General features: G+C 35.2%; 8 protein-coding genes and 1 long non-coding RNA gene across 10 annotated transcripts in view; 4 read left to right on the top strand and 5 right to left on the bottom strand.

The window, feature by feature from the left end:
- Positions 1 to 640, bottom strand: part of LOC149424781 (aldo-keto reductase 1B-like) — a 6,428-nt gene extending 5,788 nt beyond the window's left edge. The window contains exon 1 of the mRNA XM_089631494.1: positions 488 to 640. Coding sequence (XP_089487620.1) covers positions 488 to 562 — 75 coding nt within the window. The 5' untranslated portion in view covers positions 563 to 640. The remainder of the gene's footprint in view (positions 1 to 487) is intronic.
- Positions 641 to 7,229: 6,589 nt separating this feature from the next.
- On the bottom strand, positions 7,230 to 14,700 carry LOC149424780 (aldo-keto reductase 1B-like). The gene is made up of 7 exons (XM_089631004.1): positions 14,506 to 14,700; positions 13,639 to 13,781; positions 9,464 to 9,605; positions 9,146 to 9,340; positions 8,527 to 8,726; positions 7,754 to 7,909; positions 7,230 to 7,402 (listed from the first exon to the last, which is right to left on the bottom strand). Exons 1-7 carry the CDS (start codon positions 14,578 to 14,580, stop codon positions 7,357 to 7,359), a joined length of 957 nt encoding a protein of 318 aa, XP_089487130.1. The 5' UTR covers positions 14,581 to 14,700; the 3' UTR covers positions 7,230 to 7,356.
- Positions 14,701 to 15,562: 862 nt separating this feature from the next.
- Positions 15,563 to 17,567, top strand: LOC149424779 (uncharacterized). Its single transcript, XR_016302084.1, has 2 exons — positions 15,563 to 17,041; positions 17,166 to 17,567. It is a non-coding gene; the product is annotated as an uncharacterized LOC149424779 (long non-coding RNA).
- A 10,956-nt stretch (positions 17,568 to 28,523) lies between these two features.
- On the bottom strand, positions 28,524 to 45,564 carry Arp1 (Actin-related protein 1). Its single transcript, XM_089631003.1, has 9 exons — positions 45,388 to 45,564; positions 44,862 to 44,926; positions 40,181 to 40,355; positions 39,288 to 39,439; positions 38,812 to 38,955; positions 36,464 to 36,629; positions 32,552 to 32,621; positions 32,282 to 32,448; positions 28,524 to 30,400 (listed from the first exon to the last, which is right to left on the bottom strand). The coding sequence occupies exons 1-9, from the start codon at positions 45,433 to 45,435 to the stop codon at positions 30,257 to 30,259; spliced, it is 1,131 nt and encodes a 376-aa protein (XP_089487129.1). The 5' UTR covers positions 45,436 to 45,564; the 3' UTR covers positions 28,524 to 30,256.
- An 819-nt stretch (positions 45,565 to 46,383) lies between these two features.
- RpL35 (Ribosomal protein L35) lies at positions 46,384 to 48,180 on the top strand. The gene is made up of 3 exons (XM_089631002.1): positions 46,384 to 46,477; positions 46,675 to 46,811; positions 47,908 to 48,180. Exons 1-3 carry the CDS (start codon positions 46,475 to 46,477, stop codon positions 48,137 to 48,139), a joined length of 372 nt encoding a protein of 123 aa, XP_089487128.1. The 5' UTR covers positions 46,384 to 46,474; the 3' UTR covers positions 48,140 to 48,180.
- A 122-nt stretch (positions 48,181 to 48,302) lies between these two features.
- On the bottom strand, positions 48,303 to 55,466 carry LOC149424776 (golgin subfamily A member 2-like). Its single transcript, XM_089631000.1, has 4 exons — positions 55,319 to 55,466; positions 53,772 to 55,145; positions 53,433 to 53,669; positions 48,303 to 52,321 (listed from the first exon to the last, which is right to left on the bottom strand). The coding sequence occupies exons 1-4, from the start codon at positions 55,361 to 55,363 to the stop codon at positions 51,428 to 51,430; spliced, it is 2,550 nt and encodes an 849-aa protein (XP_089487126.1). The 5' UTR covers positions 55,364 to 55,466; the 3' UTR covers positions 48,303 to 51,427.
- A 9,786-nt stretch (positions 55,467 to 65,252) lies between these two features.
- On the bottom strand, positions 65,253 to 143,904 carry Adar (Adenosine deaminase acting on RNA). 2 transcript variants are annotated; one of them, XM_089630998.1, is made up of 15 exons: positions 143,689 to 143,904; positions 142,075 to 142,097; positions 141,742 to 141,841; positions 139,774 to 139,958; positions 139,206 to 139,386; positions 138,287 to 138,511; positions 137,665 to 137,839; positions 135,688 to 135,799; positions 135,367 to 135,520; positions 134,779 to 134,947; positions 134,562 to 134,661; positions 134,231 to 134,382; positions 70,584 to 70,734; positions 69,836 to 70,045; positions 65,253 to 69,457 (listed from the first exon to the last, which is right to left on the bottom strand). In XM_089630998.1, the coding sequence occupies exons 1-15, from the start codon at positions 143,723 to 143,725 to the stop codon at positions 69,347 to 69,349; spliced, it is 2,085 nt and encodes a 694-aa protein (XP_089487124.1). In that variant the 5' UTR covers positions 143,726 to 143,904; the 3' UTR covers positions 65,253 to 69,346. The 2 variants fall into 2 exon arrangements, with proteins under 2 accessions (XP_089487124.1, XP_089487125.1); XM_089630999.1 differs by lacking the exon at positions 138,287 to 138,511.
- LOC149424775 (uncharacterized) lies at positions 89,427 to 107,775 on the top strand. Its single transcript, XM_089631017.1, has 4 exons — positions 89,427 to 89,545; positions 90,026 to 90,155; positions 101,731 to 101,842; positions 107,493 to 107,775. Exons 2-4 carry the CDS (start codon positions 90,107 to 90,109, stop codon positions 107,773 to 107,775), a joined length of 444 nt encoding a protein of 147 aa, XP_089487143.1. The 5' UTR covers positions 89,427 to 89,545; positions 90,026 to 90,106.
- Positions 107,977 to 128,822, top strand: LOC149424774 (pancreatic triacylglycerol lipase-like). Its single transcript, XM_089631016.1, has 7 exons — positions 107,977 to 108,049; positions 108,091 to 108,201; positions 116,646 to 116,787; positions 117,279 to 117,493; positions 121,056 to 121,166; positions 128,095 to 128,260; positions 128,747 to 128,822. Exons 1-7 carry the CDS (start codon positions 107,977 to 107,979, stop codon positions 128,820 to 128,822), a joined length of 894 nt encoding a protein of 297 aa, XP_089487142.1.
- Positions 143,905 to 144,179: the final 275 nt, after the last annotated feature.

Genomic DNA, 144,179 nt, shown 5'->3' with positions numbered 1-144,179 from the left:
TTTATAAATAACTTATTTTGCCACATTATACAATAAAATCAAAACCGAAAGTGGGTTCGTAAGTAGGAGATTTTGAACTTTAAAGCAATTTTCATGGGTCTTTACATTATTTTTTTCTGGGCTTATAAAAAGACTTATCTAAAAAATACTCGATTATTTCAAAGGCCAAGATGTATTCTACTCGCAGTATTTAATTAAAGCATCTGAAACATTTCTAGGCGACCAAATTTTCAAACCAAAAACACATGATTTTGCATTACTACGTATGGCATCGCCTTAAATATAAAATGTACGAACCCAATTTACATCAATTCGAGAATCTTATGATATTATCTAATAATATTTATACAAAATTGCATAACAAGCCAGCGACATATATTATAGACGAAATAACAGAACTCTATTTGGCAGCAGAAATAGGCTAAGCACTGCGATGAAATTTAAAAATACGTACTTTCCTACTTATTAATAATTAAAGTTTGTTTACCTTCCATGTTCCCAATCCGAAAATCGGAACCTCGATCCCGTTGTTGAATTTGAGATTTGGAATTGTGGCTGCCATCTTGCGAACTAACTTGTGGACTGTCCTTAGAATATGAACTGTGAACCAAAGCTAACGGTTTTAGAAACATGAATGCGAATGTTTTTGACGTACACTGATTTTTATTGATAAAGAACTCCCTTTCAGAGACGTGAATTCAAAATACAAAATCTACAGCATATTATTTAGTAGAAACTTATCTGAAACAAAATCTAATCTAAAAAGCATATTTAAGTGATAGTACATCGGGAATGACGTTGGAAGATTTTATCTAAAAAAATATCTGAATTAAAAATATCTTTACCTAATTTTACTTACTTTTAAGATTTAATAATTCTAATAAAATGTTGTGATTAATTTATACTGATATACTTTTGGTTCAATTTATTTTCTGATTTTGGTACCTTTTCAATTAGGTATTAATTTCATGTTTTTGTTAGTTTTGGAATTGATTATTCAATTAGGTAATCATCAAAAAAAAATCGGTTGTGTGTCTGCCGTGCGTAACCCTAGTTCAATTAACTCCTGAATGAACTCGTATTTGCTTTGAATTTAAGTGTACTTTTCAATGTTGGAACTTACTGTGAGAAGAATTCAGAAAAGCAATAAAATAAGTAAGTACCTACCTATAAAAATATTATATTTTAAAGTTTTATTAGTAATTTTCAAAATTGGAAATGATTTAGTGATTTGTCACGGGTGTGCGCTAGTAGGTACACGCTGAAAATGAATTTTAAAAAGGATACATATTGATAATTGCGCGCACCGCTCGAAGAAAAACTGTAGTGGTGCAAAGAATGGATAAAGAAATGTTTTTGTTAGGAAGCTGAATTTACCCTAAAATGTATTTACCGCACAAGAGACTCAAGGTGGGGGATCTGAAGCCATCACATGTAACAAGAGACTCAAGGTGGGGGATCTGAAGCCATTACATGTAACAAGAGACTCAAGGTGGGGGATCTGAAGCCATCACATGTAACAAGAGACTCAAGGTGGGGGATCTGAAGCCATCACATGTAACAAGAGACTCAAGGTGGGGGATCTGAAGCCATTACATGTAACAAGAGACTCAAGGTGGGGGATCTGAAGCCATCACATGTAACAAGAGACTCAAGGTGGGGGATCTGAAGCCATCACATGTAACGTTTCAATTCTGAATGGTGGTATCTTCCGCTCTAGAACGTGCCGCAACTTTTTAATTAATTAATTGTGAAATAACACAAATTAATCAAATAAAATTTACTTGCGCACGCCAGGATTTGAACCCGCGACCCTCGGCTTGCTAGTCCAGAGACTATGATGTTGGATTACCATTTACCTGACCAGATGTTATTTACGTCTTTTGGCGATAGTTACTTACATATTATGAATGTTTATTAATTTGAGAAGTACATAATATTTAAAAATTAACATTTATTTTATTTAGCAGCTCGCTCCGGGCGCCGAATTGTTAAGGCTTCAATGCGCTGATAATACCTAACACCTAAAGCAGAAGTTCCCAAAGTGGTCTATATGGCCCCCCAGGGGTCGATATCGGCATGCTGGGGGTCTATGTCAGCGAGAAAAAAAATTTGGGGGTCCACGAGATTCAAATGGGGGTACATACGAGCGGACCCCCATTTACCTCAAATCCAACATTTAGGAGTTCCGTAAATGACACAATAGACACAAATATAATAGACTGAGAAATTACTTATTTGATATTTGTATTTTTGATAGAAATAGAGTCTACGTTCCTTTTCTCGTCATAATTAATATATTCAAGCAAAACATTGCACATTGGAAGCCGCGAATTTTCCTAGTTCCCTACTAGTTGAAAAAAACGTCCAGGGTAATAATGACGTTCAACATTTAAATGCACTTCATACAAACTTCAAAACTAAGTTTGAGGACATTTTGAATATTGAAATGCAACATTGAAGAATCGGATATCATGAGACAAGAAGAACTGACCGGAATAAGCACTGACAAAGAACTGAAGGGGCAGTTCTGTGGGGCCAGCTACAGAAAGAAATTCCCGTTGCTTATCCTGCTTCATTTTCATTTGGTGTAGGTAATACCTCACAAGGGTGCCCATATCTGCACAATGTAAATACAGAGCAACTATACCGCCACCCGCTTGTTGGACAGACAAGGGAAGGGAATATTTTTACGAAAAAAATAAATGATTATCACATGGGACGTTAATAGTTTTAGGAAAATTCAATATTGGGCAGGCAGGGGGTCTACGGAAAAAAAATATTTGGGAACCTCTGACCTAAAGCCTGTGACAGACCACGCTATATTCTGTATGTTGCGTATAGCGTAATCTTCAGCCCCATATCAGTCCTAACATATCGCCCTTGAGATTATTTTTCATAAAAACAGCGCTATGCAAAAATACAAATCATCCGAATATTATTCATTACATCCTGGGGGTCTACTGGTTTTGACAAGGGGTGCCAAAATTTTACTTGCGCCGTTTGTCTTTTGACCAGCCCTGCATTAAAGCATTGTTGGGCGCTACACATGAGGTCGGAACAAATAATCCATTCGACACTGAAGAAACACGTTACTAAAACGGCAAACAGAAAAAAAGATTAACGGAAATTAAAATTTTTTAAACAAACCATATTATAGTTTTAGAAATACACATGAAAATGCACAGGTATGAGATGGCATTTTCTTATCATTATCAGGTCTTAATAATATTTTCTTCCACTGAACATGAAACGTCTGAAAAGTTGGATAAGTTGATTGCTGTACTGATATGTGTGTTATAATATGTTATCCGTGTTATTACGCCATGATTACGCCATTCAGTGTTAGATTGGCACTTGTACCGGCCGTGCTCGCCGCTTTCTGTTCGTCATTCATCATCCTATCTCATAGCGACGAGATTATGACACTCATCAATCACAATAAACTATCCTCCCGTGTGATGACAGTCAGCAAACGTATTCAAGGTGGGGGGAGTAGGTATAGAAATCATGTAGCGCTTACTGCGGACTTAAACCGATTCGTCATCACACTTTGCTATATATGCATTGCATATTGTGTTATGCGTCGATATTTAGTATTTTAGAACATGCAATCCACTGGCAATGCGCGGGTTGATTTTTCTATTTTTTACGCGCAGTGCGTTATGCACACGGGCTGAAAAATAATGTATATGTTACACAAAGACACGGGAAAGCGCCGCGGTGATTTTTTTAACATGGGTTCCAATATGGTGCGGGGGAAGAGAGTGGAAAATTAAAAAAAAAAAAAAAAAAAACAAAACAAAAAACAAAGACACGGAAAACCACCATAGGCGAATGTTTTTACACGGTATTCTCATAGCGGGTGAAGGGAGTGGAGTATAAATTATTATATTCACAAGGACTCGAAAAAAGCACTGCAGCCGAATTTTTGTATAGATCGGAGGGGAAACCAATGCTTTCGATTTTTATTTTTCGGAAAGTCTGAATCCCAACAATGTTTAGACGGAAATCTTTAAGTATTGTTGAAAACGAAAACCTTTAAACGTATCAGTATAATCGACTAGTAGCCGAGTGGACTAATGCTTCGGATTCCCTCCCAGGCGTCGCGAGTTCAATCCAATACTAGCTAAGTCCTCCATCATTGTACAAGCAACGTTTTCCGCTTATAAATAAATGTGAAATATTTAGTCCTGTGTCCTTAATGTGTATCATTTTGGGACACAGCCGAGATGATGGAAGATTCGATATATTATAGAGTCCTGTATCCTCAGTGTTCAGCATCATGAATATCAGATATTGAATGAAGGGAAGACGTTTCTGACACTTGTAGCAATAAGGTTAGCAATGCGATGCGGGTTGGACGGGTTGGAGCGTGATGGGTTGCAGGGCCAGTCCGGCCAGTCCTGTGCAAGCGCTATTTCGGCCCTGAGTGGTTGACACAAAAGTATAATATTCCTCTTCAAAATAATAATATATTATGTTCTACCCACCTCTACACCACGACCGCCCGCTGGCAGCGAAATCCAGGAAATGTTTCAAATGTTTCACTTTGATCAAATATAAAAATCTTATTGAATTATCGATTTCGGATAATATGTAGGTACCTATTAATTAACTATTCGGGAAAAGCTTATTAAATAATGTGTCGATGGATATCAAACGTCTTTAATTCGGTTGCATAAATAAATACGGGTATCTATCGTCGATCGATAAATATTTTATCGATAATGTCAGTAAGTTGTTATTGTTCCTAAGCTTGACTGTAGTTCGCCAACGAACAAACAATAGTTCACAACGACTGAGTATTCTTAATTTATTCAACGTGAACTGTTGTTTGTAAGTTAGAGATCTGCAGTCATGCTCGGGAACGATAACAAGTTATCGACATCAATGATAAATCCTTTATCGATCGACCGTGCAAGATACCCTGGTCCGTTGAATGACAAACATATATTCGGAAATGTATGATTAGGTATCATTTATGCCAATATGTATTTAGTTGCAATATAATTTAGTTATAAAAACTCATTTCCACTTTTTCTTTAATGACAAATGAAATAAATTCATTTATATTTTGGACCTGACTAATTATGATAAAACACATATACCTACCGACTTTACTCGTTTTGAAACATTTCTGATTGGACATTACTGAATCTGATAAAATATGAATGGACGCCATTTATTTGTTATTTTTAAAGAGGCGCGGGCATAGACTAAATACCCAAGGGGCGCGGGCGTAGAAAAAATAAAGAAAAATGTTTTTAATGAAAATAACAACTTTTTAAAATTATTTTTACAGTAATATTTTTTTTAGGTTGGTATAACAATTTTCATCATTTCTATTGAGGGCGATCAATGAATTGGAACAAATGTAAATCTTGCCCACTTATAGTACCTAAGTAGTTGCCATCTTCGCAAGCAAACCCAATAGTTCTGCGTTCTGTGGCTTGCTTCTAAAAGGGCCAATGTCAGTTTTCGATATATGGGTATATATAATATATATATTGCGGTTATTTGTTATCAAAATTGGGTTATCTGTCGGATTCTATACTTTTCTATACATTTGGATTTTGAGAAAGGATTTCTAGATTTTTGGGGACCAATACCAACACTAGAAATCACTCTTTATTTATGAAACTGATAGTGGCCCTTTTAGAAGCTAGACACTTTAAATGAGAGTTATTACTAGTAGGTACACGGCAAAGCTGTGGCAAAATGAAGAATTCCAGAGCCACACATTATTAAAGGCAAAACAATTAAAGTATGACTATTTAATGGGTTATCTTTGTTTTAATCACAGTGTTGCAGGGGTCACGAATGAACAATTTTTGACAAAATTAGTTTTCACTGAGAAAATACCGAAATAAGCCTTTGTGTGCATACAAATATATCGACTTTTTAGTCTGAAGGTTGTGTCATATCAATTATATTTTTTTATTAAGTACCAAAGAATTGTCCAAAATTAAACAAAAAACTAATTTAAAGATATATACTTTCCACGGTCGTATTAGGGTACGTATACATTTGCGAACGCGAACCGTACCACAAATTACGGGAAAGGAACGAATCAACTGCAACGGCGTTTTGCGTCATTTGCCGTTGCTTCGTTTCTTTCGAATAATTAAGTTGAGGTTCAGTTCGGCAGTTCGGCTCGCGGATGTATACGTAGCATTAGGTATATTGAACAGATGGCCATCTAGCGTGATACAACTGTGACACATAAAAGTAGAGTTTTAATAATAAGGCTAAAATCATTCTTACTAAAATAATCTAATTTCATACACTCCTCTTTGACACTTTTGTGCTAAAAATACTTCACTCGACTTGCAAGTTGCAAGGTGTTATCTTCTCTGGAAAATATATGGAAAAGAAAAGAGACTTGTTATTCACAGGTCTTCAATCGAAACAATCATTTATAATACTACTGCAAGGGGATTTTTTAATTAAATGTCCACTTTTGAGCGAGATTCCATCAATATTTGATACATCAAAAATAGATTTCTGTTTTCATTTTGGTATACTCAATGTCCTCCATAGTATAAGGCTCTCGACTAGCAATCAGAAAGTCGCGGGTTCAAAGCCTGGCGTGCGCAATAAATTTTATTTGATTAATTTGTGTTAATTGTTAATTAACACAAATGTTATTATTACTTTTTGTATTGTATTGTTTTTTGCCAAATTACAAATTAATTTTTAAAAGCACATTCTGCTGACATACCATGGATTAATAAAAAATTCAGATCCAATATTGTCTTAACAACCAATACAACATGTTACCTATTATATATTTTTAAACTTTATTTTATTTGTAATAATAATAATGGATGTATCATTGCATTAAAGGTGAAATGGGCCGACGATCTGAAACAAACTGGGCCTCTGTTGGATGAGTCACCCAGGACCTAGGACACCCAGGTCCGTGTTCAAAGCTGGACAATGAAGAACTTGTGTAGTGTAAATTCAATCAAATCGTGGACAGCACGAGTCACAGTGCTAAGGGAACTCCACAAGGGAAGCTCTTGAAAAGTGTCAAGAAGAGAGGAAATGTAAAATCTCAGAGATCCTTGGGAGCTATGAGTGCTGCATACCGGTCATGCATTTCGTGCAAGGAAGATGTGTCAACTCTCCCACAGAAGTAAGGAGTGCGAGAGGTCCGACAGATGGTCACCTAAAATCCCACAATGGCCCCACAAAAAAAAAAATATTTTAATAATAATTAAATATTCTTTCACAAAATTTATTAACATTTGTATAAAAAATATTTCATTTCAACATTGTATCGGTTCTGCACAGTGAGGAATGATAAATGCATTTTCTTTTTTACTGAAGGGCAATTATTTAAGTTGAGTGTTAAAACTCATCATTCTCAAATGGATGATCCTTGTGTCCGAAACCCCTGTAAAAATAAATTTAATATTAATATTTCATTAAATTTGAGATTCTTTAAAACATAAAAGATCATAAATACAAATTCTGTTTAACTATGTACAAGGCATTTTCACCGGTAAGTAAATATGGATAGCAATAGATTGAAATTGTTTAAATATATTATATTAGGTAACCGCTGCGCTGTTCGCGATGTCGCTAGCACATTTAATGTTACCACGTGTGTAGGTAGGGCCTCCAACTACAAATCGTGTCGCTACATAGGGGGCTGAAGACCGACAGGTCTCCTGGCAAAGGGGAATCATTAAATTAACAATATATTGGCCCTGAATATTAATGTTGTTCAAAAGTGGTAACTTACTCAGTCATCGGGCAGATTCGGCCATTGCAATCAAAGGTGTCAATCAGCTTAATGTCTTCAGCAGATAATTTGAATCCAAACACATCCAAATTGGATGCGATGCGAGACGCGGTCACTGACTTGGGGATGACGATGTGCTCCTTGTCAAGTTGGTATCTGTTGGTCGAAAAGCACGATTAGTACAATCTTTTTAAATTTTTGACTGCAAACATCTTTTATAAAATGATTTTTTTGTGAAATATAACAATACACCACTTTTTAATCAAAATAATGTACCAAGTGTTTTATTTTCACCCCACAAAGTGAGTAATTAATTAATCTATTACAACCTTGCAATCTTACAATAATTACAATTACATTTAATGTAGCGAGCCCAGGTAGACAAATAGCAACAATGAAACATAGAAGGGTTATTAAATCTATGCCAAGGACTTAAATAAGGAGGATATGATAATATAATACTTTCTTCATGACCGATCAGTGGCAGAGTTGACACAACACAAGCAACATTTTCCGCTTAACGTGGTGGAAGTAGGTTAACCCGGGAATGTTTGTCTGTCTTTTTTTTAAATTAAATTTTAAATAAATTATATATATGTATTTTTTTCATAACTCAAAACATGAGGCCCTGAGAAAAATAATTTCCTAAGTCGTCGTTGTGTGAAAAATAATGGCCTATGTCATCTTTGAGGATGTGTGTGTAGAAGGCAGGCGAATTCGTAATTGCGAAGTGTACCTATGTTTACTCCTCAATAAAAACAAAATAAAATTACCTGATGAGAATTTGAGCGGGTGTCTTATTGTACTTCTCGGCGAGAGATTTAATTTTGGGGTCTTCCATGAGCAGGGGATCTTCGGGCTTGGCCCACGGCCTGTCGGGGGATCCCAGGGGGCTGTAGGCTGTCACCAGGATACCGAAGTCCTTGCACACCTTGGAGAGCTTGCTCTGGTTCAGGTACGGATGGCATTCAATCTGGAATAGTGGGCATAATAAGCATAAATAGTTGGCAGATGGATAATTTCACCAACATTCAAGATATTAGTTTCTCTTTCTCTCTGTTTAAATAAAGATATAAACACAACTGTGTCGTTAACTTTTCTTGTGGGTTTAAATTTAATATTAATATTATATTAAGTTTATGTATATGTATGTATTTTTTTAAATGATGTAATTGTAAAGCTGCACATCTTGACACAGGAATGCCCTAGTGAGATCTGCAGATTATGTTTTTTTATTATGTTAAAAAGTAGTTTTTGAATAAATAAACATTCCCACGATGGAGGAATCGAAATGTGGGAACCTGACGCTTTTGTCAACTCGGCTACTAAACGGTCATAATCATAGTAAATGTTTAACTTTATGAGCGAGTTGATGAATGTATTGATGGATACCTGGTTGGTGACGGGCTTGATGGTGCAATTGTCAAGAACCCTCTTCATCTGAGCAGCGTTGAAGTTGGAGATACCGATGCTGCGGACCAGGCCCGAGGTCACCAACTTCTCCATGGCCTTCCAGGTGTCCACGTAGTCCACATCGGAGAACAGGACCTTGCCATCGGGCCCCTGGGGGAATAGTCCTAATTCTTCCTGTAAATATAGTTAATGTCGCTATCACAAACAATTGAATTGTAATTTAATGTGATAAATAATTGTTGATTTGTTTATTATTGGCACTGCCTCATATTCTAAAATAAGATCTCCCATCATTACCTTGAATGCAAATGGCCAGTGAATAAGGTAAAGATCCAAGTATCCTAAACCGAGATCCGACAATGTCTTCTGGCAAGCTGGAACTACCAAATCTGGTCGGTGGAAATTGCACCACAACTTTGATGTGATGAATAAATCTTCCCTGAAAAAAAAAAAAAGATTTAGTTATTGAAGACCATATTAGCGATTCCTAAACGAATATCTGAAACAGAAAAAGATACGGTCACATCTAGGTCTCGAACCTAGGGCCGTTGCCTTGCCAAGGTAGAGCGGTGCCCCGGCAAGGCAAGGGTCCCGGGTTCGAGTCCTAGATGTGACCGTATCTTTTTCTGTTTCAGATATTCGTTTAGGAATCGCTAATATTGTCTTCAATAATTAAATATTACAATTTGAGGTTTTACTCATTAAGTTATTCGAAAAAATAAACATAAAATATTGTTTTATCGAGTAAACATATTAGTTTGAACCGCCTGTGTTTCAAACGCGATGTAGTCTTGATAAATAATAGATGGTGATCTTTAATAATCAAAATAACGTTTATTGTAACAGAGCACACACATTACAGCAATTACAGAGACTTATACTTTTGACACCTACTTCCTGTGCATGTAGTGTTACCGACTGAATGTTATTTCATTGCCATATTACAACACGCGATAATATTGATTTTCGATAAGTGGATGTTTAAAAGAGTGAAATCATCCAGTGGCATGTCAAGTCTTTTCGTCAATTTTGTATAATAAAAAAAACATAAAATCCTTCAATTTGAAACAATATGTGCTGTGTATAATAATGTCATTGTCTGTATAATATTATATTTAAGTTTATGCATTAGAACCCACAGTGATGTTTTCTAACTTAAGCTAAACAAAAAATTATTATTTTTTTTCGGAATAACTTATTGAGTAAAACCTCAAATTATAATATTTAAATACTGAAGACAATATTAGTGATTTTTTCAAACGAAGATCTGAAACAGAAAAATCAGAAAAGGAAACGGTCACATCTGGGACTCGAACCCAGGACCCTTGTCTTTCCGGGACAATGCTCTACCAACTGCGCTAATGGGACCCTATCCTATTCGGTCACTTTTAACTGTATCATACTTCGAATAAGAACTACCAACGTTGTCTTCATTTTTTCACCGCACATTTTTATTGGCAACTATCTTTTATGTATGATCGCAAGATTCAACCCGAACTAAATGCAATCCTAGACAGCGTCTTATAGATAAACCTATCTTATTATTTTTATTTTTAATGTGCGACATCTATTGACTTTTTCTGCAAGTCTAGAAAATGAATTATTATTTTTTTTCGGAATAACTTATTGAGTAAAACCTCAAATTATAATATTTAAATACTGAAGACAATATTAGTGATTTTTTCAATTGCGCAGTTGGTAGAGCATTGTCCCGGAGCATTGTCCATTGGCCCGGAGCATTGTCCATTAGCGCAGTTGGTAGAGCATTGTCCCGGAAAGACAAGGGTCCTGGGTTCGAGTCCCAGATGTGACCGTTTCCTTTTCTGATTTTTCTGTTTCAGATCTTCGTTTGAAAAAATCACTAATATTGTCTTCAGTATTTAAACAAAAAATATTTACATAATTTTTAATCTTTCGAAGAAAACTTCTTCTAACTGCTTTTCACTTTGTGATGGCATTATTTATTTTTTATTAAAACACAAATAACTTTGTTTACATCACTTTACAAAGTTATTTGTGTTTTAATAAAAAACATAATTTTTATTTATTATTATTAATTAATTATCAATATATTTTGCACTGCATCAGGAATTGAACCTACAAACTCGTGACTAAAAGTCAAACCCAAACCATTACATTAGAGGATGTAGTTGGCAGTTTTCAAACCATTCTTCTTCTTTCGTATGGTGGGGGGTCAGAGGGGGACATCTAGATCTGCGAGCCATTTTAGGGCCTCAGGCGTCGCCATGTGGACCTCATCAATCCCGCCGGGGAATGAATGGAGCGGGCATTCGTTGACCATATGTTCGGTAGTCTGCACCGCACCACATTCACACATCGCCGACTCTTTAAGGCCCCATCTGTGCATCATGTGGGCACAGCGGCTATGGGAGCACCTTAACCTATTGATGGCGGACCAGGTTTTGCGAGGCAGTGAGAACCCAGGCTGTCTCTCGGTGGGGTCCTGTATGAGATGGGCATTTCCCACGTTGGCCGTTTGCCACTCAAGTTTCCACCTATCTTCTGGGGTGAGAGGTAGTCGGAGGAGCCTCTCTCCTTCCGCCCAGAAGGGCTTTCGGGACTTCAAGCGGCATGCCGGGTGGGAGACGACATCTTCGTGTAGAGGTATTGCGCTTTTTTGCAGCGCCTTCTTGTATTCCCTCAGTGTTGCAATTTCTCGCCTGATGTTTGGCGGGGTTATGTTTGCAAGTACGGGGAGCCAAGGGAGAGGAGTAGATTTTAAAGTCCCGCTGATGGTTCGCACTGTGGCATTAAGCTGAACGTCTACCATGGAAGTGTGGGCGCTTCTAGCCCATACTGGAGCACAGTATTCAGCCGTTGAGAAAACCAGGGCAATGGATGCTGTTCTGAGTGTGTTGGCGTCGCATCCCCAGCTAGTTCCAGCTAGCTTATTAACTAAGTTAAGCCTTGTCCTGGTTTTTTTACCCACTGTTTCCATGTGTTGCCGGTAGTTCAAGCTCCTGTCCAAAGTAACTCCAAGATAGCGGGGGTGGGGTGATAGCGTAATTGAATTGCAGACAGTGGCGGTTTTGTATGGTTGGTAAATAAATACTTTCTTTGGCTTTTATCTATAAATGTTATTTTTATTATTAAACTAAATAACTTTGTATACACCATTATTTAATCAAAACATAAACATGTTTCAAAACTAATGGTCTCTTCAACTTTCATTATCCTGACAAAGAAACCTGATTATTTTGATTAAATGGTGGTGTACAAAGTTATATATTTTTGTAAAATATGATTTATTTAAAGAATTTGCAATTATTGAAGAAGTCTTATTATTTATTAGTTACTGAGCCATTTATTCTTGTTCATTTTTTTAGTATTGTTGATTAAAAAAAAGTAAGTAGGTACTTTTAATTAAATTCAAAAAATATATTGTAATCTGATTGTTTACCTAGATAAGAATTATTATATTATGATAGCATCGCCGGTTTAAGTTTATCTAAAATAATTATATGTATTTTTATTATCAAAGTGTGCGAGAATGAGATATTTTTAATTTTATTTACTGATTTAATTCAAATATGATTTAAGTTATTTATCTTATCTTGGCAGTAAAAACATATATTTATTAAAAACCCACTCAAAAAACCGTTAATCATGCTGATTACAAAAAACTGATAATTATTAATGAATTTTTAAACTCAACTGGAACTAAAATAAGTTTATTATGTCCTCTAGATGTCTAGATTATTGGTATTTTACTGATTTCTCTTTAGTATTATCATACAGACAACGAGCAATTCAGTGAAAATATATTCATGTTTATCAATAAACGCTGATTCTGAATATGTAAGTTTTATTATCCGTAGAATTTATAAATCGTTATTTAAAAACAAATTATCTTTACATTAAAACACATTGAATCTTCTGATTCTGTCACATTCTGAGATCACAACCAGTCTATAATAATGTCCATTGTTCACAGTCCAAATCTGTGAACTGTGAAAATGACCATTGAAAATGTTGTCTTTTTTATTTCAGGTATTTATGGATGTATTATGCAATTTGATTCAATACAATATCATCAGTAACGAGATGATAACATTTTTAAGTTTAAAAAAAAAAACTAATACAAAAAAATACTGTTATTTAATTTAAAAGTTCATTGAAAAAAAAATAAAAAAGGGAGCAGAGTTCCTTATTCTAGTAGGATTCTAATCATATTCTACATATAACTATTTCATTGTATCTACAAAAAAGTTTTAACATTTTACAATATGAGAGAATGATGTAAGTAGTATTAAATCAGTTTACTATTATCAGATATCTAAAATTTATTTGAAGCATTCAATGGACTGGTTTTTATTATTGGGAGTGGTCATAGCGTAATTTAAAATAATAATTCACACATTTCTCTAAAGAATTTTTACAGGATTAAATTTCTAAATAGATAGGGTACTTAAGTTTTAATAGAAAACAAATAATATAATCTATTAATATACCTTTTAACGACTCCTTCGTCAATCTTGGTTTTGAGTGCTGCTCCAACTTCTTTTTCGTTTCCGTAAACGTGTGCGCCATCAATGTGCCTGTAGCCCACATCAATGGCGGCTTCCACGGCGGCCTTCACTTCGCCGGGTTTTGACTACAACATATTGCACAAATAAGTCAAATAATTATAAATTAACGGTTTATTCCCTTGTGATGCGGCGCAAGAAAAGTCCCCCCTTTCTCCGGTCCGCTGATTCGTATGGTAAATGGGTAAATATAACCGATGTCGGGAATAATGTGTGGTGGAAAAATAACAGAATAGAAGTAGATCGTAATTTAATATTCCTCGAGTTTTCCTAAAACGTGACAGTGGAAAGAGTGTGGAATGGTCTTTATTAAACGTCATTATAACAGGTTAAGTATTCATTTGGCTTGCTAAATCGGAACAAAACCAAAAAGAGTCTCTTTTTGTTAAATACTTTTATACTGTCAAAGTAAGTTTGATTTAACTTTCAATTTATGAAAATTGTAAAATAATGTTTAGGTGCTCTTTCTCTCCCACAAAATAATATATGTTGTAAAAATCAATAAGGAAGTTGTGGAGGGTGGATCCAATGTAGACGAGTTCGCATTCAAACAAAAATCATGATTGCAAATTAGCATAATTTAGACAAATTAAATCAAATAAAAATATAATTAAGTTACACGTTACATAATAAGCCGGCCGACGGCTAAGTTTAGAAAAATGACTGCGTGTTTTTTTGCGATAATGTTTGGAGCTATTCAAGGTCGTATTGTTGAAGACAAAAAACTGTACCTTTGCAAATTAATGTATGTTTAGTATTAGCATTATTTTGTAATAATTTAAGTTTATTTACCTTCCATGTTCCCAGTCCGAAAATTGGAACCTCGATCCCGTTGTTGAATTTAAGATTTGGAATTGTAGCTGCCATCTCGCCGTATATTGTTCGAAGTTAGAAAAATAAAACAATATCAACCAAACCTCACGGTTTCAGGAACACGAATGTGAACATAAATGTGCGCATTACTGCGCATAAATCAACTAGGTATCTAATGTGCGTAATGGTTAGTACACACGCAAAGCTCACATCAACAGATAATATAAAGCACAATAGCGCTCGCCATACAATCCCATACAGACCCGACACACGTAAAAAGATAACGCGCTATAAGTGTGGTTCTGAACTTCGCTAACCGAATTTATTTTACGTAACCGCTCCCGACGCGATATTTGAAAAGTTATGCGTCCCCCTCTCCGCCGCAAAAAGGAGAGGGGGTCATTTTAATTACGGAGCTACCAACTAAGTTCCGTGTTCCCTTAGTAAAGTTGTCACTTTGACAGATGAAATTATGTTCCTCGGCCGCTCTCGAATTCAACTGACCCCCTCTCCTACCATAGGTACAAATATTTGATAGCGTCGTGTGTCGGTAGAAAAGATGATGCGCTGTACATTAACTTTTGATGTGAGCTTTGCGTGTGTACTAACCATAATGGTTAGTACACACGCAAAGCTCACATCAAAAGTTAATGTACAGCGCATCATCTTTTCTACCGACACACGACGCTATCAAATATTTGTACCTATGGTAGGAGAGGGGGTCAGTTGAATTCGAGAGCGGCCGAGGAACATAATTTCATCTGTCAAAGTGACAACTTTACTAAGGGAACACGGAACTTAGTTGGTAGCTCCGTAATTAAAATGACCCCCTCTCCTTTTTGCGGCGGAGAGGGGGACGCATAACTTTTCAAATATCGCGTCGGGAGCGGTTACGTAAAATAAATTCGGTTAGCGAAGTTCAGAACCACACTTATAGCGCGTTATCTTTTTACGTGTGTCGGGTCTGTATGGGATTGTATGGCGAGCGCTATTGTGCTTTATATTATCTGTTGATGTGAGCTTTGCGTGTGTACTAACCATAAATGTGAATTTATCGGAGCGCGGTGATATAAAAGATAACTCCCGCTAGTGATGTCAAAACCCCAAATTTCCTTACAGATAAATATTGTTATCATTGGATTGTTGTTACGGGAGGATTAGCCGCGATTAGTGATGAGCATACGTAATCGAAATATTTTATGTAAATCATAATACATTAAATTATTCGCACAAATTCACTTAACATAATAATACTGCCACGGTTATATAAGTTATGTCAATATTATCATTTTCAAGGTTAAGTTCATTGACAATGAATAATGTTCAGGCCCGGCCCCCAGCCATCAAGGGCGATGTATTAGATATTATCAAGCTTCTCGGCGACGGCAAGTTAACGCCCGAAGCGGACTGCTCCAGTAAGGAACTTGAGTGAAAAACATTATGGCTTCAAAAACATATATTCATGTAGATATAATCAAACTCTGATTCTGAATATATAAGTTTTGTTATATTATGAAATTATACGTAGAATATTAGAATAACTAATACGTCGTCATTTAAAAACTATTAAAATCGTTAGTGTCATAAACGCACTGCGATTGGACAGCGATATCTCACGGGTCGGTCGGCCGCGCGCATTAAAATGCAGACAAATCTGTGCAAAGTTGCGCTGCGTAGACTACCACTAATACCACGGTGGCATTCAAATAATTAATAAAAAATCTCGTTTTGTAGAAATCTTGTTAAATATTTAAATTAGGATTTGTTGATTTCATACCGACCCGAGTGGAATTGACCTTATTGTTAACCCTTTCTTTACCAGAGTGCTTCTGGAGGAACACGAAGGAAAAAATATAATTTCTCTTGATTTTACGAAACAAATAGCCTCGTATTTTGCATATCGCTTGAGGAAGATATTGCTTATAAGGAATAGAACAAATCTCGTACTGGCACCACATAATATTACTGTTATTTCGAATTAAAAACGCGTGTTTGACGGCTTTTAACGGTTTGACATTTCTCGGATTTCAACATTATTTTAAAGGTAAGATATCGTATATTTCGGTTGAAAATAATTATTATATTATATATACATGTCTAATCTGATATGTAAATATGATTTCCATTCAAAAACATTGGTTTTTCATTTGGTTTTCGGTAATAACATTCATGTTCCTGAGCTGGCACTTTGGTTGTTCGTGGATGTTTTTTATAGAAATCTTTCTTTGGCCTTTAATATTGTTTTACTTGTTTTTATTTGATTATTTAAAGATATATTAATTTATTTTATTATTTTCCGGTAGACTTTGACTTATTTTAATTATTTTTATAGATGGATCGTCGTGGTTTGAAAAATGAGGAGATCACCGTGATGCTGGAAGGAGATATTTCCGACGTGGAGTTGGAAGATGAAGAGGGCTGGTCAGTTGAATATTTAGAAGATTTCCAGGATGCTGCAGAGGAAACCAATGTGGAGGCATTGAGCCAAGCTCTTGGAATTGATGTGGAAGTCCATGTAAGTACTTTTGTCATTATTTCTTATTGTTATATTACAGCGATTATTGCGTTTGATGTTGATTTAAGTATGAACAAATTTGTGTTTTAAATGAAACCATAAAGTATACATTTTTTAATTATAGACTTTGGAAGAGAGGCAGCAGCCAGTGGAAGGCGAGCCAGAGTCCTGCACCGTGCCGCAAGGATAGCCCAGTGAAGCCTCAGCTTCCCATGGACGGAGAACCGATCTACGGTGGATCAAGAAAGATGTCGATCATGTGGACTCCTACTGTGATGATACTTTCTCAAACCCACCACTGGATATGTCTGCTCTACAATATTTTTTATGTTTCATAGATGAAAATATTCTTCCTCATATAAAATGTTCTTCCTCAGGAACATGAAATATTTCGTAAACCGTATGGAATTTTTTTTTTTGTATAAATATTGAAAAAAATCACTGAACTCAATAATGTAGACAAACATTTTTTTCGTTGGCTGGAAAAAGTCTGGTATTGAAAGGGTTAACCTACAAAACGTTACGACGTTACGTGCACCCGGTCTAAATTCGATCGTTTTTTATGTGTGAAAGCAGGGGAGATAATATGTCGCTACCCAGTTGGGAAGCGTTGTGAGGCGGGTTAAGGTAGGGGCTGTAGGAAGGGATTTATTAATGCGGGTCTTAAAGAGGCACGGTTTATATGAAGGAGGAAAAACAGATGCTGGTAACTCGTTCTACATATGAGCCGTCTTACACAAAAACGAGTCGAAGAAACGGCCCGTTCTCACGAAGTCGACATCAACTGTTAACGGGTGTTCCGCTCGTGTACGTCAAGTGCACCGGTGCACCGGGATCAATGCTGCTAGCTTCTAGGAGCTGGCTCCATTAAAATACACGTAGAACAAACTCAGAATGCCCACATTGCGTCAGTGCATTAGAGATGGCAATCGGTCTTGTCGATCGGACGAGCCACCCTCCTGTGCACAGAATCAAATAGGTTTATCAAGTATAGTAGGGCTCCAGCCCAGAGGTGGCCCCCCAAATTCAGTTGTTGGGCGTACTTGAGATTTGTAGTGGGTTGGGTTAGGTTAGGTTCGGTTGTATAGGGTTGGCAGCTGGTTACTATTGAATAATCTGCTAGCCCTATACAGGACGCCCAGTCTCTTGGAACCCAGCCTTCTATAGAGCCCCGATACTTAAGCCGGTCTGATATACTTACTCCAAGCATTTCAATTGAGTTTTTATTGGGTAGGGTGCTTCCATCAAATTGCACCACTCATTGAACTCTCCCTTTGCCGAAATCAGACACGCTTGGGTTTTTGAGACGTTAAAACTGACCTGGTTGGCCTATACGAACTATGCAGGGTTGGATGGATCCCATAAGATGATAACTTCCCAATAAACGCCTGGTGCTAGATCACATCAAAGGCTTTGGAGATATCCAACCCGACGGTTTGAGTTTCTCCAAAACGTTCCAAGTACCGCCCCCAAATTTTTGTTACATACCCGAGCAATACGGTACCCGTAAACCGCCTCCCAAAATATATAATTAATTGTTCAAATTACTTTTTCGGTTGGTAGATAATATCGTAATTAAACATCTAATATCTAAGGCTGCCTTTACATACGTAAGGTTTTTACTGTAAGTTGCTCACGTAAGTGACTTATGGCAAAATTACCAATGTAAACGACTCTCTTACCGTAATTTATAGCAAGTTACAGAAGTCGTAAGATGCTTAACTTATTGACAATCGCGTCCGCGCGAACTTCCAGCCTTCTCACAGTTTATGAAATCAGTTTGATCAATTGAGACGCTTGCTATACCTAACATTGCCAAAGAATAATTTGCGTAAACCCAAATGCATTTCAAATCATATTAGGTAATTTAACACAATATACCAGTCATACTCAACCTGCGGCCCGCGGGCCGCATGCGGCCTGCCAAGCTATTTTGTGCGGCCCTCAATACATTTAATATCAGGAACATGATTTACAAAATCTGGCATTCTATATCACGTTAATTTGAGATTAATTGCGACTTTGACGTAGAGACATTGAAATCCTAAGAGGATAGTCGTTGTCGTGTCAACATCAGATCTGGTATAAGAGTGTTGCTACTGCACACGCTAGATCTATCTCCAAAAAACAAAGATTTGACAGACAAATATGCGCGCAAACAATTTTGCTCGTGGCAACACATAAATTTTGACAGCTCCAAAGTTAAATACCTTCGTACAAATATAAATATAGTTAAATATACCAGTGTTGCCAACGAAGGCGATTTATCGCCATTTAACCAATCTTGTGAAATGGCTCTCAATCTAGTTTTGGAGGACTGGAAACAAGACTCAGATAAAAATAAATATGTGATCGCGGTTTTCCTGGACTTTCAGAGAGCTTTTGAAACGATAGATAGAGATATAATTATTAAAAAAACTATCTAAAAATGGAATAAAAGGAAAGGCATTGAAATGGTTCAAGGATTATTTAAGTAATAGATATCAAACCACAAAAGTGGGTGAGACAATATCCGAACCAGTAAAGATTACATTGGGAGTACCACAAGAGTCGGTTCTCGGACCTATTCTTTTTATAATGTACATTAATGATATGGTAAAAGTATTGAAACATTGTAAAATAAGATTATTTGCAGACGACGCACTGATATAGATAACAGGAGAAGATTATGAACTCATAATGAACCATATAAATGAAGACCTACATAATATATCAATATGGCTGAAGAAAAATAAACTTAAATTGAATGTAAACAAAACAAAATTCATGAACATTGGAAAACGAGTAACGCAAACAAAAAAATGACATATTGAGATTATTCCATTTTTAGATAGGTGAAGTATTGAAAGAGGTATTTGAAATGAAATATTTGGGGGTAATAATTGACTCCAAATTAACTTTTGCTCAAAATACAAAACAAATTATTAAAAAGATTGCCAAAAAACTCTCACTGTTTTGAAGAATAAGATTCCTTAACACAGTTTCCAGTAAAAATGTGTACAACGCAATTATTGTACCACACATAAATTACTGTAGCAGCATCCTATTCTTTTCCAACGACGGTTTAATGAAACAAATGACAATTCTACAAAATAGAGCAATGAGAACCATATTGAAGAAAAATAGATACACAAAAATTAAGAACATGTTGAAGGAGTTAAATATCTTGTCATTTAAACAAATTATTTACTTTAATACCATATTTTTAATCTACAAGATAATCAATGGCCATACGTCTAGTGAATTCCTAAGAAAAATTGATAAACTACAGAACAAACACACACATGAGACGAGGAAAAGAAATGAATTGAGACTCCCCTTCAGGAAAAAAACACAGAGTCAAAAGTCATTGATGTACGGAGCGTTGAAGATATTTGGAGAGCTACCAGAAGAAATAAAATCAGAAGAAAACATAAAAACATTTAAAATTAAATTACGAAAATATGTGATTGATTCATTTTAAATGTGTTACTATAATTATATGTATATGTATATAAGGATTGTATTAGGACATAGATGTATTAGGACTATGTACCTACTTAAAATACGACAATAAACAATAAACAATAATTTAGGCTACTCAGAACGAGAATCGGCGACGAAAAAGTCTAAAAGGCTAATAATTTAAAAAAAACAAAACATAACAAAAACCTTCACCTTAGCAAAAATACACCGGTATTTGACATAATGTATTTTGCGACCGGAAAAATGTGAGGAATTTTTCGAAATAAATGGAATTGCGTAGCTACCCCCCCCCCCCCATGGATTTCGAAAAATTGTTGTGCGGAATTACATATGATGTTTTTGGCTGTGCGAAATTTTTTTTCAGCGAAGTTATGTAACAACCCCTCCCCCCATGGATTTCAAATATTTTGTGGGGAATTATGCTTTACAGAAATTCTCTAACAACCCCCCCCCAAATAAAAAAGTAAAAAAACTCGAATTGCTGGATAAACGAGATATTATTCCGTTGGTATATTGCAATGATACTCAACCTTTTTCTTCTGCGGGCCACATTCATATGTTTGCAAAGCTACGCGGGCCGCAACACTATACTGGTATGACAAAAAATATGCCCGAACTGATCTATAATTTTGTAAAGTCCCACCGCCAAGAGCTTCAATAGCTGCGCACAGGGGTTCCAGTGGTTCAAAGATAAGAGATTCTAATGTACCGAATTATGGATTACCGCCATCTTTTGAGATCATTCCAAACTAAAATTACAAATAGTCTTCATTTGTCGCGAAAAGCCGCTATGCATTTAAGGCGATGCACTACGTCGTGTAATATTTTAAATTGAGCCGCTATCAATAACAACACTTACGTAAATGGCGATAAGGTTTAAAATTCCCGCTTAACACCATCCGCCTGTTTTGATTTATGCAAAAAAAAAACATGGCCAAAAAGTGCCTTTTATTTCATTTTGTGGATGTTCAGGCATGAATATTTAATTTTTTTCCGATCATTTTATAAATAACTTAACTTGCCACATTATACATTAAAATCATAACCGAAAATGGGTTCGTAAGTACGAGATTTTGAACCTTAAAGCAGTTTTCATAGGCCTATACATTATTTTTTTCTGGGCTTATAAAAAGACTTACATAAAAAATACTCGATTATTTCAAAGGTCAAGATGTATTCTACTCGCAGTATTTAATTAAAGCATCTGAAACATTTCTAGGCGACCAAAAATTTCAAACCAAAAACACATGATTTTGCATTACTACGTATGGCATTGCCTTAACTGCCATATGTAAAAAGGCCGATATCGGAGATGTGCTTTATTTCAAATAAATCCATTTCAAATGGAAATGCAAAGTGGGTATTTTCCATTTTAAATGCTTTTCTAAAAACCATTTAGCATTTTCCATTTTAAATGCTTTTTTGCAAAATTCTTCTTACTATCTCCACTCATCTTTTTTTCATAAGCGGTAGTAGGACAATAGTCGGTCCTCAACCTCGCTATGAGAGATAATTTACATTTGTCAAGTTGCTCCCTGGTAGGAGCCCTGGCAATTGAGTGATACCATTACAAAAAATACTGAACATGGGGCCATGACGCTGTAATATTAAATGTTAGATAGCAGTTTCAATGTTTTTACGTTGGCAACATTAGTCCCGCGCAAATTTTTTGTGGTTTCATAATCTGTAGTCGTGGTGTTTTTGGATTTACCATCATGTAATATGTTTGTTCTACATTGATGTCCATAATTAAATAAAAAAATTGTTTAAAAATTCAATAATTATTTTAATTGTTTGACCTGAGAAACCATTTTGCATTTTCAATGCATTTTGAAAATAGGTATTTTGCATTTGAAATGGTTTTCTAAAAACCATTTGGCATTTTCAAATGGAAAAGTTTTGACCTATTTCCATTTTGCATTTCAAATGGTTTTGGGTACCCATTTTGCACATCTCTGCTCACGATTATTTGACATAGGCTAATAACCTTTCCACTCGGTGAAAATCTCTTGCAATATTATTCTGTTCATCGGTCGGTGATGCAAAATGCCGATGATTCTCAACCTTTAAATATTACCCTTTTAATAAATGAAATCATTTTAAAAATATATTATATAGGGTGTTAAGGGGTAGATTTCGTTTACTTCCGGGGGCCATTCTACAAGATAGTAAAGTAATTAACCTTTTCTATGCGTCACAAATTTGTATCACTTCGTTCACACGCGGGGCTATTTATCATCAATCTAATTTATGACTTTAAACAATAATCACGCATGGATTTTAAAATTTGTTTTAAAAAATACGTCGCTTATGTCTTGAATTATCTTTTCAAGTATAAATAAACAATCCGAACATCAATGGGACTTGATAAAAATTCGAAGTATATATTCATAATGTATCTGATACGGTATACCCGGGCAGCCATGTTAATATTTCAAGGATAACGATACACATGCATAAACATACCGGAGTAGAGCTCTTCAACTGTGGTGCGATGTCGCGTTTGACTGGATACATGAAATATTGACACACTTAAAAAGGTTCATATAATAAAAAATAACTACACTTAAATTTACAAAAATAATGAAATAATTTTTCTGTTATTATATCACCGTAAATATGTATCACTTAATATATTTTTTTATCGTGATAAATTTTGAAACAGTTCTCAACGCATAACGGCAGAATCATGGCTTTCATGTATTTCAGCAGCTTCGCAATTATTATCGACGTCACTGTCACTTATTTCAAAATCTGAATCTATTTCTAAAGTAGCACCAAATATTTCTTCGTCATTAAGACCACGACCCGACATTTTGTATTTTGGCAATAAAAATACTTTCAAAAATTGATAAAAAGTCAAAATTGTACAACTTTACACTTGATTTTTCACTAAAAAAAAGTTTTAACCACGTATCTTTATTTGAAAATAATCTAACACTGACGAAATTTTATATTTCTTCAATAGTTTGAATGAATGTATGTAACTGAACTTATTTTAAAATATGATAAATCAGATGAATGTACACTGTAATTAAAATAGTTCATATCCACGAAAAAGCAAACAATAATTCGATAAAACAATGTAATATACACGGCGAGCGTCTCTGTTTGAGAATCTTATAAAATGCGCCTGCGCAATAACGTGTGTAAAGACGCGGGAAGAATTCAAACTGATTCATTTTTCGCTCTGAGTTGGAAGATCCCTTCAAATCTTTGTATCGATGATTAGGATACGTATTATGGATAAATATCGTAAGATGTCAGTAGTGTAAAGATGTGAGATTTTTTAGGAGTATAAGTTTTACCGTGCTCAAGCATGTTTCATACCCATAACGCCGAAGAAACTTTGCGTCGCACAGATGTGCCACCCGCGTACAGGGCATGTACAGTGCGTCGCAGGCGTGCGTCTCCCGCAGGGATAGGGTTAAGATAAATAACTTTTTCAATATTCGAATGTTTTAAAGTAGTTTTTAGGTAAAAAAATTAAATGTTTGTATGGGAAAATAAACATTGGAATTTCTAAAAAAGTTATTTAGTTCATATCACCATCATGTAGAATCACCTCTCGAAGTTAGTACACTTTACCCCCGGATACCCTGTATTAAAGTGTAACTTAGTTTTTTATACATATATACTTATATAAAATGTTATTAAAAAACATTTATTGAATTGAAATGAAAATTTTCTACCGTGAAGGTTTTTCTTATAAGATTATCTTTATAGGATGTCCGGGGGTAAAGTGCAAAACACAAAAATATATACGCCTTTACAAAAAGACTGCATGAGAATAATATCAGTAAAATGGCTGAAGTGTGTGATAATCTTTATAGAGTTGGCATATGCATGGTTTGGTGATTTCTCTTACATAGGTGTATGAAAAATAAGCTCGGACCTGTAATAAAAAAGATTATTGCTCATTTTTTTATTTTATGAATCCAGCAGGACTAGGACGGTAGTGCAATCCAAGTCTGCCATATTACATGATATATGTATATACAAGAGAGCAAAAAGAACAATGACAAATTAAAAAAAGATTTAAAAAAAACGTAAAAGGTAGCGTAATAATAAACCTAATGATACATAAAAAAAGCATTATATGAATAAGATAAATTAAATGATCGTCCATCAGGGAGGTCGCCGCATCGTTTGCATCCATCACTCATTTGGTGGAGAACTGAGCCACTCGGAAGCAGCCATGACGTTGACGTTTGTTGATTTTCGTGTCCTGCCCCAGAAGCTGGCTAGTCAGTGGCGAAGTAAGGCAGAGAATGAGTGCACCCTCCCTTCTGTGAACATTGTGGAGGTACTGCAGAACCTTGGCAAAGTTGTCTGTACGCGTTGTTGTAGCACACCCTCAGCTTGTCCCATTGCGCTACTGGATATTGTCCACAGTTCTGACGTGTATAAGGCAGTGCAGTACGTCTTAAAGAGAAATTTTCTAACATCTTCGCTACAGTGGTAGAACCGCCTTGAGAGCATTCCGGCCCTTATACTGATTTCTCTCCTTTGTCATTCCATATCTTCTAAATTCTTTATGTCTTCTGTAAGTATATGTCCCAGCTATTTAACCTGTGAGGCCACAAGCAGTTTATTTCCTTCTAGATGGATTGGTGGAGCATTTAGTGGCTCCTTGTTATTGAATGCGACGATGGCTGGCTTTTTGGAATTGTACAGCAAGTTATGTGAGTTTGCGTAACTTCGCATACTTGTACAAGTTGTCTCATCACTTTAATTGAAGGTGTCAGCAGCACCATGTCATCTGCATAGTTAATATTATTACCAAATAGCCAGATGTTGACAAATGCTGCTGGGACATCTCGCTTTATGAGTTTTTCCCATAATAAGTGGTGGGAAACACGATCAAAGGCCTTGCTTAGGTCAAAAAAACACCCATAAACTGGAAATCATTGTCGCTAAGGAGATCAGTCGGTAATTTCCTATTATTGATGTGTCCGGTTGATTGGATTTCAGGATTGGCATGATAACAGTTTAAGTCATGTCCATCTGCATATGTGTATGTGTAGGAGGATGGATAGGTCGGCTAGAAGAGTGCAGAGCTGCTCTTCTGCATACCGTATGTGCTTAATACTAATGGCGTCGTACCCTGGACTTTTTCCTAGGACGGTTTGCTCAATCGCACCTAAAATCATTTCAGTAGTGACATTTATGAGCAGGTCATCATTGGCCGCAGGTGGATGTGTTATTACAGATGGTTTCGTGGTATCTCCTTGACCCTCGCTTAAACAAAAGAAACCTCTGAATTCGTTCGCTATGTTTTCATCCCCCGTAATGTTGTTGACGCATAGTGGAACTTTGCTCTTGGATTTCAGCACAGTGGACAATTTTGCCAAAACTTTCGGAATTCTTTGTTATGCATAGACGTAGCTATGTTAATTACCTGTTATGTAATTAATCAGTGTCAGTGAGAAGAAGTTTTTCACTCGAATTATCGCGTCTGCCACAGGCTTCTCCTCAATATTTTGTGGGCAGAACGATATATTCGTCAAGAGGGAACTAATACCTCAGTCTGGAATCTGAGTGGTCGATGAGATATTTGACTGCAACTAAAGGTAACAAGTGCGTGGCGGATGATCTAAAAGATCACCTGGCAATGTGACTAACTCTAGAATTAACATAAAGGTTCCCTCTTTATGAATATATTGTTCTGTCAACCTAATATTTGGAGTAAACCCCATTGAATTTGTTGGTTTAGTTAACAGTGTTGGTGAGGAGAAATGCAAAATCATTGCGGGTTTAAATCCCAGCCCACGCAAGTAAATTTTATTTCACAATGTATTAATTTAAAACAATATACAGTATATTTATGGAATGTTCTAGAGTGAAAAATACTAGGAAAATGAGTATCATCATAGTGTAAAACCACCGCAATGTTGCTTGGAATGGTATAAGCCATGTTTGGTGACCAGATCTGAATAGCCAGGCACTCCCCCAACTTCCTCTCCCATCTCCTTCATCCTATCAACATGGAAGGAGAGACAAACACGGCTAAAACCATTTCAAGCAACGTTTCAATTCTGAATGGTGCTCTTACTTACGTTTATTAAAGTGATGGAAAAGTAAAGCTTATACAGGGTGTCCGAGGGTAAAGTGCACTAACTTCAGTAAGTGATTCTACGTGATAGCACAAGAGATAAAGATAAATGACTTTAATCCAAATTCCAACTTTTGGGGGTACTTTTCAGGTAAAAATGTAAAATTGGTCTTCCATGTGGAACTGGCGTTATTATTTTGCATTGTGGCTCAATCTACCGTCCCGCGCCCACCCGCTGCCGTTCCGTTTACTATTTACTTGCCGTGCTTCGTGTCAATAACTTTTATTTTATTCGCAAAGGATCTGACAATTTAATGTATCGAGCAGTGTTTAACTTTAAAAACTTGATTGTTTTAATCAAAACTTGTGAATGTAGTGTGTCTTTATGTAGTTTGCATTTATTAAGACCTACTTAAAAGAACATCTTTATTCAGTGCGTGTTATCTCCAACGACTTACTTTTAACATTGTGTTTATTTGTGCGTAATTTTAATTAGTATGACAATTCCCAGCTTCACCCACGAAGAACAGGCAGACATTCGTTAGGTTTACGGGCTACATGATGTAAATACACATGGAAGTGGACATTTAAAAAAATGGTTAAATTATTCAAAAGCAATGGCATTATGATTGGTTATTTAATTTATCAAAACCATCTATCCATCATGTAGAATCACTTCCTGAAGTTAGTGCACTTTACCCTCGGACACCCTGTATAATATTATAAAGAATAACATTTTTTTATAAAAATAAATTACTTGCTTCATGATAAAGTGAAATAAGAATTTCTAAATATAGTGCACCTGTACCGGTGCACCATCTAGTCCTATCTTGTACTGATATTATCATTAATCATAATTATCATATTTATCTGCCGTATGAGGGAGCGCAGATATACATTTTGATTTGGTAATTAGTCAGCTATTGAATGAAGGCCTTCATATGCGCTTCCCAATCCTCCTGGTGGACGATGTATGTATATAATAAGGAACTCTAGTGAAAAATATATATATTCATATAGATCAACAAACCCTGATTCTGAATACATAAATTTTATTATATATAGAATTTATAAATCGTTATTCTGACATCACGGGTTACGGAACTCAGTCCATAAGTCAACATTTCATGTCAACGTTGTTTTGTATTGAGATTGAACATGGATTGACCAATGAAACTCGGGTTTTGTTCGTATTTAAAAGATTTCATTGTTGTTGTTTCACAGTGTTGACGGAATTGAAACAATTTAGGCCCTTAATAATTAAAATCCAGACAGAAAATTATGGAAATCGGTTATGTTCGAGGACAGCATTTCATGTAATTTAAAAAGAAAGTGTAGTACATAATTGTACATCGTGGTTGACGAATTACTCAGATTTAGTCTTTGAGATAATAATGACAGCTGCAATACAAGGTAATTGTTCCGTTGATATCCAAGACAAGAGAGACACAACAGACAACATACGTCCTATTTGTACTGTCATTCAAGCTGTCTACCTTAGGCACGCGGTCTCTTCCATATCCGCAAACACACAATCACCACAGAAAATATGCAGTTGAAATACCAAGGTGTAATCAAACTTACAAGTACAATATAGGTTAAATTTGTGCAAACATTTATTAGATAACCTAAATGAAACTATTGTATGTACTTGCATCAAAATGATCTCGCAACAAAATGCAGTTGGCCTGTACCAGGCTGGATTTATTATGTTTAACTTATTAGATACGACAATAGGCGCTCGAAGTAGAGTCCAAACAATCGCTTACAAGCGACATCCACGCAAGCGACCGTTGACCTAAGATGTATTTGCTAGCAGAATGACTCAAAAATGCCAATTTATTGCTAAAACTAAGGCAAAAATATTCCCATCAAATTAGGTAGAGCCGATAACTTGTAAAAATATTTTTATATCATATAAAATTACTGCTAATTAAGTAATAATAAGTCACATGAAGTTTGGCAAGGTTCGGCATGGTTCCATCGGTAGCGTTGGACAGACGAATGCGAGAGTCCTCTCTCCGCACCTACTACCACCTCCCCAGAACACAATGTAACTTTGGGGTTTCAAGTCTCCATCTATACGATGTAATTCTGTTCCGTTCAATGGATTTGTTGACCTGATTTAAGAGGGTGGTCACTTTTCACACTTTGCTGAGAACTTTAGGCTGATAATAATAATTATTAACACACAATAAATAAATCATTTTGTATAAAGTTCATTTATGCAGTTAAATAAATACTGTAATACAAAAACATTGGATTCACAATCTTACTCCTTAAATTAGATGTTATCAATCAATTCTCAATTTAACAATATTAATCCTCGTGTGGTACTCTCACACTAATCACTATAATCACAATCTGTATTCTTTACATAATTCACATTCACTGATTATTTCAAACTGATTTTTTTTAAATTGTATTTTTACTTGGTTTTCTATTTCAATTTATCGTGCCAAACACTTATTTAAAACAAATTTACGCATTATTATTAACAAATCTCAAAATTTTCCACCGGGTCAATTAAGTTAACATATATTATATTATTCAGCTAAGTAAACAAATAATCATAAATCTAAATTTAATGTTAAGCGAATTGTAACTTCATTTCAATACTTGAACCATCACCAGTAGAGGAATTTCAATATGACTCGAATGCTTCAGCAACTTCCTGGTCCATGAATATTAAATTTGAAAAAGCAGATAAGCGCATTATGAATAGAACGAGTGAAAGAGAACAGTGGCCTCAATAGCTTTCCCCTTTTGACATATTCTCTTCAAAAAACACAATTTTTAATAAATAGATTTATGACACAGTAAATGCAGTTTGTGCTCATGCTAGTACAGATTGCAACTTTACAGCTGTAATCTGTATAAAACAAACATTATTTTGTTTATTGTTTTAAAGAATTAATGAATTATGTATCATATTTATATTTGCATGTATTACATAATATTATTATGTATTAAGAGTGCTAAATAATTAAAAGGACTCAAGTTTTCACAATGCTTTTTTTTACCAAAATAAGCGTTAATATAATAATAATAACATGTACGAATAAGATTGACTAAATTATGTTTAATGATTAATTTACTCCACATTATGGTTTTTCTTTAATAATAACATAAGTTTTTCAGAAAACAATACATACACAAATGAAAACAGATGTTGTTATGTGCGTACAAAAAGTAAAAAAGCATTTTCATTGCAATCGCAATATATACTCTGCAATAATTAGTTGGAAAGCAACCTCCGCAAAGGGATAACATTCGATACGTACTCTATGCTATAAAAGAAGTATTATCCATTCTAACCGTGGAGGAATCATTCTGGAGGAAGCCAAGCAACTTATCAGCCCACCGCAGTATTAAACACACTGGCCAGTGATAATAATGGTACAGGAATAATCTAACAATGGTAAATGCAATGAAATTCGTAAAATTATTACCAGTCAAGAACCAGTTAGGTTAGGTTAAATTATCGTAGCCAGTCAAAAATAAGAGGTAAGGTTTGTGATGGAAGTAAAACAGGGCAGTGCCTACTTTCGTGCAGCGTATGATGCCTCCACGGTTCTAAGCTAGTATTTAAAATAATTAAATTGCAAATCTGTAATAAATATAATATTATAAAGCAGTTTAATGTGTTTTAAACATTGATATAGGGTCCTTTGTACACTGAAGCCGGCAGTGCTTTAGAAGGTCTTCCGATGCACAGCGCGCTGCCCCTCCTCGTCGTACTCCTTCTTGGACACCCACATCTTCCTGAAGGCATCCAGTGACGCGAGGATGGAGCCTCCGATCCACGTCGAGTACAGGCGCTCTTGGGGGGCGGATATCTAACAAATGGTTGAGATTATTTATCTTTTTCACAACATTAAACACATGACAGAGAAACCAAGGAATAATGTTCCTACATAAGAGGTTTTGGTTTTTCGGTCCCTTGAAGTCCGCTTGTAAAACCTTACAGGAGACGGACTTATCAAAATCATACACTTATAAAATAATAATAATATAGTAATAAATTTGGAATGTATAATATTACTTTCTTATTTAAAATACCAGAAAAAAGTGTAAAAACTAAGAAAATTAGGATTAATATTGGATGTAATATTTTTTATAATAAGTAGATACATATATTTTTATCAAATTGTGATTTGTCTTGTTGACATACTTGTCAATCACAATGGCATGTAATCTGAAACGCTCAAATCTGCCGTTGGCACTGGTGTAGTTGGATATCACGCCAGTCATAATTCCTATGCAATGGCAAAGATTTTAATTTTTTTATGTGACACCGGACAAGAGCGCTCCTGTCTCTACAGTGTAAAGGCAGCGTTGAGAGGCGGGTGAAGTTTTTACAAAAGTTTAGAAATAATAGTTAATTAAAATGTCTCAATGATATATTGTGTATGTATTTGTATTCTTTTTATTCCTCGAGAACATCTGGACCTAGGTTTGAAAGTGATGAATAGTTAAGAATAAAGTGAATTATGCCCTAAAAATACATATATATGAACTGATAAAAAATTCTCTATTTTAGCAGTCTTAATTTATAATTTTCCAGAGTCAGCATCACATCAGACAATGTAATGCTGGAATCTATTATAATAGTCTAATTTGATCAAAACGCTATTTTAATAGCAATATAAATTCAAATGTAGTGACACGCTACTTCTAGTACGGGCACCGCGCGCAAGCCCAGGAATCTCCAAGATTGGCAGCGAAAACACGCTGACATACCCACAGCTTCTAGAATATCCCATACAAAAGCCGCGTCTGCTGCCGTCTTCTCAGTCTATTAGTGATCACAATCAGCTACAACTGCGACTGGCGACAATCGCGTTGCCGGTCTATGTCACGCCGCGCACAGGCTATTTGAGACTGGCCTTTGTCTATGATAGATACATACTAAATAGGCTGTGGTTATAAACAAACCAGGTCTTCTTTTTTTCAATCAATTTTGCATTTATTTTTCTCAATTTATTATTTAATAACTCCTCGACACTCTAACTATAAATTTTTTTTTTAAATGTCTTTAAATCCTTAAAACTTTTTCAACCGAATCAAACAGCTGACATATCAAGAAAATGATATCCGACTACACCAGCGCCATCTGTTTCGATCTTTCCAAATTAACTGCCATTATATAAAGCTAAAATGGACCAAGAATTGAGATATAATATACCGGGTAAATGTTAATTAACCGTTTGGGTGCCAATAGTCGATTTTCGTCGATTCGTGTTTTAATGAAGATTGCCGATCGTCGATTTCCGTCGATTGGGTCGGTCGTGTTCTGATTCGCGCGTACGTCTGTACGTAAAATTCTCATTTTTTCGAAACGCCTGGACTTCGGGATCCTCCTCCGCGTGATTCTAAACCAATATTCTTCAATAAAACACCCAAAAATCATCGAAATCCTTGAAATTTCAAAGAATTTATGGGGTTTTAAAAAAATATATATGTAGTTTCATAAAAAATAATGTTTTTTTGGTGGCATTTTACAAGCAACTGTATGAATTTTTTTGGCACTCAAACGGTTAAATTAAAAATGGAGCTGATGTTAGATTTGATGGTCATCAAACGTGATGGAGTTTGAAACACCTCATCCTGAATGGTGGTAATCCAAAACAATGTCAGTTCGGGCATTGACATAAAAGAAAAATTCTTATTATGTATTATGGAATTTAAGAAGTAAAATGTGAAAGTGGTAAACTTACTCTTATTTTCATGTCTTTTGGTGCTAGACGCTTAATTTCTGTTAGAAGGCGGTCACCGAAGCCACGGAATAGTGTGGAGCCTCCAGACAGCACTATGTTCTGGTGCAGCACCTTTCTGAGGTCCATATCGGACTTTTGAATGGCAAACATTAGAACGTCGTGGATACCTGGGGGAATAAAAAGAATCTCATCTTACGTTCATTCTGAAATGCACATGACAGCAATAAGCCTACATAATATACCTACCTATATGTAGAGGATATTTCTTACCTTCACATTCCTCACCGAGCAGGTCTGGTCGGAAGAGAACTTCGGGGGCGCGAAACCTCGCTGGACCAATCTAATTCAAATAAACTTATGTTAATTACAATTAATTATCTTTTGCTGATATCTTTGTTAGTATAGATTTAGTACAGCTTTAGTACAGCTAGACCGCAAGCAACAGAAGTGGTGAAGATAAAAAGGGGAAATTTGTTTATATTATTTATATTTACATTATCTTTTATGTGACCACTCACAAGAGCGTCCCTGTCTGTACGTACAGTGTAAAGACAAGGGAACTATATTGCCACCCCGCTGGACAGTATTGTGAGGTGGGTTAAGGTACAGACTGTGGTTCGCTCCCTAATTCAACTACAGGACATACTTGGGATTTGAACAGGGTTAGCAGTGGATCACTATTGAAGAATCTGCTAGCCCTGTACAACTACAGGACATACTTGGATTTGTGCAATCAATGGTACAATTTTAGGTACATTGAAACTAAAGATCGATAAAGCCCTATTTCAATATGATATTGACAAAATCCGTCATCTATGGTCAGATAGCGTGGATCACTATTGAAGAATCTGCTAGCCCTGTACAACTACAGGACATACTTGGGATTTGAACAGGGTTAGCTGTGGATCACTATTGAAGAATCTGCTAGCTCTGTACAACTACAGGACATACTTGGGATTTGAACAGGGTTAGCTGTGGATCACTATTGAAGAATCTGCTAGCCCTGTACAACTACAGGACATACTTGGGATTTGAACAGGGTTAGCTGTGGATCACTATTGAAGAATCTGCTAGCCCTGTACAACTACAGGACATACTTGGGATTTGAACAGGGTTAGCTGTGGATCACTATTGAAGAATCTGCTAGCCCTGTACAACTACAGGACATACTTGGGATTTGAACAGGGTTAGCTGTGGATCACTATTGAAGAATCTGCTAGCCCTGTACAACTACAGGACATACTTGGGATTTGAACAGGGTTAGCTGTGGATCACTATTGAAGAATCTGCTAGCCCTGTACAACTACAGGACATACTTGGGATTTGAACAGGGTTAGCTGTGGATCACTATTGAAGAATCTGCTAGCCCTGTACAACTACAGGACATACTTGGGATTTGAACAGGGTTAGCAGTGGATCACTATTGAAGAATCTGCTAGCCCTGTACAACTACAGGACATACTTGGGATTTGAACAGGGTTAGCTGTGGATCACTATTGAAGAATCTGCTAGCCCTGTACAACTACAGGACATACTTGGATTTGTGCAATCAATGGTACAATTTTAGGTACACTGAAACTAAAGATCGATAAAGCCCTATTTCAATATGATATTGACAAAATCCGTCATCTATGGTCAGATAGCGTGGATCACTATTGAAGAATCTGCTAGCCCTGTACAACTACAGGACATACTTGGGATTTGAACAGGGTTAGCTGTGGATCACTATTGAAGAATCTGCTAGCTCTGTACAACTACAGGACATACTTGGGATTTGAACAGGGTTAGCTGTGGATCACTATTGAAGAATCTGCTAGCCCTGTACAACTACAGGACATACTTGGGATTTGAACAGGGTTAGCTGTGGATCACTATTGAAGAATCTGCTAGCCCTGTACAACTACAGGACATACTTGGATTTGTGCAATCAATGGTACAATTTTAGGTACACTGAAACGAAAGATCTATAAAGCCCTATTTCAATATGATATTGACAAAATCCGTCATCTATGGTCAGATAGCGTGGATCACTATTGAAGAATCTGCTAGCCCTGTACAACTACAGGACATACTTGGGATTTGAACAGGGTTAGCTGTGGATCACTATTGAAGAATCTGCTAGCCCTGTACAACTACAGGACATACTTGGATTTGTGCAATCAATGGTACAATTTTAGGTACATTGAAACTAAAGATCGATAAAGCCCTATTTCAATATGATATTGACAAAATCCGTCATCTATGGTCAGATAGCGTGGATCACTATTGAAGAATCTGCTAGCCCTGTACAACTACAGGACATACTTGGGATTTGAACAGGGTTAGCTGTGGATCACTATTGAAGAATCTGCTAGCTCTGTACAACTACAGGACATACTTGGGATTTGAACAGGGTTAGCTGTGGATCACTATTGAAGAATCTGCTAGCCCTGTACAACTACAGGACATACTTGGGATTTGAACAGGGTTAGCTGTGGATCACTATTGAAGAATCTGCTAGCTCTGTACAACTACAGGACATACTTGGGATTTGAACAGGGTTAGCTGTGGATCACTATTGAAGAATCTGCTAGCCCTGTACAACTACAGGACATACTTGGGATTTGAACAGGGTTAGCTGTGGATCACTATTGAAGAATCTGCTAGCTCTGTACAACTACAGGACATACTTGGGATTTGAACAGGGTTAGCTGTGGATCACTATTGAAGAATCTGCTAGCTCTGTACAACTACAGGACATACTTGGGATTTGAACAGGGTTAGCTGTGGATCACTATTGAAGAATCTGCTAGCCCTGTACAACTACAGGACATACATGGGATTTGAACAGGGTTAGCTGTGGATCACTATTGAAGAATCTGCTAGCCCTGTACAACTACAGGACATACTTGGGATTTGTACAGGGTTAGCAGTGGATCACTATTGAAGAATCTGCTAGCCCTGTACAACTACAGGACATACTTGGGATTTGAACAGGGTTAGCTGTGGATCACTATTGAAGAATCTGCTAGCCCTGTACAACTACAGGACATACTTGGGATTTGTACAGGGTTAGCAGTGGATCACTATTGAAGAATCTGCTAGCCCTGTACAACCACAGGACATACTTGGGATTTGAACAGGGTTAGCAGTGGATCACTATTGAAGAATCTGCTAGCCCTGTACAACTACAGGACATACTTGGGATTTGAACAGGGTTAGCAGTGGATCACTATTGAAGAATCTGCTAGCCCTGTACAACTAAAGGACATACTTGGATTTGTGCAATCAATGGTACAATTTTAGGTACATTGAAACTAAAGATTGATAAAGCCCTATTTCAATATGATATTGACAAAATCCGTCATCTATGGTCAGTTAGCGATATTTGCGAGTACTGTCAGAATATGATTCAGACAGTCGGTACACAAAAGCCGCTACTTTTAGCGCAGCCTCCAAGGTGTCGGATAAACACAACTTTTTATGCAAAATAACTGGCTTGTTAATGAATGGGGGTGAACTAACTAAGCTCTAGAACTGAAAGATAATTGATTCCTTTCCAGCATCGAGAAACAAAAAAAAGAGAAACAACATCGACTAACAAATGACTAATGACCTCATAAACTAATTAAAAAGCTTTTTAGTGTCAAAAAGTATATGCGGACTGCCAATGTATATTAAATATTTCAATTCAACAGTCAATTTATTAGTATTTTTAACTTTTACACAGTCGTCTGACATTTAGGAATGTCAATTGATAGAGAGATGTGCCAGTGTTGCCAGCTTAAATTGAATTCTGATTTATTGCATTGTCAACATCGATCTGGATATAAATAGTGCAATCATGCTTGGGACATCAGCATAAAATCATTGGTGGTTAAGTCTATCGATCCGATATTGTAGAGTTATCGATTTCACTGTGCTGGACCTCCAGGTTGACCTTACCCCAGGCACGAACCTTCTCGAGATGGTTGTCAACTTTTTAACTCAAAACTTTCCAAGCTGTTTGGATGTGCAACAAAACAGCACAGATCCTTGTGGCACCCCCGCATTGATTTGGCTGGCGGTTTGCTACGCAGTACCCGCCTCCCGTGCCATGTTTCAGGGAGAAATCTTTAGGTATTGGTCAAACTAGGTGGAAGTATATATTGCGCTATTTAAAAGCAAAGGAGTGCATATTACAATAATAATTTTGTTAGTTACCTCTAGAACATTTCCATCAGGTAAAGTGTACTGCGAGCGTTCTGCATCCAAAGCCTCTTCCTTCATGGGGCTGGCAGAAAGGTAGCAAACCTTTTCTTTAATTGCTCGAACCACCTCCAGCTCGGCAGATGTTCTCATTTGAACACCTTCCTTCCGTAACAGGAGCCTGCAACCATTAAAACAACATGCATTAATACATACATTTGTGTTGTTTGATTATAAAATTAACCTTTATTACAATATTCTGCAAGGTTTCTGGGAAACCAAGCAAGACTTAACTGTTCACCAAAACGAGCATTGGTAGTCCAGAACTAACACATTATGCATTATTACTAACATTTATTTAATTTATATAATGATTTTGTAGGAAGATATGTACAAATATTTCAAAAAAAATTTTTTTTAAGCATGGTGATAATAATTAAAGATAATCCTGTCAAACTCTGGGAGGTTGTGACCTGTGGAAAGTCATTCGGTTAAGTTGTTATTTTTTATAATATCTTAGAATTGGTCGTAAAAATATACGGGGCCATGGGGGGCACGGAATGAATAATTGTTAATCACAAACAGGAAAACGTTTTCAATAAAGGGAAGAATTCTAATGACCGAACAGTTTGCAAATTTTACAGGAAATCAAATACATATACATAGCAGAAATTATAAGATTGATCTTTGTAATAATATACATAGTGCTTTGCATATCATCTGTTATTAAAGTATAAGATTGATCTTTGTGATAATATGTATACATAGTGCTTTGCCTATCATCTGTCTTAAAGTATAAGATTGATCTTTGTGATAATATGTATACATAGTGCTTTGCCTATCATCTGTCTTAAAGTATAAGATTGATCTTTGTGATAATATGTATACATAGTGCTTTGCCTATCATCTGTTATTAAAGTATAAGATTGATCTTTGTGATAATATGTATACATAGTGCTTTGCCTATCATCTGTCTTAAAGTATAAGATTGATCTTTGTGATAATATGTATACATAGTGCTTTGCCTATCATCTGTCTTAAAGTATAAGATTGATCTTTGTGATAATATGTATACATAGTGCTTTGCCTATCATCTGTTATTAAAGTATAAGATTGATCTTTGTGATAATATGTATACATAGTGCTTTGCCTATCATCTGTCTTAAAGTATAAGATTGATCTTTGTGATAATATGTATACATAGTGCTTTGCCTATCATCTGTTATTAAAGTATAAGATTGATCTTTGTGATAATATGTATACATAGTGCTTTGCCTATCATCTGTCTTAAAGTATAAGATTGATCTTTGTGATAATATGTATACATAGTGCTTTGCCTATCATCTGTCTTAAAGTATAAGATTGATCTTTGTGATAATATGTATACATAGTGCTTTGCCTATCATCTGTTATTAAAGTATAAGATTGATCTTTGTGATAATATGTATACATAGTGCTTTGCCTATCATCTGTCTTAAAGTATAAGATTGATCTTTGTGATAATATGTATACATAGTGCTTTGCCTATCATCTGTCTTAAAGTATAAGATTGATCTTTGTGATAATATGTATACATAGTGCTTTGCCTATCATCTGTTATTAAAGTATAAGATTGATCTTTGTGATAATATGTATACATAAATAGTCCTTTCCCTATCATCAAGCCACCATGACAATTATTTTTAACGTGAAATAAGACCGATCTACTATTTCTTCATCGAGGTTAGTCAAACTTAGTTTTATTTCTATTTATTAATTACTTGAGTCTCATGCTAAAGATTGTAATTGTACAATAAATTATACTGTTAATTATTATGGATCTTTTATTTAAGATAACATCATTATTTTTTTATACATTAGATTCCTTTTAATTATGTTCCTTTGGCGCTTTATGCATCATGTTCATAATAACATTAAATTCTTTTAAGCTACAATCTGTTATTAAAGGATTTCTATGAGCAATGTTATTACGTTACACTGTTTCTTAGATGAATGTTGGCGGAATGTATTCAACAAACAAAACAGAAAGAAATGTATGGCGAGCGATATAGTGAAATAGGCCACGCCCACATATATTATGAGAGTATTTCCTAATTACCAATGAAGGGCACACCCAGGCTAATCTCCATCGATAGATTGACCGATAAGTAGTTGATTTGACAAATGCATCGGGTTCCCACTCAGTTATCGTAGGTTCAATTCCTCTGCTAGTTAAGTCTTCCATCATTGCACAAGCCGAATTTTCCACTTACAACGATGGCAATAGGAGTTTTTAAAATATCGTCAGATTTTCGTAATCCGCAAATGTTAGTCTTTCTTTTAAAAAATAAAAAGTGGTATGTGATTTAATTGATGTGACTTACCTTAGATATCTAGTGACGTCTCTCCCGGCGATATCAACCCTCATGATGGAATGTGGCATGGCGAAACCTTCATAAATAGGCACAGCGTGAGTTACTCCATCTCCAGAATCCAACACAACACCGGTTGTTCGACCGGTGGCATACCTGACAATAAATGACAACTTTTAATGAGTGAGGTAAGTATTTTTCGATTGGAGAATTGCATCCAAAGTTTGGTATATTTCCCATTGGAAGATACTCTCAGAATGACCCCGGTAGAAGACAAGCATTCGAAATTGAAAAAACTAGGTACTTTCTTCTCGTGCTTGTCTGCTTTTACAATTCCTTCAGAGCGGACTTACGTACACTGTTTGTATTACCTACTATTATTTAGTGTTAGAGCTGCAGCATTATTGTTTTGTTTGTGCAGTTGCCGTAGGAATTATAAAAGCACCCATTGGTTCTGATTTGTCACTCAAATTAGAAATATTACTCACAAACTGAGCACGGCTTGCATCGATACAAAAAGCGCAGGGACATTGAAAGTCTCAAAGAAGATTTCTGCAGATTTTTCTCTATTACGTCTGGGATTTAGGGGAGCTTCTGTCAGCAGGACGGGATGCTCCTCGGAAAACATGGATAATTGATCCTGAAAATAATAAAAAATAAACACATTTATGTAAAACAAAAACTATTATATTGTCTGTATTAATCATTGAATAGAGAAATTTTATTTAGTCATTGATTTTAATCGCCCATAGAATTGTTTTTATTTGCAAGTGTTATTTGAGTGTTCTTTATTAGGGCAGTCGAAAAGGGTGCATTTTCAAGTGCATAAACTCAGATAGTTGATGTGTCCTATGTAAAGGACCTACTCCATTTGCAAATTTTACCCAAAAATTGACACTAAGGATTGAACAATTCATCAAATATCAAAGTTGATTTTCAAGTTCTGTGAAAGTTCTATTCAAGTTCTCAACCCGACCTTAATGTGCTTGTTTTGCAATATCTTTAGGATACTTTACGACTAAACCAAGCAAAAAAACAACTATTTTCAGAGAATCAGTACGTAGGACATACCTACAATTCAGATATGTAAATTTGTTGTGGGGCTTTGACCTTTGCAATGCAGGGAAATGGCAATGCATTTTCAAGGTAATCTATAACACCATGCGGCACGTTTTTGACACAAAGTATTTTATTGAAACTTCAAGGAAGACATACACAGATGCAACACTCGAGTAACAGGGATAGTCTCTGATTGATCACAAATGTTACAGTCATGTAGATCAGTTTAATACAAACTATATATCATAAATATATGAGATACCTTCCGAATTGAAGATAATCATACCACTATACTGCTCATAGAAACTCTGCGTGAACTCACTTTACTATAAATATAGTTCCATATCCGCTCCATGTCGTTCCAGTCCGTCACGATGCCGTGCTCCATGGGGTAGCGCAGCGCCAGCAGGCCGCGGTGCTCTTCGGCGCGGGGGCCCACAAACACGTCGCCCTCCAGAGCCCCCGCCATCACGCGCACATGCTTTGATCGCCCAATGCTGCAAAGTAATCATATTGCCATTAAAATAAACATACTTTTACAATTTTTCCCGTCACCCAAATGTTACCCAACTCGATTTATAAAATCTGAGGATTTTATAAACATGCGTATATCCCAACCATTCCGGTTCATATTTTCTTCAATAAAAATATACCTACTAACTAATTAAATTTATTTTCTATTTATTGCGAAAAAAACATTCATAAGAGTGTTAGTGAGGATCTTAAAAATGAGCATTGACTAATATGGTTTTATTTATTTAGAAATAGCTGACGAGTACCCGGCGTTGCTTGACTTTTCTCTACTTTCAATAAATATAATATCCGTGTATTTTATACTATTTACTAGCTGACGTGTACCCGTGGGGATTATCCTTAGGAGATAGACATCAGACGCGGTCCATACATACATGCTGTGGATCCCTTGCATTTTAGGGTAGAAAGATTTGGACTTCTAGCCGTAAACAGCAAAACAGCAATTTAAATATTTTAATATTTTTATTTATTTATTTATTTATTTATTTAATTCAAAAAACAGTTTTTACATAAAAAGCATACTCTGCACATCTCACTAGGGCATTCCTGTATCAAGATGTGCAGCTTTACAATAATATCATTTAAAAAAATACATATATGTAAATTTAAAATAATAACAACATTAAATTAAATTTAAACAAAAAAAAGAAAAGTTTATGACACGGACGTTTCGATACCGGTAGACAAAAATAAACAAAATTTTAGTAAAAAATGTATGAAAAAAATAAAAAAACAAAAAACAAAAAAAGTCAACAAAAGAAGCATTATTAAGTAAGTTGGCAACAATAATATTCTTCTGTTAACTAAAGTACAAGGTACCTGTGCTGGCTTATCAGACACAAGCATAGGGTAACCATACTAACAATTACAACATGGATAGTATGAATAATAGATTATAAGAAAAAATAAACATAACTAAATAAAAAACAGGTAAATAATAACCGATAGGTAAGTAGATAATATTATAATAAAAAGTAAGTAAGTAAATATTTTAGCTAGACAATAATTAAAGTAAATATTAATACGATAATTAAGTAGATAATAATAATAATAAGTAACATAATAATAAATAACCAAAAGTTATTTTAGAAGTAAATAAGTGCATGCGCAGTAAGTAAATAAGGATTGTATCGAAACAGAGCTTCCACAAGGAATTATGATATAAGCGACAACATGGGTGATCCAAAATCATCATTCTCAGCTAGTACGGAGATTTTGACCATTTTCTTGAATGAATTTAACGAACCTATAGTTTTTATATTTTCTCCAAGCATATTATATAGCAACGGAGCTTTATATGAAAAACTCCTTTGTCCGAAGGATGTTCTGGTATACACCGGCTGATACATTAAAGAAGAACCCATTCTAGTGCTGCGCACTTGTTGAGATCTTTTAGCAGTAATAGTGTTGTTGAAAAATTTACAGAGAACCTGTATTATGTACAACTGCCTTATTGTCATAATTTTGCTTTCACTATATAATAACTTTGATGGATACATAAAATTTCTCCTATACATTATTTTTAAAATTAATTTTTGCGCAACATTCAAAGGCTCTAAGGTAGTCTTGTTACAAGAACCCCAACAGACAACATTATATGAAAGCATTGATTGAACTAGAGCATAATATACAGTTTTTAATGTAACTTTGTCCAATATGTTTCTTAGATTTTTGAAAATGTAGGCTAGCCTTCTTATTTTGTTTCTTAATGTAGTAATGTGATTGTTCCATTTTAAATTTTTATCAATAATTAAACCCAGGTATTTGATGTTGTCTACTCTTTCCAAAGATTGACAGTTACACTCCTGCACACAACAATGTATTTTTAATGAACGTTCCAAAGATGGTTGATTTACAGAGGAAATGCTAAAAGTAATATATTTAGTTTTGTTTTAGTTTTTCTATATATATTTCTACAGCGACCTGTGAGTTTTTTTTTACAAAAACGGCGCTGTGAAAAATCATACAAATATTATTATTATAAGACATCGTGCATACTATCGTCCCGTTTCTGTGTAGTACGCACAACGAACGACACGATACAAACAGCGCGGGCGAGTCTATATACTGTGAAACGCGTAAAACACACTGTGGTGTGGAAGCGATCTGTAAACCGTATCCAAGAATGCTAGAACGTACGTTCTTTCCGCACATGTCCACTGAGACCCGCAAGCTAATATCTTCGCCAACTTTATACAATATTAATGACAGCATCCAACGTACAAAAACCATCTTTAATGCTCATATATATAATGCACAGAATCGTATACACTACTACCAATCCACTGGATTGTGTGCGCGCGCTGCTTTGACAGTTTGCTTTGAGCTCGAATACTGAAGTCGAATTCTTATTGAATATTATTAACCTCCGATTTACTTTTTTAATCATAATTTAAATAAATAAAAATGAATCCCCAAAATAAGATGGTTACTTCGCCAACGTGTTCTAAATGATAATAGTGAATTGTGTGGTTGTATAATTGAATGATTAATGCGAAAAAGTTTTGTGTCTCGGCCATTTGCGGAAAAAAATACTTATTCTGGGTACTGGAAATATTGAGTTATGGAGCTTAATGGATTTATGGAGATAATTTTAGACGGTACCTAATTGTATCTTGTTCGTTGGCTAGCGTCTAGATGTGCATATTTGATATCAAGTACGTAGTAAGTACGAGTATAAACATCTGATGTCCAGCATCCCTTCTACAAAAAGTCACCGACCGCCTTTGATTTTTTGATGCGTTTTGAAAATATACAATTCCGTGTTACATTATGTTGATATATCTCATGAGGTTTAGCCAGTATTAGCAATGTAAGCGTCTGAAAATATATTTTTACGTCTTGATTATAAAAAATTGACTTTTCATTACTTTCTACAAATATAATATGCATGTTTCATATTTGTAAACCTTCCGGAAGAAATCTCTAAATGGTAGTGAAAACCCTATAAAAATCCGTTGCGTAGTATAGAAGAACTAAGCGCACAAACAGACAGACGCGGATAGCGACTTTATTTTATACCATTTAGAGATTAGAGATACCAATGTATTGTCACGATTACGAATTTACTAAAATTTTATCAGGAAACTGCCTATAATCCCGTTTTTAGTTCATTAGATGTGGGATGTTCCCGAACGTTCCAGACTAATCCCGAACATTTCAGAATGTTCCGGGATGTTCTGGAATGTTGTGGAAAGCTCTTGAATACTCTTGAATATTCGGGACTGTTCTAGAAATTTGTAGAGGGCGAAACTTCCAGCCCTTATACCTTCAAAAGCACACCCTTCAGGTAAAAACGGGAACAGTCTTCATGGATGGAGGGGATAAAGGGCTACCACCCTTGATCGCACCAGGACTCGTTTCTGAGAGTTTTAGCAGGACGCATATTGTACACTTTCTTTAATAATATATATATTGATAAACGGCACGAGCACCATTTTATATACATGAAATTTATTGACAGACAATATGGAAAGAAAGGAAATATTATAAGTTTTCAAGAGAAATAATACAAATTAGTACAAATTTATTAAAAGAAACAAGGAATTACAATTAAAATTTAATTTAAAATTAAATTTGCTAATTTTTTTGGAAATCTAATGATTAAAACCTCGAATTGTAATATTCATTGAAAACAACATTAGCGACTCTCAAATGAAAACTTGAAACAGAAATGTGAATAAATTTTTTCTGATTTTTCTGTTTTAAGTTTTCGCATCAAGTCGCTAGAATATAGTCTTCAATGATTACGTATTATTTTTACCAATCATTTTATGAGATGACCACACCAGAGTACCAACTGCCACTAGCTAAAGCCTGGCTATTCAGATCTGGTCAGTAAACCCATTCAAGCAACCTTTCAATTCTAAATGGAGCTCTTTGCCAAGTTGTACAAAATTATTTATTTATTACCATTAAGTGCAATAATTATGGTTATTTATTACCATTAAGTGCAATAATTATGGTTATTTATTACCATTAAGTGCAATAATTATGGTTATTTATGAATGCATGCACCACTAAAAGTGTCTCCCATCCACGCGCTGACTTCTGATCAAATTGCTTTTTTTATTTTATTTTTTATTATTTATACCCGCTAAACTGCCAAAGCCGTTTGTCAGCAGGAACTTAACATTCATAATTCTTTTGGCAAAATGTTGTTGCAACTTTCGTTACACCGGCGCTCAAATTACTTTACTTGGGGCTTTTTATGGAAAATATTTAAGACATACCTACGCAGAGATGAATTTGCATTGACGATATATTATCGCAAAAAGTGATAGCGATTTATCTCATCTATGTCGGGTGAAGACAGGAACATCCATTATTTATGCAAGTTTTCACAATTTGTATAATTTAATTAAAAAAGGGAGGAATTACAAAATGTTATGCCCTTTTGCAACCGCAGTAGTGATGTGACCTTTATGTTCCCGATCACAGTAAGTAGTTATCATTAAATATATACTCACTAATTTGGAAATCTGCATTTAGGAATCTGGTCCCCGGCAAAACCGGCTTTGATAACACCCGAGCCCTAAAGGAAAGAAACAAAACATTATTCACATGTAAGGGTATTGATATCAGTTTGTAAGGGTAAAACATGGGAAGTTCAAACCTTAAATAAATGAATAACGACTGTTGAATGGAACTAAACCAAATAGACAGAATTATCATTAAATATTAATGAGTAGCAGTTTAGAGGACGCTTGATTATTCAAAGGGAAATCAGCAAACAAATTCATTCTACAAAATAGAAATTGTCAATATTATAACGTTATTTATTAGGCGTAAAATTAACCTCCCCAACGAAAGAAGGCCGGTTTGTCAAAATATGTTTGTAAATATTTATTTAAATGCACCCAAATAAGTAATAAGACTCTTCAGAAGATAAAATATTCTCATTCTGATGTCGGATTACATGCACATGCGAGTATTGTCAGATAAATTGAGGAGTGTCATTATGCAAAAATGTCAAAAAATACAATACAATATTACATTGTCGATCACAACCGGCTGGTTAATCATAACGTCGTAGTGCTCCATTGCTTATAATTCTAAAATATAAAGCTTATAAGCAACTGTATAAGAAAAATCTAGTCAATCTAGTGTTTTTTGCCAACACTGATTGTTTCCTTAACAATATTTCTATGACAAAACTGGACTATTTTTCGGTCATCTTCTATGACTAATAGTTGACACATAAAATAATGTTACCAGTAACACTTTATGGAACAAAATAAATTCATACCTAACTAGTCGTGGCTTAAGCGTGGTACACACGCAAAGCTCACATCAAAAGTTAATGTACAGCGCATCATCTTTTCTACCGACACACGACGCTATCAAATATTTCTTCCTATGGTAGGAGAGGGGGTCAGTTGAATTCGAGAGCGGCCGAGGAACATAATTTCATCTGTCAAAGTGACAACTTTACTTACTGACAGCTTGAGCACGTCTTTTATGTTTCTAAATTTACTAGCACACATGACGATATGAGCTAACATAATAAATAAGAAATGCATTATTAGGCTGCTTATGTCATGGCTGTCAAAGGGAACACGAAACTTAGTTGGTAGCTCCGTAATTAAAATGACCCCCTCTCCTTTTTACGGCGGAGAGGGGGACGCATAACTTTTCAAATATCGCGTCGGGAGCGGTTACGTAAAATAAATTCGGTTAGCGAAGTTCAGAACCACACTTATAGCGCGTTATCTTTTTACGTGTGTCGGGTCTGTATGGGATTGTATGGCGAGCGCTATTGTGCTTTATATTATCTGTTGATGTGAGCTTTGCGTGTGGCAGCACCATTATAATGGTACAACTGAAAATTCGGCGCCCGGAGCGGACTGCTTCAATTGCACCCGGATAGGCCTTAGCTTACTTTATTTTATTAAAAAAATTGATCGTATTATTTTTGGGAGCCATAAATTATTATTATTATTTTAATTCTACCTAACCTATATGTAATGTGTTTGTGAATTCCATATTTATAAAAATCCACAAAGTTTTTCTATGGAGATGTCATAAATCTGTGGTTGCGCCATCGTTATTTCTTCTATGTAATTTCTTTTCGGCTTTCAACATGGTACGTAGTCGGTGTAAAATGAATAATCTAATAATTTTACAATAATCCGTACATTTTTTCAATATGTTTCGTGTAAAATATTCAGAAATAATACTAAGGCATCGTCATGTCTACATATTTCGACGACAAGTTGTCATTATTTCTCGATTTCACCTAAAAGGTTTTGTTTTTTAACGTGTTTACTTCACTTCTTTCAGGGTAAAGTCAAGTGTTCAGAACTCCGGACCAAGGACAAAAAGGACCTTACCAAACAGCTCGATGAGTTGAAGACAGAACTCACAAACCTTCGGGTTTCGAAGGTAACCGGAGGAGCAGCATCCAAGCTGTCAAAGATGTAAGTAATCCTAACCTATATTAACAAACAGTGTTTTTGGCCAATATTCATGTGAAAGTGATGATATTCATTTATGAAATACATGCATACATCAAATATTAGTTACATTAATGAAGAGTGTTTTTAAATATGGTAAAATCAATTTTATATGTTTGACATTTATGAAGTTGTAGATTTAGGTGACTTGAGCCTTAGTCTTACAGCCTTAGAGCCTTACAGTTACTTTGTGAATCTATGAGTGATCTTCCCCATTCATGATAATATCATTAATTGCCAAGAGGAATAGCTTTTTGCTCCTACTTGCTGCATACATATAAACCGAAACATTCTACAATATTCAGTACTATCAAAGGCAAACTGACAACTACCGTTTAATATGCATTACAAAAAGGTTCAACTTAATGACAATAATACTCAACTTTTGCATTTACGATTATGGAAAGTAGTACTGTTTTATATTATTTATGTAAATATTAAAGTGCACACAAAATCCTTTGTATTTGACATAGCGATGTGAGGTTTGTTTAGTAGGTAGTGTCAATATTAAAGGGGCCGTGTGTAGGGATACTTCGAAATTAGGTACAAAATTGTAAAAATAATTATTAATGAATTGTAAAAATAGCCAAAAATAATTATTAATGGATTGTAAAAATAGCCAAAAATACCTCTAATCAGAATCACTCAAATTATTTCAATGAAAAAACCTGGATGATATAAATACATTGCACATATTATTCCAATGAAATGACCTGACTAACTTTTTCAAATATTAAATTATATGCATTATAAAAAAGGGCTTTTATAATACACAATTTATATGAAGGAATAATTTTTTTATGTAAATGAATTATGTTTGTGGTATCCACCTATCGAACCTCACATCCATCCATCAGCTTCCACAATGTTATGTCAAATCTAAAGGATTTTACGTGTATGTTAATATTTACGAAAATAATATCAAGTAGCACTATTTTAAATAATCGTAAACGCAAATAGTTTATTATTTATCAAAATGTGTTGTGTTCTTCCTTTATGAGTTGAGTTGAATGTCATGTCAAGTGGAACAAGTCATGGAATGTTTTATTTTGTATTTCAGCCGAGTGGTGAGGAAAGCCATCGCGCGAGTGTTCATCGTAATGCACCAAAAGCAAAAGAAGAACCTTCGCAGCTTTTACAAAAACAAGAAGTACAAGCCCCTGGACCTGAGGCCCAAGAAGACACGAGCCATCAGGAGGGCTCTGTCCAAACGTGAATCCGGATTGAAGACCAGAAAAGAAATCCGTCACAATTACCAGACTAAGCCCCGAGTGTACGCTGTCAAAGCCTAAGCGATGACTTCTTTCAAATAAAATCTTTTAAACCCATTAAATCTTTTTTCTCAATTCCATTTACCGCTAATTGCTAATTTGCTATAATCACTCACCAAATTTAATGGAATTATTTGTGGAGGGAAACAAATCATCTGACAGTTGAAACCTTGACTTTTGTTAGCTATACATTATGTCATGGCGCCCTAGGTCCCCACTTATAGCAGAGTGTAGATTACATTTTTGGGCGTACACAAATAAGCCTGTCTGTAAGCAATTGACATAAACCAAATGCTGTAAGACCCTGCACAGAAAATTTCCACACTGAACTGTGCTGCAGACCGTTACCTTACTATAGCGAACATAATTTTCTGCGCTGGGTCTTGCACCATTCTGTTTACGTCGATTGCTTACTGACCTGTGGGATGACAGACTAACAGTATTATTTCGCACTGTAAGCACTTGTGTTTCTAGAATATTGCACATTCTTTCATTAAATATTTCTTAATTTCAGAAAGAGCACTTATATGGTATTTTATGTGAATATATTTTTTTTAAATAATGTAAACAAGTCTTTAATCATACTAGTTCATTTATTCATTGGATATAAATGTTTTACATGGTGAGATGGTTAAATTTGGATCCAAAAGTTCCAGGTTCGATTCCTGTTAAAATACTTATCTATATTTACATGGACCTTTTTGTGCTGGTTTCATGGCAGATGTTAACATTACAAGACATGTATATTGTTTTATGGGCGTCTTATAGTTATTGGGGAATGCTCAGAAGCCTTGCTAGGGATTTCTCCCCGAATTTATGGAGAATGGGAATTTTTGATCAATTCGAAAGAAATCTATGGAGATTGGTTTTCACATTTCTGGTAAGTTTTATGTGGCTTTGCTATGGGTGCTCTACTATTTTTAAACCTGTCCCCTTCTCGGGATATCACACTGTCTGCAATCTCCATAAAAATAAAAGTTTCAACACCTGGAGTAAAATGCTAGAAAAATTAATGAATTTATTCCATATTTCTCCTATAAATCTGGGTTGGTTAGAAAAAATTGCCACTAAAGCACATATATATTATTATGTGTTTTAAGTGAAACAATATATGCGACAGTTACGCAGATAAAGTTAATATAAAATAAAATTAACCAGCTGCTAACCCTACGCAAATCTCAAGTACTCCCAACAGTTAAATTTGGGAGTCACCTATGGGCTGGAGCCCCACAATACTTGATTCTGCGCCAAGGTGGGCTGGCGGCCCGTTGTTAACAGATCGATTGCCATCTTTAATGCACAGATGCAATGTGGTCATGCTGAGTCTGTTCTACAGGTATTTTAATCGAGCCTGCTATAAGGAGCTAGCAGCATTGATCACCGATGCAAGTACGTGAAACTCGACATACACCTGTTCACAGTTGATGTTGGCTTCATGAGAACGGGCTGCGTCTTTGACTCGTTTTGTATAAGACGGCTCATATGTGGAACAAGTTACCATCATCTGTTTTCCCTCCATCATATACTCGGGCCTCTTCACATAAAAAACAAGAATACTGTAATTGAAAAAACAGAGGGGAATCAGTTGCTTTCCAAAGATTTGTTTCGAAGAATTTAATGTTGTTTTCAATTTTTAGTCACAATTCTTAGAAGAATAATTTTTTTTAGCATGTTTGTTTTCATGCTTCCATGCTAATTATTATCACAATATATTAAAAAAATATAAATACACCGACGTTATTGTCAGTTTTAATGTTAAATACAGGCATCAAATGGCATGCTAAATAATCATAACATGAATAACTTGTTACAATAACCTATTACAACGGGAACACACTGAAATAACAACATCAGTTCATCATAGTAAAATCACCATCAACCATTCATTGGCATAATCGAAATACATATCAGTTTTATAAACATGCTTAATAGGAACAGAGATGTGCAAAATGGGTACCCAATACCATTTGAAATGCAAAATGGAAATGGGTCAAAACTTTTCCATTTCAAAATCAAAATGCAAAATACCTATTTTCAAAATGCATTGAAAATGCAAAATGGTTTCTCAGGTCAAACAATTAAAATAATTATAGAATTTTTAAACAATTTTGTCATTTAATAATGGACATCAATATAGAACAAACATATTAATACCATAGATCACTGTAGAAATGTATTATAAGTTTGTACAGCGCCCTTGAGGTGATTTTGCACAAAAACGGCGCTATACAAGTCATCCAATTATTATTATAACATGATGGTAAATCCAAAAACACCACGACTACAGATTATGAAACCACAAAAAATTTGCGCGGGACTAATGTTGCCAACGTAAAAACATAGAAACTGCTATCTAACATTTAATATTACAGCGTCATAGCCCCATGTTCAGTATTTGAATCAGTATTTTTTGTAATGGTATCACTCAATTGCCAGGGCTCCTACCAGGGAGCAACTTGACAAATGTAAATTATCTCTCACAGCGATGTTGAAGACCGACTGATATTTGGGGCTTATGAAAAAAAATGGAGATAGTAGGAAGAATGTTGCAAAAAAGCATTTAAAATGGAAAATGCATCGAGAAAAGCATTTAAAATGCAAAATGGAAAATACCCATTTTGCATTTCCATTTGAAATGGATTTATTTGAAATAAAGCACATCTCTGAATAGGAATACTACTAAATTTGCCAGATTGAGGAAACGACAGAAATCCTTGGTGCATTGCGAATCATCCTTCAGTTTTTAAAATATTTTGATTATGCCCATTAACAGGGTTATCCTCCGTGCTACTACGGCACTAACCATAACCGGTATAGGTATATAAAGCCAGTGAGCACCGAAATGATTTAAAAAGGAATAATGGAAGTGTGTAGAACCAAAGGACCACTGGGCGGGTATCACAAAGGAGACTAATGTCGCCCACCCCAACAACAGGCACCCTGGACAAGAACATATTCAAACCTGTAAATACGGCCATAACATAAAGCATCATAGACAAACATTCTGCTTAAACATTTCATTGAAATAATAATGGCGCAGTAAAAAATAATTATAGATTTGTACAATAATTAAAACTAATTTGGTGCAAAACAGTAGGCGAGGTATTCTCCTTGTCAACGCATGAAGATCTCAGTTATTTTACAACATGTGATTATTCACCTAGGTATTTTCTTAGGATTCTTAGTGAAAAGAAGATTTTGGCTCAAAAATGTTTTGTTAGGTTTACAATAATAATGTAGGTATTATTATTGTAACAATGAATGAATGTTGTGTAGATAATTTAATTATTTAGGTATATTGTGAAAAGATCAGACGATGATGAGTTTCCCCGAGCAGCACGGACACGGGTGAAAACTCTCCAAACCCCCGCAGTTCTCATCGGGCTCAATGAGATGACTTCCTTTTATTTCTGTAAGCAGCGACATGATCTTTTCCGCCGTCTGTGTTTTCGAGTCATTGTGGTTTCCATTGACCAAGTTGGAATTAGCGGGAACAAAGTCTGTAATGAGACCTCGCAGGCTTTCTAACTGCGCCTTAATATGTTCACGCTCCTTTGACAGAACATCAATCTGGCTGTTCCGTTCTATCTCCCTTTGTTTGAGAACGCCTCTCTGCTTCTGGTAGAGGGCGATGTATTCGCATATAGTTTCAGTTTCCCCCTGTAGTTGCAGAACTATGTGTTCCAACTTCTGTTTTTCATCCGATAGTTCGGCCACTTCCTGCATCAGCTTGGTAAACCTCTCTTGTAACTTGTTCATTGCCTCAGCCGTGGGCATATTGGCAGGGTTCTCATTGCTACATTGGTGAGTCGCTTCTTCCTTAGGCTCTGTATGGTGGTGATTGCAGTCGGAATGCGATTCTGGAATATCTTTGTTTAGTAAGCTCTTCTTCAACTTCTCATTCTCATCAGCCAACATCTGAACGGTACTTTGTGTGGTTTGCAGTTCAGATTGCAGTATCTCCGAGGACTGGCCTTGTGCCTCGTAATGGCTCAGCCTGTCTGCCACTTGCGCTTGTTTCAGTATTTCTTTCTGTAGATCGCTGGATGCTGCTTGAAGTCTAATCATTTCTTCATCCTTAGCATGAAGATGAGAGCGAGTCTCTTTGAGGGTTTCTTCAGTTTCAACTAATTTGAGTGTTAATGTTTTGGATAAATTTTTCTCCGCTTGGAGTAGCTCTGCGAGTTCCAATTTGCTGTTGGTCTGAAATCAAATGTAAATTAAGAATATTGCATAGTTAAAATGTTTAATTAGCGGAATTATAAGATTAATCGATAATAGAGCATTGTATACTCAAAAGAATTCATAATCTGCTCTTTCATAGATGGCGCTAATTTTATTATTTTAGGAAAGAACAATTTTACATACGCAATATGAATATGAATAAATAGTTTTACCCGTATACAAACTCAATTTTTTCAAGAAAGGCATTCAATCCAATATTGTATTTGTATGTCTTTATCGAAGAATTGAGTTTTTATACGGACAAAACTATTTGTTCGTATTACTACATATGTGTGAGCGCAAACAAACAATTCATCTTACTATTTTGAAGCATAACTTGTTTGCGAAGTGTTTTTTTTCCTAAAATAATAAAATTAGCATCATCTATGAACGAGCAGTTTATGAGTAATTCTCAGTTTATCCTTGAACTACAAAGCAATGCAATATTCTGTGTTTCTGGTTTAAAAGTTGATGGCTTAGAAATATGTTAGATGCTTTAATTAAATACTGCGAGCAGAACACATATTGGCCTTTGAAATAATCGAGCATTTCAAAAATCAGACATAGAAATTGCTTTAAACTTCAAAATCTCCTACTTACGAACCCCTTTTCGGCGATCGTTTTATTGTATCTCTAAATAGTATAAAACAAATTCGGTATCCGCCTCTGTCTGTTTGTGGGTTTAGTTCTTCTAAATTACACAACGGATTTTGGTAGGGTTTTCACTATCATTTAGAGAATTTATTTAGTGTATATATAAAATACATGCAGATTATACATATAGAAAAGAAGAGAAAAGTCGATGTTTTGTAATCAAGAAGGAAAAAATTATTTCAGGGCACAATATTCACAACCTCAAAACCTTACCCAAAACCATTCACAAGCCCGAGCACCTCCGGGTACACGTCAGCTAGTACATATTGTATAACATTTAAATATTTACTTTGAAAATCCATATAGGGGTCCCGGGGTAAAGGGCGCTAACTTCGGGGGGTGATTCTAGACGATTATAGAAGTAAAAAGATACACTTTACCCCCGGATACCCTGTATAAAGCATGAAATCAAAGTAAAAGTTTAATAATGACTCACCATCTGGTCAAATGCCTTTTCCAAATGTTGAAGATCAAGTTTCAATTTGGTGTTTTGCGCCGTAGCCTTCTGTGCAGCGAGTTTATCACTCTCCATGGCGGCGTTTAGCTTGGCCGAGTCGGGCTTCTCCGACTGCACCTGCTGGATGGTTTGAGAGAGTTCCTCCACTCGGCTGCGGCTCTGTGTTAGCTCCTCTTTCACACTGCGCAGGGAGTACTCCATGCTGAGGAGGTTGCTCTGGAATATTCAAATATCCACGTTGATAAAATAATAAGCGACTCAACCTGTTAACTACTATAAACTCCATCAGCAAGTACAAAAAACAAATGAATAACATACTTTTAACTGGTTATTCTCAGCCGTCACTATTGGGAGACTCTCTAAAGTGGGTGTGTCTAAAGTGGCCTTCCCTGCCTTCTCTTCCTCCTTGTGAAGTTGACTGCGGAGGGTTTGCATTTGCTTCTCCAGATTGCTCATTTGACGAACAACTTCTATTTCTCGGTAGGCCAGTTTCTCATTGGACGCCGCCAAGTCTGCATGCTTGATATTGGCAGCTTCAATTTGCTGGTTGAGTTGTCTGACGTACTCCTGGTATTGAATACTGGATTCCGACTTATCGCTTTCTAATTCAGATACCTGTTCTTGGAGGCTTTTCACCACTTCTTGTAGATTCAGATACTTTTCAGCCAGTTGTGGGTCGAGCAGTGGCCCTTGATTGCCTGGTGAGCTGTCTTGGAATCGTAGAGGATTGGAAATCAGTTGGTTAAGTTCCTCAACTTTTTTTGATAAGTTTTTGTTCTCTGAAATTTTCTCGTTTAAGATGGTTTTGTATTCTTCAACTTCTTCTTCTAAGTCTTTGACTTGATTTCTGAGCATTCCTTCGTTGGCCCGCGCAATGGCCCCAAGCTCGTGCGCATGGTGTGCGCGGTCCTCCGCCTCCTTCTTCTGCTTCTTCAGAGTTTTCACCTCCATCTCCAGGTGGGAAGCTCTTTGCCGAGATATGTTCAGGCGGCCTCCCAGATCTTCTGACCCGCTTTTACCTTCGGATAGTAATTTTTCATACTCATTAACTTTTTCTAACAATTCACTTTTCTCTGAAACTAAGAACTCTACAGTTTTAATGTGAAACTGAAGCTGCTGCTGTAGTTTGGAGATCTCCACACGAGTCTTTATGTCTTGAACGCCCTCGGCGCTTCCTTCGGAGGAGTTGTCATGTGTAACATGAGAGTTTTCCTCCTTTGGCCCACCCCCAACTTCAATATTGGTATTGACAGAGGACGATCCCGGTAATGATTGTGGTGGTTCCGAAACTTGGTTAGAAAACAAAACTCCTGCCAGCGGTACACCATTTTCAACTGTTGAATTTGTAGACTCACTTGGCCACATATTGTCTGTTGAGAGCCTATCGAAGAAATTAGAGGCTGCAACCTGACCTATATTGTCTAGGGTTCTAAATGGCATTTCCTGGCGCACGGGGTAAACACATGAACTGTTAAACATTTCAGGAAGGTCTGAATTGTTATCGTAATCAATTATATTACTTGGAAATTCTGTTTCTACAGCAATCTTCTGGTCGTCATTAGTTTTAGTGTCTAATTCAATGTGTGATGTGGTTTCGTTACTGGATACATCGGTTGCAAGGGAATTTTGATCAGGAGAAAATAAACTGGCCGGAATAGAATCAATTTTCTTTTTATTTTGAAATTCCTTCAACTGAAAAAATTAGAAGTTTGAAAAGAATACACAGTGTGCATAATAAAACCCTGAAGTCGTGTAAGTTTATTTAATGAAAAATGTTAAATTAGAGGTGACGTGTCAAATATAGTGCAAAAATAACATAGTAAATAAATAGGACTGGATATAATCTACAACAATGATAGAGTTACCATTTTCCGTCCTGCCGCCAATTTGGCGGCCGCACTGTCTGCCATAATAAATAAATACGTTCCGTTTTAGTTGTAGAACAAATTCATATTTATTTACCGACAATAATAATTGACAGCTGGATGTCTGTGCTGACAGCAGATAACCATAGTGCAGATTTTCAGATAACATAGCTTTGCGATGTTCATAGATGTATGGAGATGTTCATAAATGAAACTGAATTAGCGTATCAAAAATATATACCTATCAAAATTACCTGGTACCTATTCAAAATACCCATCAAATCATTCAATATACCTATTCAAAATACCCATCAAATCATTCAATATACCTATTCAAAATACCCATCAAAAATACCTATTAAAAATATCTACCAACAATACCTTGTAAAAGTACTTATTAAAAATATTTAGTCCCAGTATAAAATACTTGTGAGTATATTGGAAACAGGTATTTCGGAGATTTGTCATCAGTACAAAGTATCACATGAAAATACCTGGTACTTTTACTGGATACGATAAATACGCTTCACCTCTAGTCCTGACTAGTCGTACCAAGTCACGCCATGGACCCACGGAGAATAGTTTATTTATGCATGGACCCAAAAAACCCTCAAAAAAAGTACAACCACGTAGAAGACCCAAAAAGCCCAAGGGTGGTAGGAAGATGTATGAAAAATGTCAAAACCTACTTAAATTTTTTAATGACCTCTCCCATTCCTTGTCTCATCAAATACCCCAAAAAAATCATAAGATGTTATAACTGCAATAACAACACAAAAATAAAATAATAATAGCTCATTATGCACCACTTTGCATACAAGTCAGTTCAAAATACAAATCAGGGCTTTTTAGGTCCACAAGTCATACTCATGGACATAAAAACATGGACCTTGGACAAAACATTAGTGCGATTTTAGTACGCATGGCATTGAAGCAAATGGCCTGGTTTTTTAACATTAACTTTTGAACCAATTATGTAATGAACTATTACTATTTTATCTTGTGTTTTGAACGCAGTTATAATGGCTTATGTTTTTCGGGGTATTTGATGAGATAAGGAATGGAGAAGTCATTAAAAAATGTAAGTAAGTTTTGGCATTTTTCATACATCTTCCCTCCTCCGCCCAGGGCGTTTTAGGTCCATGTCACAATGAAACTTTAATACTTATTTTATTTACATGAATGTTAATTTTTTTAACCCTAGAAGCCTTATCTACGCCTGCGAGGCGTACACACAATCTTAAATTCTATTTTTCTTTCTAACGGTTGAAGTTAGCGCCTCGTGCTCTTTAACCAACCCAGTGGCTGACGGGAGCTCTCCGATAGTACCTGTATCACTAAGGTAAGTCCAGCCATTTTTGAGTTTTTGATGTATAGTACGCCTGCGAGACGTATGTTTAGGCTTTGTGTAACTTTTAACTAAGATTATGTGTTTTTACTTTCGTTAATTTTTGGTCCATTTTATGTTTATTTTGGCATTGTTTCAGATACCAACATGTCATGGTCTAATGTATTAAAGAGTAACGATATTTTGAAATTCTTAGACCAAGAAGATAGTCTTTCTCTGAGAGAATCAGCTCCTGAAGACGAGGACAACCAGTTTGGAGGACATTCAAAGCGAAGGTGAGAATAACTATGTAACTAAGTAGCTATCTCTTTATAAGAATCTGTTCCCACTGAAGAAGCCGACTCAAAATTTCAAAAGCTGACCTAGTATCTGATTCTTCTCATGCTTTGCAATCTGCCAACTTAGGGCGAATTTATCGTGTTCCTGGAAATACTCTTCGCGGTAAGAATGGACGCGGGATGTTTGGTCAACAAATAAGGGTCAACCATCTCACAGAACTTCAGTTATGAATAAAGTCCGTACCTTTCGAGGACCAGCTCAAATTATAAATTAAATCTAGTGGGCACTATTCGATCAAATAAGCGGGAAATGCACGAAAAATTGAAGATCTCAAGATCTCGACCTGTTGGCAGTTCTACGTTTTGTTTTGAAGGCCCTCTGACACTTCTATTGTACAAGCCAAAACCTGCAAATAATGTTTACCTTTTATTTTGTTATGATGAGTGTGCAATAAACAATAATTCAAGTAGCAAACCAGACATGATTCATTTCTAGAACCAAACAAAAGGAGGAATAGATTCATTTGATCAAATGTGCGCCTCAATGTCGTGCAGCCGCAAAACTAATACATGGTCAATGGCTGTTTTCTATGGCATCTTAAACATGGTTTTTGTTAATTCTGCTGTAATTTTTGGCCACAACATGATCAAATAAACTCTCAAACAAAAGAGAATTCATTAAACAACTCAGTACAGATTCGGTCAAGCTTTGGATTCAGACTTGAAGCTCCGACTTAAAAATATAAGCCAAATTTTCGCAAAACCTACTGATTCAGGTAATAAACTTCCGGCAGGAGAACCAGAGCCCGAAAAACGTAAATACTGCGCTTTTTGCTGCTAAAAAAAAGAGAATGTTGAAATTAGTGTGCTGCAAGTGCAAAAAGTCAGTATTTTCTGAGCACAAAGTTGATGTCTGTGTAGATTGCTCTAAAATTATAGCTAGTAATTAAAAGCATGATTACTTTTAATGTTTGCTCTAAGAATAAGAAATTAATCTTAAAAAAATATATGATTATTTAAAAAAAACATATGTTCAAGTTGATTTTTAGGAAGATGATTTTTTTGTTTGAAAATAAGCATAATGTTTTGACTAGTTGTAATAAATACCTGTGAAAGTAGTTTTCATTGATAAAACTGTGTTTTATTATTAGTTTACATACCAACCTTAACTTTCCGTCGAAAAATAGGGCACAAGTAGGTATATTTTGGCCTACTGGCTGTCATTAACATATGTACGCCTCTGAGACGTATGTTAAGGCTTTATGTACCTATAAAATAGATTAGGCTTCTAGGGTTAAAGAAATAAACGAGATGTTCTGACATGGACCGAATAAGCCATTGTAGGTTCATGTGTTCTTATCTTGAACTCGGTTCATTCAAGATTCAAAAACAAACAAAAACTAACCGAAAGAATGGCAATATTTTCGTCTCACTTTGAATGTTTTCCTCTGCTTACCTCTGTTTTGTTTGGGCTACTATTTTTCAATCCACTCTCTTTCTGCCAGGAAGAAATAATTGAGGGAAAACACATTTTTCAAAAATAATAACAATGAGCCACACCGTAGCAGTGAAAACCTTAAAGTCATCAAAATGCATTTGGGAAGGTTATACATTTTTTAAAATAACTAGTTCCAATATTTTATTTATTGCAAGGATGTAGCTTTATAGGTATGAGCATAAATAATAATATTCACTGTTGTAAAGGTTAGCACACACATAGTGGAGATTTCATTAAAAGGGGGATATACACAGACATAGGAATTAATAGACGAGAAGATAATGGCGAGGGGTAAAATCAACTGTTGAAGAACGAAGGGGGTAAGGCTGACTGTGATTTGTCAATAAATCAATCTGACAGTAAATAGGCATCTCGCATTATAATATCACCATTTAGTTCTTAAAAGTAAAATCTGCTTTTGAATGAATAGACATTTTTACATGGGAGCGCAAATTACTCGCCACGTTATGAACTAATTTGCAAAGTCCAAATTCGGCAAAGTAAATTTCTTCTGTTTGCAGAGTCGTAGTTAGTTTCAGAGTATTTAGTTAAGACACTTTTACAAATGTTTCATAATTTACTTACCCCAGTAAACAACGATGAGCACACTTGAGAATCGCTACATTGTGATGTGATAGTATATGTTTCTAAAACTGATCCATATAATACGGTGTGAATAAGCTTAAAATAAAGTAAAATAATGCATACTTATGGAATGTAATACGACAATTGGGTTTATTCTCTTTTTCACATCTATTTTTACAAGTTTTCATATCACAAGTCAATATTTTGCCGTGTTATTTCGTAAAATGAACCGATGATGCCTCGACCATAGTTCGCACAAGAATGATGACGTCACGTTTTCAAATTTCACTTGAGGCCATACGCGAGCCCAGCCGGCTCCAATGGAACCGGTATGGGGAGTGGGGATAATACGCTTTTAATCACTTAGGGCAGGTCTACTAATATTCATATGTCTATGGGGATATATGTTTTTTACTTTGCGATGGCTGAAGAGGTCAAAAGATCTCCCTCGATGTGTAGTCTGTGTCAATGCCGTACTTCGGCCTAGGCCCGAGAGGCACCGGCCTACGGTTCTAACCTTGGTTTGGGGTACCGGCCAGGGTCTGATTTGAGGCCTTGATAAGAAATAATGTGTAGTCTCTGTCAATGCCGTACTTCGGCCTAGGCCCGAGAGGCACCGGCCTACGGTTCTAACCTTGGTTTGGGGTACCGGCCAGGGTCTGATTTGAGGCCTTGATAAGAAATAATGTGTAGTCTCTGTCAATGCCGTACTTCGGCCTAGGCCCGAGAGGCACCGGCCTACGGTTCTAACCTTGGTTTGGGGTACCGGCCAGGGTCTGATTTGAGGCCTTGATAAGAAATAATTTCTATTTAAGGCGAAATTCATGTTTAGCGATGCTATGAAAATGGTACACATTGAGGACACAGGACAGGAAAATAATACATCAAATGAAGGACCCAATGTCTAAGCGGGCCCAGGCTAGGTGCCAGGAGGACACATAACTTCGAAAAAGAAAATCCAGATTTTTATGTGGAAAATGTTGCTTGTGCAATGATGGATGACTCAGCAGTGGTTTGAAAAGAAAAGTTTGTGAATGCAACAATTCATATTATTATAAGAAATAATTAGTCGCTTGAAATATCCATACAAATTGAAAATATCCCCGAGTAAAAATAAATGCCGCCGATGGGAATTGAACCCGCACCTTCTGATGTTTGGTCAAGTGCTCTGAGACCACTGAGCTACGTCGGCTTATTTCTAACCCGCCAAATAATTCAATATGTACTAGTACTTCAATCAACAATTACTGCTTATTATATTTTTTCACCTGTAAACAACCAACTATTTTTGTAGGAAAGACTTTGTTAGTGCTAAATTTCCCACTAGATGGCGTCGAGACATATTATATTTACATTTGTTGGTGAAATATTTTAACTTGTCAAATATTATTATTTTTATAGTGATAAACTATGTTTATAAGACAAATGTAAATTATCTCTCACAGCATTTAAAATGCAAAATGGAAAATACCCATTTTGCATTTCCATTTGAAATGGATTTATTTGAAATAAAGCACATCTCTGGTTAGATATGTTTTTATTTATATATTTTTATTTTTATTTCTATGTTTTTACGTTGGCAACATTTGTCCCGCGCAAATTTTTTGTGGTTTCATAATCTGTAGTCGTGGTGTTTTTGGATTTACCATCATGTAATATGTTTGTTCTTCATTGATGTCCATTATTAAATCACAAAATTGTTTAAAAATCTATAATTATTTTAATTGTTTGAACTGAGAAACTATTTTGCATTTTCAATGCATTTTGAAAATGGGTATTTTGCATTTTGCATTTGAAATGCTTTTCTAAAAACCATTTTGCATTTTGTATTTTCAAATGGAAAAGTTTTGACCCATTTCCATTTTGCATTTCAAATGGTTTTGGGTACCCATTTTGCACATCTCTGCACACCACATACCTATCCCAATTGGGGATACCGTGGAAAAACTTTCGCCTGCAGCGCTTTTCCGTGTCTTTGTGAGTGTTGTTACTAATTTTCCAGTCCCTTCACACTCCACTTCACTTACTCCAGTTGGGGGTGTCATAGTTCCACAGTCTGTTTGACCTTTCCAAATGTAAAATTATATTTTAAAGCTTTTAAAAGGGGCCCCCAAACTTAGTATGCCCATGGGCCCCCTCATGGCTTGCAACGGTCTTGTTCATAACACCAAGTAATGCCGGGTACACATCAGCTTATCAGTAAATATTTCTAGTTTATTCTGATTGCTTCCTTGTTGCTTCTCTGTAAGCTTAAGAATAAATAAGGAAATCATGAACATTTTCGAAATGATTGTTTATTAATTAATTGTAAGATATGTGCAAATAGTTGATGTAAGTTGGGAAAGGGTCGGTGTAGGGTGTGTAGAGTGGGTGAGACTTGCTTGAACATTGAGTGCACAGAGACAATAATTGCAATAATAACATGAGAAAAGTACTAGGCGAAATATTATTATTAAAAAAAGCATTACATTTGACAGAACTAAAGAGTTTATAAAGTTCTGAATTTGTATTAAAATAAATACATTATTACCAATGCAGCACCAAGCAAAAAGACACAATTGTTGGCTCATCATTTGATGAGCCAACAGTTAACTCTTTGCACGCGGCCTTATCAACTGTTGTTACGGCAAAAAGTCCATACTCACACGCGGCTGTATCAACAGTTGATATGGAAACTTTGACGGCCGATATTCCAGCGCTCTTTCGTCATAAATATATTTCTCGCTCACTTGGACATTCGTAGAACTATCACGACGCTGACATCTACAAGAATTTCTCAAAAATAAAATTGTATTTCATAAAAAAAGATCGATAATCAAGTGCGCCTCTTCGCGCCTTTGAGTGCCATAGTTTACATTTTTGTCAACAGATGGCATTAGTACTAGTATGTCATTCACAACTTTTCATAACTAAAAATGATAAGTGATCATGGTGTCCCACTTGTGTCTATCAACGCAGTGGCCTAAGTTCACACACGCCGAGTAAATGGCGGGACCACATTCAAAAGATACGGTACGTCTTTGTATGAAATTTTATGTTTTTGTTTTTATAAACATTTAAGAGTGTTGACACACGAGGGCTTAGCTCACAGCACCCTTAAGATAATTGTTCACAATAGCGGCGCTACGCAAGTTATCCAAAGATTATTAGCTACAGACAGTTGTTGACAGTTAAAAAAACGGTAACAAATAATCAAACATAATCCAACCTATCACCTGTTCTAAATGATAAATGTAAGCATTGAGTAAAATGAGTAATTAATGTTGATGTGGTAACTGAGAGTCGACTTGCTTAATAATATTGGGATGAATTGTATAGCGCCGTTTTTGTGAAAAAAAAAACCTTCCATTAGATTTGATTAACAGCCTCCTTGCTAACTTGTATTATATCTTGTACCAGCCTCCTTGCTTACTTGTATTAGATTTAATTAAAATAGATATATCTCCAAGTTTTATTAAAGTTCCAAGTAGCTATTTCCACATAATAAATCACTAGCTTTCGCACCAAACTTAGCACGTATTTTACCACCATTTACTACCTTCAACATAAATATGATCAACAACAATGTTTTATGTAAATATTTGTAGGTGTGCTTTGGAAACTCCACCCACGGCATTACAAAAGAACTAATTACTGGTTCCCCAACATTGACTATCGACATTGAGCTTTGAGACTTGTCTTGTTACTTGTGACTTATTGGACTCGTGGATTCAAATATTAAAATGCTTGTTCTTTTACTGTTAAATTAGTAAGGACGGGTTGTTTCGGAGAATTTGAACAATTCATCAAATTTCAACGTTCATTTTCGGGTTCTGTGAAAGTCCTTGAAAATGAATGTTGAAATTTGATGAATTGTTCAAATTCTTTTTTTTTTTTTTTTAAATAACAGAAATACTTGCAGAACTTAATAATTATTATAACATTATTAAATTTGATTTATTTTAAATTTATTTAAAAAAATTAAATGGAGTTCTACGAATTAAACACCAAAACAATAAATAAATGTTCAAATTCTCCGAAACAACCCGACCTAAGTAATTAAAGTTTCCTAAAATGCCAACAATATCTGTTTGATTGTACTATGTATACCTAGAACGCTTGTGACAGCACTAAGTCATTTTTCATTATTTAACCTTTAAAATAAAGAGCTCCGTCGACCTAAATAATGCCTCTGTAGTGTGCCGAGGGTAAACATCCCACAAACAGAAAGTATTGTTTTCAGAATACCAATTGGATAAGCCATATACAAATTTTTCTTATCATATTTTGGCGCTTGAGAAGTTAAAAAATTGTACATCAACTTGTTTTCAGTGGAAATATCAAAGTATCATAGCTACAATGTGAAGATAATAAATGTGCAGAGCTGAAGAATATGGAGAAAATAGGTACAAAGAGTTTCTGTAAATTATACAGAGCGCTTGAAATACAACAATAAGATATATGAGTCGTATAGTTCCTATCTACGATAAGTCCACTTTCGTGAAATGTTGGCAAATTATTTATTAGGTGGGCTTTGTTGTCAAACTATGGATGTAAATAAAAAGATAAAACCATGAATTTCTAGTTTAGGAGTAATTACGTAAATAATGATGGACTTATCGGCATTTGAAAGTAACTGTCAAATTAATCGTATATAGGAACTCACCAGCCTGTGACTTATCGGTGTTTGTTTCTCAACACCGTTGACATGAGAATGACAAGTATAGGGCCAACAAAAAAATTGATTTAAAGGAAACGAAAATATTTAATAATTTTTTTTTTAATAAAAGTTAGTTAACCCCTCCGAAAATCGCCATGTAAGCACTTTAACTGTCTTTAACGAAATGACATTTTACGAAAACTTTTTGTTATTACCGCTTCACAATTAAAGCTCTATAAATGAAACATTTCTGAACGTAGCCGAATAGTAAAAACTGTTTTAGAAAAGTTACAAAATAAGCTTTCAAATTATTATATTACAAATAAATATTAGCATTTTTAAATATTAAAATTTAGAACGCAAACATTAAAAATAGGTTAAAAATGACTCACGTCATGTTTTTAGGTGAAAATGGTACTAAAATCACAGATTATGTAAACAAAAATATTTATTCTATTGTATATATGTGTAATAAACACTTTTATCACCTCATTTTTTTATCATTTCATATAAAAATATTTTATAAAAATTTAATATGTGAAGCGCGCGGCGCTACCGGCAGACATTTTGCGCGGGTAAAAATGTTGTGTCAATTATGCGACTGTCAGCAGATTCCTGTTTTGTATTTCCATAGACAACTTGGTAGTGATGTGTAGCTTGATCTATAATCGACCTTTTAGTTTTTGTTTGAGGGATGTAACTAAAATAATAACGGAGTAAGAACGATTTCTATGGAGAGACACGCGTTGACGTGTAAACACGCTTATTGTACTTGACTGCTAACGTTATTTTATCGTGTATATCTGCTTACGTTGCTGACCGGTTAAGAAAAGTGCATGGAAGAAAAATAAAATAAAACACAAATGTACTTACGTAATTTTTTTTTTTTACGATGGATTAGAATATGTGTTTACAAAAATAAAACCTAAAAATATTTTTTTATTGTTTTCCTAAAAAAATAAACAAAATATTTTTTGTACTCTAAACAAAAGTAAACAATCATTGCAATATTCAGAGTGGAAGATACTACCAGTATCGCCCTGGTGTAAGACCACCATTCAGAATTGAAACGTTGCTCCAAATGGCTTTAGCCGTGTTTAGTGACTAGATCTGAATAGCCAGGTACTTCCCCACCTTCCTCTTTCCCTTCCCCACTTACCTTCAGCCTCACAACATCCCCCAATTGGGGATGCCATAGTCTCACTGGCTCCAGACGGGAGCAGTTGGGACTCTTGTGAGGTATTCACTATTAAAAAAAAAATTTAAGAATTAAACAAAACCAATTTATAGACCGAAACATAATATTATTATAAAAAAGTAAATGCAGATATTTTATGATTACAATTTGTCTGTATTTATCACAAAATATTCAAAAACTATTGTGCTAATCAACTAAATTATAGAACAAAACACAACAATATTATAAAAAAGGAAATGTGGAGAAAAAAAAATTGTGATTACAATTTTTCTGTATTTATCACAATAAATTCAAAAGCTATTGTGCAAATAAACGAAATTATAGAACAATATATATTATTAAAATGATTAAAGAATTGTAGCAATTTTATGATGATAATTTTTTTTTTGTATTCATCTCGATAAATTCAAAAACAGATATCTTTTACACAAAAATCGAGGATTTTCAATTATTAATTCTTAATAAAAACTCGTGGTTTTAAACAAAACAAGTGTATTATTTTTATTAAAAAAACATTGGTTAATTTGCCAATAATATTATGTACCTTACTTATTACAAGAAATAAACAAATAAAATAAAAACTTTTGTTAATTTGTTAATAGTACCTATTGTGTACCTTACTTATTATTAGAAATAATAAAAAAAAACTTGAAAACAATAAATACAAACTTTAAAATTATTAAAAACAACTGAGCGAAGTTTTGGGATCACCCAGTAATGACTGACTCTAAATGAATGATTCCACTCAAAATAGGAGATTTTTAAGGACCTATTACGGCTATCCACGTGTTTTTTCCAAGATTCCTTGATGATAACTCGCTTTCTAGATGTATTCCCCGCCACTTGAACAACATTTGTGGTTAGATCGGACATTATTTAGCTGTAAAAACGTATAAAAAGGCAGACACTTTTACAAAACACCTCTTCAACAACTGCTTCAGCGGCCATGTTAGAATTTAAAAAATGCTTCCCCCCCATTGGCTGCCTGGACGAAATCTTTCTCACTCATTGGCTGCCTGCACGAGCGGTGGGCTTATCGTCTTTTGGAACATACTGCTCCGTGGATTTATCGTTGTTTGGAACTCATTGCGATTTTTAAATCCACTTTTCGTAGGATTTTACGGCCGTTTTGAACTTATTGATATTTGATTAGTGTGCTAAAGAGCCGCTTGAGTAAAACTGCATCATTAGTTCATTTTTGGAAAATAGTGGACTTATCGTAGATAGGAACTATACGACTCATATATAATAGTTATATAAAATAAATTTAAAAAATCTTCAAAATCCAGTTTATATTGTTTAAATACATGATTCAAATTGTCACTTTTTGGTTAATATCAGATTCATGTCTACCACTGTAAATTTTGCAAAATTTTGAACATGGCATAAATATTCAACATTACGGACAACTATCAATCACAATGTGAGCTTATGTCTTTAACAATGTTTAATGATCCGATCTGAATTGTCAGGTACTTCCTGACCTTCCTCTCCCCGGCTCTTTCTCCCACCCTTCCAGTGGAGACTCACATGCGTGGACTTGTGCTTGGCATCACATAACAAACCTATACTTTTTTAAAACTAATACAATTTTAAATTGCAATATTTGGTCCAGGCTCGGTAGACATGAAATTAATATGTTCAATATTTTCTATAACTACGCTCTCTTTCTATTCATATTTAGGAACAGGAAATTGAAACATGAATTTTCAAAGAATTCATGACTAACCTATTAAAACAGATAAATATACATAGATGGCAATTTATTATGTTACTAATATTTATACCCACCAAGATTATGTATTATGATTAAGAGTCGGAAAATATTTGCTGTGTAAATTTTAATTCAAATAACAAATTGGTGTGGCGCATTGGCGTGTATGCATAAGTAGATATTCATAAATTTAAGTTTGCTAATCTCAAGGGCTCTAAATCTGCATGCCCAACATGAACAAATCGTACAACCGTTAATTTAAGGTAATGTGTTGTTCTGTCACCAGAATTTTAAATTAGAAAATATCGGATATGGTATCAAGAAAGAGTCGGCCACATTATACGTATATAATATCAAGTTTTCAAAGATAATCACTAATTTATGACATAAGCAGCATCCATAAAATCCTACAAATAAATTAAATTTTAATTTGAGAAAAAATTCTAATGATATTAAATAATTATTGGTGAAATTCAGTTTGAAAACAAATGTTTTTCATGTACTAATCAGAGATGAATTAATTCCTATTATCGTCGAGAGGAAAGAATGCAGTAAATATTATTATTATTGTCATAACTAAGTATAGTCAACATTACATGCGATGAGTAATGAATAAGGTTGACAGTTTAGGTCCTAGCCCTAGAATATGCACAGATGCTTCTACAGTTTAAAGTTGCTAATTTCCATCAAATTGTTGAAATGTACTTTTTGTTTCGGTAAACAGAGTTTGTACGGAAATCCAACAACTTCAGTCTAAAATATCCATCTGCTGCCGAAGAATCCACTAAATCTATGTTAAATACTCTAATCTGTTACTTCAAATATGTTAAATTGAAATCTTTAATTTAAGAATAATTATTTAAAATACTAATTTCAGTTGTAACTCCGTCTGTCTGTCTAAACTTTGGTTTAATGAACTCTAGAACTTTCCTTTGAATTTGAGTGCCATTTTCAAAATTGGAACTGTTTGTTCGAACAAATCTAGAAAAGTACCTACCTATTAATTAAATATTTTCACAGAAAATTAGTTGAATTGTTTTTTGCATGTTTATCTTTAGGTCTGCGCTAGGTATTTTATAAATAAAATAAATGTCAAAACGTGAACCTGTCGACAGGAACAAAATACCAGAAACACAGAAATGTCAAGGGGTAATTTGTGTTAATTTCTGCAGTGGTGATAATGTCAAATTATTTAAAATATACATAACAATTAATAAGTCAAAAAGTGACCTGCCAACAAGAACAAAATACTAGGAGCACAGAAATATGATTGGGTATTTCCAATTGGTTATTTATTTCTCAGTGACAATAGTTGTTAAATATCACATATCGAAGAAAGCATATATGTGTGCGCTAGTATTATAATAAATTACATCCTCGTGTAAAAGCAAAGGAAAAGTTGTCCAGATTTGTAAATTAACCCTGCGTGACGTATTATACGATTCTGTGATGCGGACTGACGAATCAGTATAAATCAAATTGGAGCTGTGTAGCGGGGATGAAAGGTTTACCTTGGTTACACATAGACACAGTGAATGTGTTAAGTTTAGTAAGGTGCGTCGAAATGTATGGTAAGTGCTTGTCGTTTGGGTTTGTGCCAAGGTATTAAAGTATGTATTTGTTTATCGAGATCCAAAGCATTTTTAAAATTTTGAGTAAATATTTAAAGTAGTTAATCCTATTCTCCTACTTAACTGAGAGATAAGTTTTAGAAGAAAAAACCGCAATCTGAGTGGGCTCTTGTCCATCTGTCAAGACAAAAGTAGAGTCGGCGGGCAGGCACCATATGAAGCCAAAGTACCTTATGTATAAATATGTACGTATATCTATCTATCTACACTTTTAAAACTTTGGTCCCGTCGATTTCTAACTAACGGGGTTTACATTATTGAGTAATTTTTTTTCATCTATATTATTTCATAAGATATTAACGATAAGTTCACAACAGAATATATATTATTTTGCTTGAATTATTAATACTGTGATAGTGATGTAATTGTTTACAATAAAATGACATTGCCAGTGCATTGTACTTTGTGGAAGTGTCTCACTGTGTGTCATGTCATGTGGCGCACACTGAGCGCAGGAGGTAGAGGGGGGAGGCGGGGAGGGGGGGGGGGGTAATCACAAGGGTGATGTGTTAGGACTGCTCCAATTGTGCCTGCATAGGGCCGGCATGTAATAAATTAAGTACAAAGAAACAGAGTAATCACAATATCATCATAAAACAGAAAACCATTAAAAACATAATCACCTGACTTAACAAATATATTATAAAATCAATTCAACCGAAATCGTAAATTCGTGATTAATTTTTGGGTTTTTATGCCGTGTTGCGCTTCTTCCTTCTTTAGCCGATGTTTCAGATAGCATTACAGTATCCATCATCAATCACAAGTAAATACTGTGCAAAACTAAACCTCAAATAAAGTAAACTAATTCTAGTAATACAAAACAATATTCAAAATTGAAAACAAATAGTTTTCAATTTAAAATAATATATGAATAAAAATAAAACAACTCAGAAAGACGGAAGACAAACAAAATATCCCCATTTTCAAGTGGTCAATTACATTCTAGGTGGGTCGCTAGGTGTCATTCTAAAAATATTCTGACCTACGCAACGAATATCATTGATAATAGGAAGATGAGATTTCTTAACTACTTTCTATAAATATAAGGGTCATAATTTCTAAACCTAAGTGTTATGGTTCCAGAACCAAAGTATGTATGTATTAGTTTAAGCTGAAATGAAAGAAAATTCTCATTTAATTATTATCACAATCCACTTTATGAAACTGATCTTGCTCGATGGGCTTCTTCAGCCAATTCCCGAGATTGGCTTTTTGAAAGGCTCTGAAAAGGCTCAGCTTGGAATTCTGGAAAGTAGAGAATTGTTGATTATTGTCTTATTATTGTATTCGAGAATGGAATTTGGAGAATATTGGGTAGAAAGAAATTCAGCCAATTTGAAGATGTTACTAAATGTTAAAAAGACCAAAAGCACGTTGACTATGACTTGTTGCAAATAGGTGCACCTGAAAGTTAAATACATATTTATAAACAAACCTTCACTACACAAGTGTAAAGTTATTTTTGTAATTTCATTTAATTGAAAATAAATAGCAGTTTTATCATAATATCCAGTGTTTACTAATGTTTTGAGGAACCTTTCACAAGCAATAAATTAAAATCTGTAAATAATATGGAGAAACATTTGAAATTCTAATGTAATTATCAAATATCCACCAGATTACCTGATACAGAAGAGCTTTGGACTTGGCCAAGTCATAACCAATGCTGCTGAGGTTCTCCTCGGGGACTGGCGCGGGGGCAGAGGTGTCCTGGGGCAGGGCGGAGAGCTGCGGCACCAGCTGCGTCCATCGCCGGAACATGTTCTGCTTGCAGAGGCGAGAGGGCTTTCCCAGCTCAGTCTTCCCGGTCACTGCGTTTATCACCTCTTTAGCCTGCGTATATTGAATTACTATATTATTGACTTCTTTGCCTCAGCACGGGAGATCACAGTAAGGATATCATTATATCCATTTGTTACAAAAGATAATAAAACACTTATTATTATTTAGTTAAGGTTGGGTGACAAAGCAGAGTTCCTGGTTCAAAGCACTGCAACTCCATAAACATTACCATGGTTGGGGGGAGTTCATAAAAAACTTTTGTGTTTACATATTTCATACTTAAAGTGAGTGCAGGGAGTGGCACTAAGATTTCATTACTAAATGTACACATATAATATTGAACAATACTTTTGTTCGCATGGCTTTGAAAAGATATCTTTCAACTGTGGCCACAAGGATATTTATTATGGAAGTGGAAAGGAAAGGGTCTCTGCGATGTGACCACAAATAGCTGTTTTTTAAAATGCTTCAATACTGAAAGCACGGAACCCCCCGGTCCAAGAAATCAGTAATTAGGCAACTAAATTGATATGGAATATGCTAACGAAAGACCCTAGCACGGATGTTTGTGGATGTCGATGGTGCTCACCTGCTGTCCCTTGGTCCAGTTGACACTGAAGGATGGTGCGCGCATGGCGTTGCGCTGCTCGGCGGAGCTGCTCTGCGCCAGGAGAGGCCGGTTGATGTGGAAGGGCGGCGCTAGATCCTTCAGCACGCCCACCAGCCGACCGCACACCGCCCTACAACCAAACAAACAACAACCCTATTAGGTGGTCACGGAGATAATAGAAACAAAGGAAAAGAGTCATTAATCATTCAGCCGCAGTTTGGTTGTAGCTCGGCGACAGTTGCCACCCAAACACGTCCAATATCTCCTTAGCAGCCTTACCCTTTCATCTTCCTTATTAGAGTCTTGAGCGCTGGGCGTATACTCATGCCTACCACGTGGTTTTATGACAAGTTTTCACTATTTGGACCTTACACAAGTATAAGTAAGGCGGTACGTGTATTCACTATCGGATCTGAAGACTATATTAACAATTCTAAAATAATAATTATTAGATAATGTGTATAGCGCCATTTTCGTGAAAAATCACCTCAAGGGTGCTGTGAAAGGGCTATAATTGAAATGTGTATTTCTTTTGTATAAATTTTTGACAGATGTTGTAATTTTTCAAGTTTACTAATGATTTTCATTCGAAAGGTAAATTCTCTTTTTGAAGGCAATGAACCTAAGGCAAATATATATTTTTTATAAATACTGCCAGATTCACAGATCCTACAATTCTAATATCTCATAATTTTTCACTACTTTGTTTTTATGGGTCTGTTGGTTTTTAATATTATTATTACTTTTTTTAATACCTCTATTTTTCACAATTTTTACATTAAGTATATACAATATTATAAAAATCAATAAGAATAATGGGAACCCACTAAGGCGCAGCCTGTGCGTGGGTAATAATAATATTTGGCTAATTTATATAGCGCCGTTTTCGTGAGAAATCACCTCAAGGGTAATATAGTTAAATACATTATATTATTGTACCTAGAAAGAAACAAACTGTGGGCATATAAAACAAAAACAAGATTACAATTTGTCTATTTGTCTTCATTGAGTGTACATAAACATATATTATTATATAAAATCGCAAACAACTTTACCTTAATGAATGTTCTGAATGGCACACGCATTTGTGATTTATCTTTAATGAAAAACATTGTAGACGAATTCGAATCAAAATGCTTAGATGGTGTTTAACATAATATAATAACATTCTCTCTGAAGTAGATATCTTCAGTTGCAACGAAAATAAATGTAAAATCTCTGTTAAAAATGTATTCTTATCCCAAATAAACTAAAGTACATACATTTATGGGGTAATTCTTGTTGTAATTTTAAATAAGCCGTACTGTATAGTTATTAAATACATAATGTGTTAATTTAGTAATGAAATCTATAATTAATTTCTCAGCTAAATTACACATGTATATAAACCAACATTATAAAGCAGTGTTTCCCAGCCTTATTTATGCCATGCCCCACCATAGTCTTTTCAAAAGTCAGATGCCCCACGGGCATCTTTTTTAATTAAACAGCAGGTAACTTTTCAAATCATATTGTAATATGTTTGTAAACACATGAACCCCTAATGAAATTAAATAAAACCTATTCTAATACATATATTATAACTGAAATTAAATTTCTGTAATTATCCATGTTCGCAGAAGTCAAGCTTAATGGCAAAAATACTAAGGAAAAACCATTATCATGTTCTTACTGTAACTATTCATATTCACAAAAGACAAATTTAATCACTCACATTTGCATTTACACTAAGGATAAACCATTTTCATGTTCTTACTGCGATAATTCATGTTCACAGAAGTCACGTTTAATGAGACACAATAGCACTCATGCTTAAGAAAAACCATTCTTACTGTAATTATTACACATATTATTACTCATATTTAGGATAAACCATTCTCATATTCTTATTCACAAAAGTCAAGCTTAAGAAGTCACATTCGCACTCATACTAAGCAAAACCCATTCTCATGTTCTTACTGCGATCATTCATGTTCACGGATATCCGGATAGCTTATTGTTACAAATTCGCACTCATGCTTAGGAGAAATCATGTATCATGTATCATGTTCTTTTTGTAATTATATATTTTATTTTAGGAAAATTAACAGTTACTTGGTTGTTTAATAAGTGCAATTTACTTTACTGAGAAACCAATTATAGATTTCATCGTTATACTTATACATTTTGAATTAAACAATTAAGCAGTATATTGTCTACATCCTGCACAGTTTCTGTCTTTTTAGATACTTATAGAAATTGCAACGGGTTTCATTATATTTTAAGTAAAATTTGGTGTATATTTCAATTTTGCACATCTCAGACATTTTTTTGTACGACCGACGAGTATTCCCCTTTATATGTGGAATGCCTACCTGTCTCATCTCTGAAGCATGATGATGATGATGATGATGATGATGATTGGATTATTTATATAGCGCCGTTTTCGTGAGAAAATCACCTCAAGGGCGCAAAGATGAAGGGCGCATGATGCCCCACCTCTGAGGCGTTGTGCCCCACCGGTGGGAAACACTGTTATAAACTGTTGTTTTCCAACTAAAAAAGGTTACGGTGATTTAATCAACACTATCATAAAATATAGTTAGTGAATATAGTATGCTTAATTACTTATCTTTTGATTCTTGCAGACATAAAAAGTATGTTTTTATGCATCTTTTATATGATAACAGACTTTCTTCATCATTGATATCAAAGAATTCATTTCCTAATCTATGCAGGCGATATACATATTAAAGAATTTTGTTCTGCGTTAGTGGCAGTATTGTTACAATAATATGGTGATATGAGTCGTATTGGTCTACTAGGTACATGATAATTTATCAACGAGACTAGTTCAGGGGAGTCAAACCGGTTACTGGTTATTTTAAATAAAAAAATTAAATTATTAAGTATTCGTCTATCTTTTAACGATAAGAGAAAATCATAATTAATTTCGTCCGCAGGAAATCCTAATTTAAAATTAATTGATCGGAGAAATTTTCTTTGGATCCCCTCAATGGAATTATATATTATACCTCATAGAAAGTACCCCAATATGATGTGATGAAATAACGAAGTGTCTACGAGGTAAAAAAGGCAACAAATCGTCAAGTCTCTGGCCTGTAATAAAACTAGAGGTGATATTTCACTAAAATGGTATGTAAAAAAAGTATGCATTTAGATTGAGTAATGTCTATTTAAAGATTTAACCCCAAGTGCGTTTTACAAAATACACATTTATATATTGTTTAATTATAATTAATAGTACATATTATTAATTTAATTTATAAAACATTTTATTACAAACAAGTTCTGCAGTGGAATTATTATTACACGTGACAGCTGTTTTCCTGGTCAGTCACAATAGTTTGTAATCTTAATCTTTCTTAGAAAGGCGAAACAGCTGTCACGCATAATAATAATAATAAATAAGTACACCGCAGAACTTGTACATAATTTAATAAAGTAAAAAATATTTTAAATTGTTATCTACCAAGTCAATCCGTGAGAAATAGTTAGGACGCAGGCGAATTCTCAAGTTATTATTTTATAAAATTATCTTTTAATTATTGTCTGTATCTGTGTTTTCTCCTTAAATAAAAAAATAACATAGAAACTTTAAAAACATACGTTTATTTATGTATAATTACAGTGATCTATTCCTTTCTTCTTAAAATTAGTGCCACCACATCATGGTGTGGATGTTTATTACATAATCATACATATTACCGCACAAGAGTCCCAACAGCTCCCAACCCTTTGGAGCCAGTGAGACTATGGCATCTCCAATTGGGGTATGTTGTGAGGCTGAGGTAGTGGGGAGGGCTATTCAGATCTGGTCACCAAACATAGCCAAAGCCATTTCAAGCAATGTTTCAAATATAAGAGTATCTTTCTACTCTGGAATGTGCCGCAAATGTACTAAATATTAGAGAAATAAGTTGAAATTAAATTAAAATGAGATATAAAACATATTCCGTGTTGCTAGTCGAGAGCCTTACTCCTCAAATACGGAGGCATTGTAAAATGAAGAGGTTCTGCCGACTTTCTGATAAATTCTGATTCAAGATTCACAAATTAAAAAGTTATAAACCTTCTAAGATTAGTTACACAAGTTTTCTTTCAATAACTATACAAAATAATTAAAGCAGAAAAGTAAGAGCTTACAATAAGAGTATAAAACTGTAAGAGCCGGTCAATGATCAAGGGAAAAATGATGAAACAAGGATTGGATTTGGAAGCCCCGAAAAAAATTCTTCAAATTGAGTTCCCGAAATTTGTAAATAATACATTTTTGAAATAATTTCTTCACGATGAACATTATGAATATAGTGTAAAGAAGTGCCGACGATTACGAAAGAGATACCGGTAGATTGCAACAAAAGATCTATGGCGTGGGTAATTGGGTATGTTAGGCACGAAGCAGGTGGTATTGATAAATTGGTGAAAATCGGGAAACTCTACTTTACCTGTGAAGCGGTCTTACCGCATTCCTCGATATATCGGAGCTAGTCGAGCTACTGAACAAAAGAAGTCTTTTCGTAACGTTTAATTAGTGCAGTTTTCCCAACACTATGTCCACATTTCATGCTTCACATGGCTAGGTTGTAGGTACCTATCATAACTAGCGCACTATTAATACTGACTTTCTTATGCACTCGCAATTATATGATCATTGTGTCAACATACTCAATACACAAGAATAGCTAAACGGGACGGACTAATTATAACATTAAACTAAATATTAATCTAAATAAACTTAAGTTGACCGATAGCTAGCTGAGAGGACAAATGTTATTTATTATAATATCCGCTTCTAAAAGTCTGTTGTCTCGGTTAAAATAAAGATCACACGAAAAATCTATTTAGCCATAAAAGGGCCGCTAATCTAATTCTAATTAATCGCAAATTAAAATTTAAGTCAGACTTTGCACAAAGAATAATACAGAAATAATATGTCGCAGGTCGTTCTTAGCATGATAAGAATTTAAGTGGCTTCCCCACTACTTTCAGACACACAACATACCCCAATTGGAGTGCCATAATCTCACTTGCTACACACGGTTGGGAGCAGTTGGGACTATATAGTATATAGGTACTTCTACAATGTCCACCGAGTATCGACACCAAATCTACACTCCACATAATTAATTGGACATCAAACTAGTGTTAAAAGGGGTTCCATCTGTCCGTACAATTTCCTACAGCCCATGCGGTGAATTCTTTGAATGAATAATGAATGAAGAAAATTTCCCATGTCCACATTCTCGTGCCTGCTGTACCTACATATACTTGTATACTCGTATACAGTAAGCGTGTGAAAATAAAGCGGAGCTCGAATCGATCTCATTTAAATGCGCCATTTTAATGATCTACATTAAATTTGTATCTGCGACACGACACATGTAAACAAAAACTACTACCTAAAATAAAAAGAATGTGCGACAGATGTCTATGGCGACATAATTAATAAAATATCTACATATTTTAAAGATCATATAATATGATCGTACTGCGAGATACAGAGTGTTTGTGAGTACAGTGGGATATGTGAAAGAGTTCTGAAATATATTTTCTCCAAGTAGACTAACTGTTAACGCTAATTAAATGTTACAAACTATCCCGACAACTATCCCAATGATCCCTGAAGAGTAAAAACTACAACCGAAATGTGCCCAGTGAATAGCTTTATTAATATATAGTTTTTTTAAATTATTTTATTAAAATACACTTTTTGCAAGTTATGGATTAAAATATTAAGACGAATTCTTTGTTTGTGCCCGTAAATACGCAATATGAAAATGAATAAATAGTGTTGTCCGTATAAAAAGTCAATTCTTGCAAGAAATGCATACAAGTACAATATTGTATCGGTGATTCAATCCAATTCATAAAATAATTTAATTGACGCCATCTACTAATGCGTAGATTATAACGTACGTTACGTTTACTCTTAAGGTATATATTTAAAAGAATTCATAATCTGATCTTTCATAGAAAATTATTTAGGACGGGTTGTTTCGGAGAATCTGAACAATTCATCAAATTTCAACGTTCATTTTCAAGTTCTGTGAAAGATTTTTTCAAGTTCTGTTTTTATTTCAGTTTTGTCAAGTAACTAGCCTACAATGATATATAAATAGAATAAGTCTTTCACAGAACCCGAAAATGAACGTTGAAATTTGATGAATTGTTCAAATTTTCCGAAACAACCCGTCCTTAGCATTACTTCGTAGTGCTTTGCATGAATTTACCTTTAATGAATTATTTGTTGATATATTTATATAGACACGCAATATGAATATGAATAAATACTTTTGTCCATATACGAATACATTGCACACTGAATTATTTTAAGAAAGGCGTACAAATACAATATTATATTGAATCACTGAGACAATATTGTATTTGGACATAAGAAATATGAATAAAAAGTTTTGTTCGCATACAAACTCCATTCTTCCAAGAAAGTATACAATTACAACATTTTATCTGCGATTCATTCCATTATTGTATTTGTATGCCTATTTCGTATGCGCAAACAAACAATTCATCTTAATATAATTTATCTTTTACTAGCTGTACCCCGCCACGCGTTGCTGTGGGTCCTTTCAGAACTTTCGAGAGAATTCTCGAACTTTCCGGAACCTTCTAACCTTATAGAACGACTCGGGGAACAACCAGTAGATGCGGCAATTCGAGTGGCGGGCACCCTCGGTCTAAAACTTATCCAAACAGACATTCAACGTGCATTTCGAACTTATGATCCCAGACCGCATTAAAAACTGTCAATTCAAGTACACGATTTGACTAAGCGTCATGCTCTACTAGCTCTGAGAGCCAAAGCAAAGATACAAAATGTCGACAGCAAAAACAAAAATTTTATTGGAAAAAAATGTCTCCTTGCTTCAAAGAGCTCATGTGGAAAGCAAAGCTAATAGCAAAAAGTCACAACTTCTCTTACGTATGGTTCAAAAACGGTAAGATCCCGATTAAAAAGAATGATTGAACAAAAGTATTTAACATCAAGCACGAGGATGACCTTTTTAAATTATCAAACGAAAAAACTGCAAACGACATTGTCGAATAATTGACAAATATTAATATTATTATGTATCTTCCCGATAATATGGATTTTTTTATTGGATCAAGGACTAAAGACTAAATGACGACAATGAAATCAATATCAACATAGATGACCCATCAATATGTATGAATATAAGATGCATAAAAAAAAATTTCGATGACACTGTAGCAGTTCTCGAAGCAATTCAACATAGATTTGGTATTATCGTTTTTAGTGAGGCTTGGTTGAAAGATTCAATCTATATTCCCAGGTATTACTGGATATTCATCATCCAGCACCAAAAAAAATAATTACAAAATGATGGAGTTGTCGTTTACTCTCGGAATGATGTCATAGTTTCTGTTGAAGAAATAACTATTCCACATGCCAATTGTCTTAAATTACAACTACCTTATAATGTATGTATTATAGCATTTTATAGATCTCCTTCTCAAGCACACATTGATACCTTTCTTGACCACCTAAATGATTTACTACATTCGGTATCAACACATAACCACGAAGTGATTTTATGTGGTGATATTAATACAAATATTTTGGATATGAACAACATAAAAATGAACAACATCTTTCACTTTTGATTTACTACGGTTTAAAACCATTTATTATTTCACCGACTAGAGTAACATCAAGTACTGAGAGTTGTATTGACCACATTATGGTTAAGTCGAAAGATGATCCTCAGAGCACTGTATTCAGGACCAGTATTGCACACCATTTTGCTACACTATTGAAATATCCTAAATCTATGGTAAAAAAATAAAATAATTAACAAAAATAGAAAGCTTAGACTGACTGTGGATGATGAACTACTAAATTCAACACTAAAAGAGGAAACATGGTATACAGTCTTATCTACAAGTGATGTCAATAATGCAGCTGATAATTTCATAAGGCGTCTAAAATTAGAAATCGGCAATTGCTCATCTACTAAGAGAATCCATTGTAATAAAAAGTACTTGAAACCATGGATAACTTCTGGAATTGTTAACTGCCTCATAAAACGTGACAAATTACACAAGAGTTGTCGTAAAGAACCAAATAATATCGGAACTGTTTGCACACTATAAAAGATACAGAAACTGGTGTTCTAATAGACATATTATAAAGGGAAGCTTCATGGGGTAAAAGGATACATAAAGCAAGAATGGAAAATAATAAAACAAGCATTGGATTTGCAAAAGGAATCAGTGTCCACAAATAAACTGAAAATAAATAATAAAATTTTATCTGTAAATGATAATCCAACAGCACTAACCATGTGAATAATTATTTTAATGATACAGGTCAAAATTTTGCTAATCTTTTGTGTAGTGCAAATAACACCAGTGAAAAATGTTTAATCAAAAATTATAATCCAACACAATCTATGCAAAATGACTGTTCTGAATTCAAACCAACGAATTGTAATGAAGTTCTAAAGGTGATTAATGAGCTAAAATCAGGTTTTTCTGGTGGAAATGACAGTATAAGTGCAATGGTCTACAAACAAAATGCTTCTGAACTAGTTGTACCTTACACACATTGTAAATAATTTTTCGAAGAAAACTTCTTCTAACTGCTTTTCACTTTGTGATGGCATTATTTATTTTTTATTAAAACACAAATAACTTTGTTTACATCACTTTATTTATACATTGTAAATTCAAATACATTGTAAATGTTAGTTTTGAGAATGGCTTGTTTCCTAATCATTGCAAAAATTCCAAATTTATTCCATAATTTAAAGGAGGAGATAACATAGATGTAAATAACTATCGACCTATCTCCTTGCTAAATACCTTATCAAAAATAATATAGAAATTCGCTAAAACTAGGTTGATGTCTTATGTAAAAAGATATGAAATTCTATCGAAATTTTCTCTCCGAAGATAATCAATTTGGCTTCGATATTATTAACTACCTCTATAAACTGACGTTTTCTGGTACTTCAATTGTATTTGCAGATGACACTGCCTTGGTGTTTGCTGCTGATACACGGGATGAAACTTATGCTAAGTGCGAGGCAGGATTAAGGGCAGTCAAAAATTGACTTCATCCAAACTTGTTAACCTTAAATATGAACAATACTAAATATATTACTTTTAGCATGTCCTCTGTAAATCAACCATATTTGGACCGTTCATAAAAAATACATAGTTGTGTGCAGGAATGTAACTGTCAATCTTTGGAAAGGGTAGACAACAGAAAATACCTGGGTTTAATTATTGATGAAAATTTAAAATGGAACAATCACATTACTATATTAACAAACAAAATAAGAAGGCTAGCCTACATTTTCAAGAATCTAAGAAGCATATTGGACAAAGTTACACTAAAAACTGTATATTATGATCTTGTTCAATTTCATATAATGTTGTCTGGTGGGGTTCTTGGAACAAGACTACCCTAGAACCTTTAAATGTTGCGCAAAACTTAATTTAAAAAATTATGTATATAATAAGTTTAATGTATCCTTCAAAGTCATTATATTTATAGTGAAAGCAAAATTATGACAGTAAGGCAGTTGTACATAATACAGGCTCTCTGTAAATTTTTCAACAACATTATTACTGCCAAAAGATCTCAACAAGTGCGCAACACTAGAATGGGTTCTTCTTTAATGTATAAGCCGGTGTATACCAGAATATCCTTCGGACAAAGGAGTTTCTCATATAAAGCTCCGTTACTATATAATATGCTTGGTGAAAATATAAAAACTATAGCTACGTTATTACTACGTTAATTCATTCAAGAAAATGGTCAAAATCTCTGTACTAGCTGAGAGTGATGATTTTGGATCACCCATGTTGTCGCTTATATCATAAATCCGTGTGGAAGCCCTGTTTCGATACAACCAATATTTACTTCCTGCAGTTAGTATGGTTACCCTATGCTTGTGTCTAAGAATATTATTGTTGCCAACTGACTACAAAAGTACTGCCCAATGCTTCATTGTAGACATTTTTGTTTTATTTTTCGTAAATTTGTTACTAAAATGTACTTTATTTGTTGCGACCGGTCTCGACACAACCGTGTCAATAACTATTCTTTTGTGGGTTTAAATTTAATTTTATTATTATAATAAGTTAACTTATATGTATTTTTTTTAAATGATTTAATTGTAAAGCTGCACATCTTGATGCCCTAGTGAGATGTGCAGATTATGTTTTTTTATGTTCAGAACTATTTTGACGTTATATAAAACGCTTTGAAGTTACAGCGTAATCTGTCATCCCTTTAAATCGTGAGTAGATTACTGACCGTCTATGAATACGCGAAATGTTTTACGATGCATTATTGGTTATCATCATTCCTTCACCACGTACTTGCTTTGTTCCTTTCCCATAATTCGCGGCTCGGCTCGCGAAAATGTTGTCCTGTTTTTATAGACCCTTACGTTATCAATGCCGATATCAGTCGTATTTTCGTTTGCTAAACTGTGTAGGCGAGGAGTCTGCCAGTTTGTTTGTGAACGGTGATAGTTGATACAGTTAAATCATTTTAGAGAACCTTGCTTGTGTAGTGGTAAAAGATAATAGAATATAAGGTAGTGGTACACTGGATGGTAAAAAAAAATCATTTTGTTTTTGTTAGTAAGTAAAAATAAAAACATAAAAAAAACATTGTTGAATTGAATCGCGAGCCAAAATTTAAACGTAATTGATAAACGTCTGTACGCACCGAGTATCTTTGGGCATTTGCATTTGGGGTAACAGTCAGTGTTGCCAACTCGAATTTTAAAGTAGAGCTAGGCGAAACCCAAAAAAGAGCCAAAAAGGAGCTAAAATTTTGAAAGTGACATAAAGCATGGGGGGGGGGGTTGTTAGAGAATTTCAGAGAAGAAAAATTCGGGGGCGGACTGCAGAATTTTTGACAAAAAAAACTTACCTTTTGTCCTTCTTGTTGGCTGCTTTTGAACAACTCATAACAAACACTCAACAATACACTTGTTTGTTTTTATAATTTACAATTATTTTTGATAATATCGAAGTCTTCAGGATATTTTTATTGTTATAATTTTTTTTTGTTAGGCAGCGACTAGTCCTCTAAAAAATCTAAGCAGTCATCCGGTTCCAGTTCCTGTACCATCGCACTGCTAGGACCGGCTTCAGCAGGATTTTTTTCATATACAGCCATTGTTCCAATTTTTTTTGAACTTCTGGGGGAAGTTCATAATCCTCGCAACATTTGTTGTGTCGCCTGAGCCCCGATCGAATTGTTAAAATCGAATTAACCATGTCATTGCCAAGTCTATTTCTAGTTTTATTTTTGACTATATTTAACTGGCTAAAAACTCGTTCCACTTCTCCGTTTGACCACGGCAGAGCAAGTACCGAAACTGCGAAAGAACTGATTTCGTGGAAAGGATTTTCATCAGCGGCATCACGATACTTTAGAACCTCAGCCCAAAACTTGACTGTGCTTGATGTGCTTTTCCAGGGTATTAGAAAGATCTTGAACCATTGGACTTCGGCTTTTGCAATGATGTCTGCAGAAAAGTAAATATCGATAGGTCTACAGCGCAGTTCACTGTGAGAGTTGCGCGGCGGCCTGAAGTGTCGCGGGACTCGGTCGCTCCGAAGTGTGCGTGTAAACGGCGCTATTTTTAGTAACTGTTTACTTGTCAGGAGTTCGGGGAATCTCTTTTTTTGGGAAGTCCTCGTTATTTTGGAATATTATTGCAAATATAATTTTTTTTAAATATTATTTCACGTGAATAAGAGCTGAAAAATCTGAAAAACGAGCTAAGAAGCTAAATGACTTTTTTTGGAGCTGACGACGTCGATTTAGAGCCAGATCTAGCTCTAAAAGAGCTGAATTGGCAACACTGGTAACAGTACTGCGAACGGGTTCTTTTTAAAAAAACTTTTTATAGGTACTATCGGTGTGCACAAATACATTCAAACGTGGCCTCTTTAAAATGATTTGTTTGCATCTACATAATTTGAAAACATTTACATTTTAATTTGAAATAAACAATAGTGACATGTGACGTATTGTAACACCGTGGATAAAATAATAAATTTTATAGTGAATACCTCACAAGAGTCCCAACTGCTCCCGTCTGGAGCCAGTGAGACTATGGCTTCCCCAATTGGGGGATGTTGTGAGGCTGAAGGTAAGTGGGGAAAGGAAAGAGGAAGGTGGGGAAGTACCTGGCTATTCAGATCTAGTCACTAAACACGGCTAAAGCCATTTGGAGCAACGTTTCAATTCTGAATGGTGGTCTTACACCAGGGCGATACTGGTTGTATCTTCCACTCTGGAACGTGCCGCAAATATACTATATATTATTTTAATTAATTAATTGTGAAATAACACAAATTAATCAAATAAAATTTATTTGCGCACGCCGGGTTCGAACCCGCGACCTTCGGAATGGCAGTCCAATGCGTTACCACTGGACTATGCCGGCCGTCGTAAGTAATATTATTAAGCAGTGTAGAAATCACAAGAGACTTATTTTGAAATTTCCACTGGCCGTTTCTTAGCAGGAATGTGGTTCGATAACTTAGTGGATAGGGCATCAATCGGAAATGCATCCACGGTTTCGGATTTATATCCGGTAGCGAATTGTGAAACATTTGCACATGAAATTCTCCATCATTAATTGCGCACCAGTTGTCGATAGTTTACTAATTTCTTACAAAGTTTACAGTTTCTGGAAGACAACATTGTGCTTAGCGCTATAGTATAAAATAGAGTCGCTATCCACGTCTGTTTGTGCGCTGAGGTCTTCTAAACAACACAACGGATTTTAATAGGGTTTTCACCATAAATAAACCGTTTTCACTATCATTTAGAGAATTTTTCCGAATGGTTTCAATAGATAAAACTTGCATATCATATTCATAAAAAGATGAAAATTCGAGTAACGCCGGGTACACGTCAGCTAGTCTATTATAAAAAGTCAAACAGTAATGATTGTAGCATTTCCATAGCGCCATTTTCGTAGATAAAACCATTTCCCGTAATTCGTGGCTTGATTCGCGTTTCGGTTCGCTAATGTATACGTACAACATAAACTACGCAACGAATTTTGATATGGTTTTGACTATCATTTAGATAATTTCTTACGGAAGGTTGGTATATATTATAATACATGCATATTATATATGTATACAGGGTGTATCGGCACTAACCCGACAAACTTTAACCAGCTATTCCTTAGCACATTTGGAGTTGCTGTTATGGGCACTTTGCTGTCCGGTAGCATTTTTTTTTCAATTAAAAAAAAAAAAAAAAAAATTTCCACACTACATCACTGTCATTGGCATTGCGTTTCGTGTTCAACAGCTGTTATAAGCAAGTATGTCAAAAAGCGTCTTCGCTCTTTCGCACACACTAAATAATAATAGTTAAAAATGAGACGAACCGTGCCATTTCGCTGTGCTTGTAAAAGTGCACCAATATAGGTACACACGTGCATTATTCAACGGAATTCGAATAAAATATTTGCCAGATGGGTTTTCAAACTTTGACAAAGGATTTTATCCTTTGTCAAAGTTTGAAGTGGTGACATGTGGTGAAAATATGAATAATAAATTTTTTATTAAAAAAAACGTTACCGGACATAAGATTTTTTACTCCAAATATGCTAAGGAATAGCTGGTTAAAGTTTGTCGGGTACGTGCCGATACACCCTGTATAGAAGGTAGAGAAAAGTCTCGGAGCAACGCCGGGTACAGTTATAAATTAAAGTTAAGATATATCATTAATGTATTGCAACTAAGATTAATAGTTGGTGTCTTACTAGCGGCGTTTCGCGCCGTTTGCGGTTGCTTCGTTCCTTTCCCATAATTCGCGACTCGGCTTGCGGAAATTTTGTCATGTTTATACGTAGCATAATGCTGCATACAAACAAGACAAAATTACAGCGAGCCAAGTCACGAATTATGTGAAAGGAACGAAGCAACCATAATCGGCGCAAAACGCCGCTTGCGGTTGCTTTGATCCTTTCCCCCAATAGACTTAAGAAGTGACTTACTCGTAAACTAATACATATTTATAACTGAGTGTGTAATAATACACACTACTGCTATTCTATTATTACGACTTACTTTTTTTGTTTAAAACTAGCTCCACACAGGAGGTTCTAAGGAAAATAATTTCCCTCGGGGCCTATGACATCTTTAAGGAAGCTGTGTGGAGGGTCTTTTCGAGGAAAGGTAAGAGAGGTAGTTGAACGAAGGAAAAATGTATGAGGGGTGGGTAGGAATCTGGGGGTCAGTGTGTCCAGGAGTGAGGGACGAGAGAGTCTTGCTGGAGAGGTCAAAGAATACACTACAAAACAGCAAACAGTCCAGATTGGTGTTCTTCCATTACCGCCCGACGCCAAGGTGAAAGAATACACTACAAAACAGCAAACAGTCCAGATTGGTGTTCTTCCATTACCGCCCGACGCCAAGGTGAAAGAATACACTACAAAACAGTCCAGATTGGTGTTCTTCCATTACCGCCCGACGCCAAGGTGAAAGAATACACTACAAAACAGCAAACAGTCCAGATTGGTGTTCTTCCATTACCGCCCGACGCCAAGGTTAAAGAATACACTACAAAACAGCAAACAGTCCAGATTGGTGTTCTTCCATTACCGCCCGACGCCAAGGTTAAAGAATACACTACAAAACAGCAAACAGTCCAGATTGGTGTTCTTCCATTACCGCCCGACGCACATTGGGGCGACTTCATGTAACGCGTTGGCTGAAATTCAGAAAATCAAATGTTCTTTACAATGAAGCAAGTATGCTAGTTTTGAAGTTCATTAAGTGTTGCATAATTACCCCGAAGCGTTTCACCCTAATCGCGATACTGACGGGGAGAGATCAGTTTGAACTTGACCTTTATGCGGGTGACTGTGTCAGTTTTCTAAAGCGCGTAAATTTCAATACTTTTCAAGTTTATAAAAAGCAAAATCTATCAAGTGTACAGATCCAATTCAATATGGATACGATGTCTTATGGTATGTACTTTAATTATATTATAGTAGTTATTGATATCCTCATACTATATGTCATAAATTTAAATTAAAACAAACACCTATTTGAATGAAAATATATTAGACATAGAGGTATATAGTTTAGAGTTCCACGAGATCCCGTCATATTTTAATTGTTTTTATATAGTTTAGTATCTAAGCTACAAGATTTAATTATAAATATTTGCAAGTATGCACAATTTTTTTAATTATAGTACTTGAAAGTGAGGACTATCAGTTTTCATATAAAACAGTTGTAGTCTAATAATCAATGTGTTTTGTTTTAGATACAATTTCTGACGTGGTTCTAACGGGATTCGAATTATACATGATTATGAAGAATTCTGGCATTAAGAAATTTGACGAAAAAGTAAAATTTCTGAAAAAACACCTCTTAGAACTTACTCATTGTCAACTCTTTAATCAAAAATAACTTTTTAATGAAATAGCTGCATTCTGTTCTAAATTGAAAACCAAATGGTTGAAGTGTCACAGAATCCATGACTTATTTTTATTAAATAATATTTTTTATTAAAAGAATGGCTCGAAAGCCTCCTTATGTTTAAGAATTATAAACCTTTACCAGAAATAGTAAAAACGAAAAGAGGTCGACCCACACTGTCATTTGATATGTCGTCTGAGCGTACGAAACGTCATAAAACTATACTATTGCGATCTAAAACATCTAGTACTGAGTTAGCTTTTGCTACCCACAACACGTTTTCGTTTGGCAGGTAAAGCAGCAGCATCGACTGTAGTCAAAGACGTCACGTTAAGTACGCCGACCAGAGCAAATAAGTACAGAAAAGCTTTTACCGATAAAACCCAAAACAAAAAGGTATTATTGAGTGGTGATGAAGCACTCGCTTTGATTGTATATGCCAAACTTAGTCGCTACCAATACAATTTAATAAGAGAAAAGGATAAAGAGGTATTTCCTTCATACAAAATTGTACAAGGAGCTAAGAAAAAATGTTACCCATTAAGTGAATTCATAACGGTCACGGAATCTTCAGCGGAAGTGAAATTGCAACTATTGCTGGATCACACTGCTGAGCGTTTAATACAAGTTCAGCAGCCGGACAATGAAGACAATTTCAAAAGAAGTACTGAAAATGCTAAAGACACCAGACCCTAATACGACTACCAGGAATGATTCGATAGTTGAATCAAGTAGTGATGACGATAGTATATTGTCACAAGATGATGAAGACGATTTATTATGTGTATAACTGTCAATAAATAGCACGAGAAATAAAGTGAGCATTTTGACTGATTTAATTTATCTTATATTATTCAATTTTATATTTTTGTACTAAGTATGCGTGACTTTTCGAACATTTTTTTCACTTATTTTTATCAACATGTCTATACGGAACTAAAAATCGAAAAAGATTTGATGTCATTGCAACCACTGATTTGATGCCAACTTTCGGGGTCATCGGCCCCATTGTGCGACGCCAAGGTGAAAGAATACACTACAAAACAGCAAACAGTCCAGATTGGTGTTCTTCCATTACCGCCCGACGCCAAGGTGAAAGGACACGAAAGGAACCAAGTTAATTATAATTCTGTACACGGGCGCTAAGAATATTGAAACCACAGTGCGTTTGCATAACTAAAGAAGATCAATTTTGCACTTCGTATATATTATTGTGCCAGCATTATGGGATCTTGCGTTGCAACACGGTCAAGCCACTCATGCTAGATAGTTTCCTAAGCAGGTCAAGGAGAACTCTTGATTGGTGGAATAAAAATATCAAATAATCAATGGTCCAATAAAAAAATTATAATTCCAGTTCACGGGAACCGACACCCGCAGCTGACGCACGAGTTACCAAACAACGGCTGCAAACCGGATCGTTGTAAACTAGTCACAGCGAGATGTCGTACGTGAAGTCATCGTTCTATCTTATATCTTCTGTCTCTTTCGTTTTCAAACAAGACATGCCTACGAGCTCTCGCCGGGACTAGTTTATTTTCAGATTTGTTATAAATCAAAATACGATATAATTTTGAAATTACTAGTGAATAATTATTGTACGCATATACGTATAATATATCTACTAGCATTGACATGTCATGGTTATTTCTATTTTTTATGTAAAACATCTGTGTGTAAAAGCCTAATGGGCGTCTAATTAATAATAGTTTAACCAATATTAAAAATAGTATTTTTCATTTATTTAATTTAAACGCGCAAAGGGCTTTTACATGCAAAGTAGGTAATTACATACTATATAACATATAATAAAAGTTAACAAAATACAGGTAATATAAAATATGAATAAGTGACATAATCTGCCAATATCTTCAAACTCAACGTAAATATTAATATGGCCACAAATAAAACTGATTACTGCGGTTTAAAGCCAATGAATGTATTAATTAAATAATATGGTAAATGCAAACTATAGTTGGAATGAGATAATAATAATATTTGGCTAATTTATTTAGCGCCAAATCACCTCAAGGGCGCTGTACAAATGTATAATATACATTTATAATGTTAATGTTATTCGTACCTATACGTGTAGATTTATTAAATGCAGGAGTTCACAACAATCAAATTTTGAATACAATTTTAATAAAAAAGTTGGGTCGTTTCATTTTCTAAAACGGAATATTTAAAATATTCATTAACAACAAGTAATTTATTTATTAAATTTATAAAGCGTTGAAATTTTCTTTAAAATATTTTTACATTATGAATATGAATTTGGTAGAAAGTGACCAAACTATGGAGTTATGTTCTATTAGGCTTCCAACTAGGGATATGTACAACAGTTGATGGGGGTTATAAAAGACTTGACGAGATTTAACAACCAATAAAAAGAAAGCACTTCCCAAAACCTGCATCTCGCAGTTACGTCCTTAAGCATTTACATTGGTAAATTTTTTATTCCAAAAATTATAATAAAATAAATATTTAGGATTATCAAAATACACTGTAAAACTCATTCATAGACGGCTTAATTCGTAGAATGCATAGCTACCATTTATCAAATTTTACAGTAGGCACAAAAAACTTTTTTTTATGAAACTATTATGAATTATTTTGAGGTATTATACTATTTACTAGCTGAGGTGTACCCAGCGTTGCTAGGGGTTATCCTTGGGAGATAGACATATACCACCACAGAGTTTTCTGTAGACCTGTTTAAAATGTACAATTTCGTAGTACATTATTTTCATGTATCTCATAACGTTTAGCCAGCGTTAGCGATATAAGCGACCAAAATATATTTTTTACGACTTGATTACAAAACATCGACATTTCTAAACTTTCTATGAATAATGTATTGCGTGGATTATATATATAAACCTTACGGAAGAAATTCTCTAAATGATAGTGACAACCCTATCAAAATCCGTTGCGTAGTTTAGAAGACCTAAGCGCACAAACAGACAGACACGGATAGCGACTCTGTTTTATACTATTTAGCGATATATCACGTTCAACGGCTACAAGCTACTTACTGCTACAGGTTAGTAGTGAAATAGTTCAAGTCAGTGAGCAGGGAGTTATATACAGGGTGTATCGGCACTAACCCGACAAACTTTAACCAGCTATTTCCAAATATGCTAAGGAATAGCTGGTTAAAGTTTGTCGGGTACGTGCCGATACACCCTGTATAGTATGATATATTGGCTTGTCTAGGATTCGACCCCCAACCACCCGACAACCCCCCCTCGGTTGGTTGGACGTGAGGAAACCACCTTTAGGAAGGGATATGTCGAACTTGGAGCTGAACGAATCCAACAGGTAACCACTCTAATACTGTTCTAGTACGTGATCAAAGCGGGTTTAAACTACAATCGTCAATCAAGTGCACTCAATATCCACGTATAATCGCAGCACTATTCCACTTTTACGACATAACTAAAAAACAGTTTCGGTTCTCTGAAAACTCTGTAAATATATTTGTTAATTTACGGTAAAAAATATTATTATTTATTTAACGGTTTGCTATTGCCGGGTAAACCGAAAGCCATGATCGATAATGAATGGGAAATAAAAAGTTTCAAACGCTAAAAAAACATAAAATGGACTTTGAATCAGTTCAAGTGAGGAGGATTATTTTCTGCAGGACAGTGTCCGGTCCGCGTTATTTACATTTTCCATAAAATTATACAAAACAATAGTACATTATTATTATTATTTTGTATAATATAACGATATTTAATAGTTTTAAAACTTTAAGTATCGGTTATTTATGTTACCGCAAGAAAATAATATACTTTTGAAATGAATATAAAGGTAACTTCTGTTTGTCGGTGAACATCTATCGACATGGTGTTACCGTTATGTAATGCATGTAAGCGTCTCTGTATTACGATATCTACTATATCTCTATATAATTAAGCATTTCTTTATTTTTCCATTTTATAAAGGTGCGCCAGTTCTTCACAAAAAGTTGAACAGTGTTACAAAATACTTGATATATTTCCCAAGTTATAAGAAAGAAATGATAAATGGCTTTTTCGCATGTCGCCCTCGGTTGTCTGCTGGCGTTACTACCAGGTGAGTGCTGCACATTCTTCACATATTATTGAATAATGTTTATTAAAAAATAGAAAATAATGTTTTTAAATAAAAATAAACAGTCTCAGGTTACGGTAGGTTTAGGTCAGGTTAACCTGATAGAAGGATTTAATATTGTCAGGTTATTCGTAACCAGTAATTCGTAGCAGAGGATTGAACCCACGATACCTGGGTGGGAACCCACGATACCTGGGTGGGAACCCACGATACATGGGCGGGAACCCACGATACCTGGGTGGGAACCCACGATACCTGGGTGGGAACCAGACGCTTTGAACCCCTCAACTATTGGGTAATATCACTCTAAACTAGTGCATTTTTGGAAAATGATGTTTGTGTGATTCATTTTAATATTAAGCCCCTTTTTGGGGCTTTTACAAAGGAATAGTAAATTATACAGTTTTTTTTCTTTTATACACATCTGATCTGCCCCAGCAACTACCTTTTGTATTTATTTAGTGATAAATTGAAGATGTCCACTGACTCGGCATAATTATTACCCTACGTTAGTTTTCCGGGCAACAAGAAGTACATAACATAACGGTAGATAGTGAGAGAATTTCTGCACTGAAATAAATCCTTGTATGACTATGAAATGTATAATTTAGAATTTTATATAGAAATATCAAGTCAGTGAAAATCCTTCTGTTCTATGCAATTTGAGCATATTCAGATCATTTAAAAGAGTTCAACAAAATTGCTGGAAAATCCTGTTTAAAAGTTAGAAAGCGTTAAAGAATTGCTTTGTATTCTTTCTATGGCTTGTATATGAATATTGTAATGTACTTTCCAGGTGGGAGAATTGTTGTTCTCAAGTTGACTTCTAGTAAAGGCAAAATGTTAAAGTTTATATGGTTGAAATTTCTAGTTATAAACCCCTTTTTGTGACCTCTTGTTAAGGATTTCCATTGGATTTGATTGAAAAGTGATGCCTGAGGACGGGTTGAAATTTCAAAGTTGATTTTCAAGTTCTGTGAAGGTTCTATTCCGGTTCTGTTATTTTTCAGTTTGATGAAACAACTGGCCAATGATGATGTACTAACAGAACTTGAATAGAATCTCACAGAACTTGAAAATCATCAATTGTATTTGATGAATTGTTCAAATTCTGTGAAACAACCCGTCATTTGAGTAATGTGTCAAGAGCGTTGTTATAATGTTGTAATTAAAGATCACTGATTTGAAAATGCTGGAAGACTTAATACACAACTCCCCCTGAGAGCTGTGAGTCCATATAAGCAGGGCCGGCCCTGAACCTGAATGGCGCCTGGCGCTAGTAAAAGTTTCAAGGGCACCGTGTTATGCTACATGTGCGGAATAAAACGCGAGATGAATCACGAAAGGGACGAAACAACCGCGAGCGGCCGAGAGCCAAAATATTCATTTAAATATTATAATTTCTGGTAACCAGAAAACTTTCCCTGAATATTTTACAAATTGCATCAATATCTACGTCACCATCGAGTGAACAACTCGAACTTTGGAACTAAAATCGTATCTACATAAATTATGTTATTTTTTTCACAAACATTCAACAAAGGTTTATTTAAAGTAGGTATTAAAAATACGGGTAAACAGATTAGTTTTTGACAAATATTCACAAAGGTTTCTTTAAAAATGAGTATTAAAAATAATATTCGTAAATAAAAGACTTTTTTTACAAATACTTAACAAAGATTGACTTATGCTGGATTTACTCGATGCTGAATGTCTCAAAAAGAAAAGGGAAATTTGCGAGGTTTTAAAGATGAAACCCGACTTTCAGCAATAGGCAACTTTGGACTGCGAAGCGAAACGCTTACAAGGAAGAAGTAACGCAGAAAAATCTACCTTTTGGTGTGAGCAAATTGAGGCAGAAAAGGACCCTTGAAAACTGTGGTAAAATATAAAGACTTTGCCTGGAGAGAGCAACATGAAGGTTGATCCTCTCTTGAAGCGGATAGTCTCGCAACATATTTTAAAAGTAAAGTTGAAAAAGTTCGGGTTCTCAGTGGGGTAGGATTGCCTTCTGTCACAGCACCAAGTCCGCTCACTGGTAACTGCCCTACTTTTGCAGCAGTAACGGAAGAAACTGTCATACGTGCTGTGAAGTCTTGCCCAAACAAGCAAGGCGCGCAAGACCCTGTACCGACCTGGCTCTTAAAACAATGTCTTCCGGATATAGCGCTTGTAATTACCGCAATTATGCAGAATTGTCTAATAAATTCACTTGTACCAGGAACACTTAAAAAATAAATTATTACTCCGACACTAAAAAAACAAAATCTTGATATTGATAATACAGATAATTACAGGCCAATATCCAACTCACCATTCCTATCAAAATTGCTTGAGAAAATCGTTGCAAAAAAATTGATGGGGTACTTGAACTCCGCTGGTCTGTTTGCCCAAAATCAATCCGCTTATCGACGGTTTCATTCAAAGGAACCTCCTCTTTTGCGGTTAATTTCAGACTTGATCATCGGGATGGAGGTAGGTAAGTTAGGTTTGATATCTGTTCTTGACATGAGTGCTTCGGGGGGTTTCGGTTGCCTCCTTATTGTACCTTTTTTAAATGTCTACTAAGAAGATTCTCATTTGTGAGCACAAACTGCCTCCCGTTTTATATTGTTATCTTTTAGTTTTAATGTTCTTGTTTTGTGCTGTCCTGCTAGTATTGTTATTCTTTATTTTGTCATCGTTTTGTATAAACTGTATATTTAGTGTTATATTATTAGATCTGTATTGGGTAAGGCACAAAGTAGGAATAATTTTAAGAACATGACCACTAATACTAAATTACCGTTTTTAAGTTTGCAATAGTAAATCCCACATGAAGTGAAATGACACTAAGCTGCGCTATATAAATTCTATGTTATTATTATTAATAGTAAGTAGTAAGAAATAATATAGGTAACTAGGTATGGCCCATTTATTGCCCCTGCTTCGTGCTGAACGGACTATAATTATTATTTTGAAAAAATAACAATTAGTCTTACTTACATATTGCTTTATCCTTAATGAATTAATAAAACTAGCTTGAAATAAAGTACCTTCTAATACGAAACAGGGTAAAGGCCGAATGCCAATACTAATATCTGTACCCGAGAAGCATACGGATGCAAGTCCAAAAATCTAAATGTTCAGGAGAGCCAAAATACTTTTTTTTCTGTAAGTTTGGTCTAATAACATCTGCGGATATTCATGATAATTGATTTTTATTTTTTATCCTATTGAATCAATTAATTTTGTGTTGAAAATGAGAAAATAAAATAAAATATTTTATATGCAAAGCCTAAAAAAAAATGTTTTAAAAAAAGCATTGTGGACTTGAGTCCTTCTGCTTCAAAATGATATTGAATATTTTGGTATGACTCATGGTATATTATAAAAGGATCAATGTTGAAAACTTCATTTAGAAGTAAAATAATAACTATATAACAGGTAAATATAAATATCTATTTTCCATATCTTCGTCATCTGACAGAGAATTTTTTTTTTTTTTTAAATAAGTGTAAAAAAAGTACAGTGGCTCTGGTACCCACTGTAACATCTTTTGTAGATCACCAAAATTTGGTGTATCTAATGCGATTGGATTTGTATTTACCCGGGGTTAATACCTCCGGGGTGCTTAAAACGGTTCCATGATAAATCAACACATAGACAATTCAACACACCTTTAAAAAGTGATATAAAGTCATTAGAAACGATGAAAAAAATAAATTAAACCTAACCTACTTAACCCAGTTAATAGAGATTTTGTTTCATCACTTTTCATGACTTTATATAACATTTTAAAAATGCGAAATTATGGTGAATTATCTTTTTGATGATTTATCCGGTCACCGCTCAAAACACCTCTCCTTTTTCTTCTAATATAATAATATTTAAATTCAGTTTCCTGAAAACCATTTTTATACAGTAGCATCCCCGACACATTTACGTCAGCTCGTAGCCATAATATCGCTGATATTAGGAAACCCTCACCATTCATATTCTTCTTTCGATATACAAAAGGTGATTGTGAACCATTTTAAAGGGAATTTAAATATTTGAAATTTTCTAAGTTCATTGAGTGTACAATGTACTGATTATTAGTTTTGCAATATCTGATGAATTGTTCCCGTTAATTTTTTTGTCGTGCGGTAAAATATTTGGAATTGGGTAGTTTTTTTTGCCCTTTCAATCGCTGAATGGACAGAGTCTACTTCCAGGTGAGTGTGACCACGTAATAAAAAATTATGATGAATGATCTTGAGGTTTTTAATTTTTTTTAAAACCAGCCATACGTAGGATATGGCTATTGTTATATTTCTATTTTGACCTGCACAGTTGTCAGACCATACGGTTATTTCTTCAACATTAACCCCATATCGCTGTATATCCACTTGAAGAGGCAAGAAGCTACTTCGTTTGCCCCCTGTTTTCCATCCCTATATAGTCCATTCAGTAGTATAATGATGAGGTAAGGTAAATGTAAGTAAATAAATAAATAAGTGACATGGTCAGGTCTTCAATAATAATATCACCACGTATGTTTCCATCAGTCTCTTCAGAAGAATTCTGTTTCTTGAGCCTCGTCATCCATTCATACACGGAAATACTCTTTTTCATTTTTATTTATTGCAGGAATGCAATAAATAATGATGAGAGCACTGGGATTGTTGTGTTTAGTTCCACAGAAAACATAGAAATTAGAGGCAGAAGGACGCAAAATGGACTTGAGTCTACATTCGAATGTTTACTTCCATGGAAAGCGTAGTAATGTTAGAGGCAGAAAGATGCAAGTCCAATGTACATCTTTATGCTTCTATGATGTAATGGTTCTTGCATCCTTATATATTTTTGAAAATACCATAAATATTCAAGCTTGCATCTTTCTGCCACTAATGAACATGATAATTTACTTCATGTCTTCATCAAAAACTAATTTCTTCAAATTTTGGACTTGCATCCGTATGCTTCTGGGGTACAGATATATATAATGCAATAAACGAATGAATATTAGCCAACACGACTATGTGTAGGTGCTAGGCCGCATGGCGCATACCATACCGCCATCCGCACTAGCGAGTGGAACATTGGGAACGTCTTGTGGTTTGGTCTTATGGTCAAGGGCGCAATAGACATCTCTGGTACCGCGAATGTAGGCACGGCACAGGCCGCACAGTCGCACAGTGGTACGGAAAACTACGCTACGAGCAAATCTCTCGATTGTCTTAGCAGAATTACTAGATACAAAGGACCAATTATTATTTAATTAGTAGGGAACGGATGTATAAAAAACCTTGACACGTGAATGCAAATATGTGAATAACATGCACTAAAAACCTTGAAATATGCACGAAAAAAGTAACAATGAAAAAATAATCTTCTCCAGTTCTCTTTAGTTTTAATCGGGGAAACTGGAGAAAAACGTGGGATCATCAAGTACATCGTCTTGTTACATCGTCAAGAGTCGGTGTACTATAATACTAATTATGAAAGGACGAATGAATGTGGATGAAGTAACAAGCGTGTGGCCAAGACGGTTGTGTGTCGGTCTATCGTCTATCCAATCTGCCTAACCCTCAATTTGGTCGATGTTTTACGGCAAGGATTCGTTAGTGACACGAACATGTATTACCAAATAGCCCTGCTTAATTTCTCCTCGAACCATTTAAGTGGGTGGCGATTTCATCAAAGTATTGGATATTTAGATTCGGTGCAATAACTTTTCAGCAACCACTTCGACATTTTGCAATAAATTTTCGTAAAATATAATCCCCTATTGCGAAAACTCTTTAATGAACCATTAAAAAGGCTAAAACGAAAACGAATTTACAGACAGACGAAATGCAAAACGGTCGAGTTAAAACAGGAAACAAACTATGGAAACACAGATTTTAGAACACACATTATTTTAGGTTCAAATGTGATCTTATAAATGTTTGACTCTCGAATCTGGCAGATTGACTAGACACTAGACGGATTTTTATTATTTACGTTTTTTAAAGCTAAAGTGCGCGCTTCTTCCACATGGCTAAAAAATGTATATTTATTTATTTTGCTCGAACATCTAATAAATGGTTATTTGACATGTACCAATTGTAATTTTCTCGCTAATAATAATAATAAGCAACGCTAGTTAAGGCATATGCTTTGCATTTGCTCTCTGATTATTTTTTGTAATATCATATAGAAAAGAATTAGCTTTGATCCCAAAACATATAAATATTTAAAGAAGAGTATATCAGATAACGCAATAAGCCGAACCCTCTGATATGAAAATATCTGGAGTCGGTGAATTATTTTCCCATTTGATCTCTGGTGAGTTGACGTGTTGTTCTTGTATTGTTTTGTATTTATTTTGCTTATATAATGCACTTGCATAATGTTGATTGACTAGATGATCATTTGTGGAAAAGTGAAAAAAAATCGGAAGTTTAAAAAAAAAATATTGGACAATTTGTATAGCGCCGCTTTTGTGAGATATCACCTCAGGGTTAAAATATCGTTAAATATCCTTAGATATCATATAGAATCATATCATTCCATTAATTAACACTAATTTCTAAAGATATTTGATTCACACACGTTTGATATTGATGCGAAAAATATTCACTTTAACCATAGTGCTTTTTTAAATTTATTTATTGTTTCTTTACTTTATATCTTTTTTTACGATGGAATTTTTAACCTCAATAGGCCAAGCCTGTTTATAATGTTTCATCATTTTTTTTCTTTTAACTAGTTTCAACCATCTTGGTGTTGCCATTTAAATATTTGGAACCTTCCATTTTTATCTACACTATTTTTTTATATTCATAATTTTAGAAAGATAAATAATAATTCTTTCCATATGAATTATTCACATTGGCCATTTTTAGGATTTTATTCATGGCATCTGTACCGGACGTACCTCCACCGACTTAAATTAATTTGCATAAATCTGAATTTACGCAGAGGCAGTTCCTTTACAAACTCACCTCTGCGCATATTCGAATTTATGCAACAAAATCATCTCTAAAAACTTGTGTAAAACTGTAAATCTTATCTGCTCTTGTATAAAAATCTGTAATCTTATGTGAAAAACTGATTAATAAATAAAACCACGGGGTCAAGCAGTCATCATTATAGACAAAAAACAAAGGCTTGACCCCCCAAATACCTTCTTATAAATTAAATTTGTACAAAACATGGAAGACTTGCATGAAATTTGAAATTGTGCAGACGCGGTTTCCTTTACAAAACTTGCCGTTTGCACAAAATTGAATATTGTGCAAAGCTTCCCTTTTAAATACCAACTCCCTTTAATGTGTAAATTTGTACAAAATTGAATATTGTGCAAAGCTGCCTTTTAGATATCAATTCCCTTTTTAACATGTAAATTTGTGCACACTCACAAAATGTATTTAAATAAAATATGACCCGGGCAAAGTGGATTGAAGAACAGTCAGGGACCTAGTCAAATTCGTCCCCAATCGAGTTGCGCAACAGCGGCGCTCTTCCCTGTGAAAATTCCGAGAACCCAAAATAAATTCTCGGAATTTCTCGCTAACAAAGGGTGAGCTAAGCCCGTTGGTCCTTTAAAAGGCAGAAAACTTGCGCAATTTGGCAGAGATCCAGCACCCTTCGCCACATCAACATCTCTCCTGGACTGCCCCTGACTGCCTCTTCAAGCCTCTTCTGCCTTGGGATCTTCACTTCAACCTGGCCTTCTTCTTTCTCCCGGATCCCTGGTGTTCACCAAGAAGAAACATTTCACAATAGTCGAAGCGTCCCTTGTCAGGGCGCAGGTTCCCCCCTACCTTCCTCCCCCCTGCCTTATACCTTTCTCCCACAATCTACCACATTTTACCCATTTCTCCCTTTCCCTATATTTTTCCCTTTCCTCATTTTCCACCATTTTTTCCACATTTTTCCCGTTCCTCATATTTTTCCCCATTTTTCCCTTTTTTTCAACATTCTCCCTCCTTTTTCCCGATTTTCCTTCCAAGGCGTCGAAGCGGCCAGCCGGCCACTCCCGCTATATCGTCTGTGCGGCCGGCGACTACAGTGCCGTCCCGTACAGCATCCACTAAACATGAATAAAATCCTAAATTTGTGAATAATTCATATTTCGCACCTATTAGCATTAACATTCGGTTTAACTTTCAAAATTATTTATTATATGAACGAGATAAAAAATGAACTTAAGTTTTCTTGCAAATTCCACAAAACGAATGTGTTTTCGAAAAATCAAGTTCTCCCAATGTTTCTACGTTTGGATTAAAATATTAAGGAAAAATGTGGTAAGCGTTTTTAACAACATTTTTCACGTTTGATATTAAAATTTTATTATTAGAATTAGTAATGTTTATTTTAAAAACATACAAATTAATGTATATAATGTTATATAGTTTCTATTTAACTATTTGTTTTTACGGAAAATGAAAAAAAAAGATCTACAATGTACATATCACATTTGAAATACATAAAAAAAACGTTGCAAACTTAACAAAATTATGAAAGAACTGAAGTTTTGGACTCACTTATCCATAAAGGTTTTAAAATGTTCGATGAACGCCCTTTATATGTTAAGGAAGTTTTTCAGTTGTTCAGGGGTTATGTCTCAATGTTGTGAAGTCCAAATTTTAGTACGTAGTTCTAAAATAACTAACTAGTAATAGAAACACACTAGATATATAATGTTTAAAATTTATAGTTAATAAAACATGTATACAAAATAAATATCTCTATAAAAAATATATATGTAAAGAATATACAAAAAAATCTAATTAGTATGATAATAATAATAAGAGTTTATTCCAGAATGTGTCCAGGGATAGTTAAATGCAATACATTCCATATTTTGAAATAATTAGAATAAGACAAAATAATAATACATAGATAGGCACAAAAAATGCGGAATTTAAATGAAAAAAGATAAACAAAAATGTGTGTAAGCAGAAGTTTATGGAGGATATTTGAACATCTCCTGTCGGGCCATCAGAGGGGACTCCATCCAGGCAACCATGGCAGTGATAATTGTGTTATTTGAATGGCTTAGTCTGCGCCATAAGCTTCCCACGTGGTGGCGGAGATGCTCTCTGAAAGAGTGCACTCGTCCCTCCAGGAACATTTCCATAACGCTGCAGTATCTCGGTAGGCGGAATAGTTGGCGATAAGCATTATTGTAAGCGACTTTTAGCTTATGCCATTGGGATTCAGTGTAATTTGACACAGTTCTGACGTGAACAGCGAAGTGCAGAATGCGTTGATAGTATCCTTTTGACGTTTGTACTGCAAAATTGAAAACGCCTTGACAGCATACCTGCTCTAACGAATATCGCTCTTCTTTGTCTTTCCATATCCTCGATGTGTTTCAGGTCGTCTGTGAGAATATGTCGCAGGTACATATTTGACGCTACGACTAAAATCAATTTTTCTTCCTTCTAGCCATACTGAAGATGTTTGCATGATTTCGTTTTTACATTTGAAAACCATACAGATTGATTTGGACGTATTATATAAAAGGTTATGATTTTTTGCAAAATCTGCACATATTTAGAGTAGTTTCATTAGTGTGCTAAGTGACGGTGCTAGAAAAACCATACCATCTGCGTAATTAATATTATTTACTCCTTGAAAATAGCAACTTATTTTAGTGTTATTAAGTCTTTGAATTAGTTCATCAATGTATATATAGAAGAGTGCTGGAGACATGCTTCCTCCTTGCCTTACCCCACTTTTCAAATAAATTAGGTTGGAAAGCTCGCCAGACCATTTCACCATATTTTCTTGCTGCGTGTGCCAAATTGAAAGAATCACTATTATATCGTATAAATAATTATGCTGTGTAATCTGCATTCGTATCGACTTATATGAGAGGACACACGAAATCATATGAGATTGCAAAAAAATGCTGGACTTTGTAAAAAAAATGGATTCATAATCTCATGTGTTTTTACCGTTCTCGGAATCGAATATCCTATCCTATTGAATAATCATACGTCGTATTCAATTAATAATAAGGAAATTGTATTAGTACCTTTCATCAAAGACATTGGAGTTATTTTTGACAGGAAACTTACTTTTGATCCCCACTGCGAAACAATTTCCAATAAGGTAATGCAAAATTGTAGGTTTCGTAATACGTAACACAAGGACTTTTCAAACGTTGAGTCAAAGAAACTACTATACTGCTCGCTTGTGAGATCACAGCTAGAATATGCATCTCCTGTGTGGTCTCCAGTGTATATTACACCGCTTGATTGAACATTAATGTCTAATCTAAAGCTACCGCTACTTTCTACCCTGAGAACTATTAATGATAGTTTTATACTTTTTAAATTACTGAATAACTTCATAGACTGTCCTCGAATTGTAAGTGTTATTAATATTCGTGTGCCTGTTGAATCAACTCGACTCCATCAGCTTTTCCAATGTGACAACCATAGCACTAAATATTCATATCACTCCCCACTAGCGCGATTTCAGATACAGACCTTTTAAATATATTGAAAACATCTCCATCCTTCATCAAAGCAAAAATAATTAGTTGTGTATTTAACAGATATTTTTCTGTATTACGTTTGCAAAATATAGCTGACATGTCTAAATTATGTTTGTAAAATGACAAGTATTGTATGTGTGTACTGATATGTTTGTAAAAGCCAAGAGCCTTAAATAATTGTTAAACTACTATTATCGAAATGCTACCTACTACAAAGCATTGCGTGATATTAAATTTCACAAAAACGGCGCTACAAAAAAGATTATTATCAGTTCGAAAGATGAGATTATAAATTTAAAAAAATACCGACTATAATCACCGTTCTTGCAAAATTATAACTTCTGATTTAATTTTTTTTATTTTGGATTATTATCCACTAATATTTTTTTTAAACGCATAATGTTTTTAAGTGAATAATTCTTTATTTTAATAAAAAAATACTCACAAATATCACAAGCCAGTGAATGAATATGATCAAATACCTAGGTACTTGTACGGGAGGTCGGTGCGTGAAGTGAAATATTCCTTCGTGAAATTATACACAAATATGAAAGAAAGTTCATATATGTTCAAAGAACTCAAATATGATTTGATTTGGTTGATAATTAGAATTGGTTGGGTGAAGATATTAAAATATTTTAATAAAGCGTTTTCAACATTGGATTTATATTATTCTAATATTTTCAGCACACTACATTATAATGAACATTTGTGCGTCCGTTATTAAAATAGTTAATGGTGTAATAAGTTGATTGGGGTTCGATTCCCGACATTTCAAAACAAATATTATTTTTTGTTTATTTAAGTAGCAGGTGAAAAAATCTAATAATCAATAATAATTGTTGAATAAAATACTACTTAAATACTATTGAATTATTTGTCTGTAAAATAAACCGACGTAGCATAGTGGCTTAGTGCACCCGACCGGCAATCGGAAGGCTGCGGTTTCGATTCCCGTCGGCGGCATTTATTTTTCTCGGATTTAATAAAAAAATTGTATTGTTTAATATATTTTTTAAATTAATTTTATCCCATGATTTTTGACACGTCTGCGGCGCTAGTAATAAGCTAATTGTGTAATATAATGTATGACTTCAGGTCCCCCAGGAGTACAGTTTGAGGATTCCTACTTACAGCTATACCCCATCGACCCAACCAAATGCAAGGACATCGATCTCGGCAGAGATATCACCTTCGCCCTCTACACCAGGTGGGTTACCTACACTTCAGGTTATAGAGATATCACCTTCGCCCTCTACACTAGGTGGGTTACCTACACTTCAGGTTATAGAGATATCACCTTCGCCCTCTACACCAGGTGGGTTACCTACACTTCAGGTTATAGAGATATCACCTTCGCCCTCTACACTAGGTGGGTTACCTACACTTCAGGTTATAGAGATATCACCTTCGCCCTCTACACCAGGTGGGTTACCTACACTTCAGGTTATAGAGATATCACCTTCGCCCTCTACACTAGGTGGGTTACCTACACTTCAGGTTATGGCCAGTACGGAAATGTTTATGGCTTACTATACACCGCTATGGCACCATTAACCTAAGAAGCCCTGGTCAGAGCATTAGTGCGATTTTGTTTTGACTTTGACTAACATTAAAGCCAAATCCAGGGTGAGGGGATATCGCCTGGCCATCTAGTATGACAAACTTTTAAAAGATTCGTATGCACAGTGCACAGTAGTGCATAATGAACTATTTGAACTGTATTTTATACTGTTAATTATATCTTTTTTTTGGTAGTTGATGAGAAAGGCATTTGATGTCTTCACACATCTTCACGCAAATTACTTAAATTGTTCTCGAATGTCTATGCCCAGGGCCCTTTAGCATATTGCCTAGAACGGTAATTAAATGGCATCCGAAAATCTCTTCATTAAAACATCACAGATTAGTGATACACAACCCCTCAATTTTTCCAATATTATTGTTATTATTTTTTCTTATTTATGTTACCTCCATAATACGGGCATTTGCCTACTTTGGGGTATTAATAATAAATGAATATAATGAACCACTTGGCAATTATTTTTAATGCATGAGAATAGATTTTTCTGCAAAGACAACGGAAATGTAACAAATCCATTGTTTGTATTTTTTATTTTTATAAAATTCCTGAAAAATTTTTGAAAATAAAATCTCTAAAATCTTTCAAATCCGACGTTTGACATGATTTCAAAACCGTCAAAACTTGACGATTTTGACCAGAAATTGTTAGCCAATTGTATAATAGTTGGTTTTGATTAAATCTAAGTTAAAAAAATATAACTCAACTGGCTGACGTGTACCCGGCGTTGCTGGGGGGTTATCCTATACAGTACAGGTACAGCCATCTCGGACTTTTCTGTAGGCTTCTTTAAGATATACAATTCCGTAGTACATTATTTTAATATAACTCAACTAGCTGACGTGTACCCGGCGTTGCTAAGGGGTTATCCTATACAGTACAGGTACAGCCATCTCGGACTTTTCTGTAGGCTTCTTTAAGATATACAATTCCGTAGTACATTATTTTAATATAACTCAACTAGCTGACGTGTACCCGGCGTTGCTGGGGGGTTATCCTATACAGTACAGGTACAGCCATCTCGGACTTTTCTGTAGGCTTCTTTAAGATATACAATTCCGTAGTACATTATTTTAATATAACTCAACTAGCTGACGTGTACCCGGCGTTGCTGGGGGGTTATCCTATACAGTACAGGTACAGCCATCTCGGACTTTTCTGTAGGCTTCTTTAAGATATACAATTCCGTAGTACATTATTTTAATATAACTCAACTAGCTGACGTGTACCCGGCGTTGCTGGGGGGTTATCCTATACAGTACAGGTACAGCCATCTCGGACTTTTCTGTAGGCTTCTTTAAGATATACAATTCCGTAGTACATTATTTTAATATAACTCAACTAGCTGACGTGTACCCGGCGTTGCTGGGGGGTTATCCTATACAGTACAGGTACAGCCATCTCGGACTTTTCTGTAGGCTTCTTTAAGATATACAATTCCGTAGTACATTATTTTAATATAACTCAACTAGCTGACGTGTACCCGGCGTTGCTAAGGGGTTATCCTATACAGTACAGGTACAGCCATCTCGGACTTTTCTGTAGGCTTCTTTAAGATATACAATTCCGTAGTACATTATTTTAATATAACTCAACTAGCTGACGTGTACCCGGCGTTGCTGGGGGGTTATCCTATACAGTACAGGTACAGCCATCTCGGACTTTTCTGTAGGCTTCTTTAAGATATACAATTCCGTAGTACATTATTTTAATATAACTCAACTAGCTGACGTGTACCCGGCGTTGCTGGGGGGTTATCCTATACAGTACAGGTACAGCCATCTCGGACTTTTCTGTAGGCTTCTTTAAGATATACAATTCCGTAGTACATTATTTTAATATAACTCAACTAGCTGACGTGTACCCGGCGTTGCTAAGGGGTTATCCTATACAGTACAGGTACAGCCATCTCGGACTTTTCTGTAGGCTTCTTTAAGATATACAATTCCGTAGTACATTATTTTAATATAACTCAACTAGCTGACGTGTACCCGGCGTTGCTGGGGGGTTATCCTATACAGTACAGGTACAGCCATCTCGGACTTTTCTGTAGGCTTCTTTAAGATATACAATTCCGTAGTACATTATTTTAATATAACTCAACTAGCTGACGTGTACCCGGCGTTGCTGGGGGGTTATCCTATACAGTACAGGTACAGCCATCTCGGACTTTTCTGTAGGCTTCTTTAAGATATACAATTCCGTAGTACATTATTTTAATATAACTCAACTAGCTGACGTGTACCCGGCGTTGCTGGGGGGTTATCCTATACAGTACAGGTACAGCCATCTCGGACTTTTCTGTAGGCTTCTTTAAGATATACAATTCCGTAGTACATTATTTTAATATAACTCAACTAGCTGACGTGTACCCGGCGTTGCTGGGGGGTTATCCTATACAGTACAGGTACAGCCATCTCGGACTTTTCTGTAGGCTTCTTTAAGATATACAATTCCGTAGTACATTATTTTAATATAACTCAACTAGCTGACGTGTACCCGGCGTTGCTGGGGGGTTATCCTATACAGTACAGGTACAGCCATCTCGGACTTTTCTGTAGGCTTCTTTAAGATATACAATTCCGTAGTACATTATTTTAATATAACTCAACTAGCTGACGTGTACCCGGCGTTGCTGGGGGGTTATCCTATACAGTACAGGTACAGCCATCTCGGACTTTTCTGTAGGCTTCTTTAAGATATACAATTCCGTAGTACATTATTTTAATATAACTCAACTAGCTGACGTGTACCCGGCGTTGCTGGGGGGTTATCCTATACAGTACAGGTACAGCCATCTCGGACTTTTCTGTAGGCTTCTTTAAGATATACAATTCCGTAGTACATTATTTTAATATAACTCAACTAGCTGACGTGTACCCGGCGTTGCTGGGGGGTTATCCTATACAGTACAGGTACAGCCATCTCGGACTTTTCTGTAGGCTTCTTTAAGATATACAATTCCGTAGTACATTATTTTGATGTATCTCATAAGGTTTGGCCAACGTTAGGTTATAATTGCGCCCGAAAATATTTTTTTACGACTTTTTTATATTAGATTAGGTTACAAATTGCGTCCGAATATATTTTTTACGAATTACAAAAAACCGACTTTTCTCTACTTTCTATGATTATAATATACAGGTATTATAATATACATGTATATTAGGGTGTCCCAGGACATAAGGAAGAATTTTGTTTTCATGAATTTAAATATGCATACCCTCTTATTTTATTCCATTTGATCCCAATAACTCATATAATAAATATTATTTTGATTTAACACCGGCAACCCGTGCCGACTTGATGCCAAACATATGGTACAGAGTTAATATGGAAGGATTTTCAACATTCATTTTTGTCGGATAAATAAAATTTAAAAATGCACAAATGTTCAATTATGTAGTATTTTATATTTAAAAATGGTTTATTGATTAAATTTTTCTTCATAGTTTGTTTTTTACAGTCAGGATAAATCTTCCGGTGGTCCTGAAAACGAGGAAACAAAAATTATTTTTGTTTCCTCTTCGACCGTGAGATTAAGCCATAAAAATCTTGCATTAACTTAACAGTTATTTCAGCTATATCATTCACTACCTCAGCGGCGACACCTTCTTTCTGACTTCTTGATACGAAGCATTATTTGACCACATCGTAGGGAATTCGTTAAGAAAACTTGCATCTGTTTTCAGACGATCAAACAAATACTTGCTCTTGACTGAAATGAAGTCGTAAATATTTTTCTCTGAAACAAAAGTCACTAAATTATGATATGAACAAAAACCTCAATACAAAACATAAATTAAACTACTCAATAAACTTACCATACAATTTACCATCAAGATCTTCCTTCGATGGGATGTAACGTTTGTCATGGGTTGATAATTTTTTTTTTTGATATTTCGAGCATTTTTATTTTTGTTTTTTGATCCACAGCGTCGTCAAACAGCGATAAAATAGATCCTTCATCGGTCAAATACCATAACTGCTTACTGAACAGAAATAAAGCTGCCATAGAGATGTTTTCATCAATTTTTTCTTAAGCCTTAATCGATTTCAAAAAGCACAAGTCCTGGTAAGGTGCTTTAACTGCTATAATACATTGTAACCATGGCTTGACATAAAAATTGACAAACGTCTAAAAGTGCCGCCTTATCCTTACCGGTAATTTTAAATTGCGCACAAATTAATGATAGTTTCACAGAATAAAGCGCCTTTGTCATCCATCGAGCACCTGGAGGCCGAATCTTAAATTTTCTCGCTGTATCTCCTCCTAAAACTATCACACAGAGCACAAAAAACTCTCAATAGTCATCTCCAAGTATTTTTGTTAAAAGTCAAGCAAATCATCGATTTCGGAAGCGGTTAGGTGCAATGTGAAATTTTCTGTGTGGCACTGAATTTTATCGGGATCAACATTTTTACAGTTATCTTGAAACTTTTTGAAGAGTGGTATGTCAGGGCTTGTAGCCACTTGACTGATTTTTACTTCAAACACAGCTTTTAATACCAACTATGGCTATATTTGGTATATATTGACAGTTAAATTCACTTTCCGGATATTGTCGAACAAAACTTCAAGAACTTGTCCATTAGATGGCAGTTTAGAACCCGATATTTGGTGTTTTATGACTCCTATTAAAAATATACTCTTTTTAGAAGTGCGTAACTAACAACATCTTGCCTGAACGAGTGATTTTCGTTTACTAACAAAATAGCAAGTTACTACAAGCTCATCAACACGTTTGCTCGCTGGCGTCTTAATGTACAAGTACTGACATCTTTCGATGCAAGTCGGCACGGGTTGAAGTTGTCCAAAGAAAACGAAAAAAATTTTATAAGTGTTTTGTCATTATTAAAACAAAATTAGAGGGTATGCGTTCAAAAATAACAACTTTAATTTTTTTGGGACACCCTAATGTATATATATAATGAAATGCCGCATGCAGTTTCTTCGTTCCTTGCCCGTAGCCCGTAATTCTTGGCTCGGTTCGCAAATGTGCACGTACCATTACACTAACACACATAATGCGGACACAATAATATAAAATAGACCAAAAAACACCAGTGAATTTCATAATGGAATGTCTTGGCACGTTGAAATATATAAATTCATTTCAAATAGCCCTGTTCTATTTTCAGTAATTTTCTTCCGTCCGACACGGCTGGGATGCAAAAGGTTAATAATATATTACATTAATCCCAGCGAGAGATTGTACGTGATGTAGAAGGAAGAGTACCAACTGGTTTAAATACATGCTTTAATTTCCCCTTGCAGGGACAACCCTATTTCGGGGCAGCAACTATCCATAGGAGATGACAAGGCCCTGGCGGAGTCCAATATGGACTGGTCTAAGCCGCTGGTGCTCTACTTGCACGCCTTCTTCGAGAGTTCTAGTTCTGACAGTGCCGCCAGTCTGAGACAAGGTTTGCTCTACTATTGTTTATTAATTAAGATGACAAGGCCCTGGCGGAGTCCAATATGGACTGGTCTAAGCCGCTGGTGCTCTACTTGCACGCCTTCTTCGAGAGTTCTAGTTCTGACAGTGCCGCCAGTCTGAGACAAGGTTTGCTCTACTATTGTTTATTAATTAAGGTGACAAGGCCCTGGCGGAGTCCAATAAGGACTGGTCTAAGCCGCTGGTGCTCTACTTGCACGCCTTCTTCGAGAGTTCTAGTTCTGACAGTGCCGCCAGTCTGAGACAAGGTTTACTCTACTATTGTTTATTAATTAAGATGACAAGGCCCTGGCGGAGTCCAATATGGACTGGTCTAAGCCGCTGGTGCTCTACTTGCACGCCTTCTTCGAGAGTTCTAGTTCTGACAGTGCCGCCAGTCTGAGACAAGGTTTGCTCTACTATTGTTTATTAATTAAGATGACAAGGCCCTGGCGGAGTCCAATATGGACTGGTCTAAGCCGCTGGTGCTCTACTTGCACGCCTTCTTCGAGAGTTCTAGTTCTGACAGTGCCGCCAGTCTGAGACAAGGTTTGCTCTACTATTGTTTATTCATTGACGCTGTGACTGAAATGACCACCACACTAAGGAATCTGTTTGCGAGATAGAAAGTGAACTAGGAGCAGAATAAAGTACTGTGCACTCCTCTTCCAAACATAAGTTAACGCTTCTATGGAAGAGTAGTATTCAAATCCCTTTATATGTAAAAACCTAATGTAAGTACAATTTTATATCTAATTACATTATTTATTTAATAAAAAACTAAATAATAAAAATAATTTCAAGTAGGTATTAAAGAATTGTCCAAAATTAAATAATATATATTTTAACAGTATTTTCCGCGGTAGAATTATAACGACCAGATACAACTACTGAGATACAACTGACATCAAATTTGAGTTTTAATGAAAAGAGTAAAATCATTCTTACTAAAAACAATCTCATTTCATATATACTCCTTTTGACCTTTTTGTGTTAAAAATACTTCACTCGACTTGCGAGCTGCAGCTGACGGGCAGAATTATGATATTTGATATAGCCGTAATCATAATATTTAAAAGTATGAACAATTTAAACGGTCGGTGGCTGAGTTGACATTGCTTTTGGGTCCCTCCCAGGCGTAGTGTGTGCACTTTGCCCCTGGACACCCTGTATATTATTTTCAATTAATAAATTGTGAAACACTTAATAATAAAATTTACTTGCACACGCCTGGATTTGAACTCGTGACCTTCGGATTGCTAGTCGAGAGCCTTACCCCTCGACCACGGAGGTTGTCGAGATAAAATATAGACAGCTCTAAGAAAACCATGCAGTTCATTTATAAAAAGTCAATAAACTTTTTTTGTTGACAACATACTCGACTCCTGTTTAATAGGTATGCGTTTTTAGCTTTAAAAATTAAGTTATTTTTCTCTAGAGTACAGGTTTAAAAAATATATAAATATTAAGGCCCTGCAAACCCAAACGGATTTATACTTTTTGTAAACGCCCACCGCCAATAGCTTCAATAGCAGCTATTGGCGGTGGGCTTCAACAGAGGTTCCATGGTCAAAGATAAGAGATGAGAAATTATTATATACTGTATTCTAAATTTGTAGAATCTATTAAATTATTCAAAACTAAAAATACCAATTAGAAACAGATAGTCTTCATGAGTCGTGTAATTAAATAAAGCCACCATGCATTTAACTGCCATATGTGTAGGAAGGGTCGAGTCCACTGACGATTATTTGACTTAAGCTAATAACATTTCCACTCGGTGAACGATTGCTAGCGATATTATTCTCTTCACGACATCGACGCACGGTCGATGCAAAATGCCGAAACCTGTAGATATTACTGTTTAGTAAATTAAATCATTTAAAACATATACATTATACGGGGTGCAAGGGGGTAAAGTACGTTTACTTCGGGGGAATCATTACACTACAAGTAAAAAAGATAAATAACTTTTTTTAATGTAGTTTTAAAGTAAAAAAAATTGAATTGTTTGTACGAATTTCGAAAAAAGGTATTTATTATTTTTACATCTACCATCGTGTAAAGTCACCTCCCGAAGTTAGTAGGGGAGGGGGGGGGCATAGTGGGGCCACGGGGCATAGTGGGGTGAGCCTCATGCAGCTCGAAACGAACGCTGTGCAAACTGTCAAAGGGCTCGCTTTGATTGGTCGTCGGTCGACGCGTGACCTCCATACGCGAGCCACGTCATTTTGGTACGCGTCTGTGTGATGTAATCAAAAATCAAAACCAGTGTTTTTCTTAAAAAAAATTGTGAAATTGAACAGCAATTCTTTCTAAAACGTACTTGTGTACTGTGGTGTGTTTTAGTTTATTATTAATCAGTTCCCTTCCGGATTTCTTAATCAACAAGCACAAGGTCATTGAATCAAAGGTAAGATGTCATAAGTTTGTGTTTAGTTTTGAACGAGCCGGTGGGGCATAGTGGGGTATGGCGCCTGGGGCAAAGTGGGGCACCCCACTATGCCCCTTTTTTGATTTTAGAAAAGTGCCCCACTTTGCCCCGTTTTAAAGACTTCTAAGTTGTAATACATTTATTTTTTACGTTTTTAGCCAACATGGTGCGCACATACAAGAGGAAGACTGAACAGCATTCATGGTCTGTGACTATAAGCTGGACTATTCGGAAAAGCTTTTGAATCTGCAGCAACAATGACGACTGCTATTAATGCATTCAGAGCTACAGGTATATGGCCTGTAAACAAGGATGTTTTTACTGACGCAGATTTTGCACCCGCGGACACTACAGACAATCCTGAGCCTGCTGAGGTGCCTTTAGTTAACGAAGCCATTTCGCAGAGAGACAACACTTCGATGAGACAAGAAACCCCAGAAGGTGACCCTGGTGCCAAGACGCCACCCAGACAACCACTCCTAGAAATATTGACCAGTAACAAGACACCACCATCGCAAATACCACAACAGAAAAGGAATATTCAAACCCCACCTGTGCAACCTTCTCCAAAAACTGGTTGTTCTTGGATGATCGATAGGCCCTCGAGTTTTGCAACAACTCCAGAACAAATAATGCCAGTGCCTAAGGAGAACAGAACATGCAAAAGACTTAGTAAACAACGAGGAAAAACAGCAATCATCACAGAATCACCGTACAAAAACGAGCTTCTCTTCGTAAAAAAGGCCGCAGAACTAAAAGAACAGAAAAAGAGGGTAGCTAAAGATTTAAAATTGAAATCCATCAAACCGAAAAAGAGAAAGGTTGTCAAAAAGAAAGGCATCAAAAGCTCTGCAGAAGAATATGCTGGTGCTGAAGATACTGAATGCATCTATTGTGGTTACTTGTGGTCAGAGTCAACCGAGGGATGGATACGTTGCCTAAAATGTGCAAAATGGGCACACTACTCTTGTGCTGGAGAGGATGAAAAAGATGAAGAGTCTACTCATGTATGTGCATTGTTCATTTTGTTATCTTGATTGAAGTTTTAAAGGAGATGTTTATAAATAACCGTAATTCATTACTTAATTGTACCATAGTTCTGTATTTCCTATTTTTAATGTTTAAGTTTTATAAAAGATTAATGAAACGTGCTAAAGGTTTTTACGTGATCTCTGATTTCTTTAACCAACAAAAATAATAATGAAGAGAAGTTTTTGTACTGAATTTGTTATGCTAAAGTGTTGTTATTTTTATTTTTTTAAACTTTCGTTATGTTGCTAAGAAATAAAATTATTTCGTTTTGAAGTTGTGTTTCGTTCCTTATTATGACCACCCCACATTGCCCCATAGAAGACCCCACTTTACCCCTATGCACGGGGCATAGCGGGTCAAATGCCTATTTTCATTTAAGTGTTTACATCTCTTAGATTAATTACGTTATCAACATAAATGTATCCATAGGCATTCGCAATGAATTAAGCTATGATTCTAAGTTAAAATTTTTAATTTAATCACATCCTTTTAGTTTTTAGGGATGTTTAAACGTTAAGTACCCTACTATGCCCCCCCCCTCCCCTACACTTAACCCCCGGACACCCTGTATTAAAGTGTAACTTAGTTTTTTATACGTATTAATTTCATAATTAATATACACGGTGTCCGGAAACTCGTAGTACAAGCGGGAAACTGGAGAATCTACACCACATGGGGAACCCAAATAAACATAAAGTTTTTTGATTTGAGCATTATCACAAAAAAAAAAAAAAAAACATAATATTTTTCGGGTATTTCAGGGTTAAAATTTTTTCGTCATTCGATCTGAGACGCCGACGCAACGGATAGGAATTATTATTAGCATAGGTAGGTACTCACAATTTGTAGCGATGTTCCGATCTCCAATTCAAAACACAAACACATCAAATTATTTAAAATGTTCACCGTTAACTTCCAAGCACAGTTGGGTCCGTCTGATGATTGATTATTTCACTATTTGAATCATGTCGGAGTTAATTTTTACCTCGTCGAAAGCATCGATGATAACTCTCAAAATCAAAACATTGAAAACGTACAACTGTTTTCAAACATGTCGAACGCATTGATGATAAATCAAGTATCACTATCAAAACAATAATAACTCGTATTAAAACACACAAATTTCGACCACAATTCGCTTTTATGTTTAAATTAACGAGAAAACTTCTTAAAGCAAAATGCAATGTAAACAATGTATAAACAATCACATAAATACGGCCACCTGCGGCGACCCATACCAAAACTGACCTACTTACGATTTAACAGAAATGGGACATCTGCTTATCGTGCGTCTCTTTCCTTCATATGTTAGTTGAACCCAGCATACTAGAGAAAGCTATATTTTGCGAATATGTCAGAGATAGGTATGAATATTAGAACAATAGATGTTTTAACCCTGCAGAGCAGAAATATTTGATGACTACACCGGATTAAATGAAGGGTGATTCCAAAATAATGCTTTAAATCCGGGTTTCTTTATTTGTTTTACTTTTAAATAGTTTTAATTAGTTGGGTACTTTGATCTTCAGTAATAATTTATAAGAATTTGATCAAAAAAAAAAAACTACAAAATCGACACAAATGTGATGTAGATTCACCAGTTTCCCGCTTGTACTACGAGTTTCCGGACACCGTGTATATGCTTTTATAAAATGATATTAAAAACATTTATCGAATTAAAATAAAATGTTCCTACATGAGAAGGTTTTTCTTATAAGATTATCTATACAGTATGTCCGGGGGTAAAGTGCACTAACTTCGGGATGTGAACTACATGATGGTAGAAGTAAAAAAGATAAATTATTTTTTTTGGAAATTCCATTGTTTTTTCCCATAAAACAATATTTTTCCTTTACCTGAAATCTACTTTAATACGTTGGAATTTGGAAAAAGTTACATAATCTTTTTCACTTGTATAATTATGCAGAATCACCTGAATCCTGTGTGGAGTTACGTAAAAAACATCAACATCATTCAATGGCCAATACAAAACGAACTTACTCGGTTTTTTCCAGTAACCAATGCATTAAATATATCTTCAAATGGATGCATTCTAAAATAAATAAAGTATATGTAACTATATAATAATAAAAAAACATAATTTTTACTGGAATAAGTTAAATACATTTCTTATACAGAGTAGTCCCTTTGCGATAATTTCTAATACTGAGGTTTGTTTGTCGATTTTTACGGAGTTGTTCTTAAGGCGTCTTAACCAGCGGGCGAGAATTCAAATTTCGTCAAAAAACGGTCTCGCGATCGGACGTTTTTTTAGAACGAGATAGAAATACAGAATTCATTCCACTGCAAGAGCCGTACACCCCGCGCGGCTGACGAAGCCTACAGCATGGTTTCGATGAAATAACAATTATTGTTGTTGAATTCTCGGTTGTAGCCATAGACATATGAATATTATGTCTGTGGTTGTAGCATTCTTCCTAATAAGTAGTTACATACATATTTGTAAATTATACGTCAGAGTGCGTAAACATAAATAAATACAAATGCAGTGCGTTGACATAGTAGATAAAAAATAGATAGGTATATTAATAATGGTTCCATGATAACTCAACACAGTGACAATTCAACACACCTTTAAAGTCATTAGAAACGATGAAAAAAAAATTAAACCTAACCTACTTAACCCAGTTAATAAAGTTTTTGTTTCATCACTTTCCTTGACTTTATATAACTTTTTAAAGATGTGATGAATTATCATTTTGATGATTTATCCGGTCACCATGAATATACATTTTTTTTATTTTTTTTTTCAAATATTGTTTTTTTTAAATTATTTTACATAGGTTTTACAAAACTGAGTAAAAATCTCTCGTTTTAAATATTTATTCGTTTGTACAATAGGTATTACCAGTAAGTTTTATTTCTAATACTTATCTTTAAAGTATTACTTGATTTGATACGTATGATCTTGAAAATAGGGTTTATTCTTTACAACTGAAGTAGTATATGTATAAAAACTAGATTTTATTTCCAACTATTTTCTACGGTACCTACCTACATATGTAATTATGCGATTGCATAATGTTGTATCGCTTTCATGTATTTGTTTTCATGGTTAACGGAGGTAGAAAGACCTGACTATTGTTTAATTTTCGAAATTTTAATAAATTCACGAGGTGAATTTCAATTGAAAAATCATAGGTATGTCAAAAATAACCTCGTTTTTTTCCTAAAACAAGAGGCTCAATTCATAACATGACAATATGAAACTGACAAAAAGTAAAAGTAAATATTAAATATGTTGAATTATACCAATGTAATAGTGAATTGGACAATAGAATAGAAATTATGAACAAAAACATGATTTGAATCGCACATCACGAATCAAAATTCATTTGGTTCGTGGCACTTTTGACCACTAATCAACAGTTTCATGTACTTTGACATAAGTTTTAACATTTATACATGGAACATCGATGACAAACATAAACTCCTGATAGTCCATAGTTGATTCTTTTCCCTGGAATTTAAACAAAACAAAATTATCGCTAAATGTTATAAAAAATATATGCGTATTCTGACTGATTCGTTCGAACGACCCTAAGTACGTACAATGTACACGGATTATTAAATATCACTAACCTTTGTTTTTTTCTGAAATATATATATCCCATGTACGTTTTTGATGTCGTAATTTGTGTGTTCTAATAAAACTTTTTTCCAAGTGTATTTTCGTCTCCATTTTTAAGCGAGGAATTTCTTTAAAATGTTATTAAATAGACCGGCGCGGACGAAACGTCCGTTCGCCGCCCGGTCGCGGCGGACTGCGGAGACTGACAAAATTTGGTCTTGCGCCGAGTTACTAAAAATGCACAAACGCGAATCGAAATTAATTACTATTATATACTTTAGGAATATATTTTTTGGTAATAAATAATTTTTAAAGTTTCAATAATGTCTTGGTAAATTATTTTTGTAAAAAATCTGAACTATACCAATTTGTAAGACCATAAATAAATAGTCAAGTTGAGGGGTTTTCGTCACAAAACGCGTGCTCGGATTTATTTATTAGCAATTTTATTTGAAGTAAAAACAAAATTCTTATACATACGATCCGTAGATAATTTATCGATTGTTCATACTATATAATTATATGAATGGAAATATTTGTTGTATAATACAAATACACCTTTGAAAATATAACAAATGCTAATCGACCAACGGTAACCCTTTATTATGATAAGAAAATAATATTATTTTTCAATATGTAACGTCTTGCTTCAGTAGATAAAATAACGTTCTTTCGAAATCAATTTGTGGTTTTTTGTAGAAAAGTGTCCATACGAATAAAATTGGCCTAAAAAATGACAAATTTCAGGTCGAGTCTACCTATTTCGCCTTATGAATACTTTTTAATTCTGGGGTTTGTTTTTTGATTTTTTTGCTTAACTGTTTTTTTTTTAAATTTAAGTTAAATTGAATTTTATAAAGATATATGTAAATTTTATAAAAGTATACGTGAGAGTTACATTTTAATTAAATATATTATTAATATAAAAAAGAACTGCGTAATTCATTGAATCAATAATCTCCCCACAGTTTTAGAATTATCAGCTACCCGGTGCGTTGTTGCGAAAAAAGACTGTGCGAAAGCCCCTTTTACACGATTTCATGTCGTAAAATAAACTTATCGAAAGATTGGAGACATCTAATAATTTCAGGATGCCATTCCATATCATGGTACTGGCAATTGGGTATCGAAATTATGAAATCGGACACCGAAATATGTTTGCAAGGTAAAACTTTCGTTTTACAATTTAGTATTTGAGTAAAAAACGTGTAGTAACATAATATAAAATATATATATAATATATTAATATTAATGTAATAATAAATATACGGGGATAATATAAAACGGGCTTGCACGCCCTCCGTAGCAAAAAGTTACCGTCCAGATTGCAACATGTGTGACTTTTGGAGATTTAATATATTTTTTGTTATTTATTTCCCATTTTTGAAAAACAATATTATTTAACCGATAAAATGCTATTTACGCGTACAATAAAATATTTGCAATAAATCACATAATTTTAGGTGCCGAAAGCAAGTCCAGCAAATGCAACAACAATAAACGCATACTAATAATCTCAATCACACTCCCGGGGCACAATACAAATATTTCGAAGCTCATATAATAATTTTAGATTTGTAAAAAAATATATATCGTTTTTTTTTTAAATACAATACTTTGTTTATATTGTTTTAATTACTTATTAATTCATTTATTAATTACCTTTACGTTCATAACACGATTCAATCAATCAAATTACAAATGGGCTCATATAATAAAATAAAATTAAAACTTATGATTACTGTCGGGTTTATCTAAAAGTGTTTGATTTGTGATTTGAATGCTATATAATTTTTGCACTTTTGATTTTACCCGGAAATTTTGATTTTACTCCAGCTTTGCGTGTCTTACTGATAAGGGAGAACGTTGTTTGTTAATCTGGCTGTTTCCTCAATAGAAGTGAAACCAAGTCAATTACTAATGTTCATGTTTCAGCTTACAGTTTGCGAGCGGACCACAACATAATCCTGGTGAACTCCATGCGACTGCTGGCAGGTCCGTGGTACCCGCAGGCGGTGCGCAACACGTACGTGGTGGGAATTTACGTGGCACAATTCGTTAGTTACCTCTACAGCAAGTAAGATATCTAACTTTTAGTACATTCAATATTATGACTTGGAATAAACTAAATCAGGAGCAAGCCAGCAGTCATCCTAAAATAATTTATGAGACACACAGACCAAAGAAATAATAGGCTTGAACTAAAACAAATTCTGAAGTGGAAACACGACCTGCCATAGCCGTCCCAAGCCAAGGTGTGAGCTACCATGCTCAGTCAGAATGACACTGGGGAACAGGGTCTCGGAGTATTTAGACTTTACCCCAACACTTGGGGTTCCAGGAAAATTCAAACAAAAGAAAACTAACATGGATGAGAGGCCTTTGGGGAACCCAGGGGAATTAGAAAGGAGAGCTGAGACCAAATAAGCTGATGACCAAGGTAGCAGAACGGTAAGCCCCTTGGCTTTGAATCCAAGAGAGGCAGGTTAGAGAGGAAAAATAAAATTTGATTTAATTTGTACAGGTCTCACTGAAAGTCAAAAGTGGTGATGAAATTTAATTGTTCAGGGGTCTGCAGCCCAGACAGCTGCACGTAGTGGGGCTGAGCCTCGGGGCGCAGGCGGCCGGCGTGGTGGGGGGAGCCTTGGGTACCCACCGTCCCGCGCGCATCACCGGCCTCGACCCCGCACTGCCCCTCTTCTCCTCCCTGCCCCTCAGTCATCGCCTCGACAGGGAAGACGCTGACTTTGTGGACATCATACACACCGATGCCGGGATCTTTGGTAATTTATTTCATATTGTCAATAGTGTATAACAAGGGTTCCTAACCGGCCCTAACAGATAATTTCATTGGCCTGTCTTGGGCCTGCGAGCTAAGTCTTATGAAAGTTCTAGAGTCATCAATCAATTCTTTCACATCAGTGCAGATTACATTTCTACTTTTCTGCTCAGTAGATATCAATAGTTACATTTATTAATAAAAAAACAATGTTAATCGAAGCCAAGTAAGTAGTACGACCTTAATCAGTCATTTAAAGTAATAAATAAAGTTAAGGCGGCTTAACCCGCGGACGAGAATTCAAATTTCGTTAAAAGACGGTCTCGCGATCGGACGTTTTTTTAGACCGAGACGGATATACCGAATTCATTCCGCTGCGAGCTGTACACTCGCGCGGGTGACGAAAACTACAACATGGTTCCGGTGAAATAACAATTATTGTTGAATTATTGGTTGTAGCTTTCTTCCTAATAAGTAGTTACACACATATTTGTAAATTATACGTCGGAGCGCGTAAACATAAATAAATACAAATGCAGTTTGGTGACATGGTAGATATAAAATATGTAGGTATATGAATATACATTTAAAAAAATTTCAAATATTTGTTTATTTTTTATATTTTACATGAGTTTTCCAAAGGTGAGTAAAAATCTTTTGTTTTACTTATTTATTCGTTTGTCCGAAAGGTATTACCGGTAAGTTTTATTTCTAATACTTATCTTTAAAGTATTAATTGATTTGATACGTATGACATTTAAAAGAGGGTTTATTCCTTACAACTGAAGTAGTATATATATTAAAACTAGGTTTTATTTCCAACTATTTTCTACGGTACCTACCTACATATGTAGTTATGGGATTGCATAATATTGTATCGCTTTATAATGTAATAGTGAATTGGACAATAAAATAAGAATTATGAACAATGAAATGATTTGAATCGCACATCACGAATCAAAATTCATTTGGTTCGTGGCACTTTTGACCAGCAATCACAAACAGTTTCACGTACTTTGGCATAAGTTTTAATATTTATACATGAAACATCGATGATAGACATAAACTCCTGATAGTCCATAGTTGATTCTTTTCCCTGGAAATTAAACAACACAAAATTATCGCCAAATGTTATAAAAAATATTTGCTTATTCTGACTGATTCTTTCGAACGACCCTGTAGCATATAAGTACGTACAATGTACACGGATAATTAAATATCACTAACCCCTTGTTTTTTTTGAAAATATAACTCCCACGTACGTTTTTGATTTCGTAATTTGTGTTTTCTAATAAAATTTTTGTTCCAAGGATATTTTCCTCCCCATTTTTAAGCGAGGAATTTCTCAAAAATGTTATTAACTAGACCGGCGTGGACTACACGTCCGCTTGCCGCCCGGTCGCGGCGGAGAATGACAAAATTTTGTCTTCTGCCGAGTTAATAAAAATGCACAAACGCGAATCGAAATTAATTACTATTATATACTTTAAGAATATATTTTTTATTCATAAATTATTTCTGATGTTTCAATAATTTCTTGGTAAATTATTTTTGTAAAAAAATCTGAACTATACCAATTTGTAAGACCATAAATAAATAGTCAAATTGAGGGATTTTCGTCACAAAACGCGTGTTCGGATTTATTTATTAGTAATTTTATTTGAAATAAAAACAAAATTCTTATACTGTATTATTATATGATTTGAAATATTTGTTGTATAATACAAATTCACCCCTGAAAATGGTAACACTTTATTATGATATGAAATAAATATTATTTTAAAAAATTTAACATCTTACTTTACTAGATAAAATAACGATTTTTCGAAATCAATATGTGTTTTTTTCTAGAAAAGTGTCCATACGTCTAATACTGGCTTCAAAAATGCCAAATTTCAGGTCAAGTCTAACTATTTCGCCTTAATACTTGGTATTACTTTTGGCTGCTCTAAGAGCTTCTTCGTTTTCTATAATGAAATTATAAAATTGTTTGCATTTCATGTTGAAGTTCGACTTTATTTGTAGTTCTGCTTTTACAGTATCAATATTTAACTTATTTCGGTTTTTGGTCCATGTATTCGTACACAAGGAAAAAACCCTTTCGGCTTGGGCATTAGAAACGGGGATGGAAAATACGTATTGTATTATTTTTAGCAGATTCTTGTTTTCATCCGTAGATTTGAGAATCTGAATCCAAATTTCAAAAACATTTTCACACTTCTTATCGTCTATAATTTTCGTCAGCAGAGGCTTTAATATACAGAACTTTTCATACAATGCATCAAGGTTAATATTAGGTATCTGTAGTTTTGATACCATGATGCACAAATCCTGGAACTTAATTTCTTTCTTCAGTGTCAGCGGCTGCAAACAATGGAAATTACTATTTTCTGAGAAATCGAATCGCGATTCTATATATGTCAGTACATTTTGATACCACTCCAAAAATATATAGGAGGGGAGTTTACAGGACGATTAAGGGCGCGGCTGATTTGACAGATGTTCCGGGGCAGAATTAAGGAGAGTGAAAGATTTGGATTCAATTAAGGCATGTCACCGCTTACTCACGTCTATCGCCGCTCGAGAGCTAGGCAATACCATGGATATCTCTGATCCTTTCCCCTGGAAGCCGAGAACACAATTTCTACCTACTTCATATTTAAGGCGAGCAGGAGGTAAAGAATGGTTGAGCGAATGGCCGTGACATTATACTCAAAGTACCGTCTTCCATCGCGGAACCATTCGTTATGTCGGGGAGATGCCTTCACTCAAATTAAATATTGCTATGACTGCGGACGAATGATTGGTGTATGCTCTGAATTGCACATATGATATACATATGTAATTACCTCTACTGGGACGAAAAGCCATAGACTATCGGAGAGTATTGTGACTAGAGGTGAAGGAGAGGAAAACTGAAGCCGAATCTAACTTATTTTCACGAACGAAATCCAGAGGGGTGTTCACGGGTTTCCCGAACTCCTGACATTGCCGACTGCAAACCGCTTTGGTATATGTTTATGTTTGAAGTTAGTGGAGCGGACTCCAAACTTTCTGCACGTTGGCAGAGCTCATCTCACCAATGATTTTGGGGGAGGTTGACGCGATCTAAACCTTGTGCCACCTACGTACCTCAAATAGTTGCTGACATCAGGCTAGCATCGAACCGGAGCAGCTACTTGAACCTAACGGTATAAGATAAATCATCATCAATCATCATAATTACCAGCAACTCACCTTAATCTATGTGCGACGCGCTGGTAGAGATTACTCCCAGTACCGCATAATGGAAAAGGAGCATATATTAAAAGGGAGGGGGGACATTACAAGACACAACATCACTCCTCCTTGGTTCCTTGAAGACCCCATGGTGGAAGAGTCCACTCCCCCTTGGTTCCCTGTAGTACTGTACTATTAACTGGCCGCTACTGGTTCTAACCCCTATTCAGAATACAGTTACTTCAAACGGCCTTAACTTTGTTTAGTGAACATATTTGAATTGCCAGGAGCTTTCACACCTTCCTCTTCATGGATTGTTTGTTATAACATATTAATTTATCCACCAGGTATTTCAGCGGCCATGGGACATGCAGACTTTTATGTCAATATGGGAATCAGTCCTCAACCCGGATGTGAGCTGAAGACACTTAAACCCAGAATGATGATCGTAGAGAAAAGTAAGTAACAAAAACAATATATGCAATTTGTGTTTTTAGTTTAGATAGAACTTACTCATTTTTAAAAGGTTTGTTAAAAAACAAAATTGCCAAATATGCAGTGAGACCAATCCAGAAGAGGCGACATTCATTAAATCCACAACATGCTGGCATACACATCTGCCCTGATAATGGACGCTGTAACGCTGTCTAAAAAGATAGCTAAAGAAGGAGGTAGCGAAACACAGAATAAATATGCCCTATACTCAAATAATATACATACTGGAATCACTGGTTTTTCACAATAAACAATAAATAAAATAAAAACCCCAAAAATAAATCACAATATCACTTTTGGATGTGAAAATCTCAAATCATATCATTTGTGTTATTGGTGACATTCAGTCGGGACGCCCCTTGCCAAAACCAAGAGACGCCTCGGTAGGCGAACACTGTAATGGATAGTATTCTGATGATTTGTGTTATTGGTGACATTCAGTCGGGACGCCCCTTGCCAAAACCAAGAGACGCCTCGGTAGGCGAACACTGTAATGGATAGTATTCTGATGATTTGTGTTATTGGTGACATTCAGTCGGGACGCCCCTTGCCAAAACCAAGAGACGCCTCGGTAGGCGAACACTGTAATGGATAGTATTCTGATGATTTGTGTTATTGGTGACATTCAGTCGGGACGCCCCTTGCCAAAACCAAGAGACGCCTCGGTAGGCGAACACTGTAATGGATAGTATTCTGATGATTTGTGTTATTGGTGACATTCAGTCGGGACGCCCCTTGCCAAAACCAAGAGACGCCTCGGTAGGCGAACACTGTAATGGATAGTATTCTGATGATTTGTGTTATTGGTGACATTCAGTCGGGACGCCCCTTGCCAAAACCAAGACGCGCTTGTTGGTGAACACTGTAATGGATAGTATTCTGATGATTTGTATATTTGTGTAGTGCCGATTTTATGAATAATAATCTCAAGGGCGATGTGTTAGGACTGTTAGGTGTTGGGTATTTATCAGCGCCTTGACATTTCGGCCCTGCATACGGTCAGCGGTGTTCGATAGTGTCCCAAAAATTGGAAGTTCGTTAAGAACAGCCGTACGGGCCATGTCCAATTTTTTTTCCAATGTTATTGCCATAAATTGATCTTTCTATGTTTCGTGTTAGTTTTTTCACCTTATAGTTCTATAGTCTTAAAAAACACATTTACATCAATTATTTGTATGTATAGGAGAAGGTGGATTGCACAGGCAGTAACAAGTACCGCCACCCTGGGAACCATTTATTGGATAACCAACACCTCTGCTATAGGTCAACCTCAAGTGGTTATCTACGTTTGGTGACTTAGCAGGGGTGCCTGGGTTTATTGGATGAGGTTTATACGGGTCTTGGCGGCGGATGCATCTGTCCACCAGCAGGACTCTCTCGATCCCTCCCTGTATGATCCCTCTGTAGGTCATAGCCATAAAAAATTGATGTCCCCATTATAAGGTGTTTATTGTACTTAAGTCTTGCCATTAGGCAAGACTTAAGTACAATAAACACTTAAATAAATAATTATGGTTATTAAACCAAACTAACTGCAGGTATAAATAGAATCCCGGTATACCAAAGATTTCATTGGTATTTCGGCTTCGGAAATGATCTGATTGCTGGAAGTGCTAAATTACTATTATCAGAGCCCTTATTAGTCACCGTGTTTTCCGTTGCTAATTTGTTGGAATTTTTTATTTGTGAGTGTTGTTTTACAATGGAATTTCAAGTTGAAGGTATGTTATTATTTTTAAAATTTATAAATATATAAGCTTTTGAATTGTACGCATGCTACGCGTGTATAAATTTCTTGGTTAAATTTAAATTTGTATTTCCATAAACTTTTAACGATTCCGCAAGTGTTATTTAATGAAAAATGTTCCTTAGAATTACCAGTTTATGAGGCATAATTTTTTGCCACGTATTCATGCTAACTTCTTAATTATGTGTTTGTATACCGTCGTTGAAGTTACGGTCTACGAAAACACATGGGTATGATTGGTAATTGGTTTATGTATGCGTCACCTACGCCGGTTTACGACGTTCTTCGTAAAAATCATATGTACATATAGTTTGGTGATAACTTTTAAAATTTTATTTTAGGTCCCTTTTACAAGAAGTGCTTCTTTACGCGGGTGCACTTGTTTGACATTTGGTTAACCAATGCTGGAAGTGACTGGAACCGCCCGATATCGAAAATATCAACATTGGCTTTTTGTAAAAACTAGGCCCAGCTCGAGCTCGTACGGACGTCATCGACTTTCGTTCTCTTCCTTCTCATGCGTCTTGCTTGAAAACGATAAAGACAGAAGATACTAGAACGACGATGTCACATACGATCTCTCGCTGTGACTGGTAAAGTCTGATGGGTTAATGTGTTATTTGTGTACCGTGTTTATACTGGACTTAACTACATATTTCATATTTTGTAACCTACTTTAATTTGACTAATAAATGTTAAGTTGCAATAGAAAGTTATAAACTGACAAAAATCTATGGAAATAACACGCCTGTCTATAAAAGGTTGTCCCTTAATTCTAGATGAATAAACAATTAGAATTTAACACAAAATCTCTTAATTGTATCAATTATATATTCATTACCAAATTAAACATCTCTATTACCATAAATTCCTGTGCAATTGCAATAAACACTCCATGGTACTTGAAAATTGTTTAAGTAATTGGTAATTAGTTTACGTACTGAATGATTCCAAAAATATCAATAAACCATTACTTGAGCAATTAAGACAATAAGTATCACCTACTGGATTGGCAAATATCACATGATTAATATAAATGAATACCTGGAAAATAACATTAAGAAACAAATGTAAATTATTAAGGGAATGTTTGTTATTCCCAATAGTAATTAGTAAAATAAATAGAAATTTTAACAAGTCATTGAAAACGGACAATAATGCTAGTACCAAACAATTTTAAATTTAAGGTGGAAAAACCCTTTGGAAAAACAGCTATCTAGCAGTTTAACGGGACTTTATTGTGTTTATGTAATACATATAAATTAAAATTCCTAAAATATACAAATAATTATATTATTAGCATTCACCAAACATCCAAAATATAATAATACTCTTTGTAAAATCAACCACAATCAATTTAACCCACATTTTATAGTTTTAAATAATAAATAAAGCTGTATATATATGTATATAGTTAACAAACTAATTGTTTTTATAACGTATTTATCAACAAAACGCATTTTAAATACATGAACATGCTATAACCGTAACACAAGGACTTTTCAAAACATTGAGTCAATTAAATTACTCTACTGCTCTCTTGTGAGATCGCACCTAGAATATGCATCTCCTGTATGGTCTCCGATTTATACCTGTAACTTACACCGCTTGGAGAAAGTACAAAGAAAATTTCTTCGATATGTTCAATTCAAATTGAGACAGCCTGTAATTGATATCTGCTATAATACATTAATGTCTGGTCTAAATCTACCACTTCTTTCTACCCGGCGAACTATTAATTTATTTATTTGTTAAGACATACACAGTACAATTAGATATTTTTAGTTATTACATAGTTGTAGTACCTATTACGTATGTCCATAAAATATCATTACGTAATTTCGCCTGAGATTGTTATAAAAGGAAGGAAGTGTGTGGATAAAAATAAAAATAATAAATAATAAATGAATTGAAAACAAGAATTATAATAAGCTCACGAATTGTAATTAACTGTTAATAAATAGGATTTTTGAAAAATGATATGAAAATATTTTTGAAATATGTCATGCTAAGAAATTTAATAAGTTAGTTTTGTATGTTAGAAAGGAATCATGAAAGATGTCTAAATGTAGTAATTTTTCGTAATGGGTGTATGTTGTGATTGCGCGAGTAATAACTGAATTGTTTGCTGCATTGGTATTGTTGGCTTCAATATGAAATAGTGTAGTGTGCCTGGTACGCCTCGTTGGAACATTTAAACCAATTACGGATAGCAATTCGGGACTATCTATTTTATTATTTAGCAGATTATGTAGAAACAACAGGTCTGACAATGTGCGTCTTTTTTGTAAAGTTAACATATTATTTGTAGTATTGTTGTATTTCTTGAGTAAATGTTTCGAAAATTTATTCTGTATACTTTCTACTAAATCTATGTATACCTTATATTGAGGATTCCATATTGTGGAAGCATACTCCAGTGGACTTCTGACCAATGAACAAAACAACATTTTCAGAGTTTTAGCACTTTTGAAAACTTTGCATATTCTTAATAAGAAACCTAGCATTCTGTAGGATTTTGAAATAATGTGTTCAATGTGCTTGTCAAAAATTAATTTGCTATCTAAGTAAACACCTAGATCTTTACACGTAGACATAGGTTGTAAAGGTTTGTTATTCAAGTTGTATGGATAGATGATTTTGTTTTTATTTCTAGTAAATGTAATCGAGTGACACTTAGATATGTTTAAGGACAATAAATTTGATTCACAGTATATGCACAAATTATCAAGATCGCTTTGCAATTCCATACAATCGGATAAACACTGTATAGCTTTATAAATTTTCATGTCATCCGCGTATAAAACAAAGTAACTATTTTTAAAGCAAACGTAAATGTCATTTATATAAATATTAAATAAGAGTGGTCCAAGATGCGACCCCTGGGGCACACCTGAGACGATTTCCGTTAAGCAAGATGCAAAACCATTGACAACCGTGATTTGGTGCCGATTATTGACGTATGATGCGATCCATCTATAGAGGTCACCGTGAATTCCTAGACCTAATAACTTTTGTAAAAGAATATAATGATTAACACGGTCAAATGCTTTAGAATAATCCGTATAAATGGCATCTACCTGGCATCGCATATCCATTTGAGCATGAAGAAAATTTGTAAAAAATGCAAGATTTGAGGTTGTGGAGCGATTTTTGATGAAGCCGTGTTGATTATTTAAGAGTGAGGGTGAGATAGTAGAATATAATTGATCGTAAACAATTTTTTCCAATACTTTACTTAGTATTGGTAATTTGGATATAGGTCGATAGTTCGAGACATCATTTTTACTGCCATTTTTATATATTGGGGTAATCAAGGCTGTTTTCCACTTGTCGGGAAATGTTCCTTCAGATAATGATAGTTTGAAAATAGCAAAAATGGGGGGTGTCAATTGTTTACTACAATAATTTATGAAGATCCCTGGAAGTTGATCATCCCCTGGTCCCTTTTTGATATCAATGGACTTAAGGTATTTGAATGTGATGTCTTCATTGATCTCGATTGAGTTGATTATGCTATTTGAATTAGAGCAAAGACTGGCATTGCTTGTATGTGCAGGTTGAGCATTCGAAAATACAGATCCAAAATACTCAGAAAATAAGTTGGCTACTCCTCTACTGTCATTAGCAGTTTTTTCACCGTAAATCATATGATCAGGGATGGCAGGAGATTTTCTTTGAGAATTGACGTAGGACCATATTTTTTTAACATTATGCTGTATACCGGATTCTATCGTAGAAATGTAGGTTTTGTAAGCTGCTGAAGCGACTGTTTTTTGCCTTTTGCGAAGCAATGAAAATGAAAGATAATCAAGGGGGTTCCGATGGCGCTTCCATTTTCTAAAGAATTTTAATTTTTCGTTTGTTATTTTTATTAAGGCTGCCGTGTACCATAGTGGGTATTTTCCAGATTTCACAACTTTCTTAGGAATAAACGCTTCGATAATCTGTTCAATTATAACATAAAACGAATTTAACATGAATTGAACGAATTTAACATTTAATGACATTCTTATACTTTTTAAATTACTGAACAATCTCATAGACTGCCCTCAAATGTTAAGTGTTATAAATTTTCTTATCCCTGTTAAATCAACTCGACTCCACCACCTTTTCCACAGTGACAATCATAGCACTAACTATTTGTATCATTCACCGTTGGCGCCTTTTCACCGCACTGCCAACACGTATACAGACCTTTTTGATATTTTCAAAACCTCACCGTCTTGCATCAAGGCAAAAATACTTGGTTGTGAATGTAACTGATATGTTTGTGAAATGTTAAATGTCTGTTTGTACTGCATCATACTGACATGTTCTTCTTTATGTGTAACATATGTATGGTGTTCTATACATATACATTCCACATATATACATATATGTGAAATGTATATATATAGCATCAATATAAACTGCTTGCTTCAGATGTCTTATAGTGTTGGCTAACGGATGTATTATTTTAATGAAAAATGTTATTTTTAATTGTCAAGTCTCTGACAGCCCTGAACTGTGTACTTATAATCTAATGTTTCACATTACTGTAAAAGCCTTTTATGGCGTTTAATAAATAAATAACCGCCCTCCCTTGAGCGCTGGCACACTGTGCATCGCCTTGCCCGCAGTGCAATGGATTCGCAGACGGATTCATACGTTTGTCACTCATGGACACACTACCTTTACCTTTTCCTTCCCAGAACTTCCCATCCTTCCTTTCCTAAAAAGCCCCTCCACACAGCATCCCTAAAGATGACTAGGCCCTGAGAGGAATTATTTTTTTCAAGGCCTCCTGTGTGGAGCTAATTTAAAAAAAAATCTACTCCAATGTAATAATTACCCGTAAAGATTGACTTGTCCTTATTACCATCACAATATCCACACTCAAGTTGGACAATTCTGGGCACATAGCGCAGGCAACAGGTGACCATTTTTTAACTATAATCAGACGGCATCCTTGATTGGCACAGACAAGATGGGCTGATGAACTAAAAAGAACTACCGACTTCTGATGGTTGGCCAAGGATTGGCAAAAGGAGACAAGCTAAATATATGCAATACATTGTACTAACACACCAGAGTACAGCTTTTGAAAAATTGTTCTTCATTCAAAATAGAATGACAGTTATTATTGAAATGGTGTTTTTCAGTTTTCTGCAGTCACTGGAGATCGTACCAGCTATTTGTCCAGTCCCTGCTGACCCCGTATGTCTTCCCCAGCTCCCCGTGTGACCCCCGGGTCACGAAGGGCTGTACCCCAATGCCGAGGGGCGAGCGAGTCATGACTAATTACTTGGGCTATGGGGCCAACCCACGGTGAGTTGTACATACTCAACACCCCACAATAATGACTACGAAAAATATTAAATTTATTCATCCAACAAAGTTGGGCAGCCAAAAAACAGAATGCAGTTTATTAATATTTTTACAAATTATATATATATATATATTTAATACCTACTGTAAATTGGCGACATAAAATAAATAGATTCACCAGGGAAGCGGTTAAAAGCGCCATTAAAAAGATCTGTTTGCGATTGCAGTGTCAAAACTGCAAATTTCATGGTCTTTCGTTAATTTTAATGATATCCATTGTTCATTTGAATATTTAATGAGAGCTAACATTATTCAATAATGGAAATTTCTTTTCTTTTTTTTTCAGAATCCAAGGAAGGTTTTACGTGGAGACATTGGGTATTGCCCCTTATGTAGTAGATCGCTATAATAATTTAAAATAAACAAAAACAAAAAACCGCAATCTAATGTGTTTGATTTACGATTTTTGCCAATTTGAATATGCAGCAACGAAGACTCAAACGAAGTGTCAACCCTTTCAACCTTCCTCTGTTACACCTCCCCCAACCTTTATGCCAAATGAAAAAACAAAGTTTCATAGGTTTCATTCAAAAAGTTACTACGTGATGTACATTCATCATTTGCGTATTTAAATATGTGTAAACCAGCGTCACATCAAAATGCCCTGTTTGGTCGGCATCCTTTGTTGGCGATGTCAGTGTTCTGATGTCACCAAACAAAATGACAAGGTTCATTCTGGTTTTGTACAATGCATGGATAGTTTTATGTGACGATTTTTTTAGATATTAAAAGCATACCTATCTTCTAAATTTTGGCGAAACTGAAACCCAATTTGGGCGATTTTAAACTCTATAAATTGATTAAAATTAAAAAAAAAAATAATTAAAAGGAAATAGTATTTATTTATTATAATCACGGGCAAATCATCAACAAACCGCTGAAACTATAACAATATATATTAATTTTGTGACTTGACATTTTAAATAAATGAAATGATAATATTTGGTTTTAACCACTCAGAACATTAGAACGTCAAAAGACGTAAATATGATAATAGCGGTCAAGACATTAGAACGTCTTTTCACGTAAACGCGCGAGATTTTACAAAAATCGATTTATTTCCATCACTAGTATACGGATTGCCATGATTTAAAAAACAGAGTATCGATAATGAATAACGCTACACGTCTGTATTCAAGAATATCTATGGAATGTAGAGGTGCATTATCTAAGTCGATTGGATCTGTCATCTTGTTCGTTCATAATTTATTGCATTTCTAAATAATTTATTAAAAATATTTTAGTTTGGACGGTTAATATTTTGAGGTGACTAATAGTTTTTAATTATATTTCTTCAATATATAAAGTGTTATTTCTTTATGATACTCAGAAAAAGTACATTTTTCACAGCTTTGAAATAATGGTCAGCGATTTTTACATATTTTTGACGTTTTCAGAAAATGTATATTTAGAAACGCAAATATTTACGTATTACAATACAATACGATAGTGAATTTCATAATCTTTCCAAAACATTTTTTAGAATGAGGCTACGTTTCCCAAAACGTGAGTTATGAAGCTTTTAACAAAACTCGTAAATATCACAAAAATTTTCACGTTTTGACAGTTCGCAAAGGAACACAAAGTAAATAATAGTCTTTATCCGAGAGGTTAAGTCACTTTATTGTCTTCCGGTTTTGTTACATCCGTACCATTATCAGGACAGTTATAAAAATTACGTTATTAAATACAGAAGTACACATATTATCAAAAAAGAAAGAGAAAGTATACAAGAGTGGGAGAGTGCGTCAGTTGTGGGAGTGATGTGGGGGAGGGGGATGTGGGATAAGTGAACTAATGGGTAACATACGTAGAATTGGGCTGACAGCAATGGAATAGGTTTAAGACTAAACATTTTTTTATAACTGTTCTGATGATGGTACGGAGGTACCGAAACCGGTAGACAATAAAATTTATATATTATTATTCTGATTTTATTACTTATGTTTAGTTATGGTTTACCATGAATATATTATAAAATTATGTATGGCAGTTCAGTTTTAATCTAACATTTGAAATCATAACTTCAAAAATGCGGATCGGGTCATACAAAACACAGAAAATGTGAATTGAGTATGGCAAATGTTGAATTTTGACACGTTGGTACACTGCAAAAACCAATAGTGAGGAGATGCTGATATTTTACTATTGCATTCTTCAATTAAAAGTAGTTGAATTTAAAACTAAAAAACATCTCGATTTTGGCTTACGAAATCCAGTACTCGAACTCCATGACTCCGTTTCCCCAAGTTCAAATCTGTCTCAGTTCATTAATTCTTTGCACGTGGCCGTATCAACTGTTGTTACGGCAAAAATTCCATACTCACACGCGGCTGTATCAACAGTTGATACGGAAACATAAAAAAAGATCGATAATCAAGTGCGCCTCTTTGCGCCTTTTAGTTTACAATTTTATCAACAGATTTAAATCAACAACCACAAATCAACTCGGACGAACGCACCGAGTTGATTTGTGGAATCTGCGCCGATAACATTCTGTGTTCTGCTGTAAGATTAAATTATTACGAAAAATTCAAATTAATTTCTTCACTTCAGAAATCAATATTTTTTTTTTGATTTCTTGTGTTTCGTCTAACAAATTTAATTTTACTGTATCCACGAGTGACCATATTGTGCCGATTGCGCGTATCTTTTTACGTTTTATGGTGTTACAAAACTGAGTTGTTGACTTTACTATGTATATAGTTTATTAATTTTAATATATTTTGTTATATATATTACTAAAGTGCGTGTTATTTTCGTGTTTTATATACTATTTGAAAAATTATTAGGAAACGTTCACAAAAAGTTTTTAGTTTTTCATTTGATTTTGTGGATAAACAATGGCACATAGTTTGGAAGATGATGAAATTGAAAACATATTGAATATTTTGGATTCTGATTATGAAATGTCTGAGGATGAATTTGCAAAAGAGTCTGTAAGTGAAGAAGTGCTAAACTCCTGGGTGTCTGGACCTCATATTCCAATATTACACGAATTTGATGATTTTCAATCCGGCGATTCTGTACAATTTAACAAAAATTCAACAGAAAGTGATTTTTTTGAACATTTTTTGAATCGCTCGATTACGAATGAAATTGTTGGAGAAACAAACGACTACCATACTTTTCTTCTCATTTCAAAGGAATTTGGTGCAAAGTCACGAATTCATAAGAGGAAGGACACAAGTATTGAAGAAATGTATCTATTTTTTGCAATAACCATGCTTATGACAAGAAACGAACACTTGACTATTGAAGAGTATTGGAGTACAAATATATTTCTAAGTTCCCCTATTTTTGGCCAGATCATGAGTAGAGACCGATATCAATTGTTGTTGCAAAATTTACATTTCTGTGACTCAAATTCGCTTCCTATAGATCGTCTTAATAAAATAAGGTTAATTTTAAATCACACCCGAACACTATTTATTTAAGGAGTCTGTGATACCTTATGAAGACCTATGTATAGATTAAAGTATCATTGTTTTCAAGGGTAGGCTTATTTTTAAGCAGTATATTCCATCAAAACGACATCGCTTTGGAATCAAAATTTTTGTTTTGTGTGATGTGAAAACTGGATACATTCTAGATTTCATAATTTACTATGGAGAAGGCACGGAAATTACAGATGAACAAAACTTAGGAATAACCGGCGTTATTGTTACTACACTCCTAACAGATTATTTTGGCAAAGGGCACAATTTGTGGTGTGACAATTGGTACTCAAGTCCAAAGTTATTCAATTTTTTGCATTCGAAAAAAACTAATGCCTGTGGGACGGTAAAAAAGAACCGAAAGGAAATGCCAAAATTTATAAAACTGAAAAAAGGCGAATTTGAGTCAAAAAGCCGCGGTCCCCTTTTAGCATTAAAATGGTGTGATAAAAGGGATATACATATGCTAACTACCTCGCACGATAACTCATTTAAGGAAACCAGTAAAATAAATCACCAAACTAAGCAACACATTCGCGAGCCCGCCTGTGTCATTGATTACAATAAATCTATGGGAGCTGTTGACAAAAGCGACATGATGCTGAGCAGTTTATCCTGTATGAGGAAGACCATAAAATGGTATAAAAAGTATTTTTTCACATACTATACTTATTGAATTTATTGAATTCATTTATTTTATTGAATTCATTTATTTTGTACACCCAAGTGACAGGTATAAAAAAATCTCTAGAAGATTTTCAATTGGCGGTTATTATGCAACTAGTTGAGAAATATAAACCAGAGATTTCTCAAATACCAGAGCCTAATACATCAGCCCACCTCAACCCGTTTCTGGTTTTGCCTAAATATGCCACTAAGCATATGGCCGAATTGATTCCATCAACCGACAAAATAAAAAAACCGGGCAGACAATGTCATGTATGCCGATTGAAAAATAAAAAAATGCAGTTAACGAGATACGTATGTAAAGAATGTGGTGTGTCTTTATGTATCGAAACCTGTTTTAAAGTTTACCATAGTTCCAAAAAAATGTGAAGAACAGAGATTCCTCTAAAGTGCTTTAATAAAAAACAATATTTATTAAGTGATATAAAATTTATGTGTTATTTTTAAGTGTTGAGTTTAAAGAAAAGAGTTTGAGAAAAAGTTTTCATAACTAAAAATGATAAGTGATCATGGTGTCCCACTTGTGTCTATCAACGCAGTGGCCTAAGTACACACACGCCGAGTGAATGGCGGGACCACATTCAAAAGATACTCTTTGTATGAAATTTTATGTTTTTAAATATGATTTAAGATTTTCACGGCCAAAAGTATTTTTGTTATTTGTTTTTGGGGTGTTATGCCGTGTTGCGCTAACTCCTTCTTTAGCCAACGTTTCGGACAGCATTGCAGTGTCCATCATCAGGGCAGATGTGTTATTTTTTGTTTTTATTTTTTATGTTTTTGTTTTTATAAACATCTAAGAGTGTTGACACACGAGTATTTGTTTTCATATTGTGGAGAATAATCTGTTCCGTCTATACAGTCCAATAAATCATGCCAGAATGCTATAATTTGACATTTAATTGCGTACATAGGTATTTGAAAATATGTACCGCGTACGGGTACAGATAAAACGGAGCAAATTAACGCGTTAGAAAGGTTAAAGAACGGCCTACAATTTTGATTATTACGTAAAAAACTAAAAAATAACTATAAGCAATAATTAGTCGCCCGAAATATTAATACAAATTGAAAATATCTCCAGAGTAAAAATAAATGCCGCCAACGGGAATTGAACCCGTGCCTTCTGATGTCCGGTCAGGTGCTCTGTAACCACTGAGCTACGTCGGCTTATTTCCAACCCGCCAAATGATTCAATATGTACTAGTACCTCAAACAACAATTACTGCTTATTATATTTTTTCCACCTGTAAATAACCAACTTTATTTTTGTAGGAAAGGCTTTGTTAGTGCTAAATTTCTCACTAGATGGCGTCGAGACATATTATATCTTCATTTATTGATGAAATATTTTTGACTTGTCAAATATTATTATTTTTTAATGATAAACTAATGTTTATAAGACAAGGTTTTATGCATAGCATAAAGGATAACAAATAATTAGTCACCCGAAATATTAATACAATATAACCTTGTCTTATTAGTTTATAAATAATTAACGTAAAAAACTTTTGACAATGTTTATCGACTCGATAAAGTAGCCATATTGTAAGTCAATGTCAACTGTGATTGGCAATTGGCTATCATGCTAGCAGCAGGTGTGGGCTAATCAACGAAAATTTGATATAAAACCTATTTCGCGTCAATGTTGACAAATTTAACCTGCTCGACGCGGCTGTCGGGTATGTGATAAATCGACGGCTATCCCAGTGGTGGGATAGATTGCGTTGAAAGGTTAAGGCTGAGGTTCTAGACCTCCTGATACCTTGAGTGAAATCGCACTTACCGATTGAGGTGGTGCGGGTGCAGCAGGGAGCCCAGCACGATGCTCTGCAGGTAGAGGGGCGGCAGGAAGAGTGAGAGCAGAGCGCCCTGCACGCCCAGCACGTTCCAACGACACACCTTGTCGGAGCAGGACATGGTTAGCAGACGCTCCCCCTGATGCAAAACACACACACACACAACAGTTAGATTCATAGTAGCTAAAAACTCAATTCAACGTCAATTCTACACTACCAGTGTGATACTTAAAATGGAAGAAATGAAGATAATACTATGTATGTATTATGAAACCACAGAATAAGAATGACTTTAAGCAAGGAAATGCAAATACCAACCAGTAGAACGCCGTCCCAGGTCTGAATGCCCCCACTGCTCTTCACAGGGATGGTTCCTTCACCCGACTCGATCTTTGTCCGCAGTTGTCCCCTCGCTTGTCTGTAGACCAAAACACAAACATATATGTATTACACTATTAGAGACAGAAGTGGAAGCAGTAGGATTTCTCATTTTGTAACCTGTACGTGGCCAACTAACATATAATGTATTACAAACCTGTTGGGATGGCGGTCAGGCGGCAGGCAGGCCTCTTCGTGTGGAGAGAAGATGCGAGCGTCCCCGCAGGGCGCTGTGCTGATGTACAGATGGAAGCGGTAAGACTCTTTCAGTTGGTAGCCGCCCCCCGCGGCCGGCCGTAGTGGATTGGAATCACCCACTACACCGTCTGCGACAACCATATATTATTACATACAAGTTTTCTAACTTAATTAATGTATGCTTTTTTATTTCATCACCAAGTTAATATTAATAAGTACGAAATAAGTAGTCTGATTTTTACATATGACCTGTCAACTGGACTGTTTAATCCGGGATAAAATTACCATCTGGTAGAAAAATGTAAACAACCTTTGCTCTATAAAAACATACAGATCACAAAATCCCTTCAAATTAGTATGTATTATCATTGAATTATATGTCTTAGAGATAAGCTAAAAGCAAAATATTTTTAGCTTACCTTTCGTTGACGAAAAACCGTAAGTTTATTCTATGGCAAAAGAAAAGTTTTAAAAAAGCAATGATTGAATGAACCAAATAAACAAGTTCTCCCCTCAATGCCATCTAAAATTAGATCTTAAGAGTCACCTGGAGTACCAGCAATTTCTTCTAGACAGCCGTAGAGGAAGTCCTGGAAGCATCTCCGTGACACCACCTCCGCGTGACAGTCATTCACCACCAGGCCACTGGTGGAGAGGCGATCTCCCGACACGCACTTGGTGCCACTACTCACTGTCAAAACCTGCAACCGTTTGGACACCATTAATACAGCTACACATATTTCCAATTCCATTTGTCAAGCATAGTCTTATTCCCAAAACAGTTAGGAATCAGAAGCAGACAGACACCAAACCACAATAGCAAATAATAAGAAAATACCAAAAGAAAGAATAAAACAATCATGCTTACTTCCACATGTTCGTAGTTATTCCCATACGTCATCACAATACCAGCCAAGACCTTGCGTCTTATGTGGATGGGGTCTGATTGCAACAAGTCGTTGAACTTATCGATCACCAATCTAAAAGCAAACAATTACAATGCCAAAGTGCATTACTGTAATAATATAACCACTTGACGACTAAACGATATGGAGTTTTATGATGCAAAGTTTGATGGATTGATTGCTTGTGTGTCTCAGATAGTCAAGGAATCTGAGTTGTGCATACTAAACGAATTCCTTATGTAAGATTGGCTGAAGGATTCTAGGAGTATGAGGAGAAAGGAGCAGTCTACTCTGTTCTCTTCATTTTCTCCACCAGAGACATGACATATCTACATATTCTGTGTAACTTTAAGTGATAAGCTCAGTCACGTAACTTAATGGAAGCCGGAGTTAGGCAATCGTTTATTTGTTTGAGACAATTGTTGACTCAGTACAAAATTGAAAATTACTATACTACTGTTGCGTTTGGCGCTACAACTGATCTGTATCGCCCATCGACCAACAAAGTCTAAACAACACGCCTTGTCATGGATGTTGAAAATGACACAAAAAGCAAAATTATTGGTTCCCAAAAAACTGAGTAATGAAAACATTTATCAAAAGATCGCAAGCATTGCTTTTTACCTCTTGTTGGTCTGCAAGGAGCAAATTTGTCCCCCGAGATGTATTAAGCTTTCGAAGCGAGACAACGAAATCAGAAGGGGAATTTTGTTATGAAATGAATCATTGGTGGGAATTAATGATTAATCAACTTGTAAGACACATCACATCTGGAGTTGATATATATATCGATGGGTTCCATGACAATTTAACACACTTTTAAAAAGTGATATAAAATCATTAGAAACAAAGAAAAAAACATTTAAACTTAACCTAACCCACTTAACCCAGTTAATAAAGATTTGTTTCATCACTTTCCATAACTTTAAATAACTTTTTAAAGATGTGATGAATTATCATTTTGATGATTTATCCGGTCACCATATCGATGGTATCGCCTATATCAGTGGCGTGCAGTTCATAAAGGCTGAAAAGCTCCGCCTATCCTAAGAAAAATGAACCACACAAAAGATTATTGTGATTAATTTTTGGGTTAACCAATTGACCTCCGAAGTAAAAAAAAAAAGTGGCCCTCACATCTGAATTAATTTTGTACCAAATTTTTAAATCTGCGGTGGTGTACTAATCTGATATAACTTTTAAATTTACTTGTTTATTGGATCAAGTTATGTAAAAAATATATTTTGAGTTTAAAAGAATCATTATATTTGAGTTAATGTGCCATCCACCAAGCGTTTTTCTAGCAAGATTGTCCTTTTTAGAACCATTCGCCCACTATGAGGCCGATTACTAACAAAACTTAATTCGTAATTATCAGGGAAACACTTCTCACTTATTATTGTCATCACTACGAAATCAATGCTTCATTATGTAAAGAGTGATTGGCAATTACAATTTGAAACCCAGATGTCACCTGCATGATCGTTTTTGAGCCAACATACTTCAGACCCAACAGTAGTTGGAGTTTAAGACATAGCGATACAATGGGTTAAATTATCAATGATAAAACTTTTGGCCTTGAAAATCTGAAATCATATCTCCCAAAAAGATATTTTAAAAAATGACAAATTTCTGATTAAAACATATTTTGGGAAATTACAGTAAGGAGTTTATTAACCTTTTAAATGCCAGTAGGTAGAAGTGTAGCTGTGCACAGCAGGCCAAGAATGCGAGTTAACTCGCTCTTGGCACAGAAGCGGTTAAGCTTATCTCAATTGGTCACAACAATCATCATGTACCAGAGCAGGCCAAATAAACCTCGACAATATAAAGGAAATCTGACTAATAGAATACCCTTTCTTTGGATGAATCCCAATTATTGAAACATCATAATAAGAGCATTCGTGACTTCAAATCCTCGGCTATAATCCAGCACTTACTTGGAGATCAGGTCCGCCAGGGTCTGTGGCAAGCCCGAAGAGATGGGAGGGATGATGTTGGGGGAGTATTTGGGAAGACTGTTTTCTGTCCGGGCATTATTATGGCCGTTAGGATTGCCGAGGGCGGCTATGGCTGATTTGCAGGCGCCGAGTTTGGCACTCTTTTTGCTCGATCCTATAAAATAACAGCGTCACTATATCATTCCCAATGTGAAAGTTCATTTCATAGTAAGTAAATCAAAAACAAAAACAATAAAGATAAGATAAGTTAATGAAAAAAGGTTATACATAGTTTCTGTAAGCTTGATTTAAGCATAGATAAGCAAACATTTATGGATAAATTTGGCAATCTTATATGAAATGAATAACGGTACAATATCAATATGGGAGATCTTATGAATGACATTTCAATGATTAACTGCCAAAATACCTTAGCCGATACTTTTGGTTAAATACACTTTAACGCATTTACGGAAAGTTTAAAAAATGTATGTTATTTTATAAAAATACAAAAGCTTCTTTTTCTCTCTTGTAAAATTCCAAAATGTTGGTTAAGATAATTTGGCTGTTCAATATGACCATCAATATGACAAGATAAATAAAATGTTCATCGGTTACTAACCATGACCCTCAAACTTCTGGGCGCTTATTTCGCAAATGACTTTGTAGCGCCGGTTATCGCTGTCGGTGCCAAGCTCCACCGACGTGCAGTGGAAGATGGCGTCGGGATACGACTCATAAATAATATTGATGGGACTTTTAGAAGCAACTAAACTAGCACTTTTCACAACCAGAGGAGCAGCACTAATGGCATTGTTTGCGGAATCACCACAATTTACTAAAGAATCTGAAATAATAAGTAAACTCATAATTTATTATAGGATAAGCATGCCGGGACAATACAATACTGTCCTGTCCCTCTCCATGAACGGTCTCAACCTCACAGGGCAGAACAATGGGAAAATACAACAATTCTACCGTAGTTCAAACGCGTACATGTATCGTAGTGTTCCATTTACGCGACATTGTTTAGCCAAAATCTCCGAGCGCCGAGATACATATGCGCAGAGTGACTGGCTATTGTCTTGTCAAAATGCGCTCTGGGCGCGGTGGTGGGGGTAAGACAGAGATAGCTTGCCCGTCTATCTCTGGGACAATGTCTTGATTCATTGTCTTGACCTCCACACTTATGTTCACACTAGAACAATGGGTCCAGAGCTGGGACAAGACAGTATTGTATTATCCTGGTGTGATTACTTTTAGCAATAAGACACAGATATGTATTATATTTTATTTAATTTGCTGTTCTGAAGCAGCAGAACTTCAATTGGAAATAGTTAATCTTCAACCTTCCGAGTGCCAGTGGCGAGGACACACGATTAATTCCCTATACAATATGTTGGATGACTACTATACAGAATCTAATTTAAAAACGTGGCAAAACTACGTTGGATCTTTAAATAACGTGGATACTACAAAATCAATTAAAACATCAAATTACACGGCATGCAGTAATTATTACAGAAAACAAAACTAAGTACCTTCGAAATTTTTCCCATCTTTGGTGAAAGAGGAAGAAGACAGGTCTTCGTCGCTGGCAAAGTCGCAGGGAGGGATGCTCTCCGTCACGGGGTGCTTCATGGCGGTCAACGCCTTGTAGGCCGCCGCAGCTTTAGCCGCCTTCTTGCTGGATCCCGTGCCTGTGAAATGCTGTCCATTCACCTGCCACAAGACGGGTTGTCAAGTAGATATAGTTATCACAGTACATTCGGGTTTCGTACCACCAACATGATTCCTTCCTGTTTTGTATCATTTGGGAGGCATACAAATAGGGTATGAAGAGAACCATATAGAGAACCACTTAATGGATAACCAACACATCTGTATTGTTGCAGGGACAGAACACACAAGTGGGGGTGTTTCTTTACCCAATTTCCTAATCAAGGCTTTGATTTCCAATACAAAACTGTGATTACGAAATTAAAATGAGATGGAGATCTACAATGTCAGGTGAGTGTAAGTGAAGTTTTCAATAGTATCCTTAAGGATACGCTGGCGAACATGAGGTTAATGAAAAGTTGAATATTATAATAGCATAATAGCACAAACCTGTACAGATATTGTAAAGTTTGCGCAGTGGGAGGGGCCGGATTGGGAAACGATTCGATAATTTAGATTTTGAATGATTTTATTCAAAATGGCTACCGGGCTGTTGTGTGCCGCACTGTTCAAAATCACCGCCGCCGTATCGGCCCCCTTCGACAACTTCTTCTTCTTCCTGAGGGGCTCCTCAACTGAAATAATTCAATCAATTCCATTATAGCACAAAGAGTGAGAAAATATTAAAAACACCATTAATAATTTCATTCAATTGCGCATTACATCCATACCCCCGAAGTTAGCGCACTTTACCCCAGGACACCTGTATAATGAGATGTATATATTCAGAATCGGCATTTGTTGATATATATGAATATACATAATTTTTTAAGGCATAATATTTTTCCTTATTGTGCAATGTTAAGATTCAGTAGAAGACAATATTGTCTATGCAAGTTAAATACAGCGAATGAGCCGATGAGCCAGGTAGATTGGCGGAATCCTTTAATCTTATCCATGGATTAAGCCAACTCGTATGCTATCCAACCAAAATACCTGACGTCCCATCACATCGAGCCAACTTGCTCGATCTGTTTCTAACCAGAGAAAGGAGGGGAATTTACAGCGCCTTTAGGATCCTCTGACCACTGCTTGATATCCACCTCTGTCCCATCCTCCGTTAACAGTCGACCTGACAATCATGTAAAGAGGAAAGCAAGGCAAGTCATTCTTCAGCGCCTTTCCTTAGAGTGCGGTCTGATTTAGCTCAGAAGACCCATCAATCTGTGCACGCGAGGTGGGAGAGGGTTCTTTCTGGTAAACTATTCAATTGGGAGAAATTTGTGCAGAACCACTTTTCCACCTCTGACCAAGCCCGATGGCTGGCTGGCTATACTCGGTCTGCGAGAAAGCAGTATTGTTATTAGGCAAAATTTTCGCAGAAAACTTGACTCTTCAAGATAACGGAGAGAATCCCCCTTCAATTCCGCACTGTGGTTTACACATGAAGGAACCAAAGATTCGAAACGAGGAGGTTCTCCATGTCTTGAACGAGTTGAAAATCGACAAAGCCAGCGGGCAAGACAGAATACCTTCCCTGGTCCTTAAGAGGTGTTCTGCAGAATTAACTCCTGTGCTCTCAAAATTATTTAAACTCTCATTCAAAAGTGGAAAGGTGCCAGATCTTTGGAAAAGGGCAATCGTCCACCCAATCCCTAAGAAGGGGGACCGCTCCGATCCTTCCAATTACCGCCATGGCCATCACTTCCAAGATCTCAAAGGTATATACGTGGAGAATAACAACATCCTAAGCGATCGGCAATATGGGTTTCGTCAAAACCGATTGTATGGCGATCTGCTCGGGTATGTCGGTATGTGACACATATGTGGGGGCAGAACTTGGAACGTTTTGGAGAAATTTAAACCATCAGGTCGGATATCTCCAAAGCCTTTGATAGGGTCTGGCACTGGGCGCTTGTCGGGAAGTTACTATGGTATGGGATCCATCCAACCCCGCATAGATGGATTGCGGACTTTCTCATAGGAAGAACAATTCAAACGGTAGTTGACAAAACTTTCAAATTGACCAATAGGCTGCTTGTACTCGGTTAATGTCAATACCGTGAAAGAACTATTCCCAGTACATAAGCAAGCAAACGAGCGTATATCCCTAGAGTGGTTTTTGTCCCTCGTGAACATTTAAAAAAATGATTCTTTCGCGGCATTAAACTTGTACTGAAAATGTGCAGCTCTCCTATCTAACAAAAATACATTTTTCTATCGATTTCCATATTTAATTTATATTTGTTAAATACCGTCATGCATATTCAGTCAGCCAAGATGTTCATTATTAGGTATTATTATGTTCATTATTAGGTAACGTTAGCGATTATAGAGTAGAAATTAGAACAAGGAAACGGATGGTTTCGGTTTATAGATTAGATCTTCAAATAAAAAAATGCAAGAAAAAGAAGTTACCTTCACTGTTTTGAAGAGCATGTTTCTTTGCTCTCGGCGAATTATTTGGTGATTTTTTATTAACTTGAGCTTGGAAACACGTGTTGGAGCCATTTTTATTCTGTAAAAGAAATTATAACATCACAGATAAATAAATAATTTGTCTAACTAAATTATTATAAATAATCATTATTTTGTACGGCCTGGGTATATTCAAGACTCGGATCCAAAAGATAATATATGTTCCCTTCAGATTCTGGTTACAGCATCAACATGATTCTCGTAGATCCTAATGACAAATATTACAGAGCGTGTCCAGCCATTCTAAAATTTTACCAAATCAAATAAACATACCTCAATAATGGTTGAGGAATAATCTGAAACAATGGAAATAATTTAGATTAGGTACTGTCTGGGAGCAACTACTGTCTTCTGTTACTAAGAAGAAGAAAAAGGTTTTACGTTTCACTACCTGCTGCTGCTACTGCTGCCGTTACATTAGAACTATGTAATAAAATACTGTTTACTTGACACCTGAAGGGTGGGGATGATTCCTTTCAACGAGTAACCGCATTTCTCTATAACTCTATAAAGTTCTCTATAACTTCAAAGTAGTTGGAGTAATTCTTTTTTTGGTAAATATACAGAAAATAGGGACACGGTTAATACGCACTCTTAATAGATAAAAACTCTAATATGTAATGCATTTTAATAGTTCAAATTCAAATTATTTTTTTCACATAGGCAGCACTCGGCCATTGTTAGATGTTGATGCTAAAGATTAAGGTTAGTGTTTTTTCTTCTCTTATTCAAGCCAAAATATAAACCAATGATCCTAAAATAAGTTCTTATTTTGGGTTAAAATAAATTTTAAAATCTACATCCCAAAAAAACTATTCTAAAACTAACAGTCAAAACAAGAAAAAATGTCAAATTATCCGTTTTTTTTAACTTAATGGCTAAAATGCATTAATGTCCATTTCCGGAAACTAAAATACTTACTTTTCATTACTATCTATGTGATAAAAAGTGTTTTTAAAATATGAGTATTAACACACTTCTGCCGGGAAGGGTAGTTCTACCTTTTGTGTGGGCCTCTTTTCAATGCCAGAAAAGACGGAATTTTTATATGAATATTATATACCAATCTCATTGTAAAGTTCCCAACTATATGTACATAATTATTGAATCATAACGCAAGTCTTCTTTTTATATTTATTTTCGTGCTCGTTTATTTCAGTATTTAAACAAAAGGATAGTATATTATTTGTTATTGTAATAATTCAATTCTCGGAATGAGGGCTTTTATGATCGTGAAAATCAAAAACTCAAACCCGATTCGAATCTCTATCTCTGTTCCGCGCATCCACTCAACTCCTATGTGCAAGCGAGCGAGAGATGTCGGGCGTATTTAAAGAAAGCGGGTATGGGCTAATATCGATAGGCGGACCGTAATAAACATATTACAAGTTTAATTGAGTTGCATTTCAAATAATATTCGATTTTCGTTTAGTACTTTTATAGCTTGGGGGGTATGCTGAGTATTTATTTTCGAAGATATAGCGATTTAAAACAAATTGAGGAAAGTCCCTATTTCCTGTTTATTTACCCTTTTTATTGAAACTAGTGAATTCCCACTTAAATCCACTATCAGGCTGCAGTTTCTATATTCTATACAATTCCCACATAATATGTGGGAAAACAAATTACAACCTAATTTCAAAAAGTTGTACAATTTTCCGTTTTAGCAGGAAAATAAATGAATTAATAAGTGCTGACCAAAAGACTTCATGATTTATTCCATTCAAAGAACATGAGTAACAAATTATTTCAGGTGACCAAAAATAGACATTGCTAGAGGTGCTGTATTTTTGAGGGTTTCGTTAAAACTGCAATTTCGGTAAATCTGGAAAATAAATCAGAAGAATCTCTACTCTAATGAGATGATTGAAATGTAAACATTCTCACCTTCGATGCATATGTCATCGGCGAAACAAGTATTCATTTTCCACTAGGTTATGCGACTGGAGTGCTTTATGTGAATTATAAGTGAGATAACTTGTAATTATCTTTCAAATTTAAATCTGTGCGGCAAAAGTATGAGTTGTTTGAATATTAACCAGTTTAAAACTGAAGGTTGGTTTAATTACATACAAACACAAGCCCATCACAAGCCGTTGCGGGTGAAATGCCGATACGATAATGCGGATATCGACCACAGACAAAAACCATACATACAAATGTCAAACTAAATGTGTGTCAAAACTCAAAACATTTAGTCGATATAGGTGTTTTTGGGTTCTTGCGCATGCTGCCGGCTACTGACGGTCTATAAAATAATCAAAAGACTGCATCGCTAGATAGTTGATTTATGTCGCAGATTACATACAGGTACTTCTTTCAAAGGTTGTGTTGTTGTATAATTATGCGATTATTCTTTTCCAAGTTGGTCTATTGAA

Source organism: Hesperophylax consimilis, chromosome 4 (genome assembly GCF_061612785.1).
Source record: "Hesperophylax consimilis isolate HC1 chromosome 4, BYU_Hcon_1.0, whole genome shotgun sequence".
NCBI lineage: Eukaryota > Metazoa > Arthropoda > Insecta > Trichoptera > Limnephilidae > Hesperophylax > Hesperophylax consimilis.
The sequence above is the reverse complement of the archived record's forward strand: the minus strand, read 5'-3'. Positions and strand labels throughout refer to the sequence as shown.

Coding starts and splice junctions, on each gene's coding strand:
- Adar (XM_089630998.1), bottom strand. CDS start 143,725: ATGAATACTTGTTTCGCCGATGACATATGCATCGAAG. Junction 135,800..137,664: donor CTGGCGGACCTGATCTCCAA/GTAAGTGCTGGA, acceptor GTTTGCTTTTAG/ATTGGTGATCGATAAGTTCA. Junction 70,046..70,583: donor ACTGGACCAAGGGACAGCAG/GTGAGCACCATC, acceptor CAATATACGCAG/GCTAAAGAGGTGATAAACGC.
- LOC149424775 (XM_089631017.1), top strand. CDS start 90,107: ATGGCTTTTTCGCATGTCGCCCTCGGTTGTCTGCTGGCGTTACTACCA. Junction 90,156..101,730: donor TCTGCTGGCGTTACTACCAG/GTGAGTGCTGCA, acceptor GTATGACTTCAG/GTCCCCCAGGAGTACAGTTT. Junction 101,843..107,492: donor ACCTTCGCCCTCTACACCAG/GTGGGTTACCTA, acceptor TTCCCCTTGCAG/GGACAACCCTATTTCGGGGC.
- Arp1 (XM_089631003.1), bottom strand. CDS start 45,435: ATGGAGCACTACGACGTTATGATTAACCAGCCGGTTGTGATCGACAAT. Junction 40,356..44,861: donor AAATGCAGATTTCCAAATTA/GTGAGTATATAT, acceptor ATTACTTTGCAG/CATTGGGCGATCAAAGCATG. Junction 39,440..40,180: donor GGAACTATATTTATAGTAAA/GTGAGTTCACGC, acceptor TATTATTTTCAG/GATCAATTATCCATGTTTTC.
- RpL35 (XM_089631002.1), top strand. Junction 46,812..47,907: donor GCATCCAAGCTGTCAAAGAT/GTAAGTAATCCT, acceptor TTTGTATTTCAG/CCGAGTGGTGAGGAAAGCCA.
- LOC149424774 (XM_089631016.1), top strand. CDS start 107,977: ATGGACTGGTCTAAGCCGCTGGTGCTCTACTTGCACGCCTTCTTCGAG. Junction 121,167..128,094: donor AATGATGATCGTAGAGAAAA/GTAAGTAACAAA, acceptor GGTGTTTTTCAG/TTTTCTGCAGTCACTGGAGA. Junction 128,261..128,746: donor GGCTATGGGGCCAACCCACG/GTGAGTTGTACA, acceptor TTGAATATGCAG/CAACGAAGACTCAAACGAAG.
- LOC149424776 (XM_089631000.1), bottom strand. CDS start 55,363: ATGGCAGACAGTGCGGCCGCCAAATTGGCGGCAGGACGGAAAATG. Junction 55,146..55,318: donor TGGCGGCAGGACGGAAAATG/GTAACTCTATCA, acceptor TAATTTTTTCAG/TTGAAGGAATTTCAAAATAA. Junction 52,322..53,432: donor AAAAGGCATTTGACCAGATG/GTGAGTCATTAT, acceptor ATTTGATTTCAG/ACCAACAGCAAATTGGAACT.
- LOC149424780 (XM_089631004.1), bottom strand. CDS start 14,580: ATGGCAGCTACAATTCCAAATCTTAAATTCAACAACGGGATCGAGGTT. Junction 9,606..13,638: donor GACGAAGGAGTCGTTAAAAG/GTATATTAATAG, acceptor TTTTTTTTTCAG/GGAAGATTTATTCATCACAT. Junction 8,727..9,145: donor TCAAGCCCGTCACCAACCAG/GTATCCATCAAT, acceptor CCACTATTCCAG/ATTGAATGCCATCCGTACCT.